The 144,179-nt window shown below is 41.6% G+C and overlaps 1 protein-coding gene across 1 annotated transcript; it reads right to left on the bottom strand.

Annotated features, from left to right (window-relative positions):
• Positions 1-32,672: 32,672 nt before the first annotated feature.
• On the bottom strand, positions 32,673-102,966 carry LOC148025830 (protein DA1-related 1-like). The gene is made up of 11 exons (XM_087693079.1): positions 102,813-102,966; positions 102,367-102,457; positions 35,079-35,205; positions 34,749-34,869; positions 34,576-34,659; positions 34,340-34,459; positions 34,025-34,237; positions 33,836-33,898; positions 33,490-33,608; positions 33,317-33,375; positions 32,673-33,230 (listed from the first exon to the last, which is right to left on the bottom strand). The coding sequence occupies exons 1-11, from the start codon at positions 102,915-102,917 to the stop codon at positions 32,929-32,931; spliced, it is 1,404 nt and encodes a 467-aa protein (XP_087549205.1). The 5' UTR covers positions 102,918-102,966; the 3' UTR covers positions 32,673-32,928.
• Between the last annotated feature and the right edge of the window lie 41,213 nt (positions 102,967-144,179).

Below are 144,179 nucleotides of genomic sequence, written 5' to 3'. Positions count from 1 at the left end.
AAAAATTACCATAAACAAGTTACTCTTGTTGATTGCAGTGTCCTCATCGGGATGATAGTTACTCTTGTGGCTGGAGAGCAATTATAAATGCTAGAAGATTGGTTCAGTTTATTTATCTCAATGATGATAAACTTATAAAGGTAATGTGAAACATACTAAACTTTAAGATACATTTTTATTGCAAAATAGTCCATTGTAAGAAACAACAATGAACTAAAAATATTTTTTTTAAAATGCATGATAGTTTACAAGGGACTGCTATACAAGTGAGCACGTTTGGTATATAAGAGCAAAGCTCTTGAAGTACATAATGACCAATTGTATACAATCGACAAGAAGTGGGGGCTTGGACATTGAAGGAGAGGAGGTGCATGTAGCTATAGCAAGTGAAGCTATGCCTTCAACAACCAGAGCATCAAAGATAGGCAAAAGGACTCCTAGAAAGGATGTTCCTTCTAAAAAAAAAGTAGCTTTGCCTCATATTATAAGCCTATGTGTATAAGTCATGGAGATGGCTGACAAAAATTTATACATGTATTTTATATTGATAGTAAAGATATATTTTCTTCAATATCCTTGCATTGTATATTCTTCTCTCTCCTCGTTGATATCTGTTTTTAAAAAATATTACAAATGTTTATTAATCAAGAAGTGAAATCAGATATACACCTAAATGAATATAATATAATATAAAAACCTACTCGTTTGTTATTAAGTTGAAACACAAATGAGTATGGTAGTTCAATATCTTCATTCTGTAAATCCATCCTCACTTGATGTAGCATACATGATGATCTAACCTTTAGGATTGCAATAATTTCCTCATTGTACCAAACATCAATATCCACTATAGGATCTTTGCTAAAATTATCAAGATTTTGGTCTAAAGCAACCAAGCTACCACCAACATAATGCCATCTACTGTAATAAAAGCTAAGAATGAAATTTTGAGTTGTATTGGGTTCAAGAGAATGGGAGAAGTATGACACTTTAATCCCTTCTGCCCAAGGCTCTAAAGTGATGCGAGACACGCTCTTTGCTTTCTAATGGGCCATAAAAAATACAATTTTTATTCCTTCTTTGGAAAGCTCTCGGCTTACCAAGACTGCCCAACCATAGGTCTAGATCTGTTGGGGGTCCATTCTCTCGCTTCCCTTAACATAGTGTTTTTAATTACCTAATTACCTACCACATTAGGTTCAATATATAAAAACAACTTCTTTGAATTATCTCCAAATACGAATTCGTTACATGCCTTTAATTCATGACACAAAAACAGAGTAAAGTAATTTTATTTTATTTTGTTCATTTCAAAAAAATGACTTTTTACAATGTTTTTGGTTCATCGAAGGTATTATTCTCTCCAAGTTTCGTTCCCCAACTAGTATTGGAACTTCTAGGACACAGACTAGAAATCAAAGGGTAGTTGGCAGTTCGTAAGAGCTTAAGGAGTTTATGACCAGAGCCCCTTGGTATCCTCACCTCCTCTTGCCAACTAAAGTTCCCTACGACAAGACCTTTTGCGTCATGATTGGTCTATACTCACTAACACGAAACAAAAAAGAGAACCCCTTGGAGTAGGTTTTATTCATGTGGCCTTGGGGAGGTCTAGTGCCATCAAGAACACTGCCTCACTTGGCATTCTGTGCTCATCGGAATACTGCCTCAGTCGGCGGTCTGTACTCAATCATCCATCTTTTAGCCTAATACTTTTAGGAAAGATCAGTACCTAGCTTGCAATCACAAACATCTTATTTCGAATGCATTATACATAAGCTTTTAACAAGTTTATTTCCAAGACAAATCTTTTCTTTCCAAAAATAATAACATCAAGAGAAATTAGCATAAGTGGCAAAATTAGCATAAGTGGCAATACCTTACAATAGTCTTCCTGGATTCCCCCTTCCTTGAGGTCTAGTTTAGACTGACTAGTTTAGACTGAATCTAAACAAGAATTTCATACTTGAAAATAACTCCCTTCGAGTTTCGTGGGTCCTTGCCCGCAATAAAAGAAAATCTTAGTTAGTTTAATTATGAACAGTATCCTTTGCAGTTTTATCTCAAGGTCTCATATATACCAAGGAGGATTAGCGTCTGTAATCACCCATCAGAGGTTTCATTCGATCGACACAAATCAAAAACATTAGATCTTTTAGGGACGCAGTACCTTCCTTGTACTGGCTTAGGTTCACTTGTACAAACCCAAGTTACCCCTTGGAATTTGTGGTTAAGAATTCTTTTAAAAAGATTATATGTAGGAATTAAATAAAATCTTATTTCACAAATGCAGCTTCTATTGCCCATTCATGGGATGAAGGCGTGTTAGCTATTTTTATTTAAAAAATAGTACATGTGGATCCATGATGGGTGCTTGGTTGATGGTATTCGCAGATTCGTTTGTAATCCTCGTACTCGCCATTCCATTTGTAATAATTGTGTCTGTAGCGTTATTGGCAGCTCCTACATCCGCAACCTTCGTAACTTTCTTCTTGGGGCCATGGTATTTAATTTCAAGATTGAAAAGGGGATTTTTGGTGAAGGAGCTTGGGGGTAATTATATTGATGAAAATTTGATTGAAGGGGGAAGGTGATCACCAAGAATTTAGAAAAGTTGAGAAGAGTCTTAACTCCATAGAGAAATGGGATAGAAGGGATGGAGGATTCGAATTCAAGAGCTCGTAGAGTATTCTCCTTTTCTTTGTTGATGAGGGTTCCCATCCTCCTGCTTCTCTTGCCCCACTTCATCTCACTCTATACCCCTGAGAAGGGCCTCTCCTCACTTGTTCTGACTACCCCCAACGGCTCCCTATGCCTCGTATTTATAGTAAATTGAAGGAGAAAGGTTGTGGCAAAAAACAAGAGCTCTTTATGGAGGGTATATTGGCAAATCAACAATCTAGAAGCTTTCAAGATACAATCTAATCTTTGAGGCCCAAAGAGGTTGCCAGAGATGCCATGATTGATTCGCTTGTCTCTTGGATGATCTTGCTTCAATCCAAGCCTCTCATTGAACCCAGAAGAGGGGGAGATTTTTGGAGTTAATTGCTGAATTACTGAAGGTGAACTCAGGCTTTTTGATTCAGAATCAGAGATGCCGAAATTGGGGGGTTCATGGCTCCTTTCTTTCCATTAAAAAAGGGGGGGAGGTGGCTTGTTCACGATGTCTTCTTCTTTATTCATAAGCTTTAAAAGCTTAAAGCTTTGTGATTTATAAGCTTCTTATTTATTCATAATCTTTTAAAGCTTAAAGCTTTGTGATTTATTTAACTTGCCAAGTTTAAAATGTGTTTGGTCAAATTTTACTTATGGCTCATAACTCTTGTTCACATGGTAACTTCCATGACAGATGGCTACAATCCTTGCCAATTGGAAAAAAGTTCGGTTATATTCTCAAGTCATTTTGCTCGAGATCTTCTCTTTTTAATGATCTAGAGTTCTTTCAAGTCCATTTTGCGAGAAGTCGGGAAGATTTGAAATTAAAGTCCGGATATCACACACGATTACTTCATTAGGGAGGTGGGAGAGGACAACTCCACTGAGCTCTTTAAGATCCTTACAGATACAAATCCTATAGATTTTCTACACACTGCTATAGAGAGATGCATGACAACAATGAGAAGTGGTGAGGCAATAACCGAGGATATGGCATCACATTGAATTGACACACGTATTACAAAGCACCTAAAAGTCTCCTAGTGGAACAATATGCCTTCCTTAGGAGATTGATGGGCATATAATGAGATGACATCTTTCCTCATCCTATTGTACTCTATGTATATGTTGCACTTTTCTCTTTTTCCTTTTTCTTCTCAAGTGAGTCACATTCTCCTTTAATTGGGAGGTTGTTGGGGGTTAAAGGCCACATGTGCCTTTGTAGAGCATCTCAAGACTAACTAGGGGGACCATACAACCATACATCCTATTCTCTTTGTTGAACATCAGGATGCTTCATAATAAGGCGGATCCTACGCTACTAGATCATCAAGTACAAGTTGTTTAATTGGGGATGGTTGTATAGTAACATGAGGCTCCTTCTAAAGGATCACCCTATGTACCGCAATCACTAGCTCTGGTTGCTTATGCATCTTACCCTCATGAAAAAAACCATCATGGCTGTAGACAACTTTTTGAGCTTGCAAATCCCAAAGGCAGTAACCCATCTCACATGGATCACCATATCCAAGAAATATGTATTTGAAAAACTTTGGATCTAACTTTTTATGTTAGCCTTTGGGAATATGGTAGAATGCCTCATATCAAAAGAATTGCAAATGGGCATATGGGGGAGGTTTACCAGATTATGCCTTCTTTGCAAGTCTACCACCAAGAGCACTATATGAGGATCTTTTAATCAAGTGAATGGCCATACTAATTGCATCAACCGAAAACGTATGGGTAAGCATGCCTAACTAAGTATATTGTAGGCTATCTCTTAAATAGTCGTATTCATGCACCCTATAACACCATTATGGGGTGGGGTGTTAGAGACAATCAATTGAGGCTTAACATCCCTCTCATCAAAAAATTGCTTAAAAGCATGTAAGATGTATTCACCCCCATTTTGTAGGCATTTCATTCTATGCCCAATTGGTTCTCAACCATAACAAGAAAGTACTTAGAAATAGATAAAAATTTTGACTTCTACTTAGGATAGGCCCAAACTTTGTACAAATAATCATCAATGAATGTAATGAAATAATTTGCACTACCCAAGGATTGATAGGGCATGGGACCTTAAACATTCGAATGAACTAGAGCTAAAGGCTCACTCATGTGCACAATGCCATACTTTTTATGTATGTTATAAGTCTACCTACTATATAAACAATGATCGTATGAGTCAAAACATGAAAAGTCTAGGGGTAGGAGATATTGCAAATGAGTCAAGACTTTCATTCCTTTTAGGGACATATGCCCAAGACATTGATGCAAAAGAGATAAATGTGGAAGATTAGTCACAACCAAAACATGATCAATAGTGCTAGATATAAGTAAGGGATGAAGATTGCCAAGCTTGGCACTTCTAGCCAAAATGAGGTTTCCATGAGTGATTTTTCATATAGAATCACCAAAAGAAACATGATACCTAGTATCATCTAATTGTCTTGTAGAGATAAGGCTTTTAGTCAAATCCCACTCATGGCATACATCATGCAACATAAATGAAGTACTAGTAGTAAGCTGCAAACAAACATTCTTGATGTCAATAATATCATAGACATGATTATCTCCTAGTCTCATTGAACATGTTATAGGATGATAGGTATAGAACCAAGCACGATGCAAGGTCACATGAAAAGGAAGCCATTGAATCAAGCAACCAACACTAAGATTAAAGAGCACTAAGTGTTAGTCAATTGGATATTGTAATGTTCCTCCCCTCCATGTGAACCAACACTTGGGAGCGGGGAATTCTTTTAAAGTTAAAGGTTAAATTTTTCTTAAAAACATAAAGAAATGAAGAAAGAAAATGATGACACACTATGGCCAAAGTGATCCATCACCTTCAGTTATGGATAAACACACTAAACTAGCATCATCAAACACTATATTCCACCTCGATCATGTCAAATACCATAGTATTGTGCAACTGGTTGACCTCAAAAGGATCATTGAGAGTGAGTGGGAGTTCATCATGTGTCGACTATAAGTTGCAACAAGAGAGGAAGAATAGTGTTTAGCTAAGGCTATATAAGCCTCAACCAAGGCTTAGTAATCCCCATTTTTTACCATGTGCTCTCTCTCTCTCTCTCTCTCTCTCTCTCTCTCTCTCTCTCTCTCTCTCTCTCTCTCTCTCTCTCTCTCTCTCTCTCTCTCTCTCTCTCTCTCTCTCTCTCTCTCTCTCTCTCTCTCTCTCTCTCTCTCTCTCTCTCTCTCTCTCAAAGAGAGAGCAGAAGGGAAGAAGGGCAGAAGAGGAGGAGGTAAAGGAAGGAAAGTAGGAGAAAGTAGAAGAAGAAGAGAGGGGAGGAGGAGGAGAAGAAGAGAATATAAGAAGGAAAGAGAGAGGTGGAGATAGAGAAGGAGAAAGAGAGATAGAGTAGAAGATAGAGGATGAGGATGGGTAAAGGAAGAGAACTAGGGGAGGAGAAGAAGAAAAAGAGGAAAGGAGAGAGAAAGAAGGGACAAAGAGGAGAAGCCGAAAAGAAGAAGGAAATATAAAGAAGTAGAGAACATCACATTCAGTTTTGCTCAAAGACTCCACTTCACCTTCTCTCTTTCTTGACTTGAAATTGGAGTTTCCTCGGCTGCACACCACATGAATTCCCCTCCCACAAACATCGAGAATAGCAAGAAGACTAGAGAAAAATCCCACAAAATCTATGTGAAAAGCTTGGCTTTCTATCTCAAAGCCTCTCTTCCTTCCACAAACATGGCACACAAAAGATCAACACTCTCCTCATCCTCACTCTCTCCCTCCTCCATAGATACACAAGAAATACACAAAGAGAAAGAAGCTAGAGTTGTACCGCAAAAAGAGAGAGGAAAAGATACGTATGAGGGAGATGATAAAGAGAGAGCAATTCACTTGCAACTCCCCAATCACCTCTCACTCGACTCTTCCATATTAATATTTCTTGATAAAAAGTATTTTGAGTTCATAAAAAAGATTGGACCTCATAACCTTAATCCTCATTATCCACATAGTAGACCATACAACATTTTGCATTTTATATCTTGGAATACATAAAAGGATAGGTTACATGGAATTTTGATACAATAAATTCACTTTACATGCCATATATTTTCCACATATTTCAGCTCCCATCATACTCCCACACTAAGAAGTGAGGCATCCTCGTGAACCACTAAAGAAGAATCACCATCAAGGAAAGGGGAAAAGGGAAACCAAAAGGGGAAAGTCAACTTGCCATGAAGCTTGTAGGGAAGGGACCCTTGCAAACTCCCACACTAAAAACATTACATAGTCTCCAGAAAAAATGTTCTTCCACAACAGTCCATGAAGATGTCCACCAATTTGCTTGAGAGCATGATAGCATGCCACTTGTTTGTGTGCCCAATATAGCATGTGAACAAGGGACTTCTTCTCTATCATCACATTTAGTTCTGCTCAAAGACTCCACTTCACCTTCTCTCTTTCTTGACTTAAAATTGGAGTTTCCCTAGCTATGCATCACATGAATGCCCCTCCTAGAGACACCAAGAATGGCAAGAAGACCAGAGAACACCCCCACAAAATCTATGTGGAAAGCTTTGCTTTCAATCTCAAGCCTCTCTTCCTTCCACAAACATGGCACACAAAATATCAACACTCTCCTCATCCTCACTCTCTCCCTCCTCCATAGATACAACAAGAAATACACAAAGAGAAAGAAGTAAGAGTTGTGCCCCAAAAAGAGAGAGGAAAAGATAGATATGAGGAAGATGATAAAGAGAGAGCAATTCAGTTGCAACTCCCCAACCACCTGTCACTCGACTCTTTCGTATTAATATTTCTTGATAAAAAAGTATTTTGAGTACATAAAAAATATTGGACTTTATAACCTTAGTCCTCATTATCCACATAGTAGACCATACAACATTTTGCACTTTATATCTAAGAATACATAAAAGGATAGGTTACATGGAATTTTGATACAATAAATTCACTTTACATGCCATATATTTTCCACATATCTGAGCTCCCATCATACTCCCACACTAAGAAATGAGGTGTCCTCTCATGAACCACTGAAGAAGAATCACCATCAAGGAAAGGGGAAAAGGAAAACCAAAAGGGTAAATTCGACTTGCCACGAAGCTTGCAGGGAAAGGACCCTTGCAAACTCCCACACTAAAAACATTACATAGTCTCCAGAAAAAATGTTCTTCCATAGCAATCCATGAAGATCTCCACCAATTTTCTTGAAAGCATGATGGCATGCCACTTGTTTGTGTGCCTAATATCGCATGTGAACGAGGGACTCTCTATTGGGGATTTTTTTTTCAATGTCTATTCATATGGTTTAATAAAGTAAAAGAAATGAGGTTAATAGGTAAAGGATAATAAGGGTTCATGAAGGAAAAGAAGATGGAATTGTTTCCCAGACTGCGCAATGAACAGGCCGTCAGATTTGCAGAAAGGGCATCAAATCCACATGAAGAAGGGAGACAGTGAGCACCTCGAGCTGTACATCAAAGTTGCACTGCAAAATAGACCAACTTTGATGTCATGTTACAAGCATATTGAGTGCATGATGTCTAGATAGTGGCTTGAAAATAATGCCAATATGTGCTTGAATAACATAGGTAGATGCCATGAGTCGAATTTAGAAGAGTAGCCGACTGCTCTTAGGCTGCAATAGAGAATAGTCTAGTCAACAGCAACACGTCTTCTTCTCTATCATCACATTCAGTTATGCTCGAAGACTCCACTTCACCTTCTCTCTTTCTTGACTTGAAATTTGAGTTTCCTTGGCTGCGCACCACATGAATGCCCTCCCATAGACACCAAGATTAGCAAGAAGACTAGAGAACACTCCCACAAAATCTATGTGAAAAGCTTGGCTTTCAACCTCAAGCCTCTCTTCCTTCCACAAACATGGCACACAAAAGATCAGCACTCTCCTCATCCTCACTCTCTCCCTCCTCCATAGATACAACAATAAATACATAGAGAGAAAGAAGCAATATTTGTGCCCCAAAAAGAGAGAGGAAAAGATACATATGAGGAAGATGATAAAGAGAGAGCAATTCAGTTGCAACTCCCCAACCACCTCTCTTTCGACTCTTCCATATTAATATTTCTTGATAAAAAGTATTTTGAGTACATAAAAAAGATTGGACTTTATAACCTTAGTCCTCATTATCTACATAGTAGACCATACAAAATTTTGCATTTTATATCTTGGAATACATAAAAGGATAGGTTACATGGAATTTCGATACAATAAACTTATTTAACATGCCATATATTTTCCACATATCGGGGCTCCCATCAAGAAGGAGAAGGGAAGAATAGAGAGGGAAAGAAGAGGAAGAGGAGATTGTGGGGAGAAGAAGGAAAAGGAGAGGAAATAGCAAAGAAGAAGAAGAAGAAGAAGAAGAAGAAGAAGAAGAAGAAGAAGAAGAAGAAGAAGAAGAAGAAGAAGAAGAAGAAGAAGAAGAAGAAGAAGAAGAAGAAGAAGAAGAAGAAGAAGAAGAAGAAGAAGAAGAAGAAGAAGAAGAAGAAGAAGAAGAAGAAGAAGAAGAAGAAGAAGAAGAGAAGAGAAGAGAAGACAAAGAGAGAGGTACAAGAAGGGAAGAAGATAGAGGAGGAGAAGAGAAGAAGAAAAAGAAGAGAGAGACAAAAGGAGAGAAGTAGGGGAAGAGAAGAAGCAAAAAGGAGAAGGGGAAAATAGAGAATGAAAAAAGATAGAGAAGAGAGAGGTAGGGATACAAGGGGGGAGAGAGAGAGAGAGAGAGAGAGAGAGCCTTGTGCAACTTCTACGAAACTGTAAGGTAGTCACTCTCATTGTGAAGCTTGTGGAGTAAGTTGGAACATGATGAATCCATGGAGTAAGGTAGAAAGTAATGAAGCTATGGAGTGAGAGTCATGGAATGAGCTAGAAAATGATGAAGCTATAGAGTAAGCTGGAGCCATGACCTTGGAGATCAAATGAGTTGAGCTCCTTCATCCCCAAATAATATCTAGGTGCCATTGTATTAAGTAAAGGAGGTTAGTATGAGAGTTAATATTTATATAATGACTAGATTAAATTGCTCAATTACAAGTGATTTAATCTCTTTAGAATTATTACTTGTAGATGTGCTCTCAGATGAAAGACCTTAAAGGCTCTAAGCATTTAGCCTTACGGAAAACATCATACTCTTATGAAGAAAATTGTGCATGTTAAAATGTTGAATCATTTAGGAAAAAGCTTATGATGTTAAAAAAATGCTAGAGATGTTTATTATTTTAACACATGACCGGCATGTATTGCTTTGGGGATTGCATTAAAGAGGAATAAGTTGTGGATTGCATCTTCTTTTGTAGAATATCCAAAGGGTATTATTTTGGTTTTGATAACTTCTCTTTCAAGATAAGATTTCTTGAATTGGAAAGAGATGGTTTCCCTAGCCAAAATATCCCAAGGGTATTATTTTGGTTTTGATAACTTGTCTTTTAGGATAAGGTTTGTTGAATTGGAAAGAGATGGTTTCCCTAGCCAAAATAAATTGGTCGACTCTTATGGAATAATCAAAGTGGTTGTTGGATTGATATTATAGAAAATGAATGTTTTCTAAGTTAATGATGATAGGTTGATTACCTTTATTGCGCATTTGCACAAAAGTTCTTACACCCTCATGGGTAGATTTATAGTTACACACTAAACCTCCCCCAATTTTAGTGGCAAGAGCCCTTCACCAAGGGGCTATTTTGACCATGGTAGAGGCTAGGATTGGCTCCAAATATGCGAGAGGTATCTCCATAGGGAGGATGTTATGCTAAGAGGTGACAAGGGTGGCAGGGGAATGTGATCATAAATCTCTTGGGTTTGGATTGGCCTAACCCTTACGAGCCCAGGATGGACTTCCTAGAATGCCCTAATACTTGATAAGGGTAGATTGGTGGATCATGCACCTAAGATTTGGACAGGAATCCTAGATCAAGGGATGGATTTCCAAAGTGGTATTGCATCTTAGAGAATGTATATGATGAATACATTATTTTGTAACTACTTTCAAAGAATTGTTTAACATTGTCTTTGTGTCTATGACTGTAAATTACGTGAAGAAACCAATGTTTAATAGATAATTAAAGAAGCTATTTTTGTATGTCAAACATAAATGTGTTAATATAATTAAATAACTAAAACAAACCCTTGAAGGAAGCAAGAGGGTGAAATTCATGATGGGTCCATCCTATGGATTGGTAGTCTCTATAAGCTGAGAGTTTTCTATTAAGGCAATGGAGTTAGAAAAGAGTCGAATGTGTGATTTCCTAGTGTGTTGTCTTAAATTCCAATCAATGCCATTTTAGGGGAATTGAGTTGAGAATATATCCTATAGGTAGAGGGGTTGACGTGTATCACTCCCCCTCGTTTCTCACTCACCATAAACTAAGTGTGATATTGATCTACTTCGAGCTGAGTTGAGTTGCAAATGCAATGGCTCAAGGACCAATGCTAATTAAGTTATTAGGTGACCTTAGTATCAAATTAGAAACCTGCATTTAGGTTGACCCTTATGGGTTACAATCAAAACCTTCTATTGCAAAGTGCACTCGAGAGAGCCTAGGTAAAAAACCCTCTGTTATTGTAAGGAGTATTTGGCCACATTACTTAGGAAAAGTCTCTTGATGGACCACTAAGTCATGTTGCTGATGAGGGCTCCTTAATTGGGCACATTCCACATGGACTAGAATGAAGTAGATCCTGCCATAATCTTCCCCTATCAGCTCTAATGAATTTGGGCCATACATTGATTCAATAATGATTCTTTGATCTCCACTCCCTACTATGATGAGCATCGTATTGCCATTCCCTGGGGTCAAGTGAATCCCTAACAATTAGCATATTGCCTCTCCTATCTTCAGAGCAGTAATGACCAATAATTTATTTATGAATCCCCTAGCTTCTTCTAGCACTAACTTCACTCCTTGCAATGCCTTGATATTTGGTTTTCTCTTTCCAACAATAGATTTGCATGCATCCCTTTTGGATGTACTCCTTAAGCCCCAAAAATTCAAAGAAATCATGATTAGTCTATTCATGGCTATTTTATTCGTAAATTTACAATTCATCATCCTCGTTCTCAAGACTATCCAAGCCCATATAGTATTTTCTATTGAGGAGTAGCTTTCTAGCTAGCTAGTTGCTTGAGTAAAGGCTCCTTCTTCTTCTTCTTGCCATCACTCCTACATTCTTTCGTTGTATCTTCTCTTTATTAGAAGCACTAGGTTGTTGTGTTGCCAATCATGTCCCATCTAGCATTCTTGATTCTCCAAGGCTCCTTGTCTAGGTTAATGACCTCATTTTCTTTCCTTGCTTGATTATTCTTCTCCATGCTTTTGACCTACTGTTGTACTGCATGGAGTCCCTTCTTTTCTTTAGATTTCCCTTCACCTGCTTGATTTACACTAGACTCTTGATCATTGCATGGGTGCTCCTTGGCATAGTGCCTTCCTTCTTTGCATATGAAACATATATCTAAGAAAAAAATCTCACTTTCCCAACAAAAATATTTCTCTTGCCTTCCTTGCCTTTGCTTTTTAATTTCCTTGTTTTTGTTTTTAAGTAGGCCCTAAGTCCTGGCTCGGATTTGTTTCAATCATAACTTTGTCATACGAACTCCAAATATAGTCATCCAGTACTCAAAACGATCAAAATGGCCCTAGTCTACAAGTCATCAAAAGGAAGAACTACAAAATTCTTCTCAAAATAGCTAAAAATAATACTTTTCATAAAACACATCGCCCCTTGATGTTTTTGGTCTTGGACAACTTGTAATATTCAAAATAGGTCCTTATGTGTATTTGGATCCATGCACCAAAGTTCTCATTAAGTTGTTATAACTTAATAATGGATATTTACACTATTTTGATGGACCAATTCTGCTCCCTAAAAATATTGTAAAGATCCTTTTCAATTACACTATAAATACATATTTAAAATTATTGTATGGATGTCTTTTCCTTGCTCTTTCTTCATTGAACTTATAGTCTTATGATAACACCACCTACCATGCTATGAGAGAGAGAGAGAGAGAGAGAGAGAGAGAGAGAGAGAGAGAGAGAGAGAGAGAGAGAGAGAGAGAGAGAGAGAGAGAGAGAGAGAGAGAGAGAGAGAGAGAGAGAGAGAGAGAGAGAACTATGTCACTGTGTTCGAGTGAGAGGGAAAAAGAAAGATTATTAATTACCCTAATAACTACCATGGAAAAAGAAAGCTTCAAATTTTAGTTTGGTAAGCCTTGGAGGTTTGGTAATGAATGTGGAGGTTGAGAGACAACCGAAGCCACGACAAAAATAATAATGTAGTATAGATTAACATGAAGCCATTATTGATAACTATAATCATGATGGCTCTTGGGACCATGAAGATGGCCTCCATGAAGAGTCTTTCAAATGAGTTGGTATCCAAAGAATCAACTATGATTGACATGATGTCTCAGGAAACCACAATATTTTTCCTCTTTGTGAGTCTAGAATTATGATGAGAAGGAAATAATTTTATTATTTGGCATTCATCCCTATTAATATCTCCCTCTCCCAAACATATTATTTGCCCAATTGTGCATGCAAGACATCATCTCACAAATGAAGATGAGGGACAAAGAATAATTAAGATAAGAGAGGAAGGATTTTTAAAGTTTCAACCCAATCAACATCTTCATTTCCCTTTGATTGAATGTTTTCTACTTTGACTTGAGGCTCTTCTTGACTTTAGCAACATCATCTTTAGAAGAGACCATAGTGGCATAATCCAACTCCATAGCTTCATCTTTCTTCTGATGCTTCCTTTTCTTCTTTTCCACTCAAGTTTTCCAAGCCCCTCTTCCCCCCTCCATGCATGTCAACTAATGCATTGCCACCTATTAAGGGGAAGGGGTGGGTATAGGGAGGGGAATGGGGATGAGAGTATCAAAGAAAGAAGGTAGTAGAGCTAGTGAGGGCAACACAATACTATGCACCCTTGTGGAATTTTCACTCAAACGACTATGCCAAAGGTATGTTGAATACCCTCATTGTGGAATCTATATGTATTTTATTGGTAAGCCTCCAATGGAAGAGGAGTTCTCGCATGTGGTTTTGGGCCACCTTTGGAGTTAGCTTCCCGGACCTGCTACCATGGATGGATAGTGAGCTTGTAGTTCCTTGCAGAGGCCCTTGGCAAGCTTCTATATGTCTGATCTTCTATGTGTCCAATCCCCAACCACACCTAATGGATTCTCAAGGAAGAAAAGAAGGATTGCATTCTTTGGGCAGGAAGAAGGCCATCTTGAAATGCTTGAGCTCTTTGATGTGAATGGCATCGAGCTTTTGGTGGATGTTTAATGAGTTTGTAAACAAGGTATATAGTTGTATAAATAGAAGCATGGATGAAGGAGAAGGCTTGGACAATTCAAAGTTGAAGTAACTTGTGTCTTTGGCTTCAAGGATGTACTAATTGAGAGCCTTAGCCAAAACGCTAATCGAAAGAAGAGTTTCTAGCTTATAATAACAACACAAATTTTGGAGGATTTGCATCTCATTGTATCAATTTTCCTTATAAAAAATACAAAGATCTTTTGCTGTCTATTATCATTAGCACTTAACTCTCATCTTGTTGACCAAGAACCCTTGTGGTTTGTGGCTATTCACAAACCCCTTGACAAAAATTTGGTGAATCCAACATAAAAGTCACATTGTTAGCAAGATGGAAGAATCACCCACCCTTTTCAACAGATACATTGAAGTCAAGTAATGAAGTGAAGTAGCTTCTCTACACCTTCAGTGCATACATGCATACATGCAACATCAGTAATGAAGTCAAGTAACTTCAAGCCAATGCATAGTACAAAGTTTTGGCCATGAATGATATAGAGGTGGTAGAAAGTCAGAAAAGCTCTTTGATAGTCACACTATTTTAAGTTATTTGAAGCTTTATGAGTCAAAGATGGAGTTCTTTGGTATGCCTATGCATATGATGAGCCAATAGTTTATGTGGCTAGCTAGTTCATCCCTAAAGCCACACATTAATGAGATGTATGCTATGAGTCCTATTTGTCTTACCTTCAAGAAATGCTCGAAAGAATAATACTACCTAGAAGATATTGTGATGGATATAAGGCGTAGCTTTTGAAAGTGGATACAGGAGCCCAAATTGGGGCTTGGTGGTGACCAAGCTTCTTCGAGAGTTTGAATTTAGATTTAACAAGATGGATGCTACGAGTCAAGCAACCTTTGAGCCTGAGAAGGTAGAGTTATTTCTGTAGGCTATGGATCCAATGCTTCAAGCACAACTAGGAGAACTTTTGGAGGACAAAAAAAAGCCTATGGATTTGAAGAAGGATTGGCATGATGCAAAGAACACAGACATAGTCACTACCTTGGTGAAGCGAAAAATGTGGAAATTGAATTGTAAAATGGTACAATCTCTTCTACAATTACTCCTATTTTGGTACCTTCTACTATTCCATCTATAGCTTCCACTTCTATATGTACAACTCTTATGCCTACCCCAATTTCTATGCCTATACCTATTTCTATGCTATTACCAATACCTATAGTTTCGTTGCTTGCGTCTATAGCTTCACCACTCAAGAATGCTGATATGGATGAGTTACTTAAAGGTATAAGAGATCTAAAGCTTGATATTGCTAGAATTGCAAGGTTGATTATTGCATTGAAAAAGGCAGGTCCTTTGAGAATATGTTAAGAGATGTATTTGGTATGGCAGTCCTGATCTTCAATGTAAGGATTATGAGTCATTTAGTGATATCAAGAGAAAGAACTTGTTTTTTTTGGGATAGTATGAAAAAATCTGCGTCACTGAGATAGGCATGCCAATTAAGAAGATTTTAGAGATGCTTCGTGGCTTATGGAATACAGGTTGAAAAGAAACCTGAGAGGAAAATAGAGCTATGACAGTATGTTGGCAAGAAAGAGAAACAATTGAGAAGAAAGACTTATTTGTAGAATAAAAAGAGAGTATTGACAAAGTATACGGGCTACCATGTACAAAATTTGCTACATATATTTTAGCTATACCAAAAACAAAGTTTCAAAGTGGATCCAAACTTGTGTAGAAACATACACTGGAAATTTTGGATGTTGAATTTTATTAGCGAGAAGATTTATCTACTAATTTATTTCAATGAAGAGAGAAGAAGGCTAAAGTATTTTAGCTAATAGAGTTGAAAAGGGCTAAATTACATCAACCAAAAGAGTTTAATGTTGAATTGTTTCAGCATCCAGAGCGTAAGGCTATCCTTGTGGAGTCCAAAGAGTAGAGGGCTGATCATTTTGAGTCAATAGAGTCAAGTGCTACCCATTTTTAGCAAGAGTTGTGTTTGACAGAGGGTATGTTTGATGCAAAGGATCCATCTACTAAGGCTTTGATTGAAGATGTAGTAGATATGATAGAGACATTGATAGAGAGTACTAAAGAAATAGAGATCTTGACAAAGACTTATGAGTTGCTTGAAGATACAAATGCTTTGATGGTAATGGAAAATGTTGTAATAGCAGAACGAGTCCATAATAAACATGTTGTAGCTTCTAATGATACCACGATAGCGATAGATACTTTGATTGATTGATAAGAATGCAAAAGATAGAGAGGAGTGTAAAAGAAGTAAAAGAATCATTTTGGGCCGAGGTGCGAGCCATGATCATTGTGATCACACCCATGTATAGGGTTCTTTGCATGACGGATATGGAGGGCACCACTATAGGCCTCATCACTCATTTCATGAGAGAGACTATGGAGGAGATCAGGGCTTCCGCCATTCTTGATGTTGGGATTCCATGGTAATAATTTGAAATTAGATTTATTTTTAAAATGCACATTCAATCCTTTTTAAATTCAAAATAAATCTCACTAATTTTAGTACATATTGGTTTTTTTCATAAATAGTGGTACAATTGATATTTTGCATGATACCTTATGATGGGATGACATCCTTACCTTATTGAAAAGAGGTGGAAATGGATGAAGAGTCCTATCCATGCCTTGTCAACTATAAGTATGAAGTTTTCAGCTGCACTTGTCTTGGCCTTCTTCCCTTGCCCTATTTAGTATTGTCCTTGGATCCTTATGGCATATCCTCATGGCATTTTGTATGGAGAACTTTGTCTCCAAAATCTGCCACTCTTAGATGTTTATTGAAGCTCCTGTATAATGGGCCTTGATTGAATTAATGCATCTTGTAAGTCAAATGGGTGCATGGCTTTGTGACAAGGATCCAACAGAGGGTTTAGATCTCTCTTGCATTCAACTTACAAGAGCCCCTCTCTCTTCATGGACTAGGAGCTAGCCTTGGATAGGGATGCTTATCTCCTCAAGGCTTTGCATGAGGATGTGCATGGTCCATTCCTCCAGGAGCTAATCAACTAGGGAGACCAAAGGGGGAAATGGTCTCTTTGGTCAAGCCAGTATTTGGGTGGGAGTCATTTGGGTATGACTAGACGTGCAGAAGGTGGCTTTAAGAGTATCTAGATAGTAGAGACCCTGACAGTCTCTACTATCTAGATACTTTTTCAACCTAGACATTTGTATCTCTTGCTTTTTTGTACATGAGTCTTGCATATGAAAGTTGTCACTTGTGACTTGTCCAAGACTCTTTTTTTGACCTATTGTACATGTCTTCAGATGTATAGATGAAAATGGAGTATACATTTTGCCTCAATTATGTTCATGAAGTATTGTTGAAACTTGAAACTTGACTCTCATGTGTATTTGTGATATTTAAAGGTTAAAACTAAGACTCTCATGTTTAAAAAAGTAATGTTTACTACACTATCCCTTAATTTTCTATGTATTTTTTAATGACCATACGAAACACAAGATTTTACCCAAAAAATTTTGCATACATTCAATACTAAACTAAGTCCACATACTGGACAAATCATACCTATGTTAGGATGAAAACAATTCCCAACATTGGCTCTATCCGACGAGCTCCTATCCACACCAAAAGAGCCCTCACGGTCCCATGGCCAGAAACATCTAGATAATACAAAATGGTCTATCTAACTAATGCATTTGTAGACACAAGTTTCAAACTATAGTCCAACAATTTTCCCATTCTGACTCTAAGCACAGGGAGCTTCCCATACATAAGTGACTACTTCACCTCAATTTACACATACAAATGACACCCCTCAAATGAATGTTGTGGCCCTTAGGACTCTCCTATACCCCAAGGATTGGCCTTGGGATGCATCGTCTTAATACATAAAGAACAACGAAACATAGTCCTCTCTTTTTATTTTTTCGATCCGGGAGATTTATTACCTCACACAAACTTTTCCCAAAAATAACCACTCTAACCTATGCCAAATAAACCTCTTTCGCTCATCAATGTAGGTTAATAATTCAACAGAGACAAGTGCTATGTATCTAGGAGTTCTTCTTTGATACCGTGCTTCGTGCATATGCAGTGTGTCATGCCCTAGTGTACTCAAATAGTCTTAACTAAAACCAGCGATGTGATGTGCAAAGACATTCTTTCCATGATTTTTTTGAATGTACTACGGCGTTGAGAAGATGGGACCGCACTAATCTGTGCTTCTGCTCCTTTAGATATTCAATGAAACTTACAATGTTTCACTTCAATGCACAAGCATTCATTTTTTCATGAAAGAAAACTTGGCATCTTAGCCTTCATTGCACATTGATTCATTATATGGACCATTCTTTACGTTATATGATATTTTTCCATAGAAACACCCCCTAACAATCTCTTTAATATGCAAATGGATGTAGATTGAGGCTAAATTTCATGCCCTACAACACACCATGCATCCAAACATGCTCTACTAATTTTTCTATTTTTAAGATTTAAAAAATCTAAATTTTTACCCTTTTTATTAATTATTTCTATTATAAATACTCATTATTTTGTAATTTTTTATGATGTAATAAAAAATACCAACCATGGCAACTAGCATACACTATTTCCTCCACATGCAATATTACTTCCATCATTTTTATCAATTATCATATTTTTCAATTTTAAGTGTTTTGGGTGTACTAGATAATTACTTTTTGCATTATGAATACTAACGTATTTTGAAATTTTGGGCTTATAGCCCTCAAATACAACACATATCACTTCATATTGAATTTCAGTCCATATGCATCTCGGTTTCACGATGAAAACAATAATAGAATAGAATTTTCTTAAAAATTGGGACTTTTAGCAAGAAAATTGCTTAATTTTTCATGATTTTAGAGACACATAGACCACTCACTAGCACTCCACATAGCCGCTACCGGCCACCTTCATGTTGCCTTGCTCCATTTCTTGTATCTTGTAGCGATCCGACACCCTGTTTCCCTCATCCTCTCAGCCCACATGAACATTAATTATGGCGAGAGAGAAAGACTCATTTTCTAACTTTCAGCATAGTATATCATTTCTCATGCTTGCGCAGGAATCTGAAGTGAAAAGTTGCTATATCTCATGCCCTTTGCTACTCCTTTTGATTCCATCATTGCAAAATCCACTTTTTTAGGCCATAAGGGGGTGCATCAGAAAATGTGCCTCCCTACCCTCTCTCATGAAGATTTTGTGGGTTTTTAACCCCCTTAAGCTTAATTACTCAAAAAACTAGTTCAACCCTTTGTGTTAACACTGCTGACAAGTGGTTTGCTTAAAATTAGAGGCCCAAACAAACTCGGATTCGAGATCTAAAAACATAGGCGCATTCTTGGTGTGATTTTCTATTGACTTGGCCTCTTGAATGTTATTTCAGCTTTTCGATCAAGTAGATACTATGTAATGTGAAAGTTACACCTCTTTAAATGGGCTATCTAACAAACTTCAATTGACAAATGCACGCTTCCAACACATTTGGGCCACCTACTTTTGCTTAGAAAACTCTGGTGCCTCTTGAATTTTACTATAAATGCTCTATTTTCTACTTCAATTTTGGCGCCTAAATACACCTCTCATTGGCGACCATGAGATAAGGCAACTCAGCCCGTCGAATCCACGAACGGATTTGCACACAAAGAAACAATAGAGAACATCAAGCTGCTTCAAATAAAATACACAATACAACACAAAACACAACCCTTACCCTACCCCCTAACAAAATCGAGGCATGAATTCCATGAGGGATAGGCTAAGCACAATCTAACAAAGAGATCAAGAGCTAGACACGAACCAACTGCTCCAACATAGATTGGCTAAAAGAACTATCAAATAAGCCATTCAAAGTGGTGGTCTGACCTTCTTACTTGACCTAGGACAAATGAACCAAGAACTTTTACTAGGTAAATACTCCTATAGCCTAGTTCACTTGAATTTATATATTTTTTCATGCTTCCACATTCTTTATTCTTCAGTACTTACTACTCCGATATGTAAAAAGGAGAAAGTTGAGTGTATTGTGACCCAAGGAGAATAGGGCACCGGCCTCATATCCAATCTCGATACGCAAGAACCTACCAAGCACTCGAGAGGTGACACTAAATCCTTTTTTCTTGCTCTTTTATTTTGCTCCAACCATCCTTATTTTCTTTTGGTTAGAGGTTACCTCCAAGAAGAGCAAGGTATCAGCCCCTGGCTGACTCATCCCCATGAATCTACTAGGCCTCCACAAGGTGAAGAACATCCGCTCTTTTGATTTTTTCAAGACATATTTATCATTTTCTTATTTTATTTGTCAGGCTTTCTTGGCCTCATAACTAACACGATGTCCTAGAACTAGCTTCCGAGAAGGTTGCTCAGGACAGGGTCACTAGGACCATCACTAAGACAAATCTTTGCATGCCCGACAATGTCTTCACAAGAGGCAGCCAATCACTCAAATCTCCCTAGACATGCCTAACCTAATCCTGGGACTTCCTGCCTTTGATTGTTGGTCCCCAACAAAGAAAAAAAATCCCCCAAGTACAATGTCACATTTTTCTTAAAGAGAAGGAACTTGAAAAGGAAAGATACCGCCTGGACTAGCCACAAGAAGCATCCACATAGCATTTGGCTCCCTCTAGGTGATTCTTCAGATCTATTTGATGGAACACTAAAACAAAGAACCATTAAACGCACTTGCACCAAATAGACAAATGGCCCTCTTGGCCTAATGAGATAAATCATTTCACTGCAACAAAAGAAGTGGCCCTCATAGCCTAATGAAATAAAATAATACAAGCTATATGACATCCCCCCTTGAAGTGATACTGAACATACAACAAGATGTGCCATTTCAAGGAGAAAATAGGGCTCTCAACCCTAAATTAAATGCATCAAATTATAACCCATAACTCCTACATATACAATAAGAGGTGTATGCATAACATGCCATCTAACGAGCCTATGGATCCAAGATAATAATGGTAGATGGGTCTCAGCTTCTTTTTGCATGACCCAAACTAACCACCGTCTACCATGTAAAGCATGTTCAGATAATAGTCCCCATAATCGACCAAGTTCCATCTCATCATCAAGAGATATATTTGAGCCAGGATCACAATTGAAAAAGAGGTCTTCTTCATAAGCATAATTGGTTAATGAATCGACAAATTGGTTCCAATGTCATGGAACGAGCTAAAGAGACACCCTTTCAAACTCATTGATCAGGTCTATAGCAATGCAATAATACATGCGAAGGATGGGATTGCGTACTTTGTACATCCCATTTAGTTGATTCAATATCAACAGGGAATCCCCCTTTACTAATAAATGTGAATACCACCTCTCTTAGCAACATCCAATCCCATTATCATGGCTTTACATTCTATCATATTGTTAGTAAACCCTATCCTAAGGTAGGCAACTAATTTCATTGCGACTCTACCTCGGGGATCTCTAATGACTACCGGGATGCTCCCTTTCTTGTTGGGACCCTTGGACGCTCCATGAAAATACATCGTATAGGTCCATAAAGGGTTTACACAGTCATCCATGATCAATTTCGCTATTCATAACTATCATAATAAAAGTTTAGCATATTCAAAGAGTGAACCAAAGGCTCCATCCCATCCTTTGCTTTACCAAACTAGCCTTCCCTGAGAGTATCTTTGTTTTAGGTATGGGTAAATAGGGAATTAGCCACCTCATCAACCAATTGTAACTTCTCTTGTAGGTTTCATATCAATGTGACATAAACCTACAAAGCATTTGTCCCATTAGTATGCTTATAGATAATAAGGTCTAATCTTGTTAAGATTAACCTTATTCTTAAATTTCACCCCTTGTAGATCTGCTAATAATGCGGTGGACTTATTTTTACCTATTTTAACTATCTTGTAGGGACCATCCCACTTAGGCTTTAATTTCCCAAAAAAAAGCTCCCTATGCACATCATAGTGTAGGATTAGTTGCCCTTTTTTAAAGGTGTAATTCTTTGCTTTTATGTCATGAATTTGTTTCATATGACACTTAGCCATCTCTCCTAATGTAATAAACTCTAAAGGTTCAACTTGCCGAGATGCGCTAAGGTCATAAAGCATTCGAGAAGTGCAACTTCATCCCCTATAGAATGGCTAATTGTGAATCATATTATAGGAAACTCAATCTCAAGGGATAAAACACACTCCTCTTCATAAACTAATTTAAATGGGCAATGGCATATACCTTGTTTAAAGGTCATGTTATATGCCCTTATTGCCACGTATAGTTTCATGTCCCAATCTCGCTTCTTCTCTTAAATGATTTTTGACATAATATCCACAAGTAGATTATTGGTACTCTCGACTTGTCCATTCACCTAAGGCTTGCTATTTAATATTCCTTTTTTCATCCTTAGACAAAGAGGCTCTAGTATCTCTTGTAGATAGATAATGTGTTATTGCAGCATACCATGGTGGAATAGAGGCCATGTATATTTTCAACAAACCCTTAAGGTTGCTAACTTTAGCCAACACTTCCTTCGGTTCCCTAAATCCCACAAGACACTCCACGATGCCTTACAATCTCAGCGGCTTACTCTTGATCTCATAATCGAGTTCTTGCAAAGTGATTAACCACTTTGTTAGGCAATCGGGTGACTGCAACTTGTTCAGCAATAATCTCAGCCCCTTTGCCTTTGTATAAAATACTACTTTTTCGTATAGGATATACTCCTTGAATTTCGTCATAGCAAAGACCATTCCTAGGCACAAGTTTTCCATATACTTATAATTAAGTTCAGATGCCCAATTTGCAACTGACGAATGCAATTAGATGGTACCATTTCTCCTCCCATATCTGAGCTAAGTAGCAGTTGATATTATACATTGTGGTTGTCGAAAACACATAGAACGTCTCTCCTCTTTTGAGTGCTTTTAGGATTGGCACTTTAGCCGATTCTTCATTTACATCCTCGAAGGATATTTTACATGTATCACTCCAAACAAATGAATTGTTGAAGGATAATAGATTTGTAAATGACAACGTAATTTCAACAAGTGCATTAATGAATTGTCGATAATATTTGACTAATGATAGGCAATGATCACTTCCTTGGGATTTCTCAATGGACTCATAGTGACAATGACTTTGATGTTTTTTGGATTATTTACAATTCCAATCGAACTAACCACACGAACCAATAGTAATCCATAGGGCACCCCAAATACATGTTTCCTTGGATTTAAAGCAATGCAAAACTTCCTACAATGCTCAAAACATGTTTGCAAAATTATCAACTATCTTTCCCTAGTAATATCTACCCTAGATCATCAATGAAAACTTTTAGCTCTTTTGGGAAATGTTATTGAAGGTTTTCTCAACTGTACGTTGCCAATAATTGAGTGTGTTACATAATTTGAAGGCCATGATATGATACGCAAAGGTTCCAAACAAAGTTAAGAATGTCGTCTTTAGCTTGTCCTCCTATGCGATGGCCATTTGATTGTAGCTGACGAAACAATCCATAAAGGAGCATATATCTCTACCTACTAGCTAATCTAAGATTTGATCAATGAATAGAAATGGATAATAGCCGCTAACTGTTTGTTTGTTAAGCCCTCTAAAATCAACGCAAAGCTAGATTTGATTATTCTTTTTCTTCTTGATGACCATCGGTAAACACCACTCCGTGTGTTGCATTGGAAATATCATACCAACCTTACGTAATTTTTGTAACTCTTCGAATAGTCCGTCCCTTTGCTCAAAAGACATGCACCTCGCTTTTTGTTGGACGAGTCGATTTCCCTCTTCTTCTAGGGGAATAGTATACACAACTAAACACTGGGGGAATACCCCTTAGTTCTTCATAACTCCAAGTAAATTTATCACAAAATTCCTGGATTAAGGACACATAGTCCTTCCTTTCTTCCGTGTTGAGTATAGGCCCTAATTTTATCGGTCGCAAATCATTCGATGCACAAAGGTCTATCTCTATCACATCCACATCTGGGATTCTATCTTGAGCTTCTATAAGATCATTCAAAGTTGGTAAATGTCCTCCATAGTAGACTCCTCTCTTGATTCATCACTTGACGAAGTCTCATTACCAAAAAGCCCCTCTAGAGCATCCAATTCTGTTGAGGATATGGGTGCTCTCTCCCTTTGAGGTGATTTTGGGTAGGCATCGATTATAACTCATCTGGCACCTCTGCCAAAGATCAAATGACCAGCTAGTATGTCGACTTAGTAGTCGGATTGCAAGATCCATGGTCTTCCTAATAGTACTTGGTAGCTTAGCCACCTTGCAAACCTAATGACCCTAAAGTCAAGGATACATTCAACATTAGCAACGGTTGCATGGACTTTGGTAATACAACCTTCTGGTTGTCTCAAACTGTCTTTAGACATCCTTAAAATTATGGAGATATCTTTTTGGATCTCTAATCCTAGCCTCTCCATCAATTTTGAGCTCATAATGATAATGGAGGATCCTATATTCGCAATGGCATGGTCCACCAATATACTGTCAACGTAAGTTGGCACCCTTGGGCAATGTTTTTCAGCTTACTCAAACTAGTCATCCCCGACATAGGCTATACCTAAGGGTTCGACAATATATCCAATGCAAAAGATCTATTTAAACTCCTAACGTACTCTCAGGGATAATTTAATTAACTACATGAGGTAGACGACATGCTTGATCTCACAAAGAGAACTTGCTAAATCAAATTCTTGAAAGTTAGCAATAGGCCTCTTCTCATGCCAAACCATATGCTCTCTTGGTCACTTCATAGGCTTAGGTGCCTCTTAGTCTTCACTTTCTTTCTCGTTAGCTCCTTATTCAGGTCTGCTTTTCCATCAACAGCCTTCCAAGGGCCACCATGCACATTAGGGTTAAGAATTTTCTTACTCTTATCCTCCTATTTAGGGGTTTCCTCAATAAGTTTTACATTATCTCTATCTCCCTCTTTGGCCTTCAGACCTCTCATACTTACTCGTAAATTAGAAGCATTAGTGTCATTAACACACACTCCTTCTATTAGACTTGCGCCACTACCAAAATATTCCAGTTCTTCTACTATAGCATTTCCTCTTTGCAAAATGTGCTTCAATCTCTCATCTTGCTAAAGATTGTTTCCTTTTCCTTGATTATTAATAGGACATGATTGTCTACTTCCTTGCTGAAGGGAACTAATCTTGCTCCAACAGGTGATGGCTAAGTGGTCAGACTTCTCGCATATGTCACATTTAACATTGGGACACTTTCGAGGGAAGTGTTGACCACCCCTCAATTTATAGCTAAACCTCAATGAACCATCATCTTCAGGGCATTGACTTCTTATTAAGTTTTGTTACTTCTTTAGGAAGTTTACATCTATGGCTATTTGTCTATATTGTTCAAATATCATGTCAGTATAATGCTTCATCTTCTTGACTTCCCTAAGAACATTCGATGCTCATAACTGTAATCATTCACTTGGCGTCCCAATGGCTTAACCACATGATTATATATTGGTGGCTGATTAGCTAGCATTACATTGGGGTTTGTCATTTGGCTTCTACTATTTAACGGGACGCTAATAGGAGGAGCTGGTAGCATAGGTATATTTTGCATGACGCCTCCTCTTACATTAGGGTTTGTTATGGGCGGACTTATCGTACCTTGACCTCCACTAGCTATAGTTAATGCCAAATTATTGTTAGGAGCTAGACTTGAATAGAGATATGCCCTAGATGCATAAGTTGCTTGTAATCGTGACTCTATCTCCTCTGCTCGTGTAATGGTTGTATTTATATTAGCGAGAGGATTACTACTCAGCTACACTTGGATGTTAAAATTCAATCCATATAGGAAGTATTGTAGTTGGGCAACAAGTGGAATGGGAATAAATGCTTGCAATGCATAGAACACCTCCTTCAATTTATTGGCATAAGCTCGAGCATTCTCACGAGGCCCTTGATGTGTTACATTCAAAACATGCAACTAATATTAACCACCTCTATCGTCAAGGCCAAACTCTCTTCGAAAGGCCACATAAAATAAATCTATCGTAGTTATGGTTCCGGTGTCCAAGCCATTATACCACACTGCAGCTCTTCCTTTCAAAGTCATATTAAAGAATATCATAAGATATCCTTCGTCTTGAATCCAATAATTAAGCATTAACTTTTGGAACTCATTAATATGGAGTTCTACATCCTCTTCTACTAACCCATTAAAATGGCAAATCTGCCATTTTTGTAGGTATCGCAATTGGTTGTGTTATAATAACGATCGGGTTTGCTCTATGGATTTGTGTCGGGGGGTTACACTCCCAATCGAAGTACACTAAATTTTTCTGGAAAGGGGGATGCTAGAGCTATCAATAGGACCTCTCACTCTTAGCGATATTAGACTGCTAAGCTAAGGATCTTTGTTCTCTATCTAGCCCTTTTGGCTCTTTCTTGATGGTGAATCTCGAGTTGAAGATTTCTATCAAGATATATTAGATCTATCTCAACACTCTTTGGCATACACTAACCAACTAGGTCCGTATTAGCCAAAGTTTGAAAACTACTACTTATTAGCAACTCCTGGTAAACTCACCAATCATCGGACCAAAAATGTGCATGACACTGGCTCTATTGGGCTTCTACTACACACACCAAACAACCCTCACGGCCTTGCGGCCAAAAGCATCTGGATAATACAAAATGGTTTATCTAACTAATGTGTTTGTAGACATAAGTTTCAAATTGTTATCCAATGTTTTGCCCATCTCAACTCCAAGTAGAGAGAGCTTCCCATACATAGATGACTACTTTATCTCGATTTACACATATAGAGGGCACCCCCAAGCTAAATGTTGTGGCCTCTCTTTTTATTTTTTCAATCCAAGAAATTTATTATTTCCTCACACAAAATTTTCCCAAAAATAGTCGCTCTAACCTACAGCAAAGGAACCTCTTTCGCTCAACGTAGGTTAATAATTTGACAAACAAGTGCTATGCATCTAGGAAGGCTTATTTGATGTCATGCTTCGTGTATATACAGTGTGCATGCCCTAGCATACTCAAACAATCTTAACTAAAAACCAACCATGTGATGTGCAAAGACATTGTTTCCATGCTTTTCCCTAATGCAGTGTAGCATTGAGAAGACGAAAATCGAGATAACCCGTGCTTCCACTCTTATAGATATTCAACAAAACTTAAATGCTACACTTCAATACATAATCATTCATTTTTTCATGAAAAATAAACTTGGCATTTCATATTTCACTGCACATTGATTTATTATATGGATCATTCTTTACGTTATACGACATTGTCCCATAGAAACACCCCCTAAACGAACACTTCAACATGCAAATGGAAACTGAGGCTAAACCTCATGCCCTATATCCCACCATACATCTAAACATGTTCTACTTTTTTCTTTTTTTTTCACATTTAAAATTATATTTTCTTGAATTTTTTCTTATTTTTTCTTAATTATTTTTATTATAAATACTTAATATTTTGCCATTTTTTATGATAGTAGCAACAAAGACCAACCATGGCAACCAGCATACACTATTTTATCCACATACAACATTACTTCCATCAATTTTATCAATTATCATCATATTTCTCAATTTTACGTGTTTTTGCAAGTACTAGATAATTACTTTCTGCATTATGACAATTGCATATTCTAAAATTTCGGGCTTGCAACCCTTAAGCACAACACATATCACTTCCATATCAAATTTCATCCCATATGCATCTCAATTTTATGCCGAAAACAATAAGAGAATTGGATTTCCTTTAAAACCGTGACTTATTGCAGGAAAACCACTTAATTTTTCATGATTTTGGAGATGTGTAGACCATCCGTTGACTCTCTACATAGTTGCACTAACCACCGTCATGCTCCCTTGCTCCATTTCTTGCATCTTGTCACGATTCAACACCCCTTCCCCTCCATCCTCTCAATCCACGTGAACATCAATTATGGTGAGAGAGAAAGACTGATTTTCTAACTTTCAACGTAGAACATCATTTCTCGCGCTTGTTGCAGTCCTAGCATTTCTCGCACTTGAGATCTGAAAACACAAACATGTTCTTGGCATCGTTTTCTATTGACTTGACCTCTTGGATGTTATTTCCAGCTCTTCTGGATCAAGTAGTTGCTTCGTAACACAAAAGTTGCGCCTCTTTAAATGGACCATCTAATGAACTCCGATTGACAAACAGACGCTTCCAATGTGTTTCAGCCACCTGCTATCAGTTTAAAAACTCTAATACCTCTTGATTTTTATTGCGAATGCTCTATTTTTCGCTTCAATTTTGGTGCCTAATTACACCTATCACCTTGACTACCTTGATTTGTTGACCGATGTCTCCACTCTAAATTAGCAGGTTGGTCCACATGCACAAAGAGAGAGAGAGAGAGAGAGAGAGAGACCGCATTAAGTGAGTAGGCAGGCCTCATGACTACAGTGAGCGCACACACACACAAAGGAGTTTGGTGGGTGGCTACAGTTGTAATCATAAAAGTGGAAGAGGGCATTGATAATATGCATGAGAGAGAGAGAGAGAGATTGGTGGGTGGCCGCATTTACACTGATAAAAGTAGAAGAGGGACACATGTGAGTAGAGCTCTCATGCTCACGAAAAAAATTGCTTTAAATTTTTGAAAATTTATATGATGGCCATGTAAGCTCGGATTTGCAATGTCAAGTTTGGTGATTGGGTCAAGAAATTGTACAATAAGGAGTACTAGGTACTCCATGCCTAGATTCTCTCAATGCTTCGCGCTAATGTTAGTAAAACAATTAGAACACTTTGCGTCCTAATGCACGTTTCATGTACTTATAACCAATTGCCTCCAAAAAAAAGGGGGGAGAGAGAGAGAGAGAGAGAGAGAGAGAGAGAGCTTTGTGCTTGGATCACTTATATGAGTGAGAAGAGTGCCGTCTCATGCCACCTTTGTCATGTGAGATGGGACTAGAGGGGGGGTAGTAGGGTCTCATCCTCCCTATTCATCCCCACCACCTCCTTTGAGAGAGAGAGATTCTCGCATCTACATCCTAAGGGAGGAAAGAACAAAGATGCTTCTAATCCACAAGCCAAGAGAGGTGCGGAGGAAGAAGAAGGGAATATGTTAAATATATTATAAGAATTATAGTAATTACATTACATTTATACATTTGTTATACTATATGTGAATGGCATAGTATAACATAATATAATAAATATTATGTGAATGACATTAATGTTATACTATGTTTTATATATATATATATATATATATATATATATATATATATATATATGTGTGTGTGTGTGTGAGTGTGTGTGTGTGTGTGTGTGTGTGTGTGTGTGTGTGTGTGTGTGTGTGTTCAATACATATATGTCTATTTACATGGTCTTGCAAATGCATGTCCTCTCTCCCCCTCTCATCATTTTTATTGTTTATCCTTTTTTCTCCTATCTCATATCTTTCTTCACCTGCACCACCCATAGGCCAAGTGTAGGAAAATTGGATCCTATAGGGGAAAAATCACCATGATTGGAACAATAGGACCTCCTTGAGTGTTTGACATACCATCTTGACCACAAAGAAGCCTTGTGCACATCCATAGGATCTACCTAGATTGAAAACTCTTTGACCTTGGAGTCCTAGACCTCATTTGACGATAATAAATACCACTATGGCTCACTTGGAAGGTAGTCCAGACCACCATAATTAATCTAGAAGGCATTTTCCACCAACATGACTAATGCAAATATCACAACTTGTCCATTTCTTTACTAACTCACAATAGAGAGAATATTCTCTCAATTAAGCCTTGCAACATCCTTACATCTATATACATGTATATATGTCAATCTTATTCTCTAGGTTTTTTGCATGATGTATAGTATCATGTCATCTCTCTTTGACCTCTTTCACTAAGAGAAGAATAGAGAGGTAAAGAAAAAGTTGAGAGAACTTAGTAGGATCAATAGAAAAGTCTCACCAAGTTTACATATACCCCTTCTTCCTCGAAGGCCAAAACCCATGTTTGTGTATTTACACATTAATCATTGTCAAAGAATAGAAGAACACCCCTATTTTGTAACTTTTTCATCATTCTAGAATGTGTTGGCATGGAATGCAAGGGTAAATGTTAGGCTAACAAAGGGTATGTTGAAGAATGTTGAAGAATTCCGATAACAAATGTCATTATGCTTAACTCACATTGTGGAAGGAGTTTTGAATCTAAATGCATGTGTTTGCCATTTTACAATGACTAAAATTTCATAACTTTAAATGACCTTCAAATTTTGAAGGCTTTTATGGAAATGTTGCAATTCATTTTATGTTAAGCCTCAACTTTTCTTGACAGTAAGAAAGCTCAAGTGGTAAATCACAATATGAGCTCTTTTTGTTAGTGAGTCAAGGGATAAACCACACCATCCATAAACCTAGGTTCAATAGCACCATGTCTTTTCTACACGATACACTTCACTTTCTCTCCCAAAGAACATGTATGCATTTGATGCAATGATATTCATGCAAATGAGTGACTTGCAAATTGCTTGCTTTAGACTCCTTTGTTTCTTTAAGGTGCCTTGCATATGCAAAATCACGATGTCATCTACAAACAAATCAATGATTTCAGTCATCACATGTACAATGCATGGATACCATATTCCTCCATGTAAGGATATTGTAGTGCTCATCTTGACAAACCCTTCTACATAAATTGCAGAACTGGAAACTTGATGCAATTGGACTGACAGATTGTCATTCATTTTGCAGCATGGACCTAAAGGAAACTTCTATAAACCACAAGTGGTACATAGCAAGAAAATGACATTCAATCATACACATTTATTACTACTAAAAAATAACCAAGATTGGCTTGAACAACATTTTAAACTTCGCTCTCTTGTTCCCACTTCTATATTACACAATCTAAAGACAATGAATCATCATGAAAAACTGATTCCTATCTTCATTGAGCCTGTCAGAATAATAAAATCCCATCTTGCCCTCTCACAAGCCTTCCTTTCAAAGGTCAATGCATGATTGCTTCATGGGTGTGAATCAAATGAGAAAAACCCGCCAAACTAACACATCCATCAACATTCATGCTTCTAAGCCAAACCATTGGCATAACACTTTATGTGCATCATAAAGGACCTTTGATCCTTATATCAAAATGTTCTCAAGATCTCGAACACCAAGCCTCATGATCCTACACATGAATTCGGTCATCACAAATAACACTATTCCTAAAATGACACATTCTTCCACAAGACAATGACCAAACTTCCACATGAGATTTACTTATCCCTTTAATAAGATTTTGATATGGTGATTTTGCAAAGGGAACATGTATATTCTGTTCTCAGGTTTGTTCAATCTCATGTTTTTAGACCAAGATATGGATTGAGTTCTAGGAAGGCCTAGCTTATTTGGTGGTAGCAAGGTTGAACAGCAAATCTCTATTGGGAGGACTAAGTGGTCACTGCCTATACTCTAAAGGTAGCCCTATGACACTCACAACCATTGGTCAAAAATAGAGAAGTGTATCAGCACATTGGAATGGAAGAGTGAAGCTAGCCGCAGGGGGGAAACACACTTCTGCTCCTAGTGATTTGGATGTTCCTAAGCCTTTTAAGAAACAATTCATCCCAATGGTGCAGCAACCGAGGCTATCCAAAGGCCATGTATGATAAAGGCATGGCAAGGTGGATCAACATATGGGATGATCAAAGAAAACGGCTGATTGGAGCCAGAAGCAATAGAGACCAAGTTCAAACTGAGAGAGAAGGAAATGGATCAGATGAAAGAGATTCTTTGTGAGAAAAGAGACGATTGGTCACCCGCACAGAGAGCAGATCCAGAGAGTGTTTGGAAAGCCTTAGTCAACCATAAGGGCAAGCCAGCCTTCAAGATGAAGATGGTGGATTTTGAAAAGCCAACCAATACCGAAGAAATGGGAAGATGACTTTCCCCTTCTCCGATGTATCAATGCAAGAAGAAAACCATCACCCGTTTGTGCAATGCAAAGGCACTGTGGACCAGGTTCAAGGGCTGGTTCCAGTCGTGCAACTTTAGCACAATTCTTAAGATGAGAACAGCCCTCTTCAGAGATAAAGTTAATCTTGATTATGAAACCCTCAAGGTCCAGAATATAGCAAGAACGGTTATATGCAAGCACCTATGGGCAAATAGGAACAGAGTCCTTGTGCAGGAAATCCCCAAGCTCTGTATTGATATAATGTTTAGAGATCCTCTGGTTCTAAGATGTTAGCTCTTTGAAAAGTCCTACTACACAAGTCTGATCATGTATTCAAGGCTTAGCTACAAGCAAATATCGAACAAGCCGTAGACCTGTATATCTCCTTTTACCTCAAGATGATGTACATATTCCCACACACTATCTATGCAGTTTTTGGAAAGAGGATGAACTACTTAGAAACTGTTTTGAAACATTCTAAGGAATCTGATATGAGACTTGTTTGAAGTCCTTGGCATTTACTTCTAGTAGACCACTTGCAATATTTCTTCTCAGGTTGAATCAATGCCAAATGATACTTGTTACCCTCTTTGGGTATCGCTAAGTGGCAAGCCCATACAAAGCATTATTTTTCATACACATGGTCAAAAAGTGCACCACCTCTCTATTCAAGAGGGCTGGCTGTTATTTCTGACACAAAATTATATTTTTTAGTTGTGGCCAACAGCACCGAAAGATGATTGAACTATATTGAGTATAATAACATTTGATATATGTTCCTCTTTGAGTCCACAATAAATGTTTGATTGAAGTTTCAGAAACCTCCTTCCCAATTATAAGAATATATCCAGTTTCCTTGAAGGTTTGAGGGCATTGAGCCCAGAATAAATAATATCTAGAAGAAAGTACAGATGCATATGATTTTCCTTAATCGATCATTGGTCTACAGATTTGTTCTAGACAGCTATGAAGGTTGTTTTGATTTGCTACTTCACTGTGGAAAGATACCTGTAATCTTGATGTGTTCAAGAGTTCGTCTCAAACCATACTGTACCATGGCAGCATGACCAGCTCGAAAACCTTCACCATACACTGGTGAAGAATCCATGGCAATCTGATGAAGAAAAAACTCACCCAGTTTTTTGTCAACAGCAGATTTTGGAGCTTTTGACTTTTCAGAGGACGAAGAGGAAGATGAACTGCTTGAACCTGCTGTGACTTCGGACTCGAGCCACATGTGAGCTAACACTTGACAAATTCCTTCTTCCACAGCAGGATCAGAAATCCGGAAACCTGTGACAAAAAACCCACAGCATAATTGCACCTTTTTTCAGGCATGATGCTAAGGAAAAACAAGTTTGTAGTTGGAAAATGTCTACCGTTGAGGCGAAGCCATGCATGCATCAATTCGTGCGCCAATATTGATCCTGTAAGCAACCTGCCTCACAGAGGGATTTTTTCAGGATTTCAATCTTACAATGTTGCATTACTTATATACTTTTTGAGCAAAAAGGACCAAGCATGACATCCATTACGATTTCACACGCTTCACCTTGGGAGTCCAAAAAGCACCATGATTCCAGTCACTTCACATTCCCTAGATAGTTTTTGGGATGCTTTTACCATCTCTACAACACGGTTCCCAGCACCAATTTTGGGCCTCTTGAAAATCTGTACAAGAGTGAAACTAGATTCAAGAACTCGGTTTATATCTTTATCTTTATCTATCTATCTATCTATATATATATATATATATATATATATATATATATAAACACATTGTATATGAGAGTATGAGAGCAAAAGGTAATTTGTGTTTGTACATGAAAATTAAAGGCTTTAAAAAGAAAATGTATAAAAATTTGGAGCCAAGCCATGAACCTGATTGTAAGACTTACAATGTTCACATTCTGTTCTTCTGATAGGCATAAACCTCTTGTCTCAGGCATGTGGTGATGACCCTGTGCAATAGCGTGTTTTAAGTTGCTTAAGCTGACACAAATAACTATATAAATAAGCAATCACCTCACAGAAAAATGTAGGTTGATAGTATGATTTTCCTAAAGAAAGCAAGGCTGATAATTTACATCTTTTTCTCCCTCCATAGCCTCATTTAAAGCTTGTCTTTCTACCAGCATCATCGGGATTTGTTGCTTAATTCTCATGTTCATTCCCTCATAAAAATCACGAATTTCATGATATAGTGGCTGACATTCCCCAGTGTCCATGATGGAAGAATTCAAGCACTCCAAGCATAACTTTCGTCCATCTCCCAAGGAAATGTATTGAGCATCCTTTGACTGTAAGCCACAACACCAGTATTACTAGCTCATCTATGAATAGAACAGATAATGCTCTAGACAACAAATTCACTCCACAAACTTAGAAACTCTTTTACTGACCTCAACTCGTTCACAGCTACAGCAACGAGGAGTGCTGTCCATTTCATGTGATGGACAGTACTTCTGTTGCCAAAAAGGATGTGCTCTGTATTCTATTAGGCCTCCATGATTTGTGGGAATCTGTGCATAGAAATATTCATTTCTAAATCATTACCCGTTCCACTCTGTAGTTTAGGCATGACCACGTAACTTGAAAAGGACACATAACAGAATGCAAAAGCTCTAGATACTCTTACAAATTCCTTACAAACATCGCATCGAGGGTGGAACAACTCTTTGTAGCAAGCTTTGTGGTAAGGATTGTTGCCGGACATTGAGAACTGTGATTGAACACTGTGAGCAGCTGTTTGGCTTGCTTTGCATAAACACTACTTACAGTTCTGTGAATTTTCCAAATTCCTGAGCATACCTCATAGTCAGAAATTGGTGTATCACAAGCATGGCAACGAAAACATTGAGGATGCCAGACAGATCCCATGCAGCTCAAAAACCGTCCATATCCTATTTCTCTCTTGCAACCTTCACAAGTTCTGCAGTACATCTCTTATTCAAAACATTACAGTGTAGTCGACAAATTCTAGACAAAGGTTTAACATTCATTGGCCTGTCTTTGACACTTTGAGATGACCATTCCCTGGGTCTAATTTTGTGAAATGAAATAAAAGGAGACACCAGGGAAAAAAAGATCTGTTGAAAAGTTCTAAAAATCATACTTTATGTAAACATTTTAGCCACCAACCTTCTCCCTGAAGAAACATGGCGAATAGGTATTGAAGTAGAACGTGAGGACTGTTCATGTAAATCCATGCTTTCTTGCAATGCTCTTGCTAGCTCCTCATCTGTATCAACCTCACTGTTACCATGGCCTGAAACAATTAACAATTAGATTTGAGACAGTATGTCAACTTTATATGATTCATTTTCGGACTCTACTAAATGAAGAGATGCATAGGCTCCAATTCTCAGAATCGAAAAGAAAAATTTCCAAAAGTGCAATGCAAGTTTCAAAGAGGCTTACATATATTCATTTGCTTTTTCATAACTGCAATTCAATTAACACTGAGGCCTGAACTAGTTAAAAGAATTTCTGAGATAACTCTTCAAAAAAGCTGGAACCCATCTGAAATCTGAAAGTGTCCATGCAGTCAGTTATTTAAGTTTAAGGACAATAGTAGATTCTGGAAACAAATCCATTGATCTCAACTATCCCATAGAATCTACTGGTGAAAAATATGCATAGATCAATGAACCTATTTGTGATTGGACTGAAGTTGCCAGAATTCAAGGCAAGTTTGAATGCAGCACTCCTTACAAAGGGAAAGAATAGTAGTTGATATATATGTGCAACTTCTTAAAACTGTAAATTTTCTGTGATAATGATAGCAAACCCACCATCCATTGCAGTTCAGCTTTACGGTATTGGTCTATGAGCACAAAGTCTGGATTCTACTAGATTTAGCATTTGGACCCAGAATGTCTATGGACCACATTCTACTCATACATGTCATTGTGGGCTGCAGAACAATCATTGCCCACCACCCAACTACATGGCCTACTAGGCTGCCCTTACATGCATCAACCTCCAATACACAAATATCAAGCACAAGAGAAGTATTGAAAGCTGTATCATTGCCTTCTTCGTAGTGTGAGAAGGATGGAGCAAAGGAGCCTACCTCTTCATTCACATCTACTCTAGCAATTATGATGGAATTAGTCTTCCTTCACATCCATTATGGACGACTCTCCTTTAGGCCCTAGCTCTTCAAGTTGCAAGACTTACAGGTGTGATTGGCCCTAGGATCTCCATCCTCGAAAGGATACCATCACCATCAGTGATAGGTGTTGGCACCATGTCGATTCTACCCGATCGTCCTTCAAGTTCCGCAGAGGAGGACCATCATGTTCAAAATTTGGGCTTCCATCTCCTCTCAATCTATGGCCTTACCTATCTTGGGCTTCCATCTCCTCTTAATCTATAGGTTCCTACCCATTCATGGTTGTCACATGCGATGGCATCCAATTAGAAATGTCCAATACTGGTACGGTGTGAAGATATGCTAAGTTTGCACAGAGAAAACACAAAATGTACGAACACGGCTGAAACACAATAACTCAAACAGTAACATAATAAATGCAAAATGCAAAATGCAGACACAAACACAAACAAAGAAGAAAACCATTAGATTTACATACATTTTTGGATTCTGATTGGCTAGTTGTTGCAATACTCATGTATTGACATGTGGTTTTTGCTTCATGCTTGGTATCTGGTGAATATTAAGGTTGACCATTGTGGCCACCTCTAGTTGTGAAGCCGAGTGCATGGTAACTACAAAAAGATGACACATTTCAAAAATAGAGTCCCCCACCCTAATACATCAACTAAAATGCAAAGGCAAGCTCCTCCTACCCCCCAACCCTCGGAGTACTATATAAAGAGGAGTAGGGGCATCTCAAAAACAAACAACTCTTACAAAGGCTCCATCCTGCTGAGTGCAACAAACTTACTCACTTTCCCTCTCTCTTCTTCAATCACACAAAAGCCCTATCGAAATCCTCCGAGCTCTTCCTCTCTTCTTCTCCATCACACAGAAGCTTTGCTGAAATCCATCAAGCTTCTCCCTCTCTTCCCCACACAACGCAAAAGCTCTACTGGATTTTGTCGAGTCTATTCTATGGCTCCCAAGAGATATAGGGATGCAGTGCTGGCTCTTGTACAAGAGAAAGGGGTCACTAGTGCTGAAGTTCAACCCATTGCTGAACCACACCCTGAAGTCATCCTAGCCATCTACATATGTAGAACATCTCATACTCAATGTTTGGAGGGGGCTCCAATGCTGATCAAGTGGCGTAGGCAAGCCCAAATCTCAACCTTGGTAGATGGCTTCATGCTAGTCGAAAAAACACCGAGATAAAAATCCACCATGCAAATACATAGACTGGATGGAGGAAGACCTGGCCTTTCCCCAATTGGAAGAGCAAGGAAAGGTCTGCCACCAAGGAAATCAGGATGCACCCATACTCAAACTTGAGAGAGGGCTCCAATGCTGACCAAGTGTCATAGGCATGCCTGAAACTCGATCTCGAGAGATGGCTTCGATGCCAACCAAGAATGCGAAGGGACAACCACCAAAGTGGTAACTCTTCATAAGAGCACCAACTCTGATACCATGTGAAGATATGCTACACAAGCTACCCACCATTCAATCCATCCTTGTCTTGCAAGTTTCAGCCATCAACCCTCTTCCACTAGTTGTCCAACCCCAAGCGACTGCTGCTACATGGTCTACAACTGTTGCCCAACCTCCCACTACTGCCTGTGTTCAACTGCCACATCTTCAAGCAATTACATTGCTGGGTTTACCAGTTCTAGCCCCATAGATTGTTGCATTCTAGTTTCTAGCATGTTGCCCTTCCATTTCCAGCATTGGCTTGATTTGTGTTTGCATCTATAGCACGTAGTTGTTGTGTTTTCAACACTTTTCTTCAACAACCTTTGCTCTGACTGGTGGTTACTGCACTCCGGCATCAACTCTGGTGTACAACACACATTAACACATCCCTCAACTTGCTCCCATGAGAGCCACCGACTATTAGACAGCTTTGCCCCCTGCCCCTTGAGCATCTCATACACTATTTCCTTCATTTACAACATTCATTCATTCACTTCAAAGTTACCTTTTTTCTCCATTGGTGTTTTCTATTATGCAAAAGCATCCTTCAAAATTAGGGTTTTGTGTATGAGATAGAGAAACTCTCTAGGACCACATTGTTGAGCTAAAAATGCATAAGCCTGACTTAAACAATCCCAAAACACACTTGCTTAATGAAGAAAACCTCTTATTTTAAAAAGAAACGCGATTCTAGAGAGTTAGTGGGTCCCATATACAAAACCCTAATTTGGGTGTCCCAAACTTTCTATAAATATGCATGCAATCCACCACTCTCCCTCAATCTCGTTTTTGCTGGTTTCAAGAGCCATAAGACTGCTGCCCACACCCCGTTCGCGGAGGACATCACGGCCAGAGCTTCCACCAACCACCTGCTACCATCTAGCACTTGATTCTGGCCTTCCTCGTACATTTGTTGTTGTTGCCAAGTCCCAGGAGCTATCGCCTACGTTGGTTTTCTGGCTGCCACCGTAACATTCTCTCACCACTGTTTGTTGCGTTTGCACCTAACCGCTATTGTGCAAATTGAAGAAGAGTTTGCTTTCTGTTGGGTAGCTAGACAGCAAAGGTTACTTCACGACTTTTGGCAATGGAATGTGGAAGATACAGAAAGGGTCTATGCTAGTCACTAGAGGTGGTAAAAAGGGGACTCATAATCTCTACTGCAAGGCACTTCCTGGAAAGTTTGTTGCATTTGCTGAAGTGCAGCCACACATGGAGTTATGGCACAAGTGTCTTGGACACATGAGCCAAAAGGGTTTGCAAGCATTTTCTTCACTTGGAAAAGTTGATGTGAAAAACTCAAAGCTTGACTTATTTGATGATTGTGTTCTAGGTAAACATGTAAAGAGTCCATACTCTCATGGAGCCTCTAGAAAGGCTTGTATCTTGGATTTAATCCATTCTGATGTATACACCATGCCAATAAAAACTCGTAATGGTTTCCATTATTTTGTGTCTTTTGTTGATGACCATTCTAGAAAACTATTAGTTTACTTGCTTAAGCAGAAAAGTGAGGCATTGGATGCTTTTAAAAGGTTTTATGCATTCGTTAGTACTCAAAAGGGTTTAAAATTAAAATACATAAGAGCAGATAATGGGGGAGAGTATGTATCTAAAGAATTCGATAAATTTTGTGATACAAATGGAATTAAAAGGGAGCTTACCGCTCCTTATAATCAGTCATCCAATGGTGTGGCTGAGTGAATGAATCGTATGTTATGTGAGAAGATTCGGTGCATGCTGTCCACAATTAATCTCCCGCAATTGTTTTGGGAAGAGGCACTTAAAACCGCGGTACATATATGCAACCGATCTCCACACTGTGCACTTGAAAGTGGCATTCTTGAATAGGTTTGGTCTAGCAAACCTACTTCGGATGACCACTTAAGAGTCTTTAGTTGCATGCTATGTACATGTACCTGTTGATAGCGGAACCAAACTTAACATGAAATCTCATAGAGACATCTTCATGGGTTATGGAGATGAGGGTGAAATGGACTATAGAGTGTGGGTTCCAAGCATAAAAAGGGTGTTAGGCAGCCATGATGTGGTATTTAATGAGTCAAAGCTGCTAAAAAATGTCACATCTAATGACTCAAACAAAAAGAAAGTTAAATTTTAACATGATCAGTCACTTGAACAACCATCAACCACTAAAAATTCAGCTCCTTTTGATGCTAATTACGATAATTAGCATATCATTATTGAGCCACATGAAAATGGGCAGCAAGGGGATGCTGAAAATCAGCTAGAGCACCAAAATCAACATGTTGAGAATGACTTACAGCAGCCTGAAATTGTATTACAACAACCTGAACATGCAATTCAGCAGCCAAACAATGAGGTCATTGACATTCTCTTGGATGTGGATCCATTACCTGATAACACAGATCATTGGGTAAGAAGGTCTACAAGTGTCAGAAGACCTGTACAAAGATTTGGTCCTTCTTTGGACTGCATTTTGCTCACAGATGAAGGTGAGCCTCTTACGTATAAAGCGGCTTTATCATGTGAATTGAAGAAAAAGTAGGAGCTAGCTATGCAAGAAGAAATGAAGCCATTGTATCAAAATGATACTTGGGATTTGGTTACATTGCCCAAGGATAGGAAAGTCATTCCTAACAAATGGGTCTATAAAATCAAATGTGTGGATGCAAACCCAAATACAAAGCCAGACTTGTGGCTAAGGGCTATACATAAAAGGAGGGCATTGATTTTCAGGAAGTGTTTTCTCCTGTTGTCAAAATGACCACTCTTCGAGTGTTATTTGCCATTGTCGCATCTATGGACCTTGAACTTGATCACATGGGTGTTAACATTGCATTCTTGCATGGTGATCTGGAAGAAGAGTTGTACATGAAACAGCCTGAAGGTTTTGTTATACAAGGAAAGGAGCATTTGGTATGTAAGCTTAAGAGAAGCTTGTATGGTTTGAAACAAGCTCCTAGACAATGGTATAAAAAGTTTGATGCCTTCATGCTCTCACGTGGATTTAAACGAAATAGTGCAAATCACTGCTTATATATTACGAAGGCTGATGATGGAAGCCTTATTATACTTGTGCTTTATGTGGATGATATGCTTATTGCTGGTAAGCATAAAAGCCAAATTAATGCATTGAAAAGACAGCTGAATTCAACCTTTTCTATAAAGGATTTGGGTGCAGCTGAACACATTTTGAGCATGTGTGTGACACAAGATAGAGAGGAGCAGCTCTTATTTCTCTCACAAGAAACATACATCAGCAAAGTACTTGATTGTTTTTCTATGGCAAATGCTAAGCCTCTTGGTGTGCCTTTACCACCATATCTTAAGCTTAGCAAGGCAAATTGCCCAAAAGACGATAAGGCAGCCAGCTCTATGAAGGGTGTTTCTTATGCTTCAACTTGTGGCTCACTCGTGTATGCTATGGTTGCCACTAGACCTGACATTGCTCATGCAATGGGAGTTGTGAGCAGGTTTATGTCAAATCCTGGCAAAGCGCATTGGAAAGCAATGAAATGTATCTTACGGTACCTTAAGGGCACACAAAGAAAATGTATTTGCTATGGAACGGGTATGTTAGATTTGCAAGGGTATTGTGATGCAGACATGGCACGTGACTTGGATACTTGCAAGCCTACTAGCGGATACATATTTACATTGATTGGTGGGGCGATTTCTTGGTGCTCTAGACTTCAAAAGATAGTACCACTCTCTACCACTGAGGCTGAATATATTTCAGCCACTGAAGTTTCAAAAGAAGTTGTTTGGCTTGGTCATTTGGTCAAGGATTTTGGGCTACCTACCAAAACACCTGTACATGGATGTGATAGCCAAAGTGATGTATGTCTGGCTAAGAATGCCATGTTTCATGCACGTACCAAACATATTGATATTTGGTATCATTTTATCAAACAGGTTCTGGATGATGGTCTAGTCACACTGACTAAGATCAAATCACAAGATAACCCTACAAATGTTCTCACTAAAAGTCTTGCAAAGGCTCCACATGAGCATTGCATTAGACTTGGGAGGGTCAATTAAAGGTTCACTCAGGACTTTTAAATGGAAGGTTGTTGGGTGTAAAGGCCCTTTACGCTCTCCCATGTATATATTACTTTACACGTGAACTCACCATAGTGGGTGTAAGTGTATCGTACCCTAAGTATAAATACATTATTTTATTCTTTGTGTGTACCACACTGATACACGCCTATCTGTCGACTCTCACACTCACACTCACACTCAACCTCCTGCTGCACCTTGATTGACGTGCTCTCTCTCTCTCTCTCTCTCTCTCTCTCTCTCTCTCTCTCTCTCTCTCTCTCTCTCTCTCTCTCTCTTTGCTTCTGCTTGTACTAGCAATACACACACTCTTAATGACAAGATAAGAAAGCTCACCCCTCGAGCAGATCTCTTGATTTTTGTGGGCTATTTTTCTAAAGTGAAAGCCTATCATTTGTTCGATCCTCACACCAACAAGGTGATCGTTAGGAGAGATGTCATCTTTGATGAGAGGGACATCGTGCAATCCTCTACACTGGACTCTTTGTCTTCACCTTCACTCATAGCATTTGAGATCGTGCCTACGGAGCCAAGTCTATTGCTCGCTCTCCTGACCTTCCTACAGATACTTTAACTCCTCGGCCTCCTTCACGGGACCCATTACCTCGCTGATTCCGACAGACCATGCAAGATTCGGGGATCCTTCTACCGAATCTCCTCGAAGGGCCCTAGAAGGTCTATTCAACTCGCTCCTCATGCTTCATATGCATTGTTGTTTACAATTGATTACATTGCACATTCTGAGTCAGTAGGAAGCTCTCCAGGACCCTCTATGGTGTGAGGCTATGGAAAAGGAATTGGACAGTATTGAATAGAATAAGACTTAAACCCTAGTGGATCGTCCTAGTGACAAGAAGGTCATCGAGACAAAGTGAATCTTTAGGACCAAGCTAAAAGTTGATGGTATTTTAGACAACTACAAGGCTCGCCTTGTAGTGCAAGGTTTCAGCAAAAGCACGGTATTGACTATGAAGAAACCTTCGCACCTACTACTAGGCTGACATCATTTCATTTGTTTGTTGTACTCATCGCTAACCACGGTTGGCCATCAGATGGTGGACATCAAAAGTGCCTTTCTGAATGGTTATTTGGAGAAGGAAGTCTATGTGGAGCAGCCTCCCGGCTTTTCTTCCGTTGACCGGACTGACAAGGTATTTCGCTTACAGAAAACTCTTTATGGGCTGAAGCAAGTGCTGAGGTCTTGGTACCACATGATGGACAAGTTCTTATAAACTCATGGATACCATTGTACCCCTATGATCCAAATCTATACATGCACACCACTAGCACACGAGTCAACTATATCCTACTATATGTTGATGATATACTACTCACGAGCTCAGATTTTGTGGCTCTAGCAGACATTAAGGCACAACTTTGCACTACCTTTGAGATGACACATTTTGCATTATTGTCTTATTTCTTAGGGATGAAGATTGTTAAATCCGAGGTAAGTATATTTTTGTCCTAGCAAAAGTACGCCCTACAGCTGGTGGGACAGTATTGCACTGATCAAACACGGCTAATGGCCACATCTCTAGATCCCACTGCCCATCTACAAAAGGATACCTCAAGTCCGCCTTTTGATGCTCATATCTATCGTTCTATTGTAGGGAAATTACTTTGGTTGATTCATACTAAGCCACATCTTGCATTCTCAGTTAGTTTGCTTAGTAGTTTAATGGACCTAGAATGTCTCACTGGACTGCTTGTCTTCGTGTGTTAAGATATTTAAGGTGTACTTATAATTTTGGACTAACTTATAGTCATGGGTTATGTTTGCAGGGGTACACTGATTCTAACTAGGCAGGAGATCTTGACACTCGATGTTCTCATAGAGGCTACCTCTACATCTTGTGCACAACACTCATCTTTTCAGCCAGTCGTAAGCAAGAGACGGTGGGGGATTTCCATGGCCAAGGCAAAGTGTCGAGCTCTCTTCGATAGCACTACGGAGGCCATCTATCTAAGGACCTTGCTAGCTGCACTTGAATTCCCTTGCGAGTCACCTGCAGTTGTCTACTGCAACAACCAAAGTGGCATTGCCCTTGCAAGCAATCCTATCATCTTTTCTCAAACACGGCACGTGGCGGTTCACTACTATTCACCAAAGAGCAAGTTGAGCTACACACCATCTGCCTAGAGTTTGTGCCGTTAAGCGACAACTTTGCTTATATTTTAACCAAGGCGGTCAACCGGCCAATTCTATAGTATCTACTACCGCGGATTGGCTTGGGTGTACCATCCTCTACTTCTTCAAATTAACGAGAAGAGGGTGTTTCCCTCTTACTTCTCCTTCCAGTTCAAGAGGGAGCGGTTTCCTTCTCTTGATAGTGACAGTGATTATGCTTACAGCTTTTTAGTTTCAAACGTTCATTTATTATGTATTATCTATTATGGACATCTGTAACTTCATCCGCACTATGAGGATGACATGATTGTAAAAGGGTGCTTGGGCAAGTGAATAATTCACCTATGAGGGCACTGTCCAAGTGACATTGTTGCATCACCTTTTGCATGAGCATGAATACTTGCATTCCCCTTTGCATTTCCCCATGCATCGGCATTATGTTCATATAAACATGTATCTATGCGCATTTATCCCTTTATGGTCAGCCTTGGAGTGGTCGACTCAGGATCCACCATAATCCTGGCATTGCACGTGGCAATCTTCAAAGATACTCTTTCCCTGTACTTGCATATTGGCTTTGCTTGTCGTTCTTGATTTCCTCTCTTGCATCTCTCTCCACATACTCTCCATATGGTTGGCACACATACACACACACACACTCTCTCTCTCTCTCTCTCTCTCTCTCTCTCTCTCTCTCTCTCTCATCCCCAGGCACTTATCCTAGTGTGTGGGATTATTTTGCTTATTATATAAAGATAGTGGGGCTATCCATCCTTATATTTCCTTACTTCAGAGCACAATGACTCAATAGAACGAACACTAATTTAAAACCTTCACTTAATGCTAAATATTTTGAACAAATCACACCAAAAGCCCTTTTTAAAAACCCAAATTTTAAAAAAAAAACATCAAAATGTCCATTGCTGATTCCATCCGCCTTTGCACGAATTGGTAGGCCCTTAGGTAGCAGACATGCACCCTTGGTCCGATACCCTCACCCCTCTGGGGTAATTACGTGGGCTTCCTTGGTAAGATAACCATTGCCTCTATAGTCTTGGTAGGTCACTGGACAGTTGACGTGCACCCTTTACCCGATGCCCTGGCTACTTTGGGGTGGGATGCCTTGGGTTTAAAAATATATATGTATATCAAGGGTCTATTTCTCATGGCTGAGTTTTAGGCCTGAGAGAAGATGTTGAGATAAAAATGCATTAGCTTGACTTAAACAGCCCCAAAACACACTCAATTAATGAAAAAAAACCTCTTATTTTAAAAAGAAACGCGATCCTAGAGAGTCACTGTGTTCCAATGCTGCATTTTTGTTTTTTGGCTGCCACCCTGACATTCTCTCACTATTGTCTACTGTGTTTGCACCTAACAACTGTTATGCAAACTTTCTCTCTCCTCAAGTACCTGCGTTTTTTAGTCTTTCTCTCTCATGCGCTGCCATCTGCATTAGATCCAACCTTCCTTGGTTATGCTCGTTTGTGTTTGACACTCGAAGGCTGCCTTTGTTGCGATTCGAGATCCATTCGGAGTATGATACATTGTACAGCTCATAACCTCTACCTTGATCCCACAGATACAAGAGTTTGAGGTTCAAAATTCACTACATAGTGTATTTGCTACATGAGCACTGTATATTCATTATTCATTCACTTTATTATTCAATATATTCACTGTCTCTAAGTTACCCTAACCCTAACTGTGTTTTGAGTTTATCAGCCTGTGCTTTGTCGTACGATTGGTTTCATGCTTTTTGCATTAGAGCATTTCTTCACACACATACCCTTCACTTGGGGCTGTTTTAAAAGCTAATCAATTTGTGATGCATTTTTAGCTTAACATATGGTACTAATCAAATTAATAAAACTTAGACCTACTTCCGACGCTATGTCCGATATAAAAAAAATTTACATATAAGTTAAAAGTCTATACTCAATGTCTAGACTTAAAACACAATGTGAGTCTATGAGTGTGTTAAGTATGAGAGAGAGAGAGAGAGAGAGAGAGAGAGCGAGTTTGTGTGTGTGTGTGTGTGTGTGTGGGGGGGGGGGGGGGGGGGATATGTTGTGTACAAGAGAGTGTATAGTGAGTATGTCATGCGAGAGAGGAGAGAGAAATTAGAATGTGTATAAATAATGAGAGAAAAATGGCTGAATTTATGTGTATGAATAATGAGAGAAAGGTGGCTGCATTGTGTGTGTGTGTGTGATGGCTGAATTATGTGTGTGAGAGAGAGACACAGGGACGTGTGATAAAGAGAGTGGAGAGCTGTTGTGGGAGTCATTTGGGAACACATTTGACCTCATCCAAGTGCAGTTTGACCTGTGCAACAAAATCTAGGTGCATCAGACGAGTATAGATGAGATTGTACTGTTAGAGTGCAGCAATGCGGAAGCGTGGGACCAAGACTGAGAGAGAGAGAACGCAGAGAGAAGAGAGAGAAAGAGACAGTGGAAGATGAAGATCTGCTGTATACAAAGATATGCAGATATGTACACAGGCGTAGTGCGCGGGACTGCGTGTCTCCACCTCGACGATGCAACCTGCTGTTCACCTCGAAGTCCGCTGCAGTCTGCACGATCTTCTGCCTGAAATCTGCGAACAGAGACGGAATCTGCACGAATCTCCAGCCTAAATCTGTGATCAGAAGTGGAGAAGACTGCTGGAAAATCGGCTATAAATAGCCAAAAACCAGGCCCCAATAAATGCAGGTCGGCTGCATTAAATGCAGCCGACTGTCCTGGTACAGGTCGGACTGCCACGTGGCAATCCGACTGGCTGCCGGCGGCCAGGACCTAATCGCTAACACCCCCTCTCAGAGCCTGGACGGGGCAGACGCCTGAGGGATCTGGCATGTCTCCGAAGTAGAGCCTGGGGAAGGGCCTTCGTAAACAAATCTGCAAGATTGTCCTCCGTCTTGCAGTACTCCACAGCAATGGTCTCATCCAAAAGCTTCTCTCTGATGAAGTGGTACTAGATCTCTATGTGCTTCGTCCGGGCATGGAAAACAGGATTTCGTGCCAAGGCAATGCAACTCTCATTGTCGCATTGCAGCAAAGTAGGACGAGTCTGGGGGCAGCCAAGCTCCGCCAACAATCTCCGAAGCCACACAACCTCACATGTGGTGGAAGACACGGCCCGATACTCCGCCTCAATAGACGAAGGGCTACCGTGGGCTGCTTCTTGCTACTCCATGAGATAACCCTGGCACCCAAGGTAAAACAGTAACCTGTTGTAGACCACCTGTGGTCCACATCACCAGCCCAATCCGAGTCGCTCCAACATGCAAGTACAAGATCTAAACCACCTGTGCCTGCTCGATAGTGAATCCCTAAATCAGATGTCCCCCTCAAATACCGAAGTATCCGCTGGGCAGCCTGCCAATGCACCGTCTGAGGTTCACTCATGAACCCTGCCAAGAAACCAACAGCAAAACAAAGATCAACACGAGTGTTGAGGAGCCAAATCAATGATCCAATCAGCTGACGATAGCAGGAAGTATCCGCCATGGGAGAAGCTGAATGTGAAGTGGCCTTCCAGTTCGGATCCATAGGAGTAGAAATGGTCCGACAATCCTCCATCGCAAAAGAAACCAAGAGCTCCAGTACATATCTCTGCTGAGAGATGAAAATCCCCCTCTGAGACTCATAAATCTCATGGCCCAAGAAGAAATGGAGTAGACCCAAATCCGTCATCTCAAACGTCTGATGTAAAGCTGCCTTCGTCTCTTTGACCTTCTGTGCATGATCACCTGTGACAATCAAATCATCAACATACAACACAAAAAGCACACAACCAGCCTCGAAAGTGTGTAAAATAAAGCTGCGGATCGACCTTGGAACGCCGATATCCCAATTGTGACTGAAGGAACGAATCAATCTTCTCGTTCCATGCACGCAGAGCCTGCTTGAGGCCATACAAGGCCTTCTTCAGCCTGGAGACTTGCCCATCTGAAGATCCAAAGCCAGGAGGCTGCTCGACATAGATCTCCTCCTTCAAATCACCATTGAGGAAGGCCGACTTCACATCCAACTGGTAGACAGGCCATCTCCTATGGCCGGCCAAGGCAAGAACAGCTCGAATAGTCGCCATACGAGCAGTGGGGGCAAAAGTATCATGACAATCAATCATTAGGCGCTGTGCAAAACCTTTAGCAACAAGGCGAGCCTTGTGCTTGTCCAAAGAACCATCGCTAAGGTACTTGGTCTTGAAGACCCATTTGACGCCAATCACCTTCTTATTCGGGGGGCGAGGCACGAGATACCAAGTGCCATTCCTCTCAATAGCCTCCAACTCGATTTCCATAGCTTTCTTCCATGGTGCGGACTGTAAAGCCTCCTTCACGGAGGTGGGCTCTCGATCCTGTATAACACGGGTCATCAAACAGTAGTTAGAGCAAACAAGCTCCGTAGAATGTGCCTGGTGCCTTCGTGACCACCGCGGACCATCCTGCGGTCCCCACTCTTCAGGGATCCCCTCGATCGCTGAATCACGGAGTGTGTCACGGGCCCAACAAGGAGGAGGCGAGACCTCTCCTCGTCTCTCTCCATCAGCTGAAGACTCTGGGATATCCACCGGTGGTAACTCCTCGGGGGTGACCGGTGGAATAGTAGACTCTGTATCGGAAACAGAATCGGAATCAAAAGGCGCGGGCTCCAAAGGAATTGTCTCGAGAGCCCAACTCTCCCCTGGATCTCCAAGAACGGGATGCTCCTCAGCCGCTGCTATGGCCGGAACCTCTACGAATCGCACATCTCGACTGGTGTACACATCCCGCTTGACGGGATCATACAAACGATAGAATTGGGACTGAGAGTTGTAGCCAACAAACACCTGACTTCGGAAAGCTGCTTCAAATTTATCACGATGAGTCTTGGAAATGTGAACATAGGTATCACACCCAAAAACCCTAAAATAAGAAACATCGGGCTTAGTCCCAAAGTAAGCCTCAAAAGGTGTCATCCCATCAACGAACGAAGTGGGGGATCGGTTAAGGATGTGGACTGCAGTAGCCACAGCCTCGGCCCACAGAAACTGAGGTGTCTGTCGATGCTCCACCATGGTGCGCACCATCTCGATCACACTTCGGTTCTTCCGTTCAAGAAAGCCATTTTCTTGAGGAGTGTTGGTATTAGCAAACTCCTACTGAATACCTTTATCTACACAGAGTCGAGCAAACTCATTAGAAATAAATTCACCACCCTTGTCGGATCGCAAGGTCTTCAATCGCCGGCCTAATCGGTTCTCCTCAAAGAGAAACCAATCCTTAAAGTGGGAGAAGGCCTCCGACTTCAATGCCAAGAAATAGGCCCAAGTCATCCTGCTGTAGTCATCTACGATCAACATGAAGTACGAGCTTCCTCTCAAGGACTCGTTCCTCATAGGGCCACAAAGATCCATAGATACAAGCTCCATTGATGAAGTAGACCGCCGCGAAGCTTTGTTGGGAATCGCATCCCTATACTGTTTCCCACGAATGCAGGAGACGCATGGCTACTGGCTCACCACTATGTCCGGCAACCCTCAAACAAGCTATCCACGTGACGCCCTCCGAAGATAATCATAGTTGATGTGACCAAACCGAGCATGCCATAGCTCTGACTGTGTCTGAGAGGTAAGAAGAAGAGTAGGGAGGGCGGTAGAAGACGTCAATTTGTAGATGCCGTTGTCCTCATATCTTGATGAGAGAACCTTTCTTGACCCACGATCAAGGACTCGCACCGAATCGCTGTCAAACTCCACCAAAAGTCCAAGGGAACAAATCTTATGAATCGAAAGTAGATGATACCCCAAACATGGCACATGCAAAACCTCTGAGGTATGGATACCAGCACGTCCATCTGGAATAAGCTGCATCTCACCCTGTCCTGCAATAGACACCGAAGAGCTATCTCCAATGAGAATCTACCCACGCGAAGGTCACAACTGGGCAACACCAACTGATGAGGGAGTCATGTGCCGGGAAGCACCACTGTCAACGATCCACTCTTGAGCCTGGGGAGCTATCATCGCAGCATCAGAAGCATTCGGTGTAGAGTCCTCAATGACAGCTAGATGAAGAAACGCAACTGATGAGGGTGCAGCCACCGCTCCAGAATCCTTCGTGTTCTTCCTGTTGGTGTCCTTGTCTTTGTCAGGGCAATCCTTCCTCTAATGGCCAATCTTTCCACAAATATGGCATGTGGATTCTTTGTTCTTGTCCTTCTTTCACTTGTTGTCCTCCTTCTTCTTCTTTTGGTCCTTCTCCTTTTTCTGAGAGGCTTGACCTGTCAAGGCTTCCGACTTGGAAGCATGTTGTCCCTTCAATTGTTCCTCTTGGTCCAAGACCATAGGAACCAACTCTTCCCACCGAAGAGTAGACTCACGCCCCGAAGCAATAAGGGCGGAGTAGAAAGCATCGAATCGTGGCGGCAACTGGGACAAAAGTGTGATCGCCATGTCTTCGCAGAAAATCGGCTTCCCCGCATCCTAAACCTGCATCTGAAGCTGTCTAAGCTTGTTGATGTGCTCCCGCAACGAAGAAGACTTGTTCACAAACAAAGTCCACATCTGCACCTCCAAAGAAACCGCTTCATAAGGGTCATCCGGTTATACATCTGATCAAGCTCCAACCATATCTCCCGAGCCACCGTCAAGTGCTCGATGTGGGCTATCACGGCTGTAGTACAAGACAGAAAAAGAAAAGAACGAATCCGGGCATTCAGTTTGTCCCAGTGAGACTGTGCCTTGGCCAACTCCGCACGAGCATCGGAAGAGAGTTTGGACTTATCTCTCACCGAGGGCCGGTCGATCTCCTCCTGTACAAGCTCTGCCAAATCGTAGGACTCAAGGATAGCCAACATCATGACACGCCAGATGCGGTAATTGTCGCCATCGAGCTTTTGATCTGCGGGAAGAGCTGGTAAGACAGGCACCTTCCGGTCCATAATCGTCTGGAACTCCAAGTCAATCTCTGTAGACATCTTCACCTGTAATTCCTTCACAAACGCAAAAGCAGCCCCCTCTGACTGTGAAAACGCAGCCTGCTAGGGCTCTTTCTTCCGTGTCCCGAACCTTCTTCACCCGCCGGAGGCGATGAAAAAAAAAAACCTGCACTTGAAAGCTGAAAACTCAGCCTTCCTCCTCTTCAGACAGCAACAAACAGCAGCAAATCCACCAACTGGACTCCTTTCCCGCACGCCCACGCTTGCTTTAGCCTTGTTCCGAGGCGCAGCCCTCCCGCTCGCCCTCGAACGCTGAAAACGCAGCCTTGTGTCGCGATGAAAACTCCTCTTCAGGTTGGTTTTTCACTCAGCCAGCCCTTCTACACTGCTCTGATACCATGTCAGAGTGCAGCAATGCGGAAGCGTGGGACCAAGACTAAGAGAGAGAGAACGCAGAGAGGAGAGAGAGAGAGACGGTGGAAGATGAAGATCTGCTGTATAAAGTGTGCTGTATACAAAGATATGCAGATATGTACACGGGCGCAGTGCGCGGGACTGCGTGTCTCCACCTCGATGATGCAACCTGCTGTTCACCTCGAAGTCCGCTGCAGTCTGCACGATCTCCTGCCTGAAATCTGCGAACAGAGACGGAATCTGCACGAATCTCCAGCCTGAATCTGCGATCAGAAGTGGAGAAGACTGCTGGAAAATCGGCTATAAATAGCCAAAAACCAAGCGCCCAATAAATGCAGGTCGGCTGCAAAAACCAGGCGCCCAATAAATGTAGCTCGGCTGCATTAAATGCAGCCGACTGTCCTGGTATAGGTCGGACTGCCATGTGGCAGTCCGACTGGCTGCCGGCGGCCAGGACCTGATCGCTAACATGTACGTGTCAAATAGGACTTGACAGATCGTACAAATCAATCCATTCATCAAACATGGACAATCCTATACCCTCCTTTGGTGGTTCTCTCGGACCTATCTCATTCAAAGGGGGGGTATAGATATCAATGTAGTTGTGGATACCCTCGCCCTTCTATTAGTTTCTAAGGGGGGTTCCCAACATCGTGAGGAGCTTGTGGGATGCACATCTTCACAAGGCCTTTACCTCATGCAACAGCTACTTTTGTTAACATTGTATATACGGGTACATTATTAGTGTGCATTGCATTTTTTTAGTGAGCAGAACATTTCAGCTTGGCCGACCTATATTTGGTCCATTTTGAGGCTGGATGACCCGATTATTACTATGCTTCATTTCTACCTATTTATAGGCCACTTCTCCTCTGTGTCATTGTCTTATACATGCACAATATATCTTGCTGGTGAGAGGGAGACTGAGAGCACTCTGCTGGTTGTTGACAGTGTGTGCCTTTGTAGACACTCTTTTGCATTAGCATATGGATTCTTTTTCCCGAGCTCATTATTTCTAAGTTCGTGTGTTCTTTATCTTTCATTCAATTCTCTATGTATAAAACAGCTTCATGTTTTTTCTTCCGTTGCTCCACATTCATCCAACATGGTACTAGAGCCCAAGTGTCTTGGTTGTGGTGCTGTTGCTCTCCCTGACTTCTATTTCAGGTCTGATCCACCCTGTTTGACTGTGCAAACATTGCATTTTTCTGTTGTTCACATCTGGTTGGCTTGGCCGCGTCATCTACCAGCTGGGCAGCAGTTTCCAGCTGTTGGGCAGCCTGTCTAACCTACTTAAACACTGCTGTACCCTGTGTTTGATTTGCCCAAGCATCGTTTTACTCGGCTGCTGACATTTTCACCAATTTTACAATCATTTTCACTTTTTTGGCAGGCATCAACATTTTTCTTGTCTGCATTTCATTCTTTTTTGCACATTTCAGCCTGATTTAAACCTCGAAGGGAACGTTCACACAGAACAAATGTGAAGGGCATGTAGTGTCAGAAACACGTCAATCGACATGTGTGATCCTTCCTTTGAATATGTTGGATCAAGCTGAAAATGCAAGTTGATGAAGATCAGGTTTGCGGGGGAGGAAAAACAAAATTGAATGATAATAATACTACAAATAATCTGTTGTCAACAAGACAAGAAGCCTGTGCTTTTGTTAATGTCAATTTAATTAATAGCAGTTTGACATGGTTTTTATTGACGTACATATGGTTATAAAATCTGAAAAATCAGTAAAATATCAGTAGTAAATGCCAAAATAGGAGTTGTCCAGGCAAAACACAAGCTGCACAAAAGAAAATGCAGGGTTAGGCAGCAAAAACACAGGCTGAAACAGGCCTCCTGGTGGCTGAAAACTGATGCCCAGCTATAGGAACTGTCACCTAAGTCTGCCCAAATCAGGACAGCTGCAAACGCAAGTTCCTAGACCAGTCTATGTGCGATCAGACCTGAACATAGCAGTCAAACAGATCAACCAGCACCAGAACCAAGAGACAAAAGCTTTGATACCATGTCATAAAAGTGTGGAGCAATGGAAACAAAGAGTCGGTACTGATAGGTCTGTTGTAAACATGATGAACAGAAAAGAACAGCAAGAACACTAAAGAACTCAAAGAGAATAGACTTGGGAAATGGCATCCATATACCAAAACTCAAGAGTAGTACAATGGTACAGGCTGAGGACAGCCAACAGAGTGCAGCAGTCTCCCTCTCTCCAACGGAAGCAATGTGCTTGGATCTAATAAATGAACGAAGAGGAGGGGAGCAGGCTGCATCCTATAAATAGTCAAGAATAATGCAACAATAATGACCAAACCGCCAGCATTTAACATGACCCAAAACTACTAGTCCGGCAACATTTCATGCGCTTGATTCAAAAATGAAATACACTATGAAAAGAGGTCTTGGCACCAAGCATATGTACCTTACTAACACGTGGTGAGCCCAAAATCATTCTTTTGACCCTACCATCCCTCATGACTCTCCAGTGCCACAGAGAGTGTCAATAGGTGGTGGTGTTAGCAATCTAGTTAGCTCATGGTGAGTCTATGCTATGCTAGGCATTACTAAGGTATTTAGGCATTTTTTAGTGGTTAGTATGATGCTTATTTTGGCATTTATTGCTCACCAACCTGCTGCCATTTCTAACATTATTTTGTCCTATATATTTTGGGCTCCCTCCTAAGTCTCAATCATTCATCACCTCAAGGTACTGTTAGAGAGAGGGAGCCGACACCAATGCCCATGCAACCAGTGACTCATTGTTGTATGCTAGTGTCTTGTGTTTGGTATATGTATTCCATTTCCCGAGCATTCTTTTGAGTTTTCTTCTTTGCAATGTTCTTCTATGTTTTCTCTTTCTTTTTCTTTTGTTTGTGTTCAGCAATTTATTTCAGCATCTGTTTATGCTTCCATTACTGCATCCACTTCTAACATGGTATCAGATTTCAGGATCTACACTCTTGCTGCTATGTTCTACTGATTACAGATCCTCCTTTGCCACGTGCTGATCAGGCAATCCCTTCCTGCTGCAAATGGTGCTGTTCCTAGCCCTTCACACCTGCATTTACTGCATTTAATGTGCCACCAGCTTGCATTATGTCCTTCCCCATCTGCATTTATTTGCAGTTTGCTTCCCTCTTGCTACCCTGAGCGGCTCCTAAACTGCTGGCGACTGCTGTCTTTTCATCAGTTTACCTGCATTTTTAGCATCCGTTGTTGGTACAGTGCTGGGCAACATCTTCTGGCTGGTTTTCTCCAAATTTTTGTGATTTCGGCATTGTGATTTTTGTGATTAGCTTGTGTACACTGTGTGTGAACTTTGTTTAGTGCAGTCTGTGCTATTGGTTTGGTTGTACTCTCTCTCTCTCTCTCTCTCTCTCTCTCTCTCTCTCTCTCTCTCCTTTCCTCAATTTTCTCCTTCCATCCTCTCCAAACAGCTCCCCCTGCAGTTCTACTCATGAAAAATTACACGCCCCTAGTAACTTAACATTAAGTGCTATTATAAAAGCATGGTTTGTGCAGAAGCGGTTATGGTACGTTGTCTCTACAGCTTTCAAGCATCCTAAGCATCCTACTCTTCCAATTGATTTCAACGAGGACAACTATGAAGAGCCTATGCTCACATGGGATACTAATGATGCCCGTCCCTATTTTGCTCTTCTTTGTTGCATCTCTAAATAAGTTCTTCCGACAGTCACCTCTTGTAAGACTTCTTCTAAGATTTGGGTGAAGCCTTGGGCCCTTCTAGGTGTTGGAGAGGATTAGCAATGTTACTTGTAGACTGAAATTGCCTCCACAGTAGCAAATACACAATGCCTTTCATGTAAGCTTATTGAAGCCTTTTCATGGTGATGTGCCTGAGGATGTATTTGCTTACATTCAACTAGAGGTTAAGGAGTTGGATGAGATTTTGGTCCCTGAGCGGATTTTGACACATAAAGAGAGAAAGATCAAAGGTAAAGTTTCAAGAAGCTATTTGGTGAAGTACGAGATCCCCTTGACCATGCGTGCCATCACTCTTTATGGACAACTCCAACAGATGAAGTTTGAGCAGAAGGACACTCTTAAGTGGTTCGTGCTTCGTGTTACACAGGTACAGAACCAACTTCAACACATGCAATCCGCCCTTCCAAAGGCTCATCCTATGGGGACTATGCTCTACAAACTCCCTTTGGAGTTTGATAGAGTGGCCACTGCTTTGTAGACCCAAACATCATCGACACCAATGAGTTTTACACATGTTCTCAATGCTACTTGAGCATGAGGCATCTTTGCAAAAATAAGTGAGGCTTCCATCCCAATATGGTGGCTCCAGTGAAACCTTTGCAGCTTTAGAGAGAGATGATAGAAAGAAGTTGAAGGCCCAATGTTATCATTGTGGTAAGAAGGGACATTTTTGCAAGGATTGCAAAGAGTTAGCAACTTTGCGGAAGAAGAAGGAGAAGAAGCAGAAGTAGTTGCATACAGCAAGTTTTTGCATACAACAATCTGCCTCACCTATTAGACATTGCTCACTATTTAAAAAAAATTCTGAGCATTTCTACCATTTTACTAGCATTAAATGCTGGTTGGCCTTATTTTTTGCCCTAAATTGCAATCGGTCAATTTTTTTATGGATGTGCCTATGAGAGTGTGCAACGAAATAAGGAACACGAACACAAACAAAGGAACAGAGAGAGACTGCAAGAAAAGAAGAAAGAAATCTGCATTGAACAAGGAAAGAATGTTGAATACAAAAGGATCAGTCTCTACACACAACCCACAACGTCAATGACGACACCAAATCACGTTGATGATGATGGCAACACCAGAGACAGAGGAAGATGACGGAGTCGGAGTATGCACCTAGTAAGAAAGGAGGAAGACAAATGCATGAATGATTTGCCAATTGAGTGGGGAAGGCTATAAATAGCCAAATACCCCCAAATCTAGCAGACTTGAAAACTAGGGCCAATATGTGGCCAACCAATATTTAATGTAGGTAAATGCCAAAATTTTCAAAAAAAAATCTTGGAAAAGGTGAACAATGTCCAACAAGTGAGGCAAACTAAAAAATGCAAAAGCTGCCCGCGAAATGCACACAAAATCCCGGCTAGAGGAGAAAATGCACTGAAAGGCAATAAACTACGTGCTCCGGAATGAGCTATCTCCTCTGTCAAAACAAGTGACAAACAAGTCAGAGCTCCTAAAGTCCTCGTCTGACTCAAACTGAGGCTCACACGTAGGAGATGACAAAGCATGGCAAACATGACTGCTAACACCCCCTCTCAAATACTAGATGTGGCGGAAGGCCAAGGACGAAACGGATCCTAGGGTGGCAAGAGAAACGCCAATGTCGATGGAATTCGTCAATATAGCTTACCCATGAAGAAGCTCCTCACAATCCTAGGAAACCCCCTCTGAAACACTAGGGGTCAGGGAATCCACAACCACATCACCAAGATCATAGCCCTCTAAAAGGGATGGGGGGTACAAAGGAACCACCGGAGGAGAGGGTGGTAGATGGGAATGAACCTGTGAAATAGGTGGCGCACAAGTGGAAACAGGTGTAGAAATAGGCAACTGCCTTGGAAAACCCTACATAAGAGAAGGAGAATGGGGCTTGTAAAGCCATCTCTCTTGCCATCCTATCACGAAAAACAGCCCTTGTAGAAGAATCCTCACTACAAACGGCCTGCTTGGTGAAGATAGCCCAAGTACCAAGCCTAGTAAGGCCACAAACAAAAAGGAGTAGAAAGCCCAAGTCCGAAACATAAAGGGCCTATGAAAGGGAGCTCGAAACGTGGCCAAGAAACAAAGGCAAAGTGCCTACACCACAAATAGGCACCGAAACAATGTCATCAACAGAGATTGAACCCTCAAAAGATCATAGATCCTAGAACAAATCACCTCGTGGAGTAGACGAGGCAACCACTAAAGAAGGCTCCTTGAACTCAACAATATGAAGGAACATGGAGTCATGGGTAACTATTGGAGTAGAGGTAAGGTTCAAATGTTTTAGCTCCATCCTTCGCTCCCGGACAAAGCTAAGGATACTTCTTCCAACATTTCTCCTTTGGATGTGTCCCCTTTCCACAGTATCGGAGTTAGGAGCCTGAAGAACTCGCTTATCATTTAGCCATTGACTTCCCTTTCTTCTTCTTCCCCCCTCCCGAACCTGCAACAAAAGCTTTGGTGGAGGTGGATCCACTAGCAACCTCTTTGGCGCGCTCGGCATTTTAAAAAAAAAACGGGCCAAGCTCCTCCCATAGAAGCTTCTCATGGGTCCTCGATATAAGAAGGCTAGTGTAAAAGATATCAAACCGGGGAGATGGCAGCTGAGTCAAAAGAATCATGGCCATATCCTCTGAAGAGATCATCCTACCAAGGGATGCAAGCTCATCCCTCATATCCTCCAACCTATTGATATGATCCTTCATGGAAGGAGAATCATCAATAGCGAGCATCCGTAATTTCTTCTCGAGAGTAATCCAATGGGTAAATGTTTTATGATAATACAAAGAAGCAAGCTTTATCCACACTTCCACTCCTTTTCGCAACATGTACACGTACACTAGGACAAAATCATGTAAGCTCATAAAGAGCTGAGATCGAGCCCTAGATTTGAGCCAATCCCATAAGGCCGCACGATCCATTGATGATCCAACGATGGGATCCCCTATGCTACCCAGCTCCCAAAGATCGAAGCAATCAAGGATACACTCCACCTTACACGACCAAAGCGAGCAGTTGGAACCATCAATCCAGTCCTCTTTGGCTAAAGAAGGGAGTATGGGCACCTATATAGAGGGTGCCATTGATGGCATATCAAGGCCAGTAGAACCAGCCTTCTGTGAGACATGGAGAGAACAGGGAGGCGAGGGTTCCCGAACAAATGAGCCAGATGACCTCCATGCTTCACGATCCATGCAATAGTCTTCGTGATAATCTCGCCGCTGTTTGGAGAAGTATGGAGAAGGCTCCTCATCTGTATCACCAACGCCGTGAAGTTGGTTGTAAGACGTCTTCAAAATCCTACAAGGCACCCACAAGAAATCTGTGTTTTAGCGGTAGACAACCCCGAAACAAGAGGAAACGGCTATAGAATCACAAGGAAGTCGATGTAGAGGGTCCGCCTGTGGAAAAAATACTATCGTCTGCACAAAGAAGTTCTTGCCTTCGAGAAGAAAGTTGTGTTTTCAGCAAAACGCTGATGTAGCAAGGCCGCCTGGCAATCTGGAGTGGTCTTCTCCATGAGAAATCGATTTTGTCTCTCTTAGAGAATGATACCATGTGATAGTGCACAACGGAAGAAGGAACATGAACAAAGAGACAAAAGAATAGAGAGAGATTGCAAGAGAAGAAGAAAGAAATCTGCACTGAACAAGGAAAAAATGCTGAATACACGAGGACTGATCTGTCCTTGCATGCAGTCCATAGCATCAATGAGGACACTAGATCAGGCTAATGATGAAAACACCACCAGAGACAGAGGAGGAAGATGGAGTCGAAGTGTGCACCTACCAAGGAAGGAGAAAGATGGATGAATAAATGATTTGCCAACTAAGTGGAGAAGGCTATAAATAGCCAAATACCCCTAAATCTAGCCGACCTGAAATCTGGGGCCAAAATATGGCCAACCAGCATTTAATGCTCGTAAAATGCCAAAAAATCTTAGAAACAATCCTGGAAAAGATGGACAACGAGACTAACTAACGAATGCAAAAACTGCCCAAGAAATACACACAAAATTCCAACTGGAGAAGAAAATGCATTGAAAGACAATAAACTGGGTGCTCTAGAATGAGCTACCTCCTCCATCAAAACAAGTGACAAACAAGTCAAATCTCCTAAAGTCCTCATCTAACTTAGACTGAGGCTCTGAAAGACAATAAACTGGGTGCTCTAGAATGAGCTACCTCCTCCATCAAAACAAGTGACAAACAAGTCAAAGCTCCTACAATCCTCATCTAACTTAGACTAAGGCTCACAAGCAAGAGATGACAAAGCATGACAAACATGACTACTAACAGTGCATATATATTTGGCACTTCTCCCACTTGGTAGACACATTCTCCCACATCTTCCTCCTTCCTTGGAAGGTGCACGCTCCGACTCCATCTCCGATACTGCCGTCATCATCAGCCTGATCTACTGCCCTCACTACCGTTGTGGGTTGCATGCAAGGACTGATCAATCCTCCTTCTGTACTCAGCATTCTTTCTTTGTTCAATGCAAATTTCTTGTTGGGAATAAAGGGCCCTTGTGCCTTTTATATGTGCTCGGGTGTAAACACACCCTTAGCACACTTGTACTTTCATATATATATCTAAAAACCTAAAGAGGTACACTCGTCATTGTTCCCACAAGTCGTGCTCACTCTCACTCTCTACTATGCATTCTCTATGTCTCTCTATTGCTAGCAAGTATAGCGTGTCTCGATCCTTGTGCCGCAAGTGGCAACAAACTGGTATGAGAGCTTCGGCTAAGGTGTTCGCGCTCCTCAGAGTCCGTGCGAGACATTTCTAGTGTTTCGCTTGTGTGAAATCATCAGGCCGCTACTGATTTCAGGCACGTGTGTGTGCTGCACTGTCAGTTGACAATCCAAAAACCCTAAATCTGCACAGGCGACAACACATTTTGTCACGTTTTGTGCAGGTCGTTTTTGACCTACCAGGCAGACAAGAAGTTGTTTTGAACCAGGCAACAGGTTTTCACGTCAACGACTGGTCATGATTGACAGGTGATTGGCTAGTGACAAGTTCCGTCGCACCAAGCGGCAGTTTTCTGCAAGGCGACAAGTCACGACAGCAGGCGACTGGTCAACGGAAGTAGATTCATCACTTTCCAAGCATTTTTCGTCATTTCTTTTTTTTTTCCTCCGACAAGCAAGCTCCTTGTTTGACACAGTTTCACGCATAGAAGCACAAAGTGCAGATTTGTGCAATCCTGGCCCAGAAATTTGGGGCTTTTCTCGGATTTGGGGATTGTGATGCAGAGCAAGACCATTTGTCTCAGAAATTACAGGACAAACCTCCAATATTTGGGGCTTTTCCTGTACATGCAAAAATTGGGCTAAAATTTACCCAATTCCTCGACATTGATGCACATTGGACCCCGTGCAATTTGGAGCTTTTGCTGTTTGGGCAAAATTTGTGCACCATTTGGTCATTTTATGTACATGCGTGTTTAATTCCATGCAATTTGGACATCTAGCACTTGGAAATTTTGGGGGTTTTGCTGAAATTATTCTATTTTCGCAAAATTGGCCTATTCTATGCATGTTAAAAACAGTACAGATGTAAGGTTGATGCTTTGAGCACAAAAATTTTGGGGCTTTTGACCATGAGTGTCAAATTTTGTGCCCGTGGGTACATGTACAATAGAAATTGCAGCTAAAATTTGGGACTTCTCATGTAATGTGATGTATTTGCCCTTGGAACAGCTATAATCAATTGTGGAGTGCTCTAGCACACATGATTTGGCGCTTCTGAAAATTTACTTACAAATCTGAAATTTCTGCTTCTACGTGGTTATTTATTGCTGGTTGGTACTTGTTTGTACCTTGGTCACTTGTGTGACAGTTTGGGCCTGCATTTGCTGAATTTTTGTCACATTTGGGCTGAAAATCATGGCTGGCAGCAATGATAGCAGTAATCTCATGCACATTAAGAGGCTTGAAGGAGCACATAACTTTGCAGTTTGGCAAAAACAGTGCTACAATATCCTGTTGCAGAAGAAGTAGGCAAAGCCGATTAAGACCAAAGGGGCAAAGCCTGCAAATATGGAACAGGAAGATTGGGATGAGTTAAATGAGCTTGCACGCTCAACCATCAAGCTATTGATTTATGATGCCTTGCTATTTAACATTAAAGGTTTGGATTCTACCTATGCTATTTGGACTCGATTGGAAGAATTGTATGCACAAAAGAGTGCCGCAAGCAAAGTATATTGGCTAAAAAGGCTTATGGATTTGCGTATGAAAGAGGGTACGGCAATGTCTACTCACTTGAGTGAGTTCAACTCCAACCAGTTGATTGCCTTGAAGTTCTTGATTGATGAAGAATTTAAGGCTACGTTCTTGCTTTGCACTCTGCCACTAAAGAGATGGGATACATTTAGGACTGCTATGAGCAACTCTAATGCAATTCTTTTGTATGCTGATGTAAAGAGTGCTCTACTCATGGAAGAAATGAATCGGCGAAACAATGTATCCAGTAAGTCTTCCAGTGCTTTTCATACTAGGAGCAGATCACAGCAAAAAGGCAAATCTGATAGCAAGGGATGCAATAAATCACATGGTAAGGATATTGAATGCCATCACTGTGGCAAGAAGGGTCACTTTAAACGTGACTGCTACAAATGGAAGAAAGAAAAAGGAAAGGGCAAGAAGACAGATGATAGCAAGAAAGAGAAAAAAGAGAGCCTAAGTAGAGCAATGTCAAAATTGAGGAGGTGAATATAGTCACTCATGACAATGACAGTGGGAGTGACGTACTCTTGGTCTCTTCACACTTTAGTACACATGCTTTACTTGCAGATATGGATGATGACATGCATACCTGGATTCTAGATTCAGGTGCTTCTTTTCACGTCACCCCTCATCATGAGTGGTTTTCTGACTATACAAGGGGTCGACATGGTGTTGTTCATCTTGGGGACAACTATGCATATGACATTGCAGGTATTGGCAGTGTGCAATTGCAGTTTCAGCATGGTTCTTTCTTCACACTTCAGCATGTACAACATGTACCTCAGCTCAAGAAGAGCTTGATTAGCACAGGGTAGCTAGATGACGAGGGATTTCATACCACCTTTGGTGATGGAAAACGGAAAATCTATAAGGGATCTAGGGTGATTGCTAGAGGTTGTAAAAGTGATACCTTGTATCCTCTCCATGTATCTAGTGTGAGTGATCATGTTGTTGTTGTGACCGAGAAGCCAAGTATTTCTTTGTGGCATGGCTGGTTGGGACACATGAGTCAACCTTGAATGAAAGTACTTTCTCGTTTGGGTTACTTGCCTTATCTTCATTATGCTGATTTTGAGCATTGTAATCATTGTGTTTATGGTAAACATGCGCAGACGTCTCATAAGAAGTCTCTTTCGCTGAAATCTTCTCCTCTAGAGTTAGTACATTCCGATTATGTCAGATGCCAGGGTTATCTTTAGGGGGAAAGAAATATTTTGTCACCTTTGTCAATGATGCTATACAGAAGGTATGGGTACCCTATTCGTAGCAAGGATGAAGTGCTTGACAAGCTTAAAAATTTCTTGGCATTGGCTGAAAATCAGACTGATAAGACACTTAAGTGTCTTCGCTCTAACAATGGTGGGGAATATGTGTCCAAGGCCTTTCATGCATTTTGTGACAGCAAAGGGATAAAGAGGGAGCTCACTGCCCCTCATAATCCACCCCAAAATGGAGTTGCAGAGAGCGTATGAATCGAACCATACAGGATAAGGTCTGTACGATGTTGTCTCATGCTGCATTACCCCATGGTTTTTGGACAGAGGCTGTTATGACAGCCATACACTTGATTAATCGGTCACCAAACAGGTCTTTTTTTTTTGCAGAGGTGCACACTTGAAAAGTGTTTGGCTGCGAAGCATTTGTGCACATTCGTAAAGAAAAACGCAGCAAACTTGAGCCAAAGTCTTGTAAATGCATTTTCCTAGGATATGGTGACGAGGGTAAAATGGGGTATAGATTATGGGATCCCGAGAAAAGGGAAGTAGTACGCAGCAATGATGTTATCTTCCAAGTAGATCGCATGCATAAACAGCCCGAAAAGACTGAGGAGGTCCGTAGGGTTATATTCTGGGAAGAAATACCTTTGGGACAGCAAAATGTGCCCGTTGTACAGTAGCAAATATCTACTGTAAATGAACCTGCAAATGCAAAAAATAATGCTGGAAATGATTAGCCAGCTATTGCCCATAATGATGAGCCACTAGATGTGCAGGAATAGCCAGGACAACAAGCTGTTAATGCTGATTTGCAAGCTGAAATGCTAGGACAGCAAGCTGAAAATGCTCAACAGCCAGCAAAGAATGATCATTGGGTTAGGAGATCGTCTAAGGCTACTAGACAACCTAATAGATTCATTCCTAGTGCAAACAATGTGGCTGATTATGTCATGTTGACAGACTGTGGTGAACCGTCTTACTCAAGGAAGCAATGGACAGACAAGACAGCAAGAAATGGTATAAAGCCATGTTGTCAGAGATGGAATCTCTTGAGAAAAATGGCACTTGGGACTTGGTGCAATTGCCTAAAGGGAAAAAAACCCTTCCATGCAAATGGGTTTACAAGATGGTCACTTCTGGTTCCTCACCAAAGTACAAAGTAAGATTAGTTGCGAAGGGGTACAATCAGGAACATGGTATTGACTTTGATGAGATCTTCTCTCTTGTAGTCAAGATGACTACATTGGGAACCATTTTGGGTTTGGTTGCAGCTGAAGATATGGAGCTCATAGAGATGGATGTAAAGACTACATTCTTACATGGTGATCTGCATAAAGACATATATATGCAACAGCCTGAAGGGTTTGCAAAAAAAGGGAAAGAGAAGATAGTATGTAAACTCAGAAGGAGTTTGTATGGGCTAAAACAAGCACCAAGAGAATGGTATCATAAGTTTGATACGTTTATACAGTCTCAATGTTTTCATAGAAGTCAAGTGGATCACTGCTTGTACACCAAGAAGGCAGCAGATTGGCAACCTGATTATCTTGGTTCTGTATGTTGATGACATTCTGATTGTTGGCAGGGATACTTATGCCTTGGACTCACTAAAGCAAAGTCTTCATGGCAGCTTTGACATGAAGGATCTTGGTGATGCAAATCACATTCTTGGCATGCGAATACTCAAAGATAGGTCGAAAGGATTACTCTATCTATCTCAGCAGGAGTATATCTCCAAGGTTTTGCAGCGTTTCAATATGGAGGGAGGGAAAACAATTGGGGTTCCATTGCCTCCATATGTGAAACTCAGTGCAGAGGGCAGCCTTACATCTGATGATGAAAATGCTGAAATGGCCAAGATACCATATGCTTCAGTTGTTGGCAGTTTGATGTATGCTATGGTTGCTACATGTCCTGACATTGCCTTTGCAGTGGAAGTGGTTAGCAGATACATGGCAAACCCTGGTAAAAAGCATTGTGAAGCAGTGAAAGGTATTATGAGATACCTCAAAGGCACAAAGGTTTTGTGCATCTGCTTTGGAAAGCACAAGGCATCTGTCATTGGTTTTACCGATGCAAACTATGCTAGTCATGCAGATTGCAGAAAGTCCACTTCTGGGTATGTGTTTACCTTCACAAGAGGAGCAATCTCTTGGATCTCCAAGCTACAAAAGTGTGTTACATTGTCTACTGCAGAGGCAGAGTATGTGGCTGCTACTGAGGCATGCAAGGAGGCTTTATGGCTTTTGCGTCTGATGGGAGAGCTTGGCATTACAGAGTTACTTGTTCTTCATTGTGATAGTCAGAGTGCTATCATGCTAGCACGGAATCCCGTCTTTCATGCAAAGACAAAGCACATTAAGGTGAAGTACCACTTCATTAGAGATGTACTTGACAACAAGAGCATTGAACTTGTCAAAGTGCATACAGATGATAATCCTGCAGACCTTCTCACGAAGGGTCTTCCAACAGAGCGGCCTGCTCATTGCCGACATATGATGGGAGTTGGATAGATATATATACTTCAGCTTTGTACATACCTAGACTTAGCTGATTTTTTTTTTCTCCTCTTAAGGCACATTGCCTTTAGGTGGGGAGGTTGTTGGGAATAAAGGGCCCTCATACCTTTTATATGTGCTCGGGTGTGAACACACCCTTAGCACACTTATACTTTTGTCATTGTACCCACAAGTGAGCACGACTTGTGGGTACAATGACAAGTGTACCTCTTTATATATATATATATATATATATATATATATATACTCTTACTCTCTACTCTACACTCTCTCTCTCTCTCTCTCTCTCTCTCTCTCTCTCTCTCTCAGCTGCTAGCAAGCACTACGTGTCTCGATCCTCGTGCCATAGGTGGCAACATTTCTTTCTCCTTTTCCTACAATCTCTCTCTATTCCTTTGTCTGTGTGTTCGTGTTTCTTCTTCCATTGCGCACTCACATGGTATCATCGCTAAACAAGAGGACAAAGCTATGTAGAACTGCAGCACTCCTATTGCTGAGATGACCACTCCAGAGTGTAGGCGACCGTCCCAAGCTGCTCCAAAGACCTCCCAAATCTGCATTTTGTTGCCACGCAGCCAATTCCCCTATAGGCAACCTATTTCCTCCCCTCTTTCCTGCATTTTGTTGTCAGCCCTTGTAAGCAAACGCAGCCTTTTTTGTGCAGGGGACAGTTATTATCCTCAAGGCGGACCATCTGCATCAAATCCTTTGTGATCATGTAGCTGCTTTCCACTGTTCGAGGGCCTATCTGGTCCAAACACAGTTTCTGTGGGTGATTCTTTTGCAAGATATTGAAGATGTCTTACAACCAATTTCACGGCTTTGATGATACAAATAAGAAGCCTTCTCAACACTCCTCTGAATGGTAGCAAGATTATCACGCAGATCGTGAAGAACAAAGGTCACCTAGTCCGTTTGTTCAAGAACCCTCTCCTCCTTAATCTATCCATGTCTCACAGAAGGCCGGTTCTACTGACCTCCATATGCCATCAAAGGCACCCTCTATACAAGTGCCCATACTCCCTTCTTTACCCAAAGAGGACTAGTTTGATGGTTCCAACTACTTGCTTTGGTCATGTAAGGTGGAGTATATCCTTGATACCTTCGATCTTTGGGAGTTTGTTACCCACCCTATTCCTCGTCCAGTGGAGGATCCCATCATTGGATCATCAATGGATCATGTGGCCTTATGGGATTGGCTCAACTCTAGAGCCCTATCTTCCCCCTTCATGAGCTTACAAGATTCTTCTTCCATGAAGGATCATATCAACACATTGGAGGATATGAAGGTTGAATCTTGCATCCCTTGGCAAGATAATCTCTTTAGAGGATATGGCTACAATTCTTTTGACTCAGCTACCATCTCCCTGGTTTGATGCCTTCTACACCAACCTTCTTACATCGAGGACGCGTGAGAAGCTTCTATGGGAGGAGCTTGCCCTACTTGTTTTGGAGCAAGACAAGCATGCTAAAGAGGTAGGCAATGGATCCTCCTCCACCAAAGCTTTTGTTGCCGGTTCAAGACAAGGAAAGAAGAAGAAAAGAAAGTCACAGGCTCAGCGGACAGGAGAGTTCTTCAAGCTCTAATTCCAACTCCGAGAAGCCTAAATGCCCAAAGGAGAAATGTCGAAAGAAGTACCCTCAAAGTCGAGCTTCATCTTCCTCTTCTTCTTGTCCACATGGACAAACACATCATATCCAAAGATGCAAAAGTAAGACATGAAAGGCTTTTGACCAAAAGAAAGGCTTTCAACCAAAGAAAGCCTCATGGGGAGTCATGTCTTGGAACACAAAGTCCGAGAGAGGCAACCTCAAAATAGACGAAAATACAAGCTAGCTAGGGTGAAATGGGCTTGGGAAATGGAATCCATGTACCAAACACAAGACAATAGCATACAACAGTGAGTCACTAGCTGTGTGGGCACTGGCACCGGCTCCCTCTCTCCAATAGTATCTCCAAGTGATGAATGACCAAGATTGAGAAGGGAGCCCAAAATACATAGGACAAAATAATGCCATAAATGGCAGCAGGTCGGTCAGCATTTAATTCTGGTCAGCCAACAATAAATGCCAAAATAAGCATCATACTAACCACTAAAAAATGCCTAAATACCTTAGTAATGCTCGGCATAGCATAGACACACATGAGCTGACTAGACTGCTAACACCCTCTCTCAAATCATGGGTGATTTGATACAATACAATAATACAATGATAATGACTCATCATAGTCCATACAACAATGACCACCAAAATAGGACCATGGATATCCAAGCAGTGGGTGATCAAGCCATCACCAAGGTGCCTCGAAGAGAACTTGAGTGTTGATGTTGATTGTATTGGAACTTGAACATAGAGAAGAATCAAAGCACCTCTTTGTGTCTGTCAACAATGCCTTGGACTAGCATACATGAGCATCTTGTCAAAAATGCCTGTGAGCATATGTGAACATGGATTTCTCACCTTTGGCCAAGACCTCCAAAGTGTCCCCTCATGTGAGCTCAAACTAGGAGCCAATCCCGCTCTTTGTCTAGTAACAACCTACCATGAACTTGGATGTCAATCCTAGCTCTAGGATTTGAACTTGCTAGTAGTCGATGCATCAGGGACGTCTCTCTTTGGAAACTGTGCACACCTCTGGCACTGGAGAGTCGTGAGGGATGACGGCATTACCTCCACTAGAAAGCAGAAGGAGAAGGGGCTAACAAGCCCTTCTCACGATTTGAAGATTTCGATCCTTTCCGTGTCTTGGCCTTGGCCGTTGGCTAGAGGATCTGAGTCAGAATTTGAGGAAGAGAATGACTTAGTGGAGGGGTCTATATCTTGCTTCTATGAAAGTGTGCAATGGACGAACGAACACGAACATAGAGACAAAGGAATAGAGAGAGACTACAAGAAAAGGAGAACATTTTTGCGCTAAACAAGGAAAGAATGCAGAATATAGAAGGAGGACTGATCAATCCTTGCACGCTCCCCACACCGTCAGTGAGGGCACTAGATCAGGTTGATGATGACGGTAGCATTGGAGACGGAGGAAGATGACAGAGTCAGAGTGTGCACCTGCCAAGGAAGGAGGAAGATGTAGGAGAATGTGCCTGCCAAGTGGGAGGAGGAGTGCCAAATATATAGGCACATCTATTAAAAACTGGCTGATTGCAATCTGGGGCCCACCGACCAGCATTTAATACTGGTAAAATGCTGAAAATGCTCAAAAATTTTCCCGAAACTAGTGGACAATGTTTGGTAGGTGAGGCAAACTGTTGTATGCAAAAACTACGTGGGAAATGTTAGCTTGCCTATGTTAGTTATGTCAGTCTGGTCATCTCTTGGTTGTGAGCTCTGTCAAAGTCTGATGGAGACATAGGGCTCTAGCAGTTTAGGTGCATTTTCTTTATTTGTTGGCTTCTTGTGTGCATTCCTAGGACAATTTTTGCTTTCCACAGTCTGCCTACACCTACTTGCCAGATAGTGTTATTGTCATTGGGATTTTTCCAAGGTCTCCTCTACGTTTTTTGGCATTTTTCTTCAATGATCAGCATTTAATGCTGGTCAGCCAGCATTTATGGCCCCTACAGGAGTAGGTTGGCCAATCTTTTGTGCTTTTGCTATTTATAGCTGCACCCCCTACTTGGCAGACACACACACTCGTCAGTCTTCCGTCTTCCCTTTGCAAGTGCACACTCCAACACTTCGACTCTCTCTGTGCTTGGTGTTGCCGTCATCATCAACCTGATTTGGTGCCCTCACTGACACTTTGGGCTGTGCGCAGGGATTGATCGTCCATCATCGTTGTATCAACATTCTTCTTCAGTCAATGTAGTATTCTTTTTTCTCTCTCTTTATTTCTCTCTTTGTTTGTGTTTCTCTTCTATTGCGCACTCTCACATGGTATTATTGCCTCAATGAGGACACAGTTTGGAGATTTCTTGCTGAAGAGAAGGTTTTCATTGTGGAAGAGCAGCCCAGGTCTTCAAAACGTAGATTTTCAGCTTGTGTTTACAGCCCGTATGGGTGGTCCAAAGCCCAGTTGACTCTTCCGGAGACGTGGCGATGTCATCTAGGACCAGGTGACCTTGTCTAGACATTAGGTGACTCTAGCTTTTTGTGTTTTGCAACAAATGCAAATTTGTGTTTTGACGGCAACAACTTTTTAGTGTAGGCAGCAACTCTCTGGCATAGGTGATAGTCTCTTGGTGTAGGCAAACCCCTTTTGGGGGCAGGCGATAGCCTTTCTTTGATAAACACAACTTTCTCGATGATTGCAGGATTGAAGATGTCTTACCAATTCGCGAGCTTTGATGACTCAGAGGAGGAGCTTCTTTCTCGACACTCTTTTGAGTGGAGATGCAATTATCACAATTATAGTCGTCGAGAGGAGTCCCCTGTTCGCACGCATCCCCTTTTTATTCATCTATCATAGAAGGCTCTGTTAGAAGTGAAGATGCTATCCTTGATACCCTCGAGGCAGGTTCTTGCCTTACCTCCATCACCCAAAGAAGACAAACTCGATGGTTCGAACTATTCATTGTGGTTGTGTAAGGTGGAGTGCATACTCGAGACCTTCGATCTTTGGGCTCTTGTTTTTGATTCCATCCCCTGTCCTAAGGAGGATCCAACAAATGGGACTTCTATGGACCAAGGAGCCTTGTGGGATTGGCTCAACTCTCGAGCTCGATCCTCTCTCTTTATGAGTTTGCAGGATTCTATCCTTGCGCATGTTCGCAGGTTGAAAACCGTGGCGGAAGTGTGGAAGAAGCCTGCGTCTTTGTATCACAAGATGTTTGTCCTCAAGATTTCCCTTGAGAAGAAGTTGCAGGTGCTTAGTCTTGATGATTTCTCCTCTATGAAGGAGCACATCACGAAGACAGAGGACATAAGAGGTGAGCTTGCCTCTCTTGGTCAGATGATATCCTTTGAAGGCATGGCTATGATTCTTTTGACTCAGCTACAACCTCCTCGGTTCGATATCTTCTACACCAGCCTTATGACATTGAGGACCCCCAAGACACTCTTATGGGAGGAGCTTTCACCGCTTGTCTTGGAGTATGATTAGCGACTCAAAGAGATTGGGGTCAATGGTTTTGGCTCCACCAAGGCATTTACTGTAGGTATAGGTGGAGGGAAGAAGAAGAAGGTGCAGCCCAAGGACAAGAAGTAGGAGGACAAGAAGGATGAGAAGAAGGAAAAGAAGCCCAAGTGCCCACACTGTGGGAAGGACACTCATCTTGAGGAGAAGTATTGGCAAAAGGATCTCCATTTGAAGCCAAAGAAGAAGGATTCGTAGGTTACGAAGGTTGCCCCGACAATGACAATGTTTGCTATCTTTGTGCATGTATTTGCCTAGGAGGATGGAGCTCTTGCTTCTTCCGCTTAGGAGAAGCCTTGGCTCGTTGGCAACAGGGCCTTTTCTCACATGACCTACAGACAGTATTGGCTTCAGCCTTCAAGATGTGAGTGCCAGAGGGGGCACAATCAGCATTGGTGACAACTCTACTATTCTCGTTTGAGGAGTGGGGACTATGTCAAAAGTGGTGCAACAATGGAAGGGTAAACATAAGCTGTAATAAATTGCTGAAACACAAGACAAAAGAGAAAGGGAAAGAAAAAACACAATACAAATGAGAACTCAAATGTATACTCGGGAAATGAAATTCATATACCAAGACATGAGATAGTATAGAAGCAATGTGAGTCACTGGCTGTGGAGGTACTAGAACATGCTCCCTCTCTCCAAGAATTGTCAAGTGATGAATGAAATGTGGAGGAGGGAGCTTGAGAATATGTAGGCCAAATAAATGCCAAAAATATGACTAGTCAACCATCATTACATGCTGGCCGACTGGCTGCAAATAATGCCAAAACACAATAAATGCTAGCAAATAAAATGCCTAAAATATCTCTGTGCCCAGCCTACTGTACCACATGTACATACTTAACCATGAACTAACTAATTTGCTAACACCCTCTCTCAGATCATGGGTAGTCTAATACAATACAATATACAATGATAATGTCGCATCATAGTACATACAACAATGTCCATCAGAGTAGAACCATGGATACCCAAGTATTGGGTGTGCAAGCCACCACCAAGGTGCCTCGGAGAGAACCTGATGTTGATATCGATCGTACTAGCTTCTGAAAATAGAGAAGAATCATAGCAACTCTCATGTCCGTCAACGATGCCTTTGATGTAGCACATGTGATAATCCGGTCACTAATGCTACAGCTCATAAATGACCATGGATTCCCCTTCTTTGGCCAAACCGCTAAAGTGTCCCCTCATGTGAGATCCAGACGAAAGCCACCTGCTCTTTGTCAAATAACTAGCCCATCATGAAATTGGATGTCAATCCTAGCTCCAGGATCTGAACTTGCTAGGCTTCGGTCGATGCATTAGGGACGTCCCTCGCTGGATCCTGTGCATTTGTATAGAAATATAGATGAGGCACAGCTGCCCCATCTCACCACCCTCTCACACTCCCTCTTTGGCATTGGATGTCAAGATTGTGGGAGAGAAGGAAGGAGTCTCACTTGTAGCTTTCTTGCTTGCACAATGGGGGAATACACACAAGAATGGAGGCTGAAAACAGTTTTTCTCTTCTTAGTTGTGTAAGCCAAAAAGAACTCTCTTACAAAGAAATAGAAGAACCCTATATATGGGTCTCAAACCAAACTCAACTAACTAAGGTGGCATACTAACTGAGCCACGAACTAGAGTAGATAAGGATAGCTATCATGTAGCTATTATTCATGGGCGGTATACCAACCGCATCTGCAACTAACACGTCGGTGACATAAATGCACAACGGTCACCCTGGCATATCACGAGTGGAGCTCGATATCTCAACACTCCCCCTCGAGCTCAATCCCAATTCCTGCACACCAAGCAGGTCTCTGAACTTGCGCAGCTTCTCTGCGCCCAATGCCTTCGTAAATATGTCAGCTACCTGATCCTCTGTGCTGACATAAACTAGATCAATAAGACCTAGTAAAACCCTCTCTCGCACATAGTGATAATGCACCTCAATGTGCTTTGTTCTAGCATGATAGACTGGGTTATTTGCCAAGTGTATACTACTCATGTTGTCACAATAAATGACAACTGGCCCATCTGTAGACTGATGCATATCATAGAGTAGCTTATGCAACCAAGCTACCTCACATGCAGCCATTGCTGCACCCCTGTACTCAGCCTCTGTGCTCGACAAGGCAACTGTAGGCTGTTTCTTGCTGCTCCAAGTGACTGCAGCACTCCCAAAAGAAAACACATATCCACTGGTAGATCTTCTATCAGAAATACTACCAGCCCAATCAGCATCAGTGTATCCATGCAGCTGTATCTGAACCCCAGTCTCATAAAATAGTCCATACTGCAATGTGGACTTCACATACCTGAGTATGCGTCTAGCCACATCCAAATGTGGTTTCCTTGGAGCCTGCATAAACTGACTTACCAATCCAACAGCATAGCTCAAATCTGGCCTGGTAATAGTCATATAAATCAAACTTCCTACTATGCGTCTGTACATAGTAGGGTCTTCTAGAAGCTCACCTGCATCTGTGCTCAGCTTCACATTCTGCTCCAAAGGAACTGAAATAGGCTTACAGCCTGTCATTCCATATTTGGACAGCATGTCCAATCCATACTGCCTCTATAAGAGCTGTATCCCACTTGGTGATCTAATCACCTCAATGCCCAAGAAATAACGCAGCTCTCCCAAATCCTTCATCTCAAAATTCTGCTTCAATAGCATTTTCACATGAAGGATATCTTCATCACTGTCACCTGTCATAATCAAATCATCAACATAAATGACAAGTAGCATAATACCTTTCTCTGTTTTTCTCACATAAAGTGAGAAATCTGCCTTGGAAATCTGAAAGCCAATAGTGACAAGATACTGTCCTATCTTGTCAGACCATGCTCTAGGTGCTTGCTTCAAGCCATACAAGGCTTTCTTCAACCTGCAAACAAACTCAGGATAAACAGCATGCACATAACCTGGTGGCTGCTCCATATAGACCTCTTCTTGCAAATCACCATGCAAGAAGGCATTCTTTACATCCATCTGATGTAAAGACCATCCCTTTGATGCAGCCATAGCAATGACTGCTCTTACGGTTGCCATCCTTGCAACCGGACTGAATGTTTCTTCATAGTCAATGCCATATGTTTGTGCATACCCCTTGACTACTAATCTTGCCTTGTATCTATTCACAGAACCATCTGCATTGTGCTTCACCTTATAAACCCACTTACAGCCAATTGCATTCTTACCTTTAGGCAAAGGTACTAACTCCCATGTAGCATTTTCTTCCAAGGCATCCATTTCTTCATCCATGCCTTTCTCCCATTTTTCTTTTCCCATGGCTTGCTCAAAAGATGTGGGTTCTGGTTCCTGTATCACTTTGACCATATATGCATAGTGAATGGCTGTAAATCCATCATATTTCAGCCTATCCACAGGATACCTAGCTCTCGTAGACCTGCGCAAAGTAGGTTCACTCCCAGGTGCTCTCAAAACATCCCTAGTCTTCCTTACTCCAGGTGTAACAATAGAAGGAATACCCAACTCATCATCAATGCTCTGTTCTGAGCCACTGGATTCACCATCCATATAAGAGTGACCTGCATTCACATCAAACATGGGCTGATCAACCTTCTCTTTTCCTTTTCGTGATACCTGCATACCACTATCTGCATTGCTTTGAGAAGATTCTCCTGATCTCAATCTGCCTGTCCATGGCGAAGAATGTGAACCACTGCTAGAGGACGCTCCAGGTCCACTAATATTTTGTGACTGCTGCTGTGAATTCTGTGCAGCATTACCATTTTGTGCATCTACATCATCAATCACATTTACTGGTTTATACCAGCTACTCATCTCATCAAAAACAACATCTCTGCTCACTGTAAACTTACGAGTAGAAGGGTTATAGCATCTATACCCTTTTTGCTGCAGAGAGTAACCAATAAAGATGCACTTCTCAGCTTTTGGATCCAACTTGGATCTCAGCTCATCTGGCACATGTACATGGGCAATGCAACCAAAAATTTTCAAATGAGAAATATCTGGTTTCCTACCAGTATACCTCTCCTCTGGAGTCATTCCATGTATTGCTGCAGTGGGAGTCCTGTTCATTATGTAGACAGCTGTAGCAACTGCTTCAGCCCAATAAAAATCTGGCAAGTCTTTTTCATTGAGCATGGCACGAGATACCTCTCCAATATGCATGTTTTTCCTTTCTGCAATTCCATTTTGTTGTGGGGTATAACTGCATGAATATTGCTGCTTTATGCCATGCTCCTGCAGGAACCTTGCAAACTCATTTGAGAGGTACTCTCCCCCTCCATCTGACCTTAGGCATTTTATCTGCAGGCCTGTTTCTTTTTCAACCATAGCTTTAAGAGTTTTGAAATGCCCAAAAACTTCACTTTTCTTTTTCATAAAATACACCCAAACTTTTCTGCTATAGTCATCAATAAAAGTGACAAAATAATGACAGCCTCCAAGAGATGCAGCTTTAGTAGTCCACACATCAGAGTGGATTAATTCCAATGGCTTCTCACTCTCTTGAACATGTCTAGGAAATGGTTTCCTTGCCTGTTTTCCAAACTGACAGGCTTCACATACCTTATGCATTTCTGCAACCTTGAATTTGGGCAATCCTGCAACAATATTTTGGGCCTGCATTGATTTAAGTCGTTGTACATTAACATGATCAATGCGTTTATGCCAGATATCAATATCTGCAACTACACCGGTCCCATGTGCAAACATTGCTTGCACTCAATTCAGGCATGTCTGCATCCAACGTAAACATTCTGTCATTCTTCTTTCCTTTTGCTATTAAGCGACCTTTATTTTTCATATCCTCAACAAAGCATCCATGAGGATTAAATCTGACCTGCAAGCCCTGCTCAACCATTTGACCAACAGAAACCAGATTCTTGGTGATATTCGGGACATGAAATACATCGGACAAGTATTTCTTTTTCCCATCCTGCATAGACAAGGGAATTTTTCCAATCTGCACAATAGGATGTGCAGTATCATCACCAGTCTCCACAAATCCTGGTTTTTCCATTTTCCTTGCATCCTCCATCCATTCTGTATGACCTGTCATGAGGTTTGATGCACCTGAGTCAACATACCATACATCATTGCTTTCTTCTGCACTTGTCACAGAATTGTTCATGTGCTGCACCATGAACAAATGCTCATTTCTGTCATCACCCTGTCTACTAGAAGATGCATAATTTCCTTGTTGCAGTTTTCCATTCATGATGTCATTCTGCTTTTTATAGCAGTCTTTAGCCATATGACCCATTTTACCACAGTAGTAGCATTCAACATTACTGTTTGCATTTAGACCTCTTTGCCATCCACCACGACCTCTTTGGCTCCCCCTGCCTCTAGAGTTACCACGTCCTCCTCCATAGGACTGGTTTTCTTGAGTTTGCTGCATATTCTGATTTCTACCACGGCCTCCAAATCGGCCTCCTCTACCTCTGCCTCTACCTCTTCCAGCATTTGAGTAGAAGACAGCTTCTTTTGAAGTTCCTCCTGAAGAAGATGCACCACCATTTCTCTGCTCCTCAGAAATTAGAAGAGTAATCAACTCCTCAAAGTCAGGAAATCTTTCACGAACGGAAATGGATGTTCGAAACTGTGCATAATCCTTTCCTAGACCATTCAAGGTCACAGAAACTAAATCATCATCTTCCACTGGCGACCCAATGGAAGCAAGTGCATCTGCAATCTTCTTCACCTTCATGTGGTAGTCATTGATGCTCATATTTTCTCTTTGCACATTGTGCAACTCTTGCTTGAGCTGCATTTTCCTGGCTTGCGTATTTGTGCTATACATCTTTGACAGAGTATCCCATGTCTCCTTTGGCGTACTTGCATCCTGAATATGCACAATCATAGAGTCTGAAATGCTGATAGACAGCCAGTACATAACTTTCCTGGCTCTCTCATGCCATGCTTTGAATGCCTGCATTTGCTGTTGATTGGGAACATCAGGAAGAACTGGTTCTTTTTCATTTCCTGCAACAAATTCCCAATATCCTTTTCCCATAAGGAAATTCGTCATTCTAAACTTCCATGCCTGGAAGTTGTTCTTGTCAAGCTTTTCAGTGACAATCTGTGAAAGAGAATCAGACGCCATTACAGAATACTGCAAAAAATTCTGTCACTGCAAAAAACACAGCTTCACCCTCACAAGGGCAAATCTGCAAAACTGGCGAAAGTGGTATTTGACCACACAGTCACTTCCTAGTGACGATTTTGCATAAACAGGAACCAAAGATGATTCTAAAACTCCCAATGTCTCTGCGCACAAGCATACGATGCAATTTCTACAGTAACTTTTCACCGACCTGTAGAACAGTGGCTGCACAGCATAAAACTGAGCCTTTTCCTGAGTGCGTGCAGAAAACTTCCATCTGCAAAACAGGCCCCGAAATTGCCTCAAATCAAAAAAACAAGGTCACCAAGGGCTAAAGCCCTATCCCGCAGCATATACTGCCCTTTTGCTTCACCGCGAAGGGCGTCTCAACCTGAGACAATGCACTCCTGCAATTTCCGGCTGTGCTACTTGCAGAGATCTGCTCCCAAAACAGAAAATGAAAGCAACACTGCTCCTCTTACCAGACCACCGCGAGCTTGGCTTGCTTTCTTGAGCTCCTTACCACGAACAAGGCTCTGATACCATGTCAAGATTGTGGGAGAGAAGGAAGGAGTCTCACTTGTAGCTTTCTTGCTTGCACAATGGGGGAATACACACAAGGGTGGAGGCTGAAAACAGTTTTTCTCTTCTTAGTTGTGTAAGCCAAAAAGAACTCTCTTACAAAGAAATAGAAGAACCCTATATATGGGTCTCAAACCAAACTCAACTAACTAAGGTGGCATACTAACTGAGCCACGAACTAGAGTAGATAAGGATAGCTATCATGTAGCTATTATTCATGGGCGGTATACCAACCGCATCTGCAACTAACACGTCGGTGACATAAATGCACAACGGTCACCCTGGCATATCACGAGTGGAGCTCGATATCTCAACATTGGAGAGTCGTGAGGGATGACCTCATCACCACCACTAGAAAGCAGCTAAGGAAGGGGCCACTAAGCCCTTCCCACGATTCAAAGAAGAGAATCCCTTCCACACCTTGGACGGAGGAGCTGAGCCGGAATTTGAGGCAGACGATAACTCGTTGGACTAACTCTTTGCAGTCCTTCCGTAAATGACCCTTCTTGCCATAGTGGTAATACTGAGCCTTCGACTTCTTCATCCTAGAACCCCTCTCTGAAGTTGCAAAAGCCTCACATGAACCTCCATAATGTGACGGAAGCCTCCCCTGTAGTCGCAAAGTCGCCTCATGCTCAAGCAGCATCGAGGACATATGAAGAAAACTGATGGGAGTCGTAGATGTCTGTGCCCGTAAAGCATTCACCACTCCATCAAACTCCTGAGGAAGCTTGTAGAGTATCGTACCAACAATATGTACCTTTGATAGGGCACATTGCATAGTGCGAAGTTGGTCTTGGAGGCGGGTAACTCAAAGTAGGAATGATTGGATCGTATCTTTGGGCTCAAACTTCAGTTACTGGAGGTGGCCATAGAGAGTAATGGCCCTCATGGTGGAAGGAGCCTCGTACATCAACCGCAACTTTGACCATACGTCTAAAGCTGTCCTACAGGAGGTGACTGTCGGTAGAACTTCTTTGGAAATACATCGAAGTAAGGCTGAATAAGCAGGGGCATCATCCAAATCCCATGTATGCATTGCCCCCTCATGGTTGTCTTCATCAAAATCAGATGGAACACGAAAAGGCTATTGAGGACGTGCAATAGCTCCACCAACCACGTACCATAACCGCTTCTGGATAAACCAGACCTTCATCATTGCACTCCACATGTAATAATCAGGTCCATGGAGCTTGTCATCAGCGGATATGCATGGAGGAGCCATTTGAAGAAGATTTAGAAAAGACGTAGAGAAAAGAAGGTATTTGGAGAGGGAACACAGCCAAAACACAAGCACAGACTACAAAAAACAAGAGTTCACATACAATATAACCCAAAATCTGACCAAAATAAGACAAAAGCTGCTGTAAAAAGTCAAGAAATTAGTCAAAAACTGCCAAAAATAGCAAAAACGGCCTGAAAATAAAAACGGCCTGATAATGCAAGCGCCCAGCCAGGAGGAGATGCAGAGGCATCAAAATGCAGGCTGAAATAGACACGCAGGCTGTACGGATGCTGACATCAGCAAAAAACGCAAGTAAAACAGGTCCCCTGGTTGGAGCAGCAACCGCCTAATCAGCAAGGGTGAAAACAATCCTGAAATCAACAAGAAAACACAGTAGGAACACAAATCTTGAAATCTCACACCATGTTAGAAGTGTGCAGCAATGGAAGCGTAAAGATAAGCTGTAATAAACTATTGAAACACAAGACAAAAGAGAAAGGGAAAGAAAGAACACAATACAAATGAGAACTCAGATGTATGCTCAGGAAATGGAATCCATATACCAAGACATGAGACAGTACAAAAGCACACACTGCATCCTGTTAGAGGGAGATTGGGGGTACTCTACTAGTTGCCCACAACCCCTATGTTTGTACATACTCTTGTGATTTGCTATATAGATTCCGTTTCCTTAGTTCATTATTATGAGTTCACGTGTTCTTGTTCTTTTCTTTAGTTCTTTGAGTACACAACAACTTTTATCTTTTTGGTTCCATTGCTCCATATTCATTTGACAACTTTCCCTCTTCTTCGTGCCACTCCTAGTTGTTGTTAGCATGCCCATCCCACACCCTTTCGTCCCTAACGTCTATCCTTGCCAAAAGTTCTTTTTGGTGCCTTGGATAACTCCTCACTATGATCTTCTGGTTGGATCAGAGCCTTGTCTTATCCTTTCTTGGCCAAATACATTTGCTATGATACCATTGGCTTATTTTAGCCACCTTCACAACAAGTTCTCACCTAAAGAGGGTGTCATGCTACTTGGCTAGACATCTTCATCAACAAAATACATCGACACTCACATAGTCTGATCTTCCATTGGTTTTCTACTTCTCACCTTTAGCCACACCCAAGATCTAAGAGGAGGTGTTAGCAAACATGTTCATTGTCTTATATTGTGTACATCTCCTACTTGTGAACCTTGATCTAAGTCAAATGAGGACTAGGTTCTTTATCATTGTCCTAGTATGCCAATCATTATTGTGTGTCAATCTTCCCATTTCAAGAACATTAAGTGAAAATTAGGGTTTCTTATCCATTTCATCCAACAATTCACTTAGTATGTTTGCACTGCACACTAATTCTTTAGTGGAGTGCCTTAATCATTAAGCCACGGCCCACATGGGCAGCTAGGCAACACCTATATTCATTTGGGCAATGATTTATAGTAGGCACCAACTGTTAATTCTCAGATGAACAAGGTGGAAAATCCAAAAAATCTAAAGCAAAAGACAAGGCCAAGGCAAAAGCGGAATGGAGGACAAAGGTATGCCAAGAAAAATCGAGAAACACAAGAAGTGTGAAAAAGTCATAAATCAAGAAGAGACGCACAAGACAAAGCGCAAGTCAATACTTTCGTAAAAGAGCACAAGGCGTACCATGATTTATTTTAAGAGCGTCAAGCTCTCACCCATGCAAATTGTAAAGGTAGATGAGCGATAGGAAAGAAGCTAGGAAGATAGGATAACAATGGAAAAAAGGGCCTAGGCTATGGTCGACCATGTAAAAAGGGGATGACCGCCCAAGGGAAAGAGGGTTTTGTATATAAAGTTCAAAAAGTGAATGAGAGCTCATTCTTTGGTGTATGGCAAAGTGGTCTCTTCTTCTTCTCTTCTCTTCTCTTACTTGCTTGTGAGTGCTTGAGGGAGGGAGTAAGTGAGGGAGTGAGTGTGTAAGGGTGAGGGATCTTGGAGGTGAAGCCTTATTCCATCTCCTCTCTTCTTCTTCTCTTCTCTTCTCTCGTCTCGCGCGTGGCTATGGAGGATGGAGCTTGGAGGTAGAGGTTTGAGGATGCTTGAGCTTGCATCAAGAATCGTGGAGCTATCGGAGTGCTTGAGAGAGGAAGCAACTCAATTGGGCATCAAGGTAAACTCACTACACTCGTAGAGAGGGATGGCACGGCGACTATGTGAGAGGTAGCCATTAGTGCTCGATTGAAACGCTTGAACAATAAGCGGTCCATGGGTCTTGGCAGTTGAGCTTGTGCTCACCTCTACATTTTGGTTCCGTTGCCAGGACAAACGGATTCAAGCTTGAGCGTTTACATGCTTCAAATCAAGCATTGAAGTAAGGGTTTCATCCCCGAACCGAAGCTTGAGATAGATAAGAGATTTTGGGTTTTAATCTGTGCTACAAGTAAGTATTTTTGGTTTTTGATGATTGGTTGAGTAGGAGAATTCAATTCAGTACCTTGCTTTTGATTTTTGTCACAATTAGAGTAGGATAAGAAGGAGAAATCAGAGTGGGAAGCTTACAGTTTACTGCTGTAAAGCAATCCTGCACAAGGCAATAACAAAGCAGATGGAAAGAAAAGAGAGCTCAGATGTCTCGAAGTCGCAGGTGGAGTGATCAGGAGGGCTGAGCCGCTAGGGGTTAAGGTCTTGAGTAACCAAGAAAAACCTCATTTGCACTCTTGGTTTTGAGAAAGAGAGAGAGAGAGCTTACAGGTCCAAGCCTACGTCAGATCGATCAAGAAAAATCAAGGCTTCCAATGAGATCCACGTATAGGATGCCCTTGGCCTACACTCCTTGATTTTCCTAGAAGTTCTCGTAGGTGCTAACAATATTTAAGTGAGGATTTTCGACAAAAACTTGATCGACGCGCACTTCAACCGGCGGAATCGGACGCTCCCCACAGTGTCTAATTTCCAGAATCAAACCAACAAACCAGTCCCATTTCCAGAATCGAACTAACAAACCCGTCCGATTCCCAAAATCAGACTCGGGCAAACCCACCCGGTCCGATTGGACACACCTATCCAATTTTGAAAATCGGACCAACTCCAAATTAGATTCACCACTTCCGTCCAATTCCAAGAATCGGACATCACTTCGTCCGTTCAGACGCTCGACCCATCCGATTGCAACAATCGGACCACATAATAGGACCAACAAACTTGTCCGATTGGATATACCTTCGAATCGGACCAAGCACCCCTTTCCGATTCCTAGAATCGGACATATCCCAATCGGACCAACTTGAGTTGTCCGATCAGACACACCTGTCTGATTATGACAATCGAACCCGACCCTATCCAATTCCTAGAATCGGACATACCCCAATTGAACCAACTCGAGTTGTCCAATTAGACACACCTGTCCGATTGTGACAATCGAACCCGGCCCTATCCGATTCCTAGAATCGGAGGTCCGATTCCTAGAATCAGACACTAGTAAATCAAACACAGCCTGAGAAAGAAAATCTAGGAATTTGATAAGCCCCGGCTAACGAGGAGCGTGACCCGCACCAAAAGAGAACCCACCGAATGCCTCATAGGTAGTTACAAACCTAGAAATCGTGGCCAAACAAGCTAGACTTATGTTTGGTACTGTGGGCTGATAGCAAGACCCCAACTTGACCCTGAGAGAGCGAAACGGGATAGCGCAGCAAACAAACCCAGGAAGCCGACAAGAACAATTGGGAACCAAACACACGACCCTATCAAGCCAACCCGTAGACCAGAGAGCCGGAGCTGCACACGCTTTGTTTTCTCACTCACCCTAGTTTTCATCACTTGAAGCACACTTGAAAAGAGCTAAAAGCCTGATTTCGCATAGTGCGTGGAAAGGAATGCACGCACGCATACACTCACAAAGTGAGGGCAAGTTGAGAACTAGTTGCAATTAACAAGAAACTCACTCAAACATAAAACTTTGAAGGAACCCACCAGTAACAAAAGACCCAAAGACATAGAGGGGTGGTCGAATCCCCAAAGATAGGCTCAAGCGAAGAACACAGCCAAAAGCCGGGCGCAACAAGAACAGGCACTATCGTGGAAGTGGATCTACCCGACCTTTTTTGGCAGATCAAGAAGCTTTGGACATGGAAGAGGGCAACTCGTGCCATAGGAGTAACGAAGAGCTGAACCTAGGCAATTTCCTGGAGGCTGTCCAACAGTTAGCGCACAAATACAATGTTCAAACCCGGCTAGAACACCGCGGTAGACCTATAGAGGACGTCATAGCAGACCTCGAGGAAGAGAGGAAGCTGGCTCGCAGGACTCTACAAGGCCTAGCTGCATACAACCAGAACCAGTAAACTAGAAGCTTGCACCAGAGTTTGAAAATGCGAGAGATCCAGAGAGTGCTAGCCCTAGCAGGCAGAAATTGGCCGGATGGCGAGAGAGCACTGGAGGGAGACCTCACACTGAGCGAGCTTCTAACAAAGCGATTGCTAGATAACACGGCAGCAGAGCAAAGTGCGGCAGCATTAGCAATATCACTGCTAGCAAGGTTAGGGGTTAACCAAGGCTCTAAGAGCCAATCGAAAATCCCTGTGATGGCAAAGTAGCTGGACAAGTACCAAGCAAACAATGATCCGTACAACTTTGTGGAACAGTTCGAGCAGGTCTGCAAGCACAACGGCCTTACCGATCTTGCTCAACGCTCCCAAGCTTTCGGACTATGCTTAGGTGACAAAGGCCGGACTTGGTACACGAGTTTGGATGCCACCAAGCGTGCCAATTTCAATAGCTTGAAAAATCTCTTCATCAAGAGATTTTCCTAACCTAGGGACTCTAACAACCTGCTAGTGCGACTCATGAACATCAAGGCGAGAGAGAGTATTCAAGATTACGTGACCCAGGTGAGGAGCCTCTTCAAGAGAATCCCAATGAGCAAGAGACCAACCGAAAGAGCGGTGTCCACGGTATTCATCAACGGAATACAAAGTGAAGAGCTCTACAAAGCCATGGCCGGCAGCTCGAGCTTACATGGCAAGGGTCTTTGAGGAAGCTATTAGAGTGGATAACCAGCTCAAGGAAAGAAGCTCCAAGGGCTCGAATCGACAAAATTCTAATACCAAGAGTTCCGAGAGGGCCTCAACGCTGAGTGAAAGAGCAAGCCCAAGCGCACAAGACAAAGGAAAGGGCATTGACTCGGGACAGGAGCTAGCAAAGATTAGGATGGACATAATCAAACTACAAGAGATGAGATGACCAACGCGCCCACGTGTCCAATGCGTGCATTGTGGCGAGAACCACTTGCCAGCCAAGTGTCAGGACCCTAAATCACAACCTTGCACCAATTGTGGTAGGTTCAACCATGACACCATGCATTGTAGGCTACCTCGGAGACTCCCGTACCTACCTGCAAGTTTACAATCAACCCTACCTTGAGAACAGGCCACCGAACTTCCTTGAAAGGGAAGCCCCACTGGCTCTCCCGACACCTAATGATGCTAAGCCACCCATTGCTGGGAGGGAAATAAATCCTACAGGTATCCCTAGATCACCTGGACCCTATGTGACCCACCCACCAAGTGATACTCCAGTCTACTATGTGGACGAGCCTAACGGCGACGAGCCTTATGTAAACCCATACATGTCTTACAATGAGGAAAGCAAAGCAATCCTTATGGACTACCGACTAGTGCCCTGATGGCATTAGGGAGGGGGAGAGGTAGAGGCCTAGAAGCACAAACCCAAGAGCCAATTGTGTGTTGGAGTTGCGGTCACCCAAGACACATTTCTTCGCGTTGCCCTGAGAGAAAGCAAGCAAATAGAGATAAGGCTGACCTGAGATGCACTGAGTGTGGAATTACTCATCTCTTTGTCAATTGCCCTAGACGGAGACCATCCTCTAGTTCGGGAAACAAACCATCGGTTCCATTGGGGTTGTTCGGTGTCGAGATACTCGATGAGGAAGCCACTCCTATCCCGTTGCATGTCATGACCCGCGCGCACACGATGATTGCTAGACCTCTATACAAGCTGTTGATTATATTCAAATGGACTGAGAAATGCCAATGCGCATATAAGGAACTAAAAAAGGCACTAACCACAGCACCGATACTACGAACCCCAGATTGGACACTCACATTTCACGTACACATTGATACTTTGAAATTCGCCGTAGGAGCTATGTTGTGCCAACCTGGTGAACACAACCTAAACTATCCGATGAGCTTCGCTAGCAGACAACTCATTGAGACTAAAATAAATTACTCGACAACGTAGAGAGAGGGCTTGGCCATGGTGTTTGCCATAAAGAAATAAAGAAATTTCGATATTATCTTCTGGCTACGCCTTTTACTTTCTTTGTTGACCATCAAGCCCTGTTGTATCTGGTTAACAAACCGTGCGCTACAAGACGCATTGCTAGATGGCTTCTTTTGCTTTTGGAGTTTGATTTCTCTGTGATGGTGCGTAAAGGAAAACAACATTACATGGCTAACCAACTGTCTCACATCCCCACAGGAGAAGCAGCTGGACAAGGCATTGTGGACGAACTGCCAGACACGCATCTATTCCGCTTATCCAACGAAAAAGATTTACTTAGAGCTGACATGACGCCATATTGGGCAAATGACATAGTTCAAGTGCTTGAACACAGACTACCGGAACGACGAATAGAAAAGGCCCAACTCAAGCGGATCATCCTGAAAATCCAACCCTATTAGTTGATAGCTGGACAACTTTATAGGCTGGGGCAAGACAGGTTACTGCCTAAATGCGTGTGTGAGCACGAGATGCATGACGTGCTAACAGAGGCACATGGCGAAATTGGAGAAGGACATTTCAGCGAAGACACGACAGCCCGCAAGGTGTTGCAGTTCCAACTATGGTGGCCCACCCTCTTTCGAGATGCAGCACGACTTGTGAAACATTGTGACCAGTGCCAAAGGACTAAAGTTCCCATTCGTAAGGATCACATGGAGCTAACCCCAATTATCGCACGACAACCCTTTGAGAAATGGGAGATTGACTTCATCGGACCCATTAGTCTAGCAGCACAGTATTCACAAGCCAAATACATCATTATGGCTACCGATTATCTAACAAAATGGATAGAAGCGCGAGCTACGAGAAAGAATGACGCTCGGACCACTGCTAAGTTCCTATGGGAGCAAGTGATCTCACGATTCGGCTACCCCATCAAACTAGTTAGCGACCAAGGCACACACTTCATCAGCGAAGTAACAACTCATCTCACCTTCTGTCCTCTTTCCTAATCATCCATCGGAAATCTTGGCCTTATTACCCACAAGCAAACTGTCAAGCCGAATCAACAAATAAAATCCTAGTAAACGTCCTGACCAAAGTCATCTCTGCTTCACGCAATGATTGGGATACCAAGCTGATGGCGATCTTGTGGGCCTATCACACGGCTTACAAGACGGGTACAGAGGCAATCGTTCCCTTGGAATTCTTCGTACCAAGCCTCAAGATAGTCCTTCAAGAAAGATGGGATAGGAAGGGGGCATGGAAGAAACGCTTGATTGAACTCGAATCCTTAACGAAAACCCAGCTTCTAGCCACCCATACACTGATATGCGAGAAGGCAAGATACAAAAGTTCGTATGACAAGCATATCAAGCAGCGCAACTTCGAGCAAGGTGACTTAGTACTGCTATACTCAATCAAAGGACATAAGCAAAAACTGAAGTTTCGGGGGCTAGGACCTTTTAAGGTTCGAACCATTAGCCGAACTGGCAACGTATAGCTCGAAACCCTAGAGGGTGAGGGCATAGGCTTCTTCCATGGTAGCCGCATAAGGAAGTATTTCCCTCCCACGAACCCATTGCATGAGTCCCCAATGCTAGCACCCCCTGTCCATGTACGAGTAGCCACTATCACTGAGATGGACGATGAGGATAAGAAAGCAGTACCACCAGCTTACCTACGCATGACAGTCACTGCTAAACACACATGCACCATCAAAGCATTGATCAATGAAGGAGCTGATTTTAATATCTTGACTCATAACCATTGGACCCAAATTGACAAACTGCAATTGCAGCCCACTAATGCTAATCTCACCCCTTATGGAGACCAACCCTACACGTTGTTAGGAAAGTGCAAGGTTGCAGTTTCTGTTGAGTCTAAAAGCGTGGCGATAATCTTCTATGTGTTGCCAAACACTAAGAATGCAAGCACAGAATCGTTGTTAGGACGAACTTTCAAGAAGCAAGCTTGTTGCAATGTTGATTATCAATCGTAGCGTATCCACCTAGCCGTGGGCAACATTCGCATTGTTACAGCTTTCAACAAGGGCGGCGTGACTCTTTCCAAGACCGCAAAGCCACCGGTAGAGGAACCCACTGTCAAGACTAAGGAGGGGGGTCATGGCTCGTTGCAACCTACAAAGCCTCCACGCCAGCAACCCACTAGAACCAACACCGAAGCCCACAAACCCCAGTTCATATGGGTACCTAAATACGGAGCGCCACCTACGAATAGCAACCCACGGCCTCGCAAGGCTAATGATCCGCACCCGAAACCTAGGATGCCAAGACGACACTATAAACACCGACGTACGGTCAAGCCGCGATGGGTCCCCAAGGCCTTATTGCAAGCGCAAGGCTACTATGCGGATAGCACCTAGACTTGACTGCCTAAAACCAAAGCAACCAAAGGCCCTACACAAATGCCACCCTCAAGCTTGACCACACGAAACATCATGCCAAAGACACAACACAAAAGAATTAGGCCGCTAAGTCCATAGAACCTCCAAATCCTAGCTTAGCAAGGCCTGAACCAATTTATCGCCCAAAATTGCAGCCTACTACTAACAAAATGCCCAATTCTAGCGCTAATGATATCCCTCAGATCTAAAATGCATCTAAGAGCACGACAACCGCAACTACCACCAAACCCATCGAACATGAGGCCAAGCTCCAACCTAAAGAGCAAACCAAGCTGCGACCATTAGCTGCTGCACTCTCTAGTCCTGTCAAGCCTCAACCACCCACCGGCCTTCGACCCTCTTATGAGCGACAATCAATTCTAACCTTGGCCGCGGACTTAGCTGAAAATACGGGGGACGACTTGGTTGCTTGCCTCCGACACTTAGACGCTACTTTTATGACCTTGGCTAAAAGCTACGATCGATTAGACTTAGGCCTCTTGGAAGAACCTATAGCAATGGAAGTACGAACACTCCCTTGCTCTTTGGAAGTACGAACACTCCCTTGCTCTTGGGAGGAGTCGGAATTTGTATTTGTTAAGGCTTCCGATGCAGCTCAAGAGTTAATTGCAACTAAGATATCCCAGGAGCAAGCGATCAAGCAGTGTCTCATTTCATCATATAGCAAGAATACAATCATGGCCACAAACCAAGAAATCGAGAAGTTGAAACAACTTACCAACCATGACTCTCCTTCTTGCGGAAATGGCACGCTTTACGCCTGCAATGGAAGCCAGAGGGATGCCAAATAACGACCAATGCTTAACAACAATGCGCAATCAAGGCATCTAAATATGACCCAACCTATGTTGCTCCAACTTCCTATAGGGTGTTGACTTCAATTCGTAACCGACCCCTCGAACAACACATTAAGGGGCATCCTTATTTAGATCGCATCAACACTAAGGAGGAGTTGTATGTCGCTAGTCGAGTGGACTCCAGTGACTTCTTGCTTGATGTCCTCACTTACATTACGCACGTAGGCATCTGCCCTTTCGACATGGATAGCTATGCTAATTTCAAGTATAATCCGAATTTCTACGCCTGGCTCATGCGAAGGCAAAGCACTAAGATTATGTGCTGAACGCCCTTCATCCTCTAACCCTTTAATCCTAGGAAGGATCCTTCTCAATTCAAAAAGGGGGAGGTAAGGTGAATCAAACCAAACACATGAGAAAAACCAAAAAGGAAAATCACACGTAAGGTGAATCAAACCAAACACTTTTTTCTTAAAACCATAAAGGAAAATCACACATGAGGGGCCTCAATGGTAGGACGAAGCAACTTGTGACTAAGAAATTGACAATAAAATTTGAAATCAATAGACTATTGGGAGGAAAAAGTCCACTTCTACACAGTTCACCAAGTATGTAGTCATTTCACGTTGCTTGTAATTATTCTAAAAAACACTAATGGTGAATATGGCTTCATGACAAGCACCCCTCATGGTAGGCCAAGAAAAGGCTGGCGAATTGCCTTTTTCAGAGGAAGAACAAGCAAAATATAGGCTTTCGATGGAAACACAAGCCTTCAACCAGTTCAAGTTCCAGCATATCTTCAACTTAGAAGATGTGGTCATTGAAGAGCAGGCCATGAGACAGATCATCGAGCACTGCAATCTACAGAAATACGTGAAAGCAGTAAGCCAGGGAGTGGCATTGAGCTTGGCAAACAAATTAGAGAGAAAGCCAAAAAGAGATGTATATGCCTTGCTAGGAATGGACAATGTAAAAGTCCACACCAACGACGGCATCAGCTTGGCGGATATCCCTAACCCCGAAATCCAACTCCAAGCCAAAACGGTGCACGCGTTGTTTTCTAGTCAAAGATACAACACCATCATGAGCCGCATCAACGTCCCCCTACTAGAGAGCGCCGCAGTAGGGGTCACTGGATAAAGTGAACCTCAACGGTTTTGTGAGAAAGACCATTGAGACCTCAACAAAAGCCTTCGCAATGGGAGGACAAACTGCCGAAGGAGAATCTCTTGCCACCAAAGCTAAAAGGAAAGCCTCGTCTTCGAAGGCTGCAACCATTGGATTCGGAGGGGGGTCCTCACCGCAATCATCAAGGAAGCCTTGGGACAAGGGCAGGAAGAAGGAAGAGAAGGGATGGATGAAACACCAAGCAGGTCGCTACCTCACCAAGAACAGGAGGCCCAGTCTAGTGAAAGGACACTAAGTGAGGAAGAAGAAGACAAGGAACAACAAGAGCAAAGTAGCCGAGGAAAGGCTAAAAAGACAAAGAAGAAAATTACACAAGAATAGCAGGAACAGGAGAAGAGGAAACAAAAAAAGACAGACTTGCAAAAGGCCCGCAAAGAGTCAAAAAAGACCGAGGAGGAAAGAAAGCAAAAGCAGAAAGAGGAGGAGGAACAATTGAGAAAAAAGGAGGAGAAAGACATAGCCCTCGCCACACACAGGTCCATTGAGCAGCAGTCCAAACACGATGAGCCGGAACCTGCGAGCCCAATCAAAAACGAAGGGCCGAGCTCAAGCGCCCAAGTGCCAGAATTCATGCCACCTGTGGTGCAAGAAGGCAAGGGCAAAGCCCCAATCACCCCCATTCCCACTCTCCTAACGCCCACCATCTCCACTCCCAGCTCTACAACGACCCAGGTGGACGCCAGCAACCTAATGGCTTGGGTCAAATACTTTGTGAATAAAAAAATGGGCCAAGGAGCAGGAGAAAAAACCCCCCTTGTAGAAACCAAAAGGCCAGTTGTGGCAGACACCGAGTCGAGGTGAGACCCTAAGAGGCAAAAGGTGACAAGCTCTACAACCTCCGTCCCCGCAACAGAGAGGCCGCCTGAAGAATATGACGAGTACATCAAGGAGCTCCTCTCTCAATTAGAGAGAGCCAAGGAGGAGAAGAGAACTACGGTAGCACAGCTCGAAGCTAAAAAGGAGGCCATGGCTGCATCCCAATTAGAGAGAACACGCCAAATGGCCATGGCCCAAAGGGAAGTCAATGAGCTGAAAGAGCAGCTACAAGCTAAGGAAGAGATAGAGGCTGAATGGCAGGTGAACCTAAACAAAGAAACCGAGGCCACACGCGCCTACGGTAGCACAATGAAAAGATTGTGGCACGCTACGAATATCTACAAGCTGAAATAGAGAAAATCACTAAAGCCACAGAAGAGTTGGAGAAGCTGAGGGAGGAAAGAGCTCGCAGGTATGAAAGAGAGGTGGAAAAACTAACCCAAGAGGCTGCCGCGGCACAAGAAGAGCAGCAAAAGCTAAGGATAGAGATGGAAGACCAAGAGCACAGACTGACAGTGCTAGCTCGGAGACAGGGGGAAAGCCTCGAAGTTATGAACAGGCAAAAGAATGGGCTAATCAGAACGAAAAAAGAGTTAAAGCTTTGGCACGCCGTCTCACTCAAGTAAAAAAAGAAAAAATACTTGCTAAAAGCAGAGCAGAGGCTGCCCATGCGAGCTTCTAGACCTAGCAACGCGCCTTCTTGGACACCCTATTGGACATCACCCAAATAGAAGAGGGAGAGTCCATAGAGGCAATGAAAAGGAAGCTGGGAATGGCTCGTAGAGCGTTGAAAGCACGACTATACATCCCGCCACAACCTAGCGAGGTCAGCCCACCAAGCCTGGAAGAAGAATGCCATTATCTCCTATTGGCAGACCTAACCTCACAGGAAGTAGATGCACGCAGGTTCATCGAAGAAGAGCAACAAGAGCCAAGCCAGGAAAGAGAGGTGGATGCGAACTTGGAAATGGGACCACGCGAAGAGAAGCTTGTCCCACCACCTCCTTCCCCACGGCTTGAAGAGCAGCAACACGCAGACACCTCTACAAAAAAAAATGCAGCACTAAGGGAAAAAAGAAAACAAATGGTGGAGGAAACAAGGAGAAAATGGAACGCCAAGGGAGTGAGGGCACCCCAGGCACCTATCCCACCATGTGAGGACAATGCCCCAGCAAACTTCCACACCGACCTTGTAATCTCGGAGAGGCAAGAAACGTCCAGAAGCCCCTTCGCTTTTAATTTCAAGTTCCCGACCACCTTGCGTAGGATCTTGCCCATCAAGGTGGTGGAGAAGGTAATTAACATCAAAAGCAGACTCCGGTAGAAATGGCTGAAGGAGAGAGTGCAGAACCCCACATTATGGGTCACTGAAGATGCCAAATTTTGGAAAAATAAAGTTTTTGAAGTACCAAGGTCTGTGCCCAACTACGAATGCCAACCTACATGGAGAAGAAGGGTCTGCAACACCGACCTGGACACTTGGATGGCCTTTTGCAACACTCAACCCTTCAAGCGGAATGACCCAATCTTTATGCCCTACCCTCGAAGGGTAGGAGTGGATTTTGACTCCAGTGTCCATGGCCGCTACGACTTCCCTATGATCTATAATCCTCATTGTACTACATATGAAGATGCCCTCATTTTCACATCAGAAAACTTGTATGATACCCTAATCCAATTCACCAATGAATTCTCTTCATGCCGTATCATATTCATATCAAATTGTTCCTTCAATTCTCTTGCATTCACTTTGCCTCTCACTTTCGATTATCTCTATGTTTCTACTTCCATTGCATACTTTGATGGTTTTAACCAAAGGCCTAAAGGCAAAAGGCAAAAGGCAAAACTCAAAAGTGAAAGCTAAAAGTTTTTCAAAAAGCAAACATTTGCTTGTTGCCTAAGCTTCCTTGCAAAGTTTCCTTATTTCTATTGAAAATCACTATATGTCATGCTTCCTTGGGGTCCACAAACCATTACACCACCATGCCATGTAAGCAACTTTTTAAAGGTCGTGACAAGTGCCATCAAGTAAACCCATCAACAATGCAACTTATAAAGCTTTCCTACTCAACAAGTCAACATCCATAAATGCCATAACATCAAATAATATGCATAATCCTTATCCTTGTGGCTTGTTATCAAAGTAATCTCATCATCTCATAATGCCACATAAGGCCCCTCCTCAAAGTTCCATGCCACTATGTAGACCATGTTTCCATGCTCAAAAGTCGATTAACATCTACATAAACATATGAACACCAAGTATAGCCTTCTAGTAGCCCCACAAACCTAGAACATATATACACATTAGCAGCCCTAGGAAAACCCCGACTATCCATATAAACAAACCAAAACCACTACCTAGAAAAAAATCAATAAATTTCACTCCTAGAACTCTAATAAATTCACTTGCAACAAGGCACAAAACTTGTCCTTTCTCCCTCTTTGTGGCTTCCCACTAGTGGCATTCCATTCTTTAGTGGCTATTTTAGCTTGTCTAGAGTGTTGGCATTTGTTACGTCTCCTATGTGGCACTACTTTTGCAAACTTTTGTCATGTTTGTGATAGCATTGCCGGTAGGCATGGCTACTAAATTCTACAGTGCCTATATTTGTTGGATATCTTGTGCTCGCACACACAGCACTAACCAGTTACGGCTCTTGCTTGCATTTTGCACTCTACTTCTACTAGTTATGGCAATGTAGCATTTACGTTTGCTGCTCTATGTAGCTTTGCCTATGTTTGCTACATGTGCATGCTAGCCATAATCACATCACCACTTTCTACATGCTTTTTTTTTATTTCCAACATGTCTTTTGACTTGCTTTAAGCCCTTGTTCATGTGCATTTTGTGCTCATTTTGTGGTTTTCATGCTACTTCACGTGTTCGAAACTTACTCACTTTTGGTCCTCTTCACTTGCATTACACTTTTGTGTAGTCATCTCTCCACCCTCCTACAACAGATTTTCACATGATGTAACACCATTGCAAACTTATAATTCGCATCATGAGTGGGTCATACACTTCAACCTTAGAGTGCCTAGCTCTAAAATTCGATTGCGACTGTGTGAAGATTGAAAAACCCATACGCTTCCTACATGATCTCTATTTGCAAGTGCATAGACTGATTTGTGAAGGTTTCCAAGTGGCTACACTTTCAAAAAAACTACTTGTGGGTACCCCAACCTAAGGATTAAAGAAGAAAAAACATGCAATCATGTACTCCCATAATTGGAGCTTTTGTGTTCTAGTTAATAAACCTCACACGGCCATACACTTGCCGCTAGTCTATGACCCAACAATCCTTCTGTGCCACTGTCTCGACTCTCTATTTCAATTCAATTTTCAATGATATGGATGCTATAAAACATAAAAATGGCTGAATTAAGCCTCGAAACTAGTAATAAAGATGCTCTACCTTGACACAATGGCCAACCTTCTTGATCCTATCAGAGTGAAGCGGTGCGAAAGCGTATGACCAGGACAGAATGAATAGAGAGAGAAAAGAGAGAGAGAGAGAGAGAGAGAGTATATTAACGTCTCTAAAAGGCCAATGTGGCCTATGAGACCAAAACAGTACATACAATGATGATGGTGTGTTTCTCATCTAGAACGAGAAGAAAGATGAAGAACATACCTATAAGACTGAAAAGGAAATGAAATGAAATGAAATAGTGTCCCATAAAGGGAAACATGTCAGTGATCTGAAAGTGAGAGTAGAGAAAGGAAAACTCTCCATCAATGATGTCTGTTCTCTAGGGAAGTGTATCTCTGCATAGCTAAGGCGTCTTGGCATCTGTCTCCTGTGGCGCTCAATGATGGCTTTAATTTGTCTGTGGTGTGGATGTCTAGGCCTTCGTCCGGGTGGACGTGGGCGCCTAGACCGGCTAAGTGCCACTGCTCTATCCAAAGGGACACCTACAGAAGATGAGGTCCAATGATGATGTATTCCTGTAGGCTGTGTGGCAGTAGTAGTGGTATCTGCCATACTCTGTCGTGTATCCATGAAAAAGTCAGTGACTGCTCTCTGTCTATGTGAGCCGAGCTGTGGGGGCCTCCTACTCCGTAGAATTGTTGCTCTGCGCCTCTGGAGCTCCAAGAGGAAAAATCCCAAGCATCTCTGATCCTCATACTGCATGATCCGTCTCAGGGGTCCAAAACCCTCTCGAAACAGACAGTGGTATCTACCTCGTATGTCGTAATATACAGTGCATCGGCAGATGTAGTGTTCCTCTGTCTCTGGCTCTCTGTCGCATAGTGGGCATATGCGTTCTTCTGTTTGTATACCCTCCCATCTGCCTGTCTCAATCCTCAGGTGGTGGGATGAGGTGCGGATCTGACCAATAGCTGTGCGTATTCCATGAGGCAGCTGTGTGTCCATGTAATTGGGTCGGGTGATGAAACCATCCTCAGATACCTGGAGGAAGTGGGTCTGGTAGTGTGCCATCCTCGTGCCATGGGGCGAGGGGGGTCGGATCCAGGTCTTCTCCGTATCTAACTTCAGTATGTCTGCTCTGATCACATGGTTTAGCTCTGATCGGCTTAGGTCAAGTGTAGGGCAATCCAGGCTATAGTCAAAGGGGGGTAGTCTGTCAATCTGCAGACCATGTAGACGCATCCATGTGCTCATCTGAGCATACCAACAGTGTCTGTCACCGTCTGCTGCTAGTTGTCTAGAAGAGGCCAGGGCTAGCCGTGGGTATCTATCTTGGGGGAGCTCCCATAGTCTATGTATGAAAGTCACTGCCTGAACCAAGGCCTCAGCCACCATGGGTGATGCCCCCAACTCAGCTCTGATAATCTCATGTGGGGTCGAGCTCTTCGCTCGTATCATGCGTGAGATCATCATGACCAGTGGTCTTTCCATATGCTCCCATCCATCATAGTATTCCTTCTCTGGTCCATCCTGGTCTCCCAAAGGCTGTCTCCTCGTGTGAAACAGACTCGGACCCCAAATAGCTGCCCCATATAGGAGTGTGGGTGTAACCAAGGTGTCAAAAAGCCACAGTTTGGTGCGCGGCTCATGAAATTGTATGTGAGCACATTGCCTCTCCAATGCCCCTAAGGCTGCATATGCTTTTGCCAAACGAGCCTCTGATGTCTCTCTCCAAGAGAACTGTGGTCCCTTCAATGTGACCCCCAAATAAACATACTGCCTAACCATCTCCACTGGCTCTCCGTCAAAAGTAAACTGGTGCTCAGCTCTTGTCACCCAAGCAGCTGAAGTGTTAAATACCATAACTTTAGTTTTCCCAAGGTTCACCTTAAGATCTCTATCTCTGCAAAAAGCTGATAATGCATCCAAGTGTCTATTTAGTCCCTCAGGTGAGTCAGATATAAGTACAATATCATCGGCATAAAGCAGTAATGGTATCAGCACTCCAGCTAGGCTGGCTCCGGCCCCACCTGTCCTATCCACATATTCTGAAATTTCATCTATATACAACCCAAAAAGTGTCGGTGAAAGTGGACAGCCTTGTTTCACCCCAATGGTGCTATTGACTGTATCTGAGATGCCCTCAGGTGTTCGTACTCTGCCTGTCACTGTCTCATATAGGGCATAGATACTCCACTGTATCTCTACGGGCACATCAATGTTTTGCATTCTTTTCATGAGTCTAGCGCGTGGCACTGTGTCAAAGGCCTTGCGAAAGTCCACAAAACAGCAATAGATCTTTTTCTTGAATGCCTTGCCTTCTTCAATGATTGCCCTCAACGTAAAGATATGGTCTAGAGTTGTATGTCCCCTCCTGAAGCCAGCCTAGCCTTTTGACCTCAGGCCATGCATCTCGGCCCATTCACTCAACGCTTGTTCCACGATAGAGCCATATATCTTGGCCAGCATGTGTCCAATCATGATAGTTCGGTAGTTACTAGGTAGCGCGGGGTCTCCACTCTTAAAGAGCGGCACAATAATATGGTCTGACCAACAGGTTGGAAATCCCTCACAAACTGCCCTATTAAAGATGTGAGCCAGCGTTGGTGCCAGAATATCACAGGCATGCGTGAAGTGTTCAGCCACTAAACCCTCATGGTCTTGGGCTCTTCCATTTTTCAGCTTCCATATGGCATTCTTCACTTTTTTTTCTGTGAAAAATCTGCAATTTGCTGGTCTTGAGGTTGAGGGGAGTGGCATAGGCTCTTGGCCAGGGATATCATAGAGTGTGCAAGCATATCCATGCCAATCATCCGGTCTAGTAATTTGTAGGGGTGGCTGGCTCTCATGCATCTTTTTCCACGCTCTCTTGCTGTCCTGCCCCAAGAACATGGAATACATTTCTGTTTCTAGTCTGCTCAGGTATTCCTGCTTCTTTTTGCGTACCAACCGTCTGAAGAGTGTTCGAGCATGCTTATGGGTGCATATACCAAGTGCCAGCTCTCGCTGAAAACGTGCTCGTGTCTCTCTGCACTCATCATCATACCAGCCATTCTGTGGAGCATTACCTCGTGGAGGTTTATCTGACGGTGTAGTGTGTGGGAAAGCGTATGCTGCTGAAGTGTGTATTATCTCGGCCAACTGTCCTGTAAACTCATCCAAAGAGGCTTGTGTGTCTAGCTCCCTCAATGCATCTCGCACAGTAATGCTGTATATGTGTGAGGTCGCTTCCACAAAATCATAGCGTGGTAATTTTGGTATATGTGACTGTGCTTCATGTATATGCCCATATTGCATTGTGAAAGCTAGAATAGCATGGTCTGCTACTAATCCAATTGGTCTGTCCGATATTTCAAAACTTTTTATGTCAGGTAGCAAGTTGGGTGATCCAATCAAATAGTCCACTGTGCTTGACCCCTTCTTGTTATTCCAACATGTGAAGCCATTAGATCTTGGCCACTGTGGTAGCCCGTTAAGGATGGCCAAACCATGTGCACTTCCTAGTGCCAGTAGGTGTGTTCCATATTCTGTTATCTCTCTATCTTGGGCTGATCTAACTAATCCCACTTCATCTAATGCAATATCTCTGAACATCTCATCACTAGTGTCAAAGAAAGCAGATTGGTTGTTTCCTGTGCGTGCATTAAAGTCTCCTGCTAGTAGAACATCCCCAATTCTCATGTATCCCATTATGTCCTCATATAGTGGTGTATACGGGGATGCCTCTTTAGGGGCAAACTTAGAGTATGCAGGGGGAAAATAGCATATGGCAATATACATGTCGCGAGTTCTGCTTGTACGTAACCTGATCCACATGTATCTTGCCTCTACATCTCTATGTACCACTTGGACTGTATCTCTAAATAGAGAGAGAGAGAGAGAGACAGTGGAAAACTGAAAATCTATAATGAAGAATGTTGTATAAGGAAGCAAAGATGTACACAGGTGTAGAGTATATGTCTACATATGTCTCCACCTCGAAGATCAAACAATCTGTGAACCTCGAAGTAGTCTCCACGATTAGCAATCTGGAAACCTCTAATCAAAATGACTAAAAGTGTGTGAATGTTGGGCAAAATAAATAGCCCAAAAATAATGCAAGTCAGCTACAAACGACCCAGAATCTGGCCAACTGCACCTGTTGTGCCACATGGCACCTGCGATAACTACCACTTACTGACGTCACCTACTATACGGCCACACTGCCACGTGCCCTGCCTGCTGCAACTACACAAAACAGCTCACGAATACATATGACTACCTATCCAGGGAATGTCAATCTCTAACACCCCCTCTCAGATCCTAGACAAGGCCGAAGGCTAAGGGATCTGGAGTGCTATGCAAGTAAAGCTTGAGAAAGCGCCTTTGTAAACAAGTCTACAAGATTGTCCTCTGTGTCACAACTCTATAGAAACAGAATTTGTATCCTTTTTCATTAATTTGTCTATATAATGATTTATTAAATTTGTTTTCTTTGCACTAATTAGATATAAAGAAAAGTGCATTGGAGCTGGCCACTGATGAGTGGTCACAGGTTATGGTGGACCCACGCGGTGGGTTAGAGAAAAGATAGTTCACACTTCCACCTATATGGCCCGATTGGGCGCCTGTGACCAGAACTCACGTATATCAGGGTTAGACTCGCACACAGAAAGGATTGATGCCTTGAAGTGTGGGCTAGATCCATCAGAACAGACAGTTACAATCAACAAGATGGCATGATCATGAAATGCTTGTACAATGTGCATGTGTGGGTTGAAAGCTTGAAATGCACATTTCTTTGCATAGGAAAGTCACATGAAGATTCTGATACCGTTTTTGCAATGTACACAGAAAAAGCTTTCATATGACACCCATATTGGGGGGTCTCTAAATTTTAGGAGCCTCGAATTAGCCTAAAAATGCTAGTCCTAAAAAATAGGGATGTCATTCTAAAAATAGTAAATTCTATACTCTGACTGTGCTTACTAAATTTGGTTGTTTCTATTCTTGACAGTATTCAGCCCAAAAAGGAAGGCCATAGAGAAGAGATAAGTGTCAAGACACTTGTCACACAAGTTTCCAAGTGTCCCACCACTTGTCACATCTCATGACATGTGGCTGGACACTTGTCTTGTGCTACTCCACTTTCCCCTTTTGTACTAGCTCTTCCCTCTCCTATAAATAAGAGCTCGTTTTTCTTCATTCAGCATCATTTTTCTTTGCTGTAAACTCATGTACAGCACCCACAGATAGCCAGAAACTGGCCCCATCCATTCCCATCATCATCCCCCACTTCTCCATTATCAAATTCCTCCATATTCCCTCTTCTATCACTGCTGTTTTACAGGACAACAAGCCTGTAAATTCATTACAGCACCTCCTTCTCGAGCTCTTTCTTCCATTTTAGCAACAAGAAGCAAGCCCTATCCATGTACAACTGATCAACGATGGAGAAAGGCTGATTTTCCCTCTTTCTTCTCTCATACTGTAAAGAAATCAGTTCTTATCATTGCATAATAGATAATGCACGTGCGTTTGTACATCTTTGCATGATCTTGTGAGAGTGAGAATTACTTCTCCTCACTCTCAGGTTGATTGTAACTGAGCTCTTCCCTAAGGGACTTGGGTTGAGCAAAAATACATTCCTTTGGGGGGGGTGGGGGGTTGCCCTTCTTCAACCCTCAATCTTGTCTCCATTACTTTTACATTTTCATGGCTGTAATTTTGTGAGTAATTTTCATTTTCAGCTTTAAGTGTTCATTCTCTTTTATATTAAATCTCGAAAACAAGCGAATATCATAATTGTTAAGCATACTACGTTGTTCGGGGCGTTTATACTCTGTCTTATAGTAGACCAAAGCAATAGTCTCATCCAAAAGCTTCTCCCGAATGAAATGGTACTGAATCTCAATGTGCTTTGTCCGAGCATGAAACACAGGATTCTGGGCCAAGGCAAGACGACTCTCATTATCACACTGAAAAACAATAGGTCATGTCTGCAAGTAGCCAAGCTTCTCCAATAGCCTCTTGCGAAGCCCCACAATCTCACATGTGGTAGAAGACGCTGCCAGATACTCTGCCTCGATAGAGCGACCGTGGGTTGCTTCTTGCTACTCCAAGACGAGTCTCATTATCGCACTGAAAAACAATAGGTCCTCCCTACAAGCAGCCAAGCTCCTCCAATAGCCTGCAAAGCCACACAATCTCACATGTGGTAGAAGACGTCGCTCGATACTCCGCCTTGATAGAGCAACCATGGGTTGCTTCTTGCTACTCCATGAAACAGCAGAGACACCCAAGGTAAAGCAATAACCTATTGTAGGAGAAGTCACGTGTCGGGAGGCACCACTATCAACAATCCACTCCCGAGTGTATGGAGCCGTCAACACAGCATCAGAGGCCTTCACGGTCGACCTCCAAGTGGAGGAAAGCAGCTCATGAGGAAGCAGCCACCACTCCAAAATCCTTTGAAGATTTCTCATTTTTCTTCTTCTCCTTGTCAGGGCAGTCCTTCTTCCAATGACCTATCTTGCCACAAAGGTGACAAGTGGACTCCATTTCCTTGCCCTTCTTTGATTTGTCCTCTGTCTTTTGGTCCTTCCCCTTTTTCTGAGAGGACTGACCTATCAATGCCTCCGATTTAGAAGCATTGGTCCCTTCCAACTGCTCCTCTTGGTCTAAGACCATAGGAGCCAACTCCTCCCAAAGAGTCTTTGACCGCCCTAAGGCAATCAAGGCAGAATAAAAACCACTAAAATGAGGCGGTAATTGTGAAAGAAGAGTTATCACCATGCCTTCAAAAGTTATCACTTTCCCTGCGTTTTGCACCTACATCTAAAGTTGCCTCAGCTTGTTGATATGCTCCCGCATAGAAGATGACTTGTTGATACTCGTGGTTCTCATTTGCACTTCCAAAGAAACTCATTTCATGACGCTCATGCAATCATACATCTAATCAAGCTCCAACCACATCTCCCGAGCCACCGTCAAATGCTCTATATGGGAGATCACAGCTATAGTGCATGAGAGAGAAAAACGAACGGATACAAGCATTTAATTTGTCCCAATGCACTTGAGCCTTTGCCAACTCCAACTCATCACTTGTAGAGAGTTTGGACTCGTCTCTCGAAGAAGGACAGTGGATAGCCTCCATAACAAGCTCCGCCAAATCATAAGACTCCAAAATGGCAAGCATTATAACATGGCAGATGCGGTAGTTCTCGCCATCGAGCTTTTAATATGATGGAAGAGACCATAACACGGGCATCTTCCGGTCCATGATTGCCTGAAACTCGTCTCTCGAAGAAGGACAGTGAATAGCCTCCATAACAAGCTCCGCCAAATCATAGGACTCCAAAATGGCAAGCATTATAACATGGCAAATGCGATAGTTCTCGCCATCGAGCTTTTGATCTGATGGAAGAGACGATAACACGGGCACCTTCCGGTCCATAATTACCTGAAACTTTGTCTCCGCCTCAGAAGACATCTTCACCTAAAATGCCTACACAAAACACAAAATTCAACCCCCTCTCACTGTTGCAATGTAGCCTGCTAGGGCTCTTCTTTGCTCGTCCACTTCTTCTTCACCCGCCGGAGGTGATGAAAAGGTAAAATCTGCACTTGAAGGCCCAATATGCAGCCTTCTTCCTTCTCAAACATTAAAAATCAGTAGCAACTTTAGCAACTCTGCTCCTTTCTTGCACATCCATACTCGCCTTAGCCTTGTTCTGATGCACAGCCCTCCTGCTCACCCTTGAACGCTGAAAACACAACCTGGTGTCGCGCTGAAATCTCCTCTTCAAGTAGGTCCACCCTTAGTCAGTCCTTCAATGCTCTGATACCATGTCAAAGTGAAGCAATGTGGAAGCATATGACCAAGACAGAGAGTGAACACAGAGAGAGAGAGAGAGAGAGAGAGAGAGACTATGGAACACAAAAAATCTGCAATGAAGAATGCTGTATAAGCAAAGATATATACAAGCGCAAAGTGTATGTCTGCGTATGTCTCCACCTCCAAGATCTCACAATCTGTGAACCTCGAAACAATCTCCATGATCAGCAATCTGGAAACCTGTGATTAGAATGACTGAAAGTGTGTGGAGTCTGGGCAGAATAAATAGCCCAAAAGAAATGCCAAAAATAATGCAGGGACTGCCCAGAATCTGGCCAACTGCAGCTGCTGTGCCACATGGCACCTGCGACAACTATCGCCTGCTGATGTCACCTGCTGTATGACTGCCTGTCCAGGGAATGCCAATCTCTAACAGACCCTATGTCATCAATAAGCCTCTTTTCATGCTTGGTGCGAGGTGATGATGATTAGAATCGCAGAAGGAGCATGGGCCTGAGCATAGTATATAAATCCCTTTAGGCATGCTGATGGGACAGTTTACGACTAAAATAGCTGACTTTCTTCCTCTGATTTGATTGCTCATAGGAGGGTAGTTGGCACAGAAGCAATGCGAATGCGTGTTAGAGATGTCCCAAGCAATGTTGGAGATCTCAAAGCCTCTTGGGTATGAATCAAAGTTGTTGGTGTGCACAGGTGCTTGAAACATTATTTGCCATCTGGAGTCAAGTCTACTTTACAGTTTTGGGGGAGCATTTTGTCAATCATATATTAGCTAAGCTTGTATAAGGTTAAGATGTAAAACATCATCTTCATCATTAAGGCTGCGTCTTGCACCAAAGTTAGATAAAGGTAACTTGGAAGTTTTGAGGCTCACTAAACCATGTTTAGAAACTTGGGAGATTACCAGGAGCACAATGTGGCACATTGGAAGATCCACTACTAGCTGATTCAGCAAAGAGCCCCCCCAATGCCTACCCCTTGGCTGAGCTTTGAAGCTAAACATTCACACTACCACACAACATTGGGATCAGTTCCATGATGATTGTGATCACAATGAGGAGTTTAAGCATCTTACTCCACAAGTGGGAGAGATTCAAATTATTTTGAACGGCACCCCCCGGCCACATTGGATCTAATATCCTCATGCTCCCCCAAACTCCAAACTAGACGCCTTGACCTCCATTTTGAGGGACCCCCTTTACACTCCATCGATGTTTTCAGGCCTTGTAAGTTCTTGATTTTCCTTGAGTTAAAAAAACTGACTAGTCTATTTTATAGCAGGAAAGACTACCAAAGATTTAGGGCTGACAACTTCAATGGCCTCCAATTTAACTGCTTACGTTTTCTACTGCTAATCAATTTTAACCACCTTTTTCTTACACAAGAAGTGCCAAGTCATCTCTTTTCTGAGGCTATAGGATATGCTATTTAATCACAAAGACTTAAGATTTATCATCACATTCAAAAACTTATTGAAATGACAATCATCATCCAGGATTGGATTGATATCATATAATTACATTATTTAACTGTAGCAATAGCAGAGATCTGACCACAAAATCAGAAGCCTGCCTTAAAGTCCTTAAATATCTTAATGTCCAGAATATAGCAAGAACTACCCTTGCATGACCCTCAAATTTCTAGACAACAAATATTGCTCTGTTCAACATTTTTCTGGAAAAGAAGAGAAACAACAACAGCATCAAGTTGTAATGCCGTCTAAATAACTCTTGATCTGGACCATGCAGTCTTGGTTGAACTGGAGAAAACTACATGACAAGCTGATTAGTGACTGTAATATTTACTCTCCTTATTTAACCGGATGCACTGTTAATAAGTGCTACGCTGCCAGACTGGATTACAGAATTATTTGACACGTCATCCTGCCTTACGTCAAGAAACTACAGGAGCTCGCATGATCTACAAAGTAAGATGAGCCAGGCTAAATGATTTTTCTGATCAGTCACGCTCAAAGAAACATCTTACCATTTGCTTTTCTGTAGTCCTCTTCAGACAGAGATAGTGCAATTGCATGATCAAGCTCTTCATCTTCTTGCTGTTGTCGAGATTTGTAGTCCTTCATGACGGCAACAAAATCAAAAGAAAAGCATCAGAGTCCAAACGCAAAGAACGATCGGGCCAAAGTGAAGCTGAAGCGAGTGATGTTACTCAGAGCCATTAAGAAGTGATCACGACTGTTCAAAGCTTTAGGAGAGATTATCCCGCAGAACACGTACTTATGTAGAGTGTACTAGCCTTTAAGAAGGCAAACGAGTGTACTAGCTTTACTCCGAGTGGATCCATCGTGATGACTAGATGCATTGGCTCGGCAATCTAAACAAGAACCTACAATCTGCCGCAAAACGTATGTACACTGGAATATTCTATATGCTTGCATGCATTGATAGCAAGCAAAAGTGAGGAGAACTCACTCGATTCCAGGCTCTGTCATCGTCATCGGCATCTTCGTAACTGCTGTCGTACTCCCCGACTCGGTGATGGGATGAGCCCTTGAAGATCCTCTCGAGCCACTTCATTCTCTCTCTCTCTCTCTCTCTCTCTCTCTCTGGGGGGGGGGGGGGGGGGGGGGGGGGGGTGCGTGTGTGTGTGTGTGTGTGTGCGCTTTAGCTCGAGAGGCACGCAATCTGTCACAATGATGAGAAGCTCATTTGCGCAGAAAGTGAGGAAGGGGAAACGATTTGCATAGAAGGTATGGCAGGTTGATTGAGAGACGAGTTCGATAAGGTGTGACCTACTCCACACCTCTCTCTCTCTCTCTCTCTCTCTCTCAGAGCATGTATCTGTGTGTAGCAGGAGGCCTGAAACACGGGCAAGGGGCAGAGATCCCAAAAGGGAACGAAGAGAGCCTAGAAAATGAACAGGCAAAAGGAGTGATGATTTATAAAGCCATTTATGCGCACACACGCAGAGAGAGAGAGAGAGAGAGAGAGAGCGAGAGAGAGAGGAGGATGACTCGAATGAGCGGTGAGATGACGTGGCATGCACAATAGGATTTCTAGAGCTGACGTGGTATAAAGAGTACATTTACGCTTCATTCAAAGAATTTTAGGATAGAGGAGCCAGTCATATGAAACCTTGGGGGGGGAGGGGGGGGGATGAGACTCCTTCACCCTAAAAACAACCATTTAACATGATACACATCAAAAGTCTCCTTTCATTGTAGGGTGGACGGTCAATGTTGAACGTGTGACTTGGTAAGGACAATCCACTTGGGCTTGAAAGTGTGGCATTGGCGAGGACAATCCCATTTGGATCCTTTCTAGGTAGCGCAGTTGCCACTCATGCCTTTTCCAAGAGCATACCTAGCCATTTCCATCAAGTGACAAACTTCCCTCTAAAGGGCTTGAGCCCATGTGCTCTCACTTGAAGGTAGAGAAAATCCACTAGACCCAGTGGCCAACTATGAAACAACAAGCAAACACTAGCATGTTAAGCAATGCGCAAGCTCTCAATTATCCTTGTCTGTTACCTCGATATGAACCAAGGCTAAGGTTGGTTACACACTCATCCTAATGGATGTGTCTCACAAGAGCAATTGTTGAGATGTGATTGATCCATAAAAATTGTTAATTGGAGAAGAATCATGTTTTGAGTGACAATCAAATAATTACAAGTATCAAATAGACCCTATAAAATCCCAATTTTGAGTTGATAGGCATCTAAACAAATGTGAAATTGTTCACGTGCAAATCCCACTTTTTGAGCCACACTCCCAAGAGAGAGAATGGTTGTTGGCAACCATGTGCTCCTTGAGCATCTATTATATCACATCCATCATCGATTTATTCGATGTCTCCTTTTCTCCATTGGTGTACTTCTTTGAGCTTTGTTGTGGTAGCCGTGTTCATACACTCTCCATACTTTCTCTACAAAACATACTATACTCTCGCTTGTTATCAAAGCCAATGCTTTTCTAATGAGTATCCTATATGATTATCATGAGAGCTACATTTGCACCAATAACCTGTACTAATCTATGGTGTCTTAGTCGCCTTCATCCTAGGAGCTTCCTACCCACACTACATCTCCTTCTATAGAGGATTTGTGGTGGCAATATTCCCTAAACATGGAGGATGAGGCTTGCTCTTCTTCTTCTCAAACTTATCTACATTTTGGGCAAATGATGGAGACAAGTATCTCAAGTATGTGCAAAGAAGGTGACCCAACTCCTCCTCAACCTATTCCTCCATCTATGCTAGTACATAGTACCGTGGACCTACCTAATGAGGGAGGTGCATTCCAGTCATGGCAACCAATTGGCCGATGGCCACCTCTCAATTGGGGAAGGACAAACCACTTTTAGGACAATTGGCAATCCAATGCCTTCATCTTAGCCAAGCTTGATGGAAAGCTCATATGAGCCAATATCTATTTATATCGCTACTTCCATTATGTGGGAATTTATTGTAAGTTACCCAAGAGATCTAGACCAATATGAGGATGTAAACACAAGTAGAGTAGGATTCAAAGAAAGAAGAACCAAAATGTGTATACCTACATCATCTCAAAGTTTACCTTCTATTTTCCACAAGCATGCTATTGGTACTATTCATTCTCAATTCCCAAACATTCCCCCCCCCCCCCCCCCCTGTCAACATGGCATTTACACCCTCTTTTACATGCCTTTCTCAATTTATTTTTAAAGCATACTTTTTCATCTTCTTCTCTAGGTTTTATTCTCCCTTTAGTTGTCTAGGTTTAGGTCATTTGTCTTCAAGTGTAGGTTCCTTCTCTTTCCCTTTGGCTAGCTTAGACTCTCCTTTTGTAGGTGTTAAGAATCTCTACTTATTCTCAAGCGAATATGACTTTGCACCCTCATGCTCCATTGTTAGAAACACCATCTACATACCATGCACCTCTCATCTACTTATAAGTGAGTACCCCATGTACTTCAAAGCACTGTTATGTTGGGTATCCCCTCATGTACTGTATACCTCTACCCTCGGCCACCCAAATGTAGGGATATCCATCTCGTCCTTGTAGTTTGCATGTCTCCCCTCCTTAGGGTAGTAAGCCTCTTTATAGCCATGGATCTATAATGTATACTTCACTCTTACATGGTTAGAAATTTACGACAAATCCCCAAATCCACTCCACTCCCTACCCCTATGCTCCATGTCATGCACTTAGCACACACGCACTCTCTCTCTCTCTCTTTCTAGTTGTGATTGCTAAGAATGTTGTTAGTAATAAGACTTGCTTCAACAAGTTGAACCTAAGAACTTCACCGAGCATCATGCAAGAAGTGCTCAAGTCCCATCGTTTCTCAGAACTAGTCATTAATCACAAGAGGCTATGCATGATCCCTAACTTGCCCACCTTGATCTTATCTATCAATGGAATACTTGAAATGCTATGACTAATGTTAAGTTAATGCCCAAGCTTCATTCTCAACTATAGCATTTTCCCCTTACATTTGATCATTCTAAGACATATTAATCTTAAACACGAGCGGAAGGAGATGATTCAAAAGTTAAGTTGGTTGAATATAGGCACATACTTGTGAAGTTCACCACCGCTAGCTTACCCAAGTTAAATACAATAGGGTCACTCTATTTCTCAACAAGCCACCCCTAGTACATTTCAATTTCAATTTCCATTTCATACTTTTCTCCGCCCATATGCATGACCAACTTCATGAAAAGACCTCTCCTTCTCATGTTACCTTCAAAGGGACCTCTAATTTCCCCTTATTTGAAGGGGAACTAGGGGATGTTAAGAACTCTAAAGAATGGAATGCAAGTTTAACAAGGGTGACTCCCATTCACCCAAATTAGCTTGGCATCAAATTCTCAAAAAGTACATACATTCCACTCACTATGAGCACTTGAGTCACATAAACAAGTTGATCATAAAATGAATATGGTCCTACTAGTATATGAACAAAATTCTCTAAATAATATCAAATTCAAATTTTAATTACAATACTAAAATCATATATATATACATTCAAATAGCATCAATAAAATAAACAATATGATTATAAAATTTGAGAGCAAGTTTGTGTTTTATTTTAATCAAATGTAGTAAATTAATATTATATAATGTAATAATGTACAATTACTAATGAACAATGCAATTACTAATGAAAAATGTCTTGTTTTTTTAATGTCCATATATATATATATATAAAAGTAATGATGCTAAAATTTAAAAATATTACAAAACTAAAAAATCAATGAAGTACTCACACACACATGTAGATACAGACAAATGCACACCAATCTCTCCTCTTTTTTGTTTCTTTGAACCTTCTTACAAAGCACATTGGATTTTTAAACTTGTAACTAAGAATTCTTAAAAGTAATCGTTGGTTTGCAAACTATGCATCACTCCTCATCTTTGTGATCCTTCTAAAAAACAAGACCAATAACACTAGTATTGATAATAGTAATGATAAAACTATCCATACAAGTTGTAATTTTAATAATCATGTTTTAAGAAAGATAAAGATTCGTGATGGTATTTAATGAAATGAACAATTCTCTAAAAATGCAATTAGAAGGGGAAAACTCTACCACTCTTAACACACCTACAATAAAGCTAATGCCTCGCAGTCTCAAAACATAACAACATGAAAAATAAAGATCTTTAGAAAAGTAAATGTATACTTTATTCTAGGTAAATTTTTAGCCTCAAGGATTAAGCTTATATTGAAGGTTATATATTGGAAAGCACATTAATATAAAAAAATGAATTTATGATGATTTATTTATATATGAGCAAAATATAAAATATGGGAAGGAACCTTACTAGATTCTAAATTATAAATATTTATAGGGTGCTTTTGAACTCGCACATTCTATAAGACAATAGTATCTAGCTAACATTTGCTATTTCTTTTTATGCTTTATAGATAAATATGCTTGCCATGATGAATACCAAAAGTATTAAAAGAATAATATATGGATCACTGTTTGATACTAAAAATAAAAGAAAACATGTTCCTTTACCAAAGGATGTCTCCAGTATTACATGAAATATAAACTTATACCTATTCTTATTTTTATCTCTATTTTGGTGATAAATAATAAAATTTAGGCTTCTTAAAAGCACACAACACGTCAAGACACTTCAAACCTTTAGTTAATTTGAAAATTTCTTTATTGATATTTATATATATCTTAATGGTTGCTTTGTGTCACTAAATTGATTGCTTATTATGCATTCTCTATTTTTTAAAAAAATTATGTCAATAAATTAATTACTCGCTTTTCTTTAAGTGTTGATGATGATCTAGCATGGCCATGAGACCATTTAGAGATCATTATTCCTAGTGCATCACTTAATGGGGTGATCAAAGCACTGTGACGGGGATATCTAGTACATGCAGTACAAGTTATGAAGGGGGAAAGAAGTGTCTACCAAGTATAAGAGTGTACACAAGAACCAATGAGTTACACATAAATGAAGATGAATTAAGTTCTAAGAAGAGGAAGTGCATTAGCATTGTGTGTATGTATTTATGTGTGCATCTAGGGACTCCTGGGAACGTTTACTTGTGTGTAATGAGCATTGCATTCATTTGGGGTCATCCTCTCCCTTACAAGTCAAGGTTTAAGGTCTTTTCTTTCATTAAGAAAGACAAGAGAGGTAATTCTCTCACTAAGAAAGACAAGAGACATGATCCTCTGGAAGTGAGGAGAGAAGTGATTTTCTCTTTCTAAGGTCTAAAAAGACACAAGCTTTTGTGTGGAAGTCAATTTTAAGGTTGAGGCCCAAGTCAATTTAATGAACTCTCCTTAAGGTGGTTGCATGGACCACAAGTTAAGAGTACAATTTGAGAAGCTATTCTTTTTAAAAAAGACATGGTGAATCCATTTTTAAAATATATCGCGATAGAAAGATGATATCTAAAAACGGGCCACGAGGGGTATGGAAACAACGATATCTACAACTTTCATGTTGGACATTTTTTCATCCGAGCAACACACAGAGAGATATCTTAAAATTTGTGCTACAGAGTAGGTCCTGGAACAACCACATCTTGCATGAAGATCAACTAAAGTCTCTCTCCAAGAAAAGAAGCTCTTGAAAGCCTATAAAAGAGGAGGCTCTCCTTGGGTGTGATAGAGGTGAAGGAAGCATCACTTTGCATGCATCCAAGAGGAGAAGAGAAGGTGCAAGTGCTACAGAAGCTCTACTGAAATCAAGTTCCAAGAGGAGAAGAGAAGGTGCAAGTGATGTGGAACCTCTACTGAAATCAAGTGCTGCGGAAGCTCTATTGAAATCAAGTTCCAAGAGGAGAAGAGAAGGTGCAAGTGTTGCGGAAGCTCTATTGAAATCAAGTTCCAAGAGGAGAAGAGAAGGTGCAAGGGCTGTGGAAGCTCTGTTGAAATTAAGCACCAAGAGGAGATCCCTACACATATTATGTAGGACAGAAGGAGACTCAAGAAGGATCAAAAGGTGCCAACTTTCAAGTTGTGCAAGTGTTAGCCGATTGTATACCATGCAAGGAATCGTGATCTCGTTTCCAAGATCTACAAGTAAGAACTGGTTTATGTGTAATGGAGGAGCTTGCTCCTTGTCAATAATATAACTCCACAAGGGGGGGGGGGGGGGGGGACTGGCCCATCTTCCAGTCCCTAGTGTGTTGTCAATTTCTCTCTCTTTCTCTCTCTCTCTCTCTCTCTCTCTCTCTCTCTAACTTTATTTTCTCTCATATGTTCTCTCTCTACGCCAGCATAATATTCACCATATATATTTTTAAGTATATAAGAAAGCTGAGCATGTATCTCGGACCTTATAACAGTGGTATCAGAGTAGGTCTCTTTGCTTTTCTCAAAGTAAAGGCGATCCTTGCAAGAAGAAGGTAAGGATGGCAACCGATGAAGTTCCTGCAAGTGAGCAATTACAGGCTCAATTGATAGAGTATTGTAGCTTGTTAGAAATTCTCAAAGTACGTTAATTGATTGACAGCTTAAGGGCAATGGAAGAAGCTACTAATGAAGGACTAAATCCTCCAAAAGATAGTGATAGTGGAAGAAACACCATTGCACCAATTGATGGTGAAGGTGCAAAGCATCCAATTGTTGAGAAGCTTCTTAGAAAAAGGAAGGACTCTTGGGTCAAGAAGAGTAAAAAGACCTCATCTCAAGTGAGGTGGATAAGGATGGAGTCATCTCCCTCGGCAACCAGCTACTCCCCTGATTTCTCAAGTTCCTCCTCCTCCTCATTAACTTCTAGTTCCTACTCTCTTGGTTCTAAGTCTCGTACAATCCGCAAACGGACAAAGAGGGACCATAAAAGAGGAGCAAGCTTAAGAAGACTAAGACTTTCAAGTCTGGGGATAAGGACATAAAGTTTGACTCTTACTCTGGTAAGAGAGATCCTGCTAAGGTATTAGTCTTTGTTAGGCAATTTGAATTTGCTTTTTCTAATGGTAATTTCTCAGAAAGTCCAAGCTAAGGCATGTAGGCATGCACTTGAGAGACACCGCTAGCAATTGGTGGTTGACTCTCATTTTGGAGGAAAGGAAACCTACGACTTGGAAAAAGTTCAAGGAGAATTTTTATGCTCAGTTCTTGCCTCCTGATTTTTTGAATGATGTCAAGAAGGAGTGGGATTGGCTAGGCTAGAAAGAGCATGAGAAGGTCACTAGTTATGTGGATAAGTTTTGGTCTACTCTTCTCAAGGTTACTCCTTTCATGGAGATCAGTGATGAAGAGAAGAAAAGGAAGTTTGAAGCTGGCCTACTCCCTCATTTACACAGAACCATGAAGGTGTATCCACATAAAACCTTATCTCGCATGATGGAGTTTGCCAGCATATCTGAAAGTTTGCATACACCTGGTACATCTTGAAAGTTGGAGATGAGTTCTTATAGAGCTAGACAAGAGCAACTCTATGATCAACCAAGAGATAGGACTAATCGAAGAAGACCTATCTTTACCCATGACCAATATTCAAAGCCAGAGGGTAACAAGAAGAAGCGCAATCATCTCTCACCCTCTCAGATACAAAAGTACAAAGAGGAAGGAAGGTGCTTTCTTTGTGGTGAGTTAGGGCATATGAAGCCTGATTGTCCTCACAAAAGGAAGGAAGCAAATGTGGTTAAAGATCCTCCTCCACCATCCTCAAATTCTATTCCAGATGTGTAAGCTAACACCCATTCAAATGAAAAGAAATGACAACTCTTAAAGGGTTGGGGGACACTCAATAATCAACGAGTTTGATGCTCTTTGATACAGGGTCCACATATAATTTTGTATCAGTAGATACTGTTGAAAGGCTACAAATTCCACCAGACCGATTGGGAACACCAATTGGATCAGGTTTGAAGGACTTACAACCAATTCTACTCCTATCCAAGGGAAGTTGAATCTTAGAATTCGGGATTACCGTGAGACCAAGAATCTTTTCAACTTGCACCCATTGGTAACTATGATGTTATCGTAGGTATGCCTTGGCATTATAAGATTAGACCTCTTCCCAATTTTGTTAAGAAGACCCTTGCATTTCAATTCAAGGGTCAGAACATAGTATGCATTGTTGATGCTCGAGATTGGGTTGTGCCAATGGTTAGTCATATTAGCATTTCTAAAGAAATGAAGAAAGCTATTTCTGCGTACATGATTTTTGTGAGAGAGTCAAAAGAAGCTAATGACTCAAGGGCACTTGATGCCTCTAATGAACACACAATACCGACTAATGCTTCTAAGTTTCAGACTCTTAAAAAACCCCTCTCTTTAATTGATCAAGCCAGACATGATTTTGTTAAACAATATGAAGATTGTTTTAGTGATTCACTCCCAGGAGAGTTACCTCCTAAGCGCCCGAAAGATCACACAATTGATCTTATCTCGTGCAGTTCACCACCTAACCAATCGCCTTACCGAGTAAGTGCAAGTCAGCAAGACGAGATCCTAAAACAAGTAAACTAACTGTTGGAAAAATGGTTAGTTCAACCTAGCTCTTCTCCATACTGCTCTCCAGTCTTACTTGTTCAAAATAAAGATGGTTCTTTCGATATGTGCATAGACTACAGACCTTTGAACAAGATCACAATCAAGGATCATTTTCCTATCCCAAGGATAGATGATATCTTAGATAAGTTGCAAGGGGCTAGTATCTTTAGTCGCATTGATCTCAAGAGCGGCTATCACCAGATACATATAGCACCTGAAGATATTCATAAGACAGCTTTTCATACAACATTTGGACTATACAAGTTTTTAGTCATGCCATTTGGTTTGACTAATGCACCCGCCACATTCAATCGAATGATGGAGAGAATTTTCACACCTCACTCAAAGTTCACAGGTGTCTTCTTTGATGACATTCTAATATTTTCACGGTCTAAAGAAGAGCATAGAAAACATCTATCTACTATTTTTCAAGAGCTTCGCAAGCATAGACTACAAGTCAATGCTAATAAGAGTGAATTCTTCCTTTCGGAAATTCATTACTTGGGCCATATTGTTTCTCACAATTTGGTGAGAATGGATCTTGAGAAGATTCGAGCCATTGTTGAATGACCTACACCTACTTCTGTACATGAAGTTAGAAGTTTCTTGGGCCTATGTTCATACTACAAGAGGTTCATACGAGGTTTTGTGTATGTTGCATCTCCTCTACATGACCTTACTAAGAAGCAAATGCCTTTTTGCTAGGGATCAAGGCAACTACAAGCCTTTGAAAGAATTAAGTTTCTTATGACTCAAGAACCAATTTTCATAGTTTCGAATCTTCAAAAACCTTTTGAAGTTCACTATGATGCTTCTGGGGATTACATTGGAGCTGTGCTTAACCAAGAGCATCATGCAGTAGCATTTGAGAGCCAACGCCTCAAGGATCATGAGCTACATGCTCCAGTATATGAGAAAGAGCTTATGGCAGTGGTACATGCTCTTCAAGTATGGAAACACTACTTACTTGGTGTAGATTTTATTATTAAAACAGATCACCAAAGTCTAAGGTACTTTCTCACTCAGAAGAAGCTCTCAGAGAAACATATGCGCTGGGAAAATTTCTTATCTATGTTTCATTTTCAAATCCTTCATACATTTGGAACTAAGAATGTGGTAGCATATGCTCTATCACGGTGAACTCGAGTGAATACAATCACAACCATTTACCATAAATGAATTCATGGATTTACCCAAAATGTATGCAATTGATTCCGACTTCTCAACCATATGGGATCAGCTTAACTCACGGTCGATTACACCTTACTCGATTCAAGATGGTTATTTGTATCATCATCAAGCAATTTGTGTAGCATTACCATTGTGACACAAGGTAATGGATGAAGCACATGCATCTCCATATGCTGGACATAGGGGTATTCTACCCACTACTCAAGCATTGAAAATATATTTCTTTTGGTCCTCTTAGAGCTGACATTGAAAGATATGTCCATGAGTGCAAGATATGCCAAAAAGTAAAGTATGACAAGCATAAATCACCTGGTCTACTAAAGCCATCACCTATTCCCAATGAGCCTTGGGAAAGTACATCCATGGACTTTATCATGGAGCTTCCTCCCACCCAAGCAGGCAATGATGGAATCTAGACAATCATTGATAGATTCAGTAAGCAAGCTCACTTTATACCTGTGCAAAAGACAATCAAAGCCGATCATATGGCTAAGCTATTCATTGCTCATATTTTCAAGCATCATGGCAAGCCTAAGTCCATTATAAGTGATTGAGATCCCCGCATGACCAACCTCTTTTGGCAAGCTCTCTTCGAGAACCTCGGGACAAAGTTAAAATTTTCATTCTCTTATCATCCTCAAACGGATGGGCAGAGTGAAAGTGCTAATTCTACTACTCTTTGAAACCTCGATCTACTAGGCGGGCTTTGTACTTGTCAATGTTACCATCTAGTTTGAGCTTCTTTTAAGAAACCCATTTGCAGTTGATTAGTCATTGTCTAGGAGGAAAAGGGACCAATCTCCAAGTGTAATTTTGAAGAAGAAGAGCCTTTTACTCTTCAAGCATGGTAGTATCCAATAAGAAACTTCATTACTTTAGAGTGTTTGAGTGATGAATGGTCAATTTGGTGGCTTTGAAATGCTATCATAAAGTGGATTTCTTGCTTGGAAAATTGCAATATGAGCTTGGATAGAGAGGTCATCCAAGCTCTTGTAGCATGGAGTGGGTAATGACATGGCTTCATCTTCATTTTGAGTCAAATGAGCTGAGGGGACTAATGGGTTTGAAGGATGAATGCTAGTAACAATGAGGGTAGCAGGGGGTGTAATGCTATTTGTAGAAGACATTGCACCTAGCCTTATTGACCTTCAAAGAACTTTGATAGAGGGAGAGGTGTCTTTACTTCTATGATTACTTGCTATTTCTTCACTTGTTTACGAGATGAAGAGGATAGATGAGATTTTTTGGGAGTTGAAGACAATGGGGATGGGTGAGTAGATGAGGTTCTAAGTACTTATTGCTTTGTTGGTCCTACTATTATAGCTTCTTTTTGGTAATCAATGTTGAAATGAAAGGGAGAAAAGTTGGGGTATTCAGCTTGTGAGCTATTATGGTAGTGATTAGGAGATGGGGATTGAGGTAAGAGAGGAGCTAAATATGGTGTAGGGGTTGTAGACGTGTTTATTGTTGGAAATGTGGCTATTGTCATGGCTCTCTAGGCACCATATGTGGGGATGGTTGGAGCTTATTTAAGCTCTCTACAAGTTGCAATTGATGATGAACTTAGCCTGCTCTAGTTAGAGAGTGGTGAGGAAGAAATCAAGGCATGAGTTGGAAGTAGAATTTGATGAAGTTTGGCCTTCACTAAACCTTGGACTAGAGGGTATTAAGTGTGCTTGAATATGTGGAAGGGCTTTGTCCCATGTGATAGGTGTACTTGGGAGTATTATGAGTAGTGAAGTGAGAATACGATATGCAATACCCGGTGTTTGATGTGTGATTGTTAGTGGATGAGATAGAATATGTTGATTCAAGGGGTGCAACTGGATAGAGAGTAAGAGATTGGGAATTTATGGTGGTTGAGAGAGTCAAGAAGATATTGAGTTTTTGAAATATAGCACTCCTACCATAGGTAGGCTTTGTGGTCATAAGGCTCACCATATCTAGTGAAGACAAGCTGTGTGGCTCTTGATGAGAATTTGGATTTGTGGTCACTGTTGACTAGAAAGGCTATGCATCCAAATATCTTGAGATGTGATAAGTTAGGAGGGTGGCCAAACCATAATTCATAGGGAGTGTGATTGTGAGGAGAGGCAGAATACAACCTATTTTGGAGACAAGTTGTGGTAGCAATTGCTTCTTCCCAATATTCTTTGTCAAGATGGTAATAAAGTGTGATTCTTACATTCAAAAACTCCATTTTGTTGTGGATGATACAATATGGTAATATCATGATGAATTCCAAAGGCTTTGTAGTAGTCTTCAAACTCATTGGAGGTGTACTCTCCCCCATTATCTATTTGTAGAGCCTTGATTCATAACTCGTGCTTATTATCCACTACTTCTTTATTCACTTGGAACTTTGAAAATACTTGTGACTTCCTTGTAAGAAAATATACAACAATATATCTTGAATAATTATTGATTAGCACCATAAAATATTTTCCTCAAGTGAGTGAAGTGGAATTGATAGGACCACAAATGTCAAAATGTACTAGTTGAAGGGGTTAAGATGCAACCGAATGAGATTTAGAGTAGGGAAGGTGTGTGGCTTTTCTTAGAGCATAAGCTTGACAAAATGGAAGTTGAGAGAGAGAGGATGGGATGTTGAGGACAAGTTTATTGTGGATAAGTTATTGGAGGATATGTTGAGAGACATGACCAAGTCAAAAGTGCCATAGAAGAGTCTTAAGGTGAGCTTGAGAGTGAGCATGGGAAGTCCACCTTATAGAATATGTAAGATACCACATGAATTCAAAAGAAAGGGTATTATATTTAGTAAAACTTACATGATTATATATATAAAAGAGGTTTTTAATTACAAATTGAAAAAAATCTATAACTTTAGTAAAGTAAAAGGGGTCATTTTAAGGCCTTATAGGATGTAAAGAAAGGGTATTTCTTAATATCCTTTGAATGCATGTTATATAGATGATTTCTTATAGGCGGACTCCTCACGAGAGTGAGGTGGAATTAGGAGAGGCACTAGTAGGAGGTTTAACAATTGAGTAACCAAGAGTGTGAAGCTTGCCTAATTTTGGACAAGTGAGTTTCAGAGAACATGAAAGTAGCAGTAGGATGTGGTGGCCCTCAAAGAAGTGAGCAGTGAGAGAGGCTTGAAAAGTGAGCTCATTGATGTTGAGAAGATTTTTCTTGAGATTTGGAACATAATTGACTTTGTGTACCTTGATTATGTGGTTGGATGGAAGCTTCACTTGAATGGTATTGTAAACCTTAGCTTCTTGGATGCTGTTGCTCCCCATGGCTACATTGAGCAGAGTAGACATCTCTTTAAAATTGACCAATGCTTCTTTGTGGAAAGTTATGTGATGAGTAGCTCTAGAGTCTAGCAACCATGTGTATTCTTCTTTAGAGTCTTGATGAGGTACCTAAACACTTGTAGCTAAGTTGATGATGATGTCTAATTAATCTTTTGTGGCATAGTTTCCAATGCTAACAAACTGAGCTTGCCCTCTTGAGTGATTTTTGAAATGGAAAGAGTATCCCTCATAGCTTGTTCTTGCTTGCTTCTATTGATGAGAGGCTAAAGCTTGATTTTAACAATGTTGGTTTTAGTGGTGATAAAGGCTCTCTAGGATAGAGGCAAGGAGGCAAGAGGAAACATAGCTTGTAGTTCTTTAGAGATGGCCAATCTAGATATTATGGTTTTATCTAGCAGGGACTACCATTGCTCTAAGAACTTAGTAGCTGATTGATCTTCATGCATAATGTTAGTGACTAGCTTTCTGAACATGGTCATTTGATATACAATATGTGTGTGTTCATAGGTATTGTTGAAGAAATCCCAAATACCTTTTGCAGTGCATATTTTTCTTACTAGTTGCAGTTGTCGATCTCCACAATGGATCAAAATCTCCATCTGTGCAATTACATCTCTTTGCATCCAATCTTCTTTGTCTACTCCATCTTATTTAGGGCATTCTTCTTTGCCATTGATGAAGTTTCAGAGGTTAGCTTGAGATAGGTAGAGCTCCATCCTTAGCTTCCAAACTTGATAGTTGCTACCATTGAGTTTGTCGATCTTGATGTGGTAGTTTTATAAGAGGTAGTAGCAGTTATGAGAGCCATTAGAATAATGAGAGTAAAAGGAGATAAGTGGTTTGTGATTTTGGAGATAACAGAGAAGATATGATGGGCTAGATAACTAGAACCTGGGGCTCTAATGACGTAAAATGCTTGCACAAAACACAAAAAGCAGCCCCCTCTGACTATGAGAACGTGGCTTGCTAGGGCTCTTCTCTCCTCATCCTGCTCCTTCTTCACCGGCTAGAGGCTCGTATTCTAAATATCTAGGATATTTACAACAATGAGGATCATTATGGGTCCCTTTTGCCCACATTTGCATATCCTTATATCTAAATATCTTATTTAGACTTTATCCTAACACTCCTTACATGTGAAATTGATCTCCCTAATACAATTTTTTCTTCATTATAGGAGTGAATGATTCTTATCAAACTCTTTGTGCTGTTCTACCATTTGCAGATTTTTGAGAGGGCTACCAAAGAAATAATTCTTTTTTCTCTTTATCCTTTGCCTTAGCACCTAGCTATTAGACCTAGTCATACTCCTTGATCTTGGACTCATTGAGGCACAGGTTGGGGTAAGGTCACATAGAAGTTGGCCTTAGGTTGGGGACTGAGGTTGGAGATAATTAGTCGAGTTTGGTTGTGTAGAAAGGATGAGAGGTAACTAAGGAGAAAGATGAAGTAAGCTATGACACTTGGTGGGTAGCTTGGGGTATTGCATGGGCCCATTGCCACCTACTAAGTATCCTTTAGTGATGGTTGTACTCACTTCAAGCATACTTAACCCACTCTCACACTTGTCAATATGGTGGTTCTCTTTATACTTCTGTGAAAACACAGGATCTAGAGCATGGCAGCTATGGTGGCTCATAGGCATAGACTAGATTCATGTAGACACTGACATGACAGAGACCAAGAGACTTGACTCATGAACAGAGAACAAGAAGCAAGTACACTATATTGAAGAATAGACTGACAATGACATTGCATTCATCTCATATGAAAATAACAAGCAAGTACAATGATATATAGAACTGGGGAGGTGCAACCTTTCTTCTCTATGCCTATGGGATTCAGTTGCCTGCATGTCCTTAGCCCAGGATTGCCTCATACAAAGAGGCTATAATAGGTGTAATTGCAAATCTCAACACCCCTTCTCAATCACAACCAGAAGTACAAAGTGTGTAGAGGCTTTAGTGAAAGCAATATGTGCAAAGTGTGGGCACAGCATAAACATGGAAAAACACTAAAGGCTATCGTAGAAAGGGCTAAGTGTGGGTACCACAAACATGGTGGACATCCAAAGGCTGTAACAGGGGCCTCACAAAGTGTACAGAGGCTGTAGTACAAGGCTATGTGAGGAGTTTACAAGCTTATGATAAAGGCATTTGGGCTTTAGAAATTACAAGGCTAACACAATCTATTAGAGTAGGCATAGAAGGACTGATGAGGCTTGTCCTTCTCCTGGTGGTCTTCTTCTTCTTCTTCTTCTTCTTTTGCTCCATGGTCTTCTTCTTCTTTCCTTCTAGGACCTCTTTTTGGTGTGGTAGAACTTCTCGGTGTGTCCGGTCCTTTTGCAAAAATCACATAAAAGCTGGTCCTTCTTCCCTTTGTACCTATTGCCAACATATAACACTTGTTTATCTCTAGAGGTTCTTGGTTCTTCCTTAGGTTTTTAGCTTCTTTTCCTCTTCTAACTATGATGCATGGATATCAACAAGCTTAGGGTTTGGCATATTGATTAAGGTTGTTGATACATTATTATATTCAGGAGGCAAACTTTTAAGCAGAACACCGATACAAACATCTTCTTCCATTTTAATGTTGATTCTTGCAAGCTGGGTTAGAAGTCCTTCCATGTAATCTAGATGTGTGGCAAGTGGTGTGCTGGACTTCATGTCAAGCCTGAAAAATTCAATCAAGAGACCATACTTTGATGACTTAGACTATGCACCAAACAAGGTGTCCAGTCTCTTCCATGTATCATGTGAGGTCACACAGTTATCCACATGGTGGATATAGCTGTCGTCTAGCTCCAATTTGATAATGGCATGAGCCTTATTATTAAAATTTTGCCAAGTGACTGCAAGATCCGCCTCATGAGGCTTCTTTTCTTTGCCACGTGATGGCCCAAAGACCCTTATTCATTAGGATAAGGTTGATGCGGGTCTGCCAAGTGTGAAACCCAACCCCCTTAAAGCGAACTGCCAGAGAGTCCTTGCCCATGTTGGAGTTGCAGGAATAGTAGCAAATCAGCTCCAAAATTCTCAGATTTCAGCAGTAGAAGAAATGATATTGAATGTGCTAACAAGCACAAGTGCCCAAAAAGCACTAAGTGACTAGTATTAAGAGATACTTGTGGAGCCAGATGCTTGGAAAACCTTCAATAGGTCTTCAAGAACTTCAAGGATCTTCAATGTTGTATTCCCCTCCTTGATTTTATGCTGGAGTAGCCCAAAAAATCTCAGATATGTTGTAAGCCAAAGCTGACACAAGTGACAAGAGTCATTGAATAAGTGTTAAGAGACACTATGCTTGAATCTTCTTGAAATGCTTCCAAATCTACCAAGAACTCCCCTCCTCAATGATTTGATGTGAGAGTATGTGTTGGAACTTCAGTATGCAGTCAGATCAAAGTGGTAGTGGACTGTTTTAAGTGGAGTCTTTTAGGGTTTAGCAGGCCTGACTGTATCTAGAGCATGGCAACTATGGTGGCTTACAGACATAGACTAGATTCATGTAGACACTAACATGACAAAGACCAAGAGGCTTGACTCAAGAACAGAGAACAAGTAGCAAGTACACTACATTGAAGAACAAACTAACAATGACATTGCATTCATCTCATATGAAAATGACAAGCAAGTACAATGATATATAGAACTGGGGAGATGCAACCTTTCTTCTCTATGCCTACAGGATTTAGTTGCATGCATGTCCTTAGCCCAGGACTACCTCATACAAAGAGGCTATGATAGGTGTGATTGCAAATCTCAACAATTTCCACCTTTATTGATACCTCCATCACCATTATTGCCCTCACCATATTGTTGTCCTCCTCACCCATATCATCACCTTCATCATTGATAGAGGTGTTGTCCTTGTCCGTAAACTCCTGCTTGTCGTTGTGCTAACATCCTCTTCTCAGCTTTCTTGTTCATCTTTAGAAGAGTCTTCTAGTTCATGAACTCTTTTCAAAGTCTCCAAAGCTGATTGAGCAAGAGTCTTCTAACCTTTAGATTGATGAGGAGAGCTAGGTGCACTAGACAAGGAAGTGGTGTTAGAGCCTATGGACTAGGAGAAATTGAAAATATCCTTGCCTAGCCATGGTGCACTAGAGAATGCTTGCCTTGGTAATGAATGTGGTCACACAATTTGCTTGGTGTGGACCATGAGGTGGATTACAAGAGTAGAAGAAAAGGAGAGCAATACAAGTGTGAAACAAAGAATGAATTAAAGAATAAGAGCTATTTATATGGAACTTACTAAAATAGTTTAAGGGGGATTCACTGACAGCAACCCTCCCACGGCAGAAAATGAACATGAAACCAAGGTAGAAGTGTGCAAAATCTATGCACATGGCTGAGCCATTAATCTCAAAAACTGAAAAGAAATCATAAATCTTCCACTTAATAATGAACCGATTCGTTATCTTTATCATCTTCATCCATAGCTTCAACCATTATACAAGAACAAAAGGGAAAAGAAGAATTTCTGCACAAAAGACAGAGGAGAGAGGAGAGAGAACAACTTTTTGCACACCCAAAAGGAGAATATGCAATTGTAGAAGAGAGGGAAGGGAAAGAGGCACATAACCATTCGTGCACTCCACCCCACCTCTTCCCCAAAAAGCACACCCCTTCGTATTTTTATTATTTCTTTGAAACTTTGATACATTTGATATTATAAGGCCTTTGGCCTTTAATTTTGAGTATTCCTACCCTTCACAAATGCATGCACGCAACACTTTTGTGTATACCATTTATTTATTATGGTGTATGTGGATGTGGATGTGGCCCCCTCATATCTTTATCTCTTTTTGGTGATTTTGTAACAATGTAGTATTATTCTCTTGACAAAAAATAAAAATATGATGCATGCTTGGATTCTTTTGTGCCTTGTTTTTATGCTTCTTTGAGTGTCATCATATTCCTCCCAAACTGAAACGTGAAGTGTCCTCGCGAACCTTGTCAAAGAAGAACCACTGTCAAAAACAACTTCCAAAATTGTTAGTAAAACAACTTCGATCACAAGGCCTAGCCATGGTAGGGTATGGGACTCCAAATCCACGACCACCAGAGTAAGGGAACTCCTGCCTCACTATACTCCCACACTGAAAAACTTTACTAGTCTTCAAAGGATAGGGTTGTATCTTTCACAATGATCAGAACAACAACTTCTTTGCCCAATGTAGAAAGGAAGAAGACTCCATCATGTAGCTCCATAGGTACTTGAGGGAACACCATTTGATTGTAGCCACATCTTTATGTATCTTCGGATGTAGGGGTTTACTAGCATTGATAGCTAGGAGGAAAACCCCATTAGAGATTTACCTTTGCAAAGAGCTTTTTATTTTTTTTAAAAAAATGCTAATGATAGATATTAAGAGTTGTTAAACCTTATGGTTGCCCTTTAGGGTTTTGTTTCTCGTGTCTTTCAAGAGCTTATTTATCTTAGGTTGTGTAACTTGAGTGAGGCTTTAACTTTTGTGTTGTTAAAGGTTGTTGTTAGATGACATTAGATTTATTTAAGCTATGAGACCCTTAACAATAGGATGATGGGTCTGAGAGGGTATCATAGGAGAAAGGGAAGTGAAGATGATGTGTGTCTCTTAAAGGAGAGGAAGATAGCAATGGGGAGGAGGATATTGGCAAGGATGGAGAGGTGAAGAGTAGGGAAAGGCCACCATAAAGGAGGATGAAGATGGTGCATGGTGGAGAGAGATAGTGTGGTATTGCTAAGGGTAAGGGAGGGGGATGAAGGGACTATGAAAGGACATGGAGGTACTTTCAAGGGGTCTCAAAGGGATTGAGCTTAGAGATTCATTTGAGAGGCAATATAGAATAGGACCATGCATTTGTTTTGATGGAAGAGCAGGGTGCGACTGTTGGGGAAACAATTCTTCTTCTTCTTCTCCTTCAACTATTGGATTGAATTGACAAAGACGGTGCTTTTGTGTGATGCAGATGCACTTGTTTAACAAAAGAAGAGGGCTTATGACTTTTGGGAGAAGGGCAAGTTGATGATGAAGCGGCCCTCCTTCATAGCATCTCTTTCTTTCTCTTTGTCGCTTTGTGACTTATGTCTGTTCTGGAGAGTGGCAGGAGGATGTGGCACGTCTATGTGTGTGACACAAACGCCTCCTCTCTCTCTCTCTCTCAGCATCTCTCTGTGTCTATGTATGTGGCTACAATCTGATATAGTTCCTGGAGCGACAACGATACTCGTGGTGGGATGCATCTGAACGCCTTCTTCAGAACTCGACAGCTTTCCTCGCTCGTGCTCTCCCCCTCTCGAGTCCCTCTTTCTCTCTCTGTGTCTGGTCTCGCTGTCGTTATAGGCGCTGCTGCTACGGTGCCAGCGCGCAAAGGAGGCCGACTTGCACTTTAACGTTGTCAGCAGTGCGGTCAAGCCTTTGCCAAAGGCACTGCTGTCGGGATACTTCTGCGTTCTGCATGTTGCACAAGATGTAGATCTTCATGGAGCGGTCGAATGTCGCACAGCTTATTCTATACTTCCCACCACTACTCGAGGACATTCTCTCTCTCTCTCTCTCTTTCTCGTTCTCTCTCTCACACAGGAGTGGCAAGAAGGGGAAGATAGAGGATGTAGCCATCAAATATGAGGATGGCATTGGTGAAAACTTCAACTGCTGCAGCTTTGGATTTTGCATGAACTTCACAACTTCCTGTTCTAACCTCAGAATTGTGAGTTGATCTTTGGCCTGCAAGGCTTCTCGTAAGAGGCTATCCACCTCCCCAGATCCCACAGGCTCGAACACTCCACCGTTGCTAACAGGCAAAGTAATCGAAAAGTCCTCTTGACAGCCAAGATCATCGACATCAATCCTACGAGGAGGAGGCATCGGACAGAGGGCCCATTGTATTTTTTTTTGTTTTTAAATTTTAATCAAGAACCCAAATTTTCCCACTACGAGGACGGAAACCCATATTGTTTCAATGTGATGGAAATGTTCATTTGATGTTGGGGAGTTTCGAAAAATTTTGTTTATAATAAATACATTGTCATGAGATGTTTCCAAAAAGAAATAAGTTTCCAACATTATGTGAATATTTTTTTATTCCAAGAAAATGTCCAAAATAGGAAAGAGAGTAAATGTGATTTTTTGATTTTTTTTGGAATTATTTTCTGATTTTTATGTTTTTTTTGGATTTTTTATCAATTTCCATAAGTTTAGAAAGAATTTCAGCCAATTTGGAATTTTTAGGAATTTTTTAATAGGATTTTTTAAAGAAGAAAAATTATTAAACTGTGGGAAAAGGTTTCAGCAATTTTCGATAAATTTTCAAAATTTATTTTGAAGTTTTTATGATTTTGTTCAAATTTTAAATGTGTTTAATGGATTTTATGATTAAAAAATGATTTTCGAGATTTCAAAAATGAATACACGGACACGCGTGAATAGCTGTGTGTGAACGAACGAGCACGCACCATCGCACGGACAAGTCCAAACGCGCGTCTCGCGCGTGGACAGTCACAAACAGACGCGATCACGCATACACACACGCGAACGGCCGCCCCCGCTGATGCAGAGACGCAATAATAATAATAATAATAAATCACAGCACGGGGTTGCTGTGCGAGAACCACGGGGTTGAGGTGTTTCTTATTGGGTTTTGCTGTGCTTTGTGCTCGCTGCAGGAGGGGGTGAACAGGGGCTAGGATGGGGGAGGGGGCTTTGGAAGGGGGTAGGGGAAAGGGGCTTAGGGGGAGGGGTTGTTTGGGGGAACCGGGGGTGGGGTGGGAACCAGGGGGTTGGGTTAGTTGGAGGGGGGTTGGGGGGGCTGGTTAAGGGGGAGAGGTGGGTGGCCGTCAGTGGGAGGGAGGGGAAGGAGGTGGTGGAGAAGGAGATGGAGAAGGAGGAAGGGGAGGAGGAGAAGGAGGAGGCGAGGGCGGAGTGGAGGTGGCGGACGGCGGCGATGCACGACAGGCGGCGGAGGCGACCAACGGGTGACTCACGGCGGCAACGGCGGGTGCCTGATCGGCGACAGCGGCGCAGGCGGGCACTGGAAAGGAGGTGCCAAGGGAGGAGAAGGGGGGTAAGGAGGGTAAAGGGAGGAGGAGATGGCGGGGAGGGAGGAAGAGGGGGGAAGGATGTGTGCTCGGCGGGAGGGGCAGAGGGGCGTCCTTCCGGAAGAGGGTGGAGGGAGGAAGGGATGAAGGCAGGAAGGAGGGTGAATGGAAGAGGGAATGGAGGCAGGAGAAGGAGGAGGCGGGGGAGTAGGGGAGGAGGAGGGGGGAAGAGGGAATGGAAGAAGAAGGAGGAGCAGGTGGGAGAGATGCGGGGGAAGGGGCGGGGAGATAGAAAGAGAAAAAGAAGAAGAGAGAGAGAGAGATAGAGAGGGAGGAGTTGGTTGGGAAGGGGAGGGGTGGTAACAGACGTGGGAGGGGGGGTATATTTTTAATTAATTAATTAATTAATTAAAAAATTAAGAAAAAGGTAAAAGAAAGGCGTGGCCCCGTCCCGCGTGCGTGTGTTGGGCAGGGTAAAAAAATTTGCAGTGGCGGGATTGGAATGGCGCCAGGACGTCGGCACGGGGTGCGCTTATGCGACCCGGCATGGCAAGTCGCGTAAAATCGAAAATGCGTGCGTTCACGCGCGAGACGAGTCACGCGAGATATGTCAAAATAAAGAAAAAGTAATATCTCACAATCCGATCGTCGAAAGGAAATGGTGTAAAAACGAAAAACGTACAAGACGACAGGGAAAAGATAGGGGAAAAGGTCAACGAGGGCTCTGGGGGGAATAAAGGGCGTGCACATGCAAAAAACACGAAAAATGCAGTAAAAAACACTCGAAAAAATTAATAACGAAAAATTCGGCAGTCGAAAAAGGGGGGAGGAAAAATGAAAAAGTGGGGGGAAGGCTGGCAGGACACGGTTGTCAAATCAAACTGGAATTCTGGTGAAAATAGGGCAGGTCCACATGGAAAAATGTCAAAAAGACGCACGAAAAGATCCCGAAAAACTGCAAAAATAAATATTGGACAAACCGTGCATCGGAATGACATGGAGTAAAAAGGAAAAATGTCAGGGAGGAAGGGGAGGATAGGGTTATCATGTCAGATCACCGTTCCGAAGCAAGCAAGACGCATTCACATGGAAAACTATCCAATTTACACAAAATACTTCAAAAATTAATAACTTGAGAACCGTGCATCAAAACAGGGGTGGGTAAAAAGGAAAATTGGACAGTTCAAAGGGACAAACAGGGCTGTAAGGGTAGATGGGGAGTTCGCTGAACGTAGGGTGTGTTCACATGAAAACACATCAAAATAAGAGAGAAAGAGAAATGGAGGAGAAACATCCCCAAGGGAGGGGTGACAGTGGACGGGTGGGTGGGGAAGGGACCTCAGGAGGGTAAAAGAAAGTCATGGAGTACATGCATGATCAAAGTGAGGCGTATGCAGGGCGGTATGCCACATAGACGTGCAAGGACGCGTCCCCATACTTAAAACATTAACAGCAAGGGAAATGCATCATGACAACCTACGATTCAACAATCGATTTGACGCTGACGTCCCCACACTTAACACCTTAACATACATGTGCAATTAGGAGATAGGGTTAGGAAAACTTGGCCCGTGTGGCTGATAGTTGAAATCGATTGTCGATGTCGCGCGCTGTGTCTCAGGGGCGGTAGGAGGTACCAGAGCTCGCTCTGCAACAGACGCGTCCACCAGGGTAGGGACCATGTAACAACACCCAAGGAGGTAGCTAATGGATGAATCTCGTCGGGTTGGTGTTGCTGACGAAGGATAGTCACTCAGCTTACAGCACTCAGATGGGATGAGAGAACAGTCACTCACTCCATTACGGACATCACTCGATGAATAATGATTGAAACCCATATCTCACACTCGATTTAGGAATTGACAAGGGGGATGGTGCATAGGAGTACACCAGGGTGCACAGTTGATGGTGTATTAGTGCGTCCAACACGGCTGGCATAGGTGCAGGCAAGAAGGAAGGCCAAGGAGCCTTACAGTGCAGTGTACAGAACAAGGTGACGTGTCCTGTGATGATAGCAGAGACCCACCCCATGGGTGCATAGGGAAAAGAGAACATACCTTGCGCCAAGGGTTGTAACGTTCCTTAATCTCACCTCTCGATGATTTTTGTTTTTTTAGGACACAGTAGTCACACTCTGACCCCCCTCTGTCTCACGCTTTGTTGATAGATACAGGAGGGCAACCCGTGCCTTACACCCATTGATGTAATCCGCACAGTCGCTTGTGCAGAGGTTGTATGCCTTGTGTGCATCTGATAGTGAAACAGTGCATCCCGCCCTGTGCCGGCATACGGTGCGAGAAGGAAGGCCAAGGAGCCTTATAGTGCAGTGCACAAGAACAAATCGTGCTTTGTGCATTGAGAGGCCCATCCTATGCGTGCAACACTCCGTTCACACTTCTCACCTCTCATTTGATTTGAAGGGAAAAGATTGGACACTCGCCCCACCCTCTGTCTCACACTCGTTTGAGAGTTACAGAGGGCAACCCATACTCACTTCCCCATCCAGTTAGGATGAAAGCTCGCGTCACTCGATTATTTGTCGATGAAGATAGCGTCGTCAGTTGTTGAAGAGGCGTACCCAGGGAGGTAGCCATCAGATCGAACATTGTGTTAGATAGGAACATGGCGTTTGCTAGAGGACTCTCAAACGCTCTGCAGAAAGGCATAGGACACATCGTACCAAGGGAGGTAGCTTTGGAACTAGACCCTGGGGATGTCAACTAATGAATCCACTTTCTGGACTGCTGGGTGTTGCCACCTTTTCCACAGCCAGCTTCCCGCCCAAGGGTGTTGACCACCTTTTCTTGGAACGAGGCCTGCTATGACAAAGAATTTCTTCATTTTCTTCCATAATAGTTTTTTTTTTCTTTTTTATTCTCTTTTTTTTGTTTTTTTTTCTTGTTTTTTCGTCTCCTATTCCCGAGGGTGTCTCCACCTTTTCTTGAAGAATAGGTTGGCATGACAGGGACCGAAGTCCTTTTCTCCCATGACCGATATGTATATATTTTTTTCTTTTTCGAATTAAGCAAGGGAATGGTAGAAATACCATTTGTCAGAGCCGTCCTCGCCTTGCCGCGCTGGTGGAAAATGGAGGATAAGAGATCAGGGGTGGGAGGTGGGGTTGAGGGGACAGAGGGTTGCGTCCACCTCATAAGGAGTGACTGAAGAACGGCTATCAGAAGTAGCATCATAAGAGTTACAGTGCCACGCCAACGGGAGAAAGGATCAGGTGACTGTGATTGTCAAGATCCCCAAAGAGAGAAGCACTTCTTCAGGCGATAGCCATTAATCAGGAAGGGATCATCAGAGGCATCAACGGTCTACACTTGGACAGAGCCATTAGGGTTGACAGCAAGTACCTTATATGGGCCCATCCACCGCTGTTGAAGCTTGCCAGGAAACTTGCCAAATCGTGAATCATAGGCTAGGACCAAATCACCTTCTTTGAACTCCTTGTGCTTGATGAAGCTATCATGGTAGGCCTTACGTCGAGCTTGCGTGGCTTCCATGCACTGTAGAGCCATCCTGCGAGTTTCGTCCAAACATTCCAAGTGCAAGAGACGACGTTGCAGTGAATCATCGTCCCCCAAATGCTCTTTGATAGCCACTCGCAAAGAGGGCAATTCCAGTTCAACAGGGAAAACAGCTTCGGTACTATACACCAGCTGGAAGGGTGTCTATCCTATTGCTGCTTTATGGAAGGTTCTGTATGCCCAGAGGGCCTCTGTAAGTCGATCATCCCAATCACGATGATGTGCGGCAATCGTCCTTGTCAGGATCGAGCAGAGGATGCGATTGGTGACTTCGACTTGGCCGTTGGCTCTGGGGTAGTAAGGAGTGGACTTGCGATGGCGGATCTTATACAGTTTTGTCAACTCTTCCATGAATTTATTAATGAAATGAGTGCCTCTGTCACTTACCAGCTCTAGGGGACTGCCAAAACGGGTGATGATATTCTCGTACATGAATAGGGCTACGCTTTTACCATCGTCCTGCTTTAGGGCTTTAGCTTCACACCACTTTGTGACATAATCTGTACATACCAGGATGTATCTGTTCTGTTTTCTTTTGGTGGGAGGATCGATTGGGCCGATGAAGTCAATGCCCCACTTCTCGAACGGCTTCAAAGGAAGGATAGGTTGCAGTGGCATAGCGCTAGTCTTGGTGGGTTTCCCCATCCTTTGACAGGCATCACATCGCTTGCAGTAGTCATAGACATCCTTATGAATGGTCGGCCACTAGTAACTTGCTAGCAGAGCCTTCCTGGCTGTAGCTTCTCCTGCAAAGTGGCCTCCACATGGCTCCTCATGGCAAGCCTTCAAAACAATCCCAATCTCATCTCCTGCAACACATCTTCGGAGCACTTTATCTTTGCCTTTCTTGTATAGTGCACCGTCTAACAGGGTGTAGGGGGTTGATTCTAAGAGAAGCTTCTTCCTTTCCCGACTAGAAATGCCAGGAGGGTACTGTTGGGTTGCCAGCAGATTGGCAATGTCTGCATACCAGGGGGTTACAGTTTCTACCAGGAATAGGGAAGCATCAGGGAGGTCTGGATCATCCTGCTCCTCGTCTGCAGTCTGCGGGATACGCGACAGATGATCAGCCAGAACATGGGAACGACCAGGTTTGGTAATTACCTCAAAGTCGAACTCCTGAAATAGAAGGAGCCATCTCATCATTCGTCCTTTCACGTCTGCTTTGTTCATCAGAAGGACAGGGCCTCATGATCCACATAAAATTTAAAGTGGGTAGACAGTAGGTAGTGGCGAAACTTCTCTAGGGCAAACACCATTGCCAAGCACTCCAGCTCGGTCACTGTATAGTTCCGCTCTCTATCAGTGACTTTTCGGCTTGCGTAATAGACGGGCTGCTCCAACTTCGAGGATCCCTTCTAGCATAGGACCGCACCTAAGCCTTCAATTGATGCATCAGTGTATACATGAAACTCCTTCGTCCAATCAGGAGGTTGCAGGATGGGTGCCTCAATTAGACACTGCTTTAGAGTGTTGAAGGCTTTGTTACATTCTTTCGTCCAAAGAAACTCTGCATCTTTCCTCAAAAGATTGTGCAAGGGGGTTGCCTTTGTTGCAAAATGGGCTATGAACCTTCTGTAGTAACCCACATGGCCTAGGAATCCCCTCAACTGTTTGAGGTTGGTGGGTGCTGTCAGAGCTACGATCTTCTCGATCTTTGCAGGGTCTGTTGATATCCCTTGTGCAGAGACAATGTGGCCCAATAGAACTCCAGAAGAGACTCCAAAGATGCATTTGTTGGGGTTGAGGGAGATCCCATACTCCCGGCATCGGTCAAAGCATTATTCCAAATGTCCCCAATGTTTAAGAATCAGACTGTAAACACAGAAGTCATCCAAACATACCTCAATAAAGTCGTGTAGACGAGTTTGGAATGTGGCCATCATGACTCGCTGGAAGGTAGCAAGGGCATTGCAGAGCCCAAATGGCATCACTTGGTAAGCGTAGGTCCCCCATTCTATGGTGAAGGTTGTTTTGGACTGATCTTCTTCTGCTATCTGCACTTGGTTGTATCCATTGAAGCCATCTAACAAGGAGTAAAGCTCATGTCCTGCCATTGTGTCTAACAGCTGGTCTGTAAAAGGGATAGAAAAGTGATCCTTCTTCGTCTTGGAATTCAACTTGCGAAAATCCACACATATACGAAGCTTGCCATTCTTCTTGGGTACAACCATGATGGGTGAGACCCATTCACTGTTGGCCACTGGATAGATGAACTCCACTTCCAAAAGCTTCAATAGCTCTGCTTTCACCAGTGTGGAATAATTCGTGTTCATTCGCCTTTGTTGTTGCCGTACTGGCTTGGCATCAGGCTCCAAGTCAATATGATGCTGACATATTGTGAGATCAATCCCCTTTAGGTCTTTGTAGGACCATGCAAACATGTCCAAATTTGCTTTCAACAAGTTGTACAAGGTTGACAATTCCTCTTCTGGTAGGCTGCTACCCACCTTCAACTGGCGTTTAGTGCCATCTGCATCCACAAAGGTTAACTGCCTTTCACCTTCTACTTCATGGATGAAGGTCCCACGGACTGCTTCTGGGTATAGATCCGACTCCTTCAAGGGGGTGGTGTCCTCTTCTGATGTCCCACTAGACCCAACGTCTTCTTTCAGTAAGGACTTAGGTTGCTCCTTGAAATGCTGAAATGGGATCAGCGCTGTCTCGGTTTTGGTTTGAATGTTAATTACCTTAGAGCTTGAGGACTCCTCTTCAAAGGATGCATCCAGGAATGTTACATAACAGGGGCTCTCGCAATTCTGGTGTGGCCTTGAGACTGATACTTGTTGATAAGGAGCATCATCATCATCCTTTCTTGACAAGTGTGGATGGGTGCAACAAGAACCACTGATAAAAGTCGGCTTATTTTGCTTGATCCACTTCTTATATAGGCTTTGCCTATGGAAAGATCCATTTACCAATCCAAAAGGTACCATTGCCATTCTGTCCCACAGCATGGAGTCTTCTGCTTCTGAAGCTTCTGGAACTCCCTCCTTATCTATGCCTTCTGTGGGTGGAGTGATTTCTTCTGTCTCGCTTTCAAAGTCTCCTTCTTCAGATTCATCATCATCCTCGTCAAACTCCGGATCTGCCTCTATAGGCGCTCTATAAGAGAAGAATATGTCCTCTGCTTCGCCTTCTGCCTCTGTCTCTGGCTCTGCTATGGCCATGTAACAGGGAGAGCAGTATTTCCATGCTTTTATCTCACTGTCAGAAGTGATTTTGGAAATCGTTCCTGGTTCAGGCAGGAAGTATTCACCCATTGATAATGGCTTTGCATCTTTTGGGAGTTGGCTTACAGTACCCACTATTAGGGAATGTGTCTCTGTTTTCTTGGGAAGGATTTGTTTGACAGCATCTTCTTCTACTGATGTTCCATCTGTAGCCCCATTGGGGGAGTCAGAAGATAATTCCAAGGAGGTGGATCCATGTCCTTTTTGAGCAACATATAGCTTCAACACCACTTTATTGGATCCTCTACCCAAGGTCAAGGTTCCTTTGAACCAATCTGTCCTTGCTCTGGCTTCAAAAAGCCATGGTCTGCCCAGTAACAGGGGGTAGGATGTACCATAAAAGTTTGGCTTCACCACCAAATAGGTTAGCCAATAATCTTTTCCGGCCACTGTAGTCTTCACATATGGGAGAATGCCCAAAGGCTTGATTCTGCTCTAATCCGCCAGTGTGATGAGCCATTGAGTTGGTTGCATACCTTGTAGGCCTAGATCCTTCATTGTTACATCCATCATAATGTTCACTGATGAGCCACCATCAATCAGTGCATTTGCAATAAAGCAGCCTTCTATCCACACGCCAATCTCTGGGGTATCAGGATTTAGGAAGGCGTTAGCCACATCCACTTTTTTTACAGGCTCTGGAGCTTTGTTGGACTGTGTTGCTGTTGAGGGAGCAATCCTTAAGCCACGTCTTCTTGTCAGTATACTTTTGAATCTTTTTCAGCAACTGGGAGACAACATCAACAATTGTCGGAATGTGAGGTTTGGTTTAAAGGTATCTAGATCTCTGACCAGATTGTATTCCTTAATAGAATCCACTGGCTTCTCTAACCGGTTAGGGAATGGGGCGACACCCATTTTCATTTTCCTTTTTTCTTCCAACAGGGGCATCATGGGGACTTCTTCTGCCACTTGTGGCACTTCCTCCTCTTCTATCTCTGGACCTCTGGTCCTGTCTTTGGAACTGTCTTTGTGACTCTCTGTGGCACTGTAGTGCTCTGTACGGCACTGTTAGGCTCTGTTATGTTCTGTTCTTCTGTTGGAAGATTGAACTTCACTGTTTTGGCAGGAGCATTATTTTCTTTCTGGACAGGTGGTTCCTTCTTCTTTGCACGCGTGATGGTAGCAACTTCCACTTCCACTAAATTGGAGGTAGGCTCTTGGGCCTTGGACGGATTATCAATAGCACTGTTTTTCATTGGGGCTGGGCTTGGACAGTCTTTTGCAGTGTGGCCTTCTCCTTTGCATCGATTGCATAAGGGCTTGTAATCCACTGACCTTCTGGGATTTGGACAATTTGGTGAAATGTGTCCCTTTTCTTTGCATTTGTAACACTCCACTTCTGATCTCTGACTGTCTTCCTCTGTAACTTTGGGATGGAAATCTTCTGGGTTCGAAGTTAGGACCGAAGTCTCTAGGCTTTGGCCCAATATCTTGGGTTGTCATTTTGGATTCCAGCAGGTTGAATCTTGCATTTTCATCATTCTGTCTTCGTTCATGCATCTCTTTCATAGAGCAAATATCCTCTGTATGGTTCTTCCGCAAACAGTAGGAACAGAAGGCTCCAGGAATGGTTGGTTTTCGGGTACATTCAGTGGCTAAATGTCCCGCTTGATGACACTTTTCACACCATGTATTAGAGCGCATCACATCTCTTCCAGCTCCCGCAGGAGTGGATATATTGGCGGTGTTCACCTTCAGCATCTGTAGCTGCTCTGTAATCACATCCAGAAGCTCTTTCTTGATACTTGCAACTGAGTTGGATAAGTAGTCCTTCAGATTTTCACCTCCTAAAGTGCTTCTGGTAGGGTTTTGGAAAGTGTCTGTAATTATTGCATACACTGGTTGGGTAGATCCAGAAGGTCCTCTGCTCTGGCTTTGATTCAGAGCTCCTGTTGAGACTTGGGGTTGTTGATTCCAGTTGGTAGGATTCCACTATTGTTGAGTCGCCATTGGAGGAACTGTTTGAGGCCACTGTTGTTGTGGTTGAACCATCATTTGAGGCACTATCGTTTGCGGTGACCACACTAGATTAGGTGCATTATACTGCGGCACTGTTTGCATCTAGGGATAGGGGCAGGGAACTGTCCCTGGGACTGCATTTGGTGGGTATACCATTCCAGGCATATGAGGGGATAAGACTCCTCTTCCTGGAGTCATTGACAGCCTTGCTTCAACTTCATTATACAATCTTGCACCTTCCACTGCAGCTTGCAGATTGACTGGTCTTCTCAATTCCACGAACTTGCGAACTTCTGGTTGTAGGCCCCTGAGAAACACTTCTTTTTGGATTTCTTCATCCAAATGATGATTAGTCCATCTCTTCAGGATGGATTCCATTCGCGAGACATAAGCTTCTACTCTTTCTCCAGAGGACTGACTTAGATTCATGAACTCCTCTCGCATCCGCTCTTCAAAACCTTCACGCCTGAATTTAGTGAGGAAGGCCAACTTCAGGTCGTCCCATGTGCCAAAAGTTCCTGCTGCTTGTCTCTCATACCATTGAAATGCTGTGCCCTTGAAAGTGGCGGGGAATATTGCTAACCAATGCTCAGGCGTTCTGGCATTGTTAGCCACACATGCTACCATAAACTCTGCTATATGAAGATCGAGGTTTTCATTGTACTCTCCCTTAAAAATTGGCAACGAGACTACATTCGCTGGCCTGTCATCAATATTTCCAGGATGGCTCCAACAGGAGGAGGAAGGGCTTGTTGTGCCATTGGGACTTCTGTAAAGAGTTCCGCAAGGGCGTCAAAGGCGGCTTCTCGTGCTAGCTTGTTCTCGACTTTGATTCTTGCTTTCTCTCTTCTCATGCACCTCTGAAGTCGTTCTAGTGCTTGTCTCCAGATGGCGTCATTCATGAGGGGGGTTGGCTCCACTATGTTGTTAGTGCTCCACAGAGGGATAACAGAAGGCTTCAGTCTCTGGAAGACTCTCTTGCCAACATTTCTTCTACTTCCTCCTTTTCACCGTCTCTGAATTCTGCTTTCATGCCACTGCACAGAGGAAGGTATTCGGTTCTGAAGGTGTCAAAATGCATACGTCTAAGCATTGTGGTGGTGCCATCATCATAGCAATGCCAGCTCCTGATGGTTTCAACAGTGTATGTTGTAAAGAACACTCTGTCTACCAACTTCCAGTGGGTTTCCAATTGGACAAACAAAAGATTGTCAGAACACCAAGCATCCCACGTATCTTGCTGTTGAGCATCTACGAACAAGTCCCAGCTCTGTTCCTTCTTATTTTTGTGAACCTCCACAGACCACGACTCCTGAAGCTTCTTGACTATTTTCCACTTGATGATGTCTGGAAATTCCTCAATGAAGGCCAAATCCTCCATTGATACTCATTCTCTCTATTCTACTCTTCAGTTTTGTGGGAGGAACTTTGCAACTGTGATACAACTCTCTATAGCTTCAGAGGGTAGTGAAAACAGACCGTCTCATAGAGGGACTTCATTAGAATGGGATTATGCTTTCTCCATTGGGGAATGAATCTTTTGTAGAATGTTTCCTTGGCAATGAAGGCTTGCAATTCTTCAACAGTGGCAAGAACTCTACTATCCATTGATTTACTTCTTTTTCCATAGTGCCACTTCTTCCATTTTCAGCCTCTGTTTGTGCTTGTTGATGGCAGTTTTCCCTGGCTGCGCACCAAAAACATGGAGCCCCAAGAGAGACACCAAGGAAATAGGGTTTCTACTACAAGAAAATCTATCTTGTCATCATCAACAAGCTTTTTTATTAGGTTTTGTATGATCACAATGAAGAAAAGAACACCAGGCACAACAAATCTTCATGCAGCATCATGTATATCTCCCACAGATTTTATAAAATCAACCATATTCTTCATAATCTTCATAATCTCCATCAAAAGAACAATAAAACACCAAAGAAAGACACCACTTTTGCTTGGAAATACATCACATAGTATTCTTCTTTATTTTCTTCATAGTCATTCTCTCTTCTCTCACATGTAGATACATTGTTTTCATGCATAAAATTGACTATCTCTCACTTTTCTCTCTCTCAATGATACTCTCTCAATTGTACATAATCTCCTCACTACAATAATCAATAATCACACATAATACTCCTCTCTTGGTCGTGGATACACCTTCCAAAAGGTATGTGTGGTATGAAGGGGCACTAGAGACTTCATAGTGTCCTGTGAGATCTGTCTTCTTGTCACTGTCTTCTGTAACCTTCTGTGAATCTTCAGCAGTTACTTCTTCACTTCAATTAGCTTGGATAGAGTTTCCATTCATCCTTTCCTAAGACAAAAACACTTCCCAAAATATCCACACATACATCATAACACTCAATAGAAACAACAGAATAGAACCACAGAGCAATAGAAGTACAGAACAACAGGGCTACAGAAGCTTACAGAACTTCACAGATCAACAGAACCCATAAAAATCATAAAAACCAAAACAAAACCAATTCAATCTTTCATAAACCTCTTCACACAACTTCAATCATCTCTCAAAACATTCATTCAACCTTCTCTACTACCAAAACAGAAACAAAACAGAAGAAAATTAGACCTTACAGAACCAAACATCCTCATTAAAAACCATCAAAAACCCTTCAAACTTATCCAAACCTTTCCAAACACTTCAAAATATCTTCAAATTCAAATAATCAGTCATCAAAAACAACTATTTATCATCAAAAACAACAAAAAATCAACCCAAAAACCAACATATTTCACACTCAACATTCACATATGGTATTTCATGTCCATTTCCATTCTTTCCTTTGCCTTGTCATGTGACATGATGCATGTGTATTCATGACACATGTATCTTACCACCTTTCTCTACTATGTGCTTGCATTTCTTGCCTAAGGAATTTAGCCACAATGCAGGTAGCCTTTGCATTCTCTAATGTGATTTTGCGCCAAAGGTACATTTGCAAACCAATTGAACATTTCTATACACGATTATGTGCATGGTAAGTATTCCTAAAGTATACTGCACATGGCCATTAATGTGAATTCTCCATACCTTAGGTGCTCCATATTTTCAAAGACCCATACTTCTCCAAAAAATCCATTCATGAGTATACAATATGTATTGCAGACATATGGGCCATTAACATTTGGGTTGTAAAGGTAAATTATACAAACAGAAAATAACACATATGGAGAAAAGCAAAAAAGCTACCATGTAGGAGCCATGTGATAGGGGTGATGTTGGTTTCTCCCCATGCATTGATAACTAACTTGTAGAAATTACATGGCAATTGCAGATAGAATTTGAGCAAGGAGTAGAGAACACACAACAAAAATATGAGAAGAACAGAGATTTCTTTAATTTCAAACAAATTGGTACAAAGATTGCTCTGTTTGAAGCTTAGATGGTGATCCAGATAGATGATACGCTAAGAGCTTAAGGGTAGCTAGAAGAACTTTGACTGGGTGAAAGATAGATTGATGATGGCTTTAGAGGGGTCTTCCTTTTATAGCCCGAGAAGGTAGTTTGGTCAGCATTTCTAACCATATTATGAATCTTCCCTAGTTGGCCAAGGAATATTCCCTTTACCATCAGTGGCCGCGTCGGGGACACAGTCCCTAGACCCTTGTAGGCCCCTAAAACCCCCTAGCTACCAAGGGCTGCCTTCACAACCCTCAAACCCCAAAATAGGGGCCCTTGATAACTCCCACACTACGCAACTCAATGCATTGTGCATCGAGTTGCTACCAGGTGTAGCTAATGCCTTATACTCGGTCATGCCAAATGCTTTTAAGATCTCCTATGCACACTTCTTTTGAGAGATGAAGATTTTGCCAAAGGCTCTTGCCAAACTTCAATCCCCAAACAATAGTGCAACAAGCCTAAGTCTATCATTTCAAACTTAGAGCTCAAAGCCTTTCGAGTCTAATGGATCATATCTTCATAGTCTCTTGTAATAAGAAGGTCGTACACATATAGGACAATCACCACGAACTTTTCACTATCCATGTAAACATACAAGCTAGCGTCTAAGGTACATATTTTGAAATTCAAAGCTAGAAAGAATTTATCTATTCACTATTAGATCCACACTTAAGGGGCTTTTTTCAATCCATACAATGCCTTCTTCAACTTATAAACTTTGTTCTCTAAATAGGGGGTCCCAAACCCTGATGGCTAAGCCATGTACACCTCCTCCTTGAGGTCACCATTCAAGAACAATGATTTAATATCAATTTTGTAATGGTGCAACTTCTTATGAGCAGCCACTACAAGTATTGTGTGAATAGTGGTCATTCTAGCAGTTGGGGCAAATAATTCTTGAAAATCAAATCCTTCAACTTGTGAAAATCTCTATGCAACTGATTTGGCTTTGTACTTTTCTAAGATACCATCAGTCTTGTACTTTATCTTCTAGACCCACTTGTGACAATAATCTTCCTCTTTTTTTGCCAATCCACTAGCTCCTATGTATCATTCTTCATATGTTGTCGTACTCCGCTTTCATAGCTGCTCTCCATACTGCATCGACAAGTGCTTCTTCCAAGTTTACTGGCTCCTGTACTTTTCTCATAATCTCAGCCATCAAGGCCATATTGACTATGTGAGCAAAAGCGTCGTGCAGAAACAAGTAATAGTATCATCAATTGTTCCATCTTTGTGGCCAATTGATCTAGGAACAAATATATAAAAGGAAGAGTGTAGCAGCCTAAAACAAGTTCATTTGTTTGGCTTCTTTGCAACACCACAAAGGGACAATAAGAGCAAATCTCTTATTTTTGCAAAAGGTGGTTCAAGTAGGAGGAGATGAAGTGGAGACATGGAATTTCCAAAGATGTAGAAAAGAGAAAAAAGATAGCTATATGGTTGTGACCTTCTTAGAGGAGATAGAGCAACCTGAGTGGCAACATTCAATATTTCGAGTCTTGAGCAAAGAGGTATTATGATGTCCACATCAAGGAAGAACCTAGGTGTACTTATCTTGAATTTTAGAAAAGAGAATCTATTCGAAAGGCAGTTCTTTCCTAAAAACATATGTATTATGTGTACATGCATATACTTGGCCTTCAACCCAGGGAGCACATGGTCATATACTAGCATATACTAACTCTTATTGACCTTTTCTCTGTATTAGGGCAAACATGTAAGATATACCCCATTATGTAGGAAGCCACATCAGGGGAGTTTTGAGGTCTTGAAAATGCTCTGTAAGAGATCTTAGAGAGAGAAAGCATTTTAGGAAATAAAATCATTTTTTAGATTTTAAAAAAATACTTTGATAAGTAAATATATTAAAATTTATTAATAAGTCATTGTCATGATATTCTCGTGGTCACATCAAATCTAGAAATTTAGGCCACCATAAAGGTGACAAAGATTGTCATATTGAAGATCTTACTCATCCTCATTAAAGTGAAAACTAATATTCAATTTGAATTTTGTTCGACGTTTGATTACTTCCCTCCATTCTCACTCCCTTCTTTCTTTCCCATCCTTACTAGTTTCTTCTTCGTTTTCCTTCTTATTTCTAATTCTCAATATTCTAATCACATCCTTAGCTATGGATCAGTCATCCAATGATCTCTGTAGCCCTAGTAAAAGACCTCTTTATCATCTTCATATTGAGTTTGATAGTGAGTATGAACCAACAAGGAAGAGAACAAAACCCATTACTATTACAAAGTCTATGCATGAAACATATACTCAGGTTTGAAGGAAAGAAGAATCTTTATCTTTGGTTAGATGTGGCAGGCTATATCCCAAAGATCCTAGCAAAAATAGCACTCTGTCTTTCTATAATAGCTCTTCATTGATGAGGTTCATTGGTGATGGTTATAATGGATTTATGGGTTATACACTTAACTTAGTTGCAGAGAAAAGAATGTCCTCAGATTGGAGAACCATCTTTTATCAAACCATAACAATGAGTTGTTGTAGAATCTACAGGGCTATCAACAGAGGATTCATTCATTAGAGAAACGCATCAAATCTTATCAATGAAAGCAAACTATTTTAGGTCTTCAAAATCGAAAAAAGGCTCTTAAAAATATCGAGAGTCTCAAATGAGGAGGAGGTGGTTGTAATAAAAGAATCCAAGTAGCAAGGTACATTTTTTTTCACTTTAAAAATATTAAATATAGCTTTGTTTATAATTAATTGTATTGATTTGTGATGTTGATTTTATTTAGGTCTCTTCTTCAACCGAATGCAAGTGAAAGAGATTCTTTAAAATCATCTCACTTTTATTATCATCTTCTTCCTTTAGTAGTTTCAAAAGATATTTTGGAGAAGAAGAAATTTAAAAAGGCAAAGAAACAATGCTTGGAGTCATTTTATAAAGAATCCGAGTTAGTGCAAAAGACACTAGATCGTATTGGTATCATTTGAGATGCTTATATACAACTTTTCTAGCTTTTACAATTAAATATGAAGCAAGGACAAGTACGTAATTGCATACTTTCAAGGTCATCTGTGGTTAGAACTATCAGGCAAAGAGTGAATAACATAGTGATGGAGATTCTGGGTGAGCCTTTCCATATCAAGGCTAGCTTTAAGGGCAAGAAAAATAAAGTTGTATTCAATGAATTTAACAATATTTTCCTTAACTTGCCCACCCTACAATGTTTAATGATCAAATTCTATGACTTGTCACTAGAAGAGGCACAAGGAGTGGCTAGATTTGTGGTTAAACTTGATGAAAGTGAGATTTTGAAATGCACAAAACTAGAAAGGGTCTCTATTATCTTGATGAATAGAGCACTTTTATTAGATCATTGCAATCACTCAATATCATTTAGTGTTCAATCGAAATACAACATCTGGTGGCTAGGAGCATTCGAAGTAGATACATAGGATTTTGATATATTGTATTGGGTCTTTCATTGAACACCAATACTTGATGTTATTAAGAGACAATAAGTAGGAGAATAGCTATTTGTTAAAGGATTTGGGAACTACAAGATTGAGTGGCACATAGGTGGTGACTTAAAGACACTCAAATGTATGTACAATGTATCAAAGGGAGCCAACTCCAGATCTCCTTGCTTATATTGCATGTCCCCAGCCATAGAGTTCAACTTAAGCAATTGGAATAGAGCTCCCTCTAGGCACAACAAGAATCCACAATTTAAGCCAGTCCTAGATATTCCTTTAGTGAATGCCCATATCTGTACACTTCATTTACTTTACATGATAATTGAAAAGCTTGTTCATCTTTATATAGGATTTGCATGGAAGCTAAATCTATTATCAGCTAAAACACATGCTATAACAAAGATTGAAAAAGTATTATCTGCAATTGGTCTACATGGTGGTAGTGTTGTTATTGAACCATATCTTCGAAAGTCTAAGGATAGCAATTGTGTCCCCAAAAAGCCATCTATTGGTGGAGTGAAGGCTAGAAGGTTCCTAGGCTTTCATGGGAGACTTGGTAAGATAAACTCTAGGAATGGTGGCTTAACTATTAGATACAATTAATGAAAGTCCCTACGTAATGTAGTTAAGGATCATGCTAATAATGGACAAGCTCGAAATAGCCAATGTTTGGGAAACACTAGGCAAAGTATTCTTTTATTGTGATAAAACTGAATGGAATGATGATAATCTCAAAGACTTGAAGCCAAAAACTCTTACAGCTTCTTCTTTCTCCACCAAAATTATATTATTTGATCATCTATTGAAAACTTGGGATCCAATCACCTTGGAGATAGCTTTCAAAGCCATCATTGGCAGGCTTGGAGATCTTGACAACCTGCTATGATAATGTGCAACTGTTTGATTATTTAAGCCTCCAATATAATGACCAAGGCCTTCATTTTTGCCAAGCTTCAATGGCCTTGAGCCCTTGGCTCTTCCAAGAAAGTTGTCTACATCTTCAATTTCTATCTACACAATAAACCACAATAGTATAAGATGTCAATAGATAAATATCCAATAATATTTGTCTATAATGCATAACATACTCTAATATAAACCACAATGGATATCTTAGAATTATCTTCCATACCTTAGGGTTTTCATCTTCTTCAAGAAGACTATCATCATAAAGATTTATTGAAATTTTTGGTTTCTCCTCTAATGGAGACTTCAGTTTCTTTTTATACTCTATGTCATCAATACTAAGTCTTTGCTGAATTTGTAAAAACTCTTCCTCTGTAGGTAGCCCCCCTTTTTCAAATTCCATGATCTGATTAATACATGAATGCAAGGCTACATAGTTGTCTTGAAAATTCTCTCCTTCACATCAATACTTGCTAGCAATTCCTGTTCATAACCTATAAAATTATTATCATTTTGACCCCATGTTGCAAGGATTGCCAAAGCAGTAATCTTCTCTGAGATCAAAAAGGTATTGGATATCATTTAGCAATATATATCTCTTTTTGTTGATGAGGTAATTGGGAAATGTTGGGACACATTCAAGAGGACCTGTTTCAATCTCTACACTCAACTCTATCTCCTTTTCTTCCACTTTTGTAATGTTCTCACTTTTAAACAAAGCAACATCAAATCCCTACACTAATTGGTTCTCAACATCCCGCTAAAATATTTTTCCCTTCTCTTCAACCTCTTTATCTTTGCTTGCAATATCCTCTATCTTCTTCTCTTGTATTGTGTCTAATGAACAACTATCCATATATTGAAGATATACAAGAAATCCAACATCCTTCTGTACAAGAAGACATTGATGATGATTCCAATGAAAAGGGCAATTTGCTTCCCACTTCTTGAATTCCTCATCAATAAGGCTAAACCTTGCTTGCAAAGTTGTTCTAGCAGCTTTAGTAGCTTCCACTACATCATTGTAATGGACAAATCCCTCAATCTCTAGGCCTTCAACATGTCTATCATAAAACTCCCTATAATCCTTCAATTTGTCTTCAAGATCCTTCAAGAGCTCTTGCAAATCAAAATGAACAGTAAGCATATCTTTGATGTAAAAAAAAAAATGGATGAATTTTCAGTTGCATGGAGAAAATCAAAGAGCTTCTCATCACAGGAATCTTCCAGATTCTCTTCATCCATTCCCTCTAGAGAAAACTTCCTTTTAGTCATCCTAATTACTCACAGAACCAAATCCTGAAAACAACAACACAAGTTTAGAGATACAACATATGAATTCGCATTTGCTCACAGCCAAAAAATTTGTCTAAGCTATGTATGACATGCTCACTAAGAAAACTTGAGCAAGACATCAGTGTGAAACAAGAACAATGAGCCATAATGACAATTTATTTCATTCATCCTGGATGTTTAAATCCATATATCATACTCCACATTTGCAAATGTTTGGATAACATAGCATACATGTTAAATTGTACAAAACAAAACAACAGTGCCTTATGAAAGGTGAATTGACCCTTTGGGCTGCAGAGCAAGCATATCATTTTGCATTTCATTGGGAAGACATTATTCTAGTTGGAGGATTTATGAAATGCAACAACGGGTTTCCAAAACCCTTTACATGTAGACATTTTCGCGTTTCATACGGCAATCAATAATTCCAGATGAAAAGTAACAATTTTAATTATCTTTGATTCCTCCAAATACTCATTGAACTATTTTCCAAAGATTGCAGAAAAATAGTGATAATATAAGTTTGTTACCTGAAAATTAAATTGCTTCCTCAATATAAATGGGCCTTGTTGAGAATACACTTACTTTCGGCTTGCGATGCCTTGTTGAGGATATGGTTGTGGATGAGAAATCAATTTGCTTGGAAGAAAAATTTGCATAAACACGAGCCTGAGTTCTTGTATATATGTGTCAATGATTACCATGTATTTGTTTAGAAAAGTACCATGCACTCGTTCAAAAGAGCTCTATTTAAAGTGAAAATGGAAAGGATAAAAATTTTCTTTTACACCCGAAAAGCGATGCCATAAAAGCACCATCATGTCCAAAAACGTCACAGACATGTGGCATAAGTTTTAAGGCAACAATAGTCTATGCGGCATATGTGTCAAGTTAATTGCATATTATAACAGGCACATGTGTGAATAAAGGTCATTTTAAAACCAATTTTTGGACCACAAAAGTGTTTTTTCGAAGACAAAGCTCTTTCTTTGCTCCGGAACACCACCGTAAGGCGACTTTGTCATAGCCAAAAATTCTTTAGCACCCTCCAGGCAGGGTGAGATTTTATCACCTTGCATAAAACATTCTAAAGTATCAGAAATGTAATTTTCTTTAAAAATCTTAGTAAGCTCAATAGCGATTTTTTTGCCAAATTTTTCTAGTGAATCTTTGAGCACACCCTTTGGATGAACTTTGAATCACTTTGATAACAATCAAATTGAAATATATTGGTGTAATAGATGGGTTTCCCTATGCATGAAGCATGTCTTGGTTAACTTTTCTTACTCTAGCTCCTCTATCAATGATTCTATGTCTAATGAAGTAATGGAGGGCTTCCAGTAAGAGAAAGCGGGACACTCCACTCCTTGCCAAAAGGTGTTTAGTCCCATGCTTTTAGAGTTGGAGAAGTTGAGAGGTAGGGTTTTGAGCTAGGTGATGATTGCACAAGTTTTGTTCCATCCATTCATTTTTTCAATGCTTGCAGGGCTTCCTTTCATTAAGACTCATGGAGAAATTGAGACATTTGTACATGCGAGGGTTGAGGTGACATTAGGTTCTATATCTTAATACTAAAAATGGTGATACCCTACATCTCAAGGAGCCACGTGCTCTTGCTCTTGCATATGTTGGTCAATGTGTGGTTTGATGGTGGAGCTTCCAAGAATCGGGGGTTTAGTGGGGATAGGCACATGTGATGCATGAGAGAGGCTAGGAAGAGTGATGCTCTCCATGGCTATTTTTACAAGTACTTACTATATGATTTCCTAACCCACTCCTTCACTTTATCATTGGTGATCAACTACTACTCAAGGTTGGGATAATTTGATGCTTTTGTTGTGGCAACTTTCTCAATTTGGGGTGCTATTGTTGCACTTTCTACACTTGAAATAGATGTAGTGTCTTGAAGGGGGGTTAAAGATTTAGCCTTCCAACTTAAGGTCAGTGTGCTTCCACTTTTTCTTTGCATTATTCTTGCCTATTGTTGATCCATCTACTGCATTGGTCCCTCAATGCTAATCCTTTTGCATTCTTCTTACCTACTCACACCACTAATTTGTTTATCGTGGTTAGTTTCTCAATGCTAACCCCACCTTTCTTGCTTCTTGATCAAGTGATGGCATTGATTGGAATCAAGATGACATCTTCGTATTTCAAAACCTAGGGACTAACAATGTAACTAAAAGTGATAATTAGATCAACTCCATGGGGGGACCACTGACCACACATGTAGATTTTTCACTACTAGGGATTTCTCAAAAAGGATATAGGGTTCATAACTTCGACAAGATATTCTCTCCTAATACATTCATGCTTTGTTGATTTCTCTCACATCTCCTCTTGTCTAGCACTTGTTTCACCCTTGCACTATCATTGTTACGATAGAGGCATAGCAAATCAAGGATCTTTGACCTAATAATGGATGCCAACTCTTTGTGGAAGGTGCCATCTGACAATGTAGCAAGTATGTGCTATTTCAAACTTTATGCTATATCTAACCAAATTGAATAGCTACTTCATACATCTAGATGCTCATCAAAGGGACATGTAGTTTTCTAAATGGGATGCCCTCA

Source organism: Lygodium microphyllum, chromosome 14 (assembly GCF_053477565.2).
Source record: "Lygodium microphyllum isolate KBCC chromosome 14, Lygodium_microphyllum_v1.1.10, whole genome shotgun sequence".
Taxonomy (NCBI): domain Eukaryota; kingdom Viridiplantae; phylum Streptophyta; class Polypodiopsida; order Schizaeales; family Lygodiaceae; genus Lygodium; species Lygodium microphyllum.
Note: the sequence above shows the minus strand (reverse complement) of the source record. Positions and strands in the feature narration are given on the sequence as shown.

Coding starts and splice junctions, on each gene's coding strand:
- LOC148025830 (XM_087693079.1), bottom strand. CDS start 102,917: ATGAAGTGGCTCGAGAGGATCTTCAAGGGCTCATCCCATCACCGAGTC. Junction 33,899..34,024: donor CTATGGAGGGAGAAAAAGAT/GTAAATTATCAG, acceptor GCTATTGCACAG/GGTCATCACCACATGCCTGA. Junction 33,376..33,489: donor GTGCTTTTTGGACTCCCAAG/GTGAAGCGTGTG, acceptor TCTGTGAGGCAG/GTTGCTTACAGGATCAATAT.